Source organism: Colossoma macropomum, unplaced genomic scaffold (genome assembly GCF_904425465.1).
Source record: "Colossoma macropomum unplaced genomic scaffold, Colossoma_macropomum, whole genome shotgun sequence".
Taxonomy (NCBI): domain Eukaryota; kingdom Metazoa; phylum Chordata; class Actinopteri; order Characiformes; family Serrasalmidae; genus Colossoma; species Colossoma macropomum.
Genome location: NW_023494801.1, coordinates 14,567,073 through 14,711,251, shown reverse-complemented (window position 1 = coordinate 14,711,251; position 144,179 = coordinate 14,567,073). Strand labels below are relative to the sequence as shown.

General features: G+C 41.3%; 2 protein-coding genes across 2 annotated transcripts in view; both read right to left on the bottom strand.

Annotated features, from left to right (window-relative positions):
* LOC118821657 (retinoic acid-induced protein 1) overlaps positions 1-49,523 on the bottom strand; it is a 58,584-nt gene extending 9,061 nt beyond the window's left edge. The window contains exons 1-2 of the mRNA XM_036590371.1: positions 49,418-49,523; positions 1-5,023 (exon numbers count right to left, since the gene is read on the bottom strand). The exon at positions 1-5,023 is cut by the window's left edge and continues 809 nt beyond it. Of these exons, the coding sequence (XP_036446264.1) occupies positions 1-5,005 (5,005 nt within the window). The 5' untranslated portion in view covers positions 5,006-5,023; positions 49,418-49,523. The remainder of the gene's footprint in view (positions 5,024-49,417) is intronic.
* A 14,653-nt stretch (positions 49,524-64,176) lies between these two features.
* On the bottom strand, positions 64,177-126,794 carry fam20ca (FAM20C golgi associated secretory pathway kinase a). Its single transcript, XM_036589429.1, has 10 exons — positions 125,458-126,794; positions 122,626-122,807; positions 118,374-118,452; positions 78,025-78,117; positions 73,305-73,420; positions 72,222-72,402; positions 71,088-71,197; positions 68,967-69,048; positions 68,200-68,259; positions 64,177-66,681 (listed from the first exon to the last, which is right to left on the bottom strand). Exons 1-10 carry the CDS (start codon positions 126,036-126,038, stop codon positions 66,414-66,416), a joined length of 1,752 nt encoding a protein of 583 aa, XP_036445322.1. The 5' UTR covers positions 126,039-126,794; the 3' UTR covers positions 64,177-66,413.
* Between the last annotated feature and the right edge of the window lie 17,385 nt (positions 126,795-144,179).

Here is a 144,179-nt window from a genome sequence, read left to right as displayed (position 1 = left end):
TCTTAAGCGAATGTCCCTTTAAAGTGACCCTGATGACATTACTATCCTGTTGGGCCTTTTTTTTAGGACCAGGCTTTTTTTTGACCTTTTGACCTTCTTCTTTTACCGGGCTTTGACCTAAGGCCTCTTCCTGCTGCTTTTTAAGTGATGGCCGTCTGCCCCGTTTGGGTTTGATGATTATAGAGCATATTTCCATAGGTGACTGTTCCTTCTGTGTCTTCTCATCTGTGTCTGGGGAAACAGAGGAGGGTGGTGGTGGTGGTGGTGAAGGTGAAGGTGGTGAGGGTGAAAGTGCTGGGGGAGAGATGGGTACATCAGGCTTGTTCTGCTCCACCTGTTCCATAACTGGCACACTATTTGCTAGCTCAGCGTCTTTCCTCCTCTTCTTGCGTTGCTTCAGATGCATTTCATGGTTATTTTTGATGGCTCTCTGTTTGGCTAACCTTGGTGTGTTGATAATAAGGCTGCCGGTCTCTAGTGCCACATCCGGGGTGTCAGTGCACTCAACAGCGGCCCACTTTCTCCGCTTCTTCTTAGGAGTTGGGATGCATGCTGTGTCTGGGGTCTCCTCAATGCTAACTGTGTTCTCACCCTCCTCTGGTGCCACCTCTGGGGTATTTACTGTCTCTCTCTTTTCTGTTACCTCTGGTGCTGGCTTTGATGCTGATTCTTCCGGCACAACATCTGGTTGGATCGTTAGAGGCTGTTTTTTGGATGCTGGAGATGTGATTTTCTGAACCATAGCTTCATATTTAAGTCCTCTGCCTTTCCTTGGTGGCAGATATTTTGTTTTAGTAGGGCACTGAGGAGGCACGCAAGGTGTGTCACCGATATCTTCAGGGGGAGTGTTATCTTTGATCAGAATGCTGCAGTCAGATTCTAATTTATGTCCTCGCTTTCGCTGTCCCCTGGAACCCTTGGCTCCAACCACGGTGGTTTTTAAAGGTGGTTCCTGTGTTTTTGTTTTTTTACTGGCTTTAACACCTTTCTTCTTCTTTACTGGCTCTGAGGACTGTAAGCTAGATTTTCTTTTGACTGAAACAGACACAACCTCCTCATTAGGTTGAGTAAGTGAATCCATGCAGACTTCCTCCTGGCTTGGAGATTTAAGGTTTGAAGTTTGGCTCACAAATGGCTGAGATGCAGTCACTTCCTGTATTTGTGTCTCAGTGAGTTTTACTGCTGAAGTCTCAGTCAGTGTCTCTTTTTCTTTCTCCTTGTCCTCAGTTAATTTTACCTGTGTTTGCTTCCGAGATCTTAATACCATGGACTTTTGATCTTTTGCTACAGACTTTAAAGAAGTGTTTTCTATAGGAGCTTCCAAAGCAGAGCCCATAGTATTGTCTGCAGAGGAACCTAAAGTAGTACCAACAACAGTGTCCAAAGTGTTGGCTGGGCTTTCTTGCTGCTCACTTTTTTCACTGATGTAACTTGTATCTTTAATATGTTCTGTGATGGCCTGTACATTCTCTTCATGTTTTATTGTTTTGATCTTAGAACTGAGGCCTCTTGGTCGGCCAGGGCCTTTCGGAATTACTCCATCTGTAGGCTTTGAACCAGGCTTTGGACCAGTCTTCAAAGCAGGTATAGCTGGAGGCTTAGGACCAGGCTTTGGACCAGGTTTTACAGTTGGCACAGCCCCAGGTTTTGGGCCTGGTTTTGGTCCAGATTTTGAGCAAGGTTTGGGTCCAGGCTTTAAACCCGGCTTTGGAACAGGTTTTGAACTTTGCTTTGGGCTAGGTTTTGGACCAGATTTTAGACCTGGTTTTAAACCAGCCTTTGGACCAGGTTTTAGAACAGGCTTTGGGACAGGTTTTGGTCCTAGCTTCGGCCCAGGTTTTGGGCCAGGTTTTGAACTATGCTTTGGACCTGGCTTTTTTCTCTCTGGAGAACAAACTTTTGGGGTATTCTGTGTCCCAAAAGAACGTGTACACATCCTGGATGGTAAACCATCTGCCAGAAGTTTTGGTGTTTGGCTACTAATGTCCAGCTGAGCAGCCCCCATCTGATCAGGGAAGAGGGCACTATTACTTGAGGGCATGCTGGGTTTTTGAGGAGATGGCGGGGCTCCATCTCCCTCCACACTTGGCTGTCTCCTGATCCCTGCATTTGAATGGATTAGTCTCCTCCTACCCCGTGCATGCTTCCTGCCCAGCAGTCTTGGATGTGCAGATGGAGCCACCGGCTCTGGTTTTGCTGATGGTGTTACTGCACTAGGACAGCTTATACCTGGTTCTATATCCTCATCTCCTTTCTGTGGGGAGGGTGGGGTATCCGCCCAAGATGGTGCAGAGTGCAGTATTGACTTGCCTGGCAACTGAGGAGAGTCAGGCTCCAGCACCTTTGCATCGCTGCGATCGATGTGATCCCTTGCCTGAGTCTGAGGTGTTGTTTTCTCATTGAGAGCTGAGAAGCCAGTCTTGACAGAGTGAGACTGAGGTGCAATGTCACATGCAGCTGACCTCCTTTCACTGCTTCTGTGGGTTGTGTCTTGGGCAGTGGTCTCTGCAGTTTCAGTGCTGATGAGTGGTCTGCCTGCCGTCTCCTCTGGCTTATTACAGGCCTCTGCAGAGGACTCCTCTGGTTTTGCTTTATTATTAACCACCTCTTCAGTGGGTGTCAGACTCTCCTTCTCCTCTCTCACCTCAGTGGCCAGATGGGATGAGACTGACTGCTGCTCAAAGGAATCATTCTGTCCCTCAGAGACTGACAGCCTCTCTTCTGAAGATTCAGTCTGAGAGGTGAGATGAGGTGTGTCTGAGTTTTCCTCTTTCTCAGGTAAATATTGATCTGACTCAAGGATGTCTCTTGAAATAGCTGGTGATGTTGACACAGAGCCTTCAACATTAGGCTGTGGTTCTGTTTTGAATATTTCAGATTTCATTTCTGAATCTTCAGTTCCCTTGTGGCTGGTGTCTGAATGGTCCTTTTCAGCAAAATCTCCTTCCTCTGCCTCATATTTGTTTTTCAGTTCCTGATAAATAGTGTCATCTGTTTCATACGAGTAGCTTTCATCTGACACTGCTTTATTTATCTTATGAAAAAGAGAGGGGCATTTCTCATCCTCTAACCACTCTTGTTGTTTCTCACTTGCCTCCATGACTTCTCCTTTGCATTTGAGTTCTGTGGACAAATTCTTCTTTCCAAATTCCTTTTCTTCAGCCATCCTCTCAGACCAAGCAGACTCCTCAAAGTTCTCCTTCAGAGTACTCTCAGCTTGCTTTAAGTCTAATGGAGAATTGCTCTCCTGCTTCATAGGGCTTGGGGCTGTTACACTAATGGGGGACCTCTCATCTCTAATGCTTCGGAGTGAACTATTGTGTTCCTCTCCAAATGGTACTCTCTGAACCCTAGGGTCACAGTTCAGATTATCCTCAAAGGTCTGCAGACTTCGGACTGAATCCCCTGATCTGATGGACATATCATCTGTTGAGTTCATTGAGCAAGTAGACACTGTGTCCAGGCTCAGCTGGGAATGTGCTGATGCCTGTGTTGGGCCTTTGTTCTGGCCAAAGTAATAGTAGCTCCTATCCATCTGGTCTTCAGTGCTGCTGGAGTACCCTCCCTCTTGTATCTCACCAGGCATAGATCTTGGGTTGCCAAAAGCATCAGTGTGGGGAGCACCGTGTTGACTTTCAGGACATGAAGAGTCCTCTATAGGCCTTAACTGCCCCCTATAGTCCTCTCCCTTTTTTGGCTGGTTTCGCTTGCCGCCTTTTTTGCTGGCCATAAGAGCTTCTGATAACAATAACTGCTGGACGTTGTTGGAGATATTCTCTACCTGAGATGTTAGAGCATTGAGGCTCCACAAGCTCGGGTTGGACAAAAGCTTCTCTGAGAAACGTTCCTTCATAGAGCCAGAGTAGCTCTGAGACTGGTGATTGACACTGGGGGATGGATGGGTGTGTGGAGGCATTAACATGGCCTGGTCTTGCAAACCTGCAGAGGAGGAGGAAGCTGTAGGATTGATTTGTTGGCCATACTGGAATGTATCAGGATTGGGCATTAAGGGAGAAGGGGTAGAACTGTACGAGGGAGACCTTCCCACAGATCGTGCAGGTGAATGGCTAGAGCTTGGACTGCAGTTCTGGTAATACTGTTCAGGCGACCTCACGGAAATGTCTGTGAGGCAATAGTTCTGTTGCGGCTGATTGTAATGTTGGAATTTCTGAAGATTCTCTGGTGTACCTGACATTCCTTGAAGGGAAGCCTGCTGTTCAAATCCAGCTCTTGAAGGAGGCTGCTGGTAACCATAACTATTTTGTGGTCGATAGCCACTCTGCTTCAGACTGCTATGGTTACCCAGCTGCCTTGAATATTGGGCATTAGGTGGCATTCCATAGCCACTTTTGTAGCTGTGAGGAATCGGATTGCATTTCTCCATGTAAGATGAAGAGGTCGAGGAGGGCGGTTGGGAGTGCTGCGAGAAATGAAGGTGGCTCTGTGGGTACATCAAAGGAGATGGAGTAGGATTGGGAGTGTGGCCCTGTTGATGGGGGCTTGTATAGACAGGGGTAGAGGGTTGGGAAGGGAGATGGCACTGGCTTTGAGAAATGGCTAGAATATTTTGCTCAAGGTACTGGGATGACCCGCTGACCCCAGGCTCAAGACGGCCCACCATGTCCTGCTCATACTGAGACATTTGCGTGGACTCATCCCACTTCTGTAAGTGTCCCTCACTCATGTACTGGGCTGAGTATCCAGAGCTCATGTGACTGCTGTAACCAGATTGCAGGTGCTGGCTCGGTGCTTTACCTCCTCTGTATGGTTTCTTGGTCTGAGCTGAACTGCTGCTATAGCTGGGGTAGGTCTGCTGCCCATAACAGTCTTTAGATGCTGCTCCTGCTGTTGGCATCCCTGCAGCAGCAAGAGTGTTCACCTCGTAGCCCTGTCTGGTCTGGCCGTGATGATGTCTGTAACTCTCAAGGCGTGATAATTCATGGGGTTCCTGCTGGTAGCAGTGCTGGTTGCCATGGAAACCACTCCGCTCTCTGAAGGACTGCATGGCTCCAGCTAGGGGGCTCTTTTGGAAAGACAGAGACAGAGAAAACAGAGCGAGAGGGAGAGAGAGAGAGAGACAGTGTTTAGTGGCTTGCTTTATCTTTTTTTCAGAGATCAGTGTGTTATTCACTGCAATCAATTTGAATTCAATTTCTTTTTTTTATCATAAGACAAATTGAATTGTAACACAAACATAGGCTACTCAGTAATTCAGAAAATCAAAACATTAATCTCCATATAAGTAACACAAAATTTCATTTTCTTGCAGTAGCTGTGCTCAGTTGTTTTGGTATTTCACATCTGGGAATTTCATCACTATATGTTAAAAGCATCAATGCAATCCCCTCTATCATATCAATATTACTTGCAAAATTGTTTTTAAGAGTCATTATTTACCATTAAATGCAAAAAATGTGGAAAAATGCACACAGTAAACTTAAATATGGTCTTCACAGGTCACTTCTAGTAATGATTTTCTCCAGTGACAGTAACAAAACTAGTTGCAGTGGGGAGCTATCTGTGCTGCGTAGTTCTATGAAGGTATTCAATCCATGAAAGGCTATGATAATTAGCCAGTGAATCAGGTGTGTTTGAGCTGGGACCACTAAAGAGTGCAGCCCAGGGCCCCCCTAGGACAAGGATTGAAAAACACTGTCTTATGTGGACCTTGAATTAATTAAACAACCTGCCAAGCATATCCAGCAGTGTACAGCTGTACTGTTATTGTTGTCACCCAAGACATGGTACATGATCTGCATTGTTGCACTGCCTTTGTCTGTTTAATATGCTGAGATGCGGACTCCTCCGCTAATGTCACCCACAAATCCTTTCTGTCCTCAGCAGAGCGGGGCCGAGCTCCAGTTAGTCGGTAACGAGGGTCTGTTTTATGGAGGGGTGGAGGCACTATAAAGGGAATAATGTCACCAAGAGACAGTGCAGCAGAGGCTCTTCCGTCTCTGCACTCCAGTGCTGGGAGCCTGTCGAGGGACAGCCACCTGGTCCCATCAGATGCTTGCATTACTCATCTCACTAGTGCTCTGTCTGAAGTCACCAAGCCCCTGAGCTTGCCGCTCCCCTCCAGCAACGGTACAGTGGCCTCCCAGGAGGCCCCCAGCCATCTATTACTGGTTCAGTGGTGCTGCTGTGCTTGTTTACACAATGACCCAAATAAGATCGCTTGGGATGCGAGCTTCAGGACCTCAAAGATGCATACTGGAAATATACAAGCAGTGCACTTTTAGTGCATTTGATTGTGCTTTTTCTAGTGAAATGGGAGTGCTGAGAAACTTTCTTTTTACTAGCTGTATCATCATTCTGTGTGATGATGCATCTATGAATGCAGGGCATATTTATGTTGTCTTAATGGACCAACGTATGCGCTTACATGTGATGGCACTGGAAAATCAGCGAATTTGTTTGAGACGGTACTACAGCACAGACAACTTTAAGGACAGGTTAATGATATAACCAAGGATTTGCAAAGAATTTGTCGTAGAATTTAAAGGTAAACAGGCTCTTGTTAGTGAATCTTTAAATGGGCATATCTAGTTACAGTGAAGTCTTTTGTGCAATTGGGCTTATTTAACGGACGGGGCGGTTGGTGTTTGGTAAAAGCAGGATGTCAACACAGTGGGCTCCAATGTATCGTAAACAGGCATACCCAGTGAGACCTTTAGCAGCCAATGCAGCGTTATGTTGAAGAATAATGCATTGGCTGCTAGTACATGAACCGGCATAGGCCCTGATTGTCACACTCTATGCTAACTAATCTCACTCACTGAACTTGCAGAGCTCCTTTGATCACATCATCTCTGCTAGAACTTTGGTCTGAATTTCTTTCCCTCTCTCTCACTTTCCTTCTGTGTCTCTGTAATTCTCTGTCTCATGCTTGTGGATGGAGGTTTTAGCACGAAAGCCCCACCCAGTGTGTTTACATCTCAGATCTACCTAAATTAGGCATGCTGAAGGAGCATATGTGGAGGGAATATGGAATGTTCTCTTAGGAGAATCTACACATACAACCACAGACACTTTTGTAAAAAGGACAGATTCCTTCATTCCCTAAATATTCATGACCTTGGCATTTTGATGACATATACTATATTAACCCTGTATTGACGACATTATACTTTGAAAATCTTATGGCAAGAAACTGCAGGTATTTTATTAATAGTTTTATGCTAACATTACAGCATAACCCAGGCATTGCTCCTTCATAAAATCATCAGTGCAGCGCCTGCTAATATAAGAAAAGCAATTACGGGGAGTATTTTCCACTACCCAGGATTTGTAATCTAATAAACCAATAAATCAGGTGTTTGGCATTTGCCAATCCCTCATATGACAGCTGGGGTTAAGGGATTAGTGGGCGTAAGGCAACCTGCGGAAAATGAGCCTGCAACCTAAAATATTTGACTGATGAAAAATACCCATACTCACAAGCAATGCATAGGAAAAGTATATGGCATTTCTTTTATTTTATTATTCTTTGTATTTAAAAAGCAGACAAAAGATCAGTCATGGTCAATGGATTTTTGACAGGGACTAAGGGTCAGGCGAAGGGTCAACTCAATTTAAATGCAGCCACATCAGAAAATGAATTAAATTGTTCACCTGCAGGATCTGAAATGCATGGATGAATTTCACTCTGCAAAAAAAATTACAGTTCATCTCCTAAATTAGCAAAATTTAATTAAGTGACCCCAGCCCAGGAGTAAGGGATGTTCACCTGCCACACATTTGAAGCCTACTGTAAGTTCCTATTGAGCCAAGCCTGTTTGATGTGAAAGACTTAAGACTATAGCTGTGGAATGATGGTTGGGGAGATGCTATTCGGAATGGATGCTTTCGATTGGTCGTTCTGGCTTGGCTGAGTGGAAGGTGCATTTCTCAGTGATGTCACTTTGACAGAGCTTCAGTGAACAAGCTGGCACATAGGCGCACAGCAGTCAAGGAGAAACAAGAGAGCTTTCGGGCAGTGGACACATGGAAGGATCCAGGACATTCTGTTCTGCTTTAGCTTATTTCAAATTCTGTTGGTCACTTCTATGATTTATCTGCAGAATGTGGAAGCCAGTTATTAAAGAGAGCCTATTACTGGACACTAATGCTGCTATTTCTGGTAGTTTAAGTAATACATTAAAATATGTCCTACTTTTTTATATCACAAATTAATCACAATTGTCTGGTAAATTAATTGGGTTGAGTAATTTTAGACTTATTTCTCAGGACTGTCTTAGGATGTATTTTACTCATTATCAGTATGTTGGTAGGCAACTGGTTTTGATACAAAATCTATTACATGTGGTCCTGACGTTTAGTAATGTTGCAATCAAATGCCCGTTAGTTAGACAGACATGCATCCTTGGTTGTTATTGCCTTCTGTTACTAGCAATTCATCAAAATCATTTGTCATATCAAGAGTTGGGTTGTATCAAGAAGGCCTGGGCAATAAAATGACAACTATCAAAATCGTCAAAAATATTTTTAAATAAAATAATTATGCAATATTGTTCCTAAATGTGGTATTAGCATCAAGGCCTACACTTTGAACAATTGCTACATCACTACACTAGGTGCTAATGTGTGCCTTTTACTCATTAGACAGAGAGGGAGAAGAAGTCTAGCCTTTCACTCACAACAGAACAAACCAGCAGGGCAGTTAGGCCAGTTAGCAGAATAAGCTATTTTGCATATACTTATTATTTATTTAATGCATATATATTTTTCATATGTTGCTAGTTCTAAAATATATCTAACAATTACTGATAATTATCTATATCAAATGATATGGAAAAATATAGTGTGATAAAATATCCAGTCCTCAATATCAAATAATCAAGCCTAAGAGTGGAAGTTAAAATGACCAGTCTGGATGGCTCCTGCCATTAGGGGGCTACGGAGAGTGGCCTTTAAATGTCGAGGCTCAGTGCTGTCGGCATGGCGACGCTGTGAGAAAGCAAGCATGCTGCCGTGCCCTCCCTGCTGTGAGGAGCCTGCTGCATGTTTCATCAGCGCCAGCCGTGCCCCGGGCATCACGCCGCAGGGGCTACCACCGCTGCGCCAACCCAGGAAGAGAGGGAGAGGGGACAGGGGCAGGTGTGGTCAGAACCCTCCCTCCACCTATATTTTCTACTCCCCTGCTTTAGTGCCTGGGTTTGCGTTTATGCTAAAAAAGAGAGACAGACAAAAAAAGTGTGTGCGTGTGAGCAAAGTCTCCAGCTGCACTCAGAGTGCCCTAATACCTGAATAAGACAGAAAAGCATGTTCGGAGCAGGGAGAGAGGGCTTAAGCAGCTTTGTGGGACAGCACTGTAGACTAAAGAGAGATAAACGGAGTCTGCTGATGGCATGAAGCATCAAGCCCTAATACCTCCTGTTTCTTCAAGCCTGAGGAAACTGCATACAACCTGGCTACCCTGGCAACAACAGAGACGACTCCACGTATGGTAACTAAGCACTCAGCAACTATCTTGGGAATTTCAAACCTCTGTTTATGAAAGACAGAGAAAGAGAGAGAGGGGGAGAGGGAGAGAGGAGAAACAGAGAGAGCAAGAAGTAGCGATAGAGAGAGAGAGAGAGAGAAAAGGGTCGGCAAATTGGGGCAGGAGGCTGATTGATATTCCAGTGCATGAGGGGAGCAGGGAGCTGTAGAGCAGCTGATGGAGAAAAAGAGAGAGGGGGATGTTAGTACAGGGAAGTCTCTGCAGCAGGTGAGGCTGCTATGCTCTTGTCTCTCAGTCCTGTGCTCTACTGAAGCAGAGGCCTCTTTGATCTCCCTCTATCTCTCTCCCTTTCTCTCTCTCCCTTTCTCTCTCTCACTCCGCAGGGGCGCTCCAGCTGTGCCTGTCCATTCTCGAGCTAAGATCGCACCTCACTTTCTCCCCTGCCGCATTTTCCGTCCCCAAGATCGCTTACATTGATCTCCCGGAACGGAACGAGAAGTCTCGAATGCAGCCCGTGCTGAGGGATTATTTGCTTTGAGACAGACTTCATCAATAATGGTGGTACAAAAGGCGCAATGACATTACTGGCTCGAAATGCTATATGCCTTGCTGCGCTCAATAAGGGCACAGTCATTTATTTCTCCCTGTGAGGCTTGCTGCTTCGCTCCCTTCTCCCTCTCTTCTCTCCCTTCTCCCTCTCTTCTCTCCCCTCCACTTCAGCCCACCTAATTGATGAAGCAGAGCGATCTCCGTATCACTCATGCTTCGCTTTCTTTCTTTCTTTCGCCCCCTCCGTTTCTTTCTTACCCTTCACTCTGTTCCATTCCCTGCCTTGTTTCCTGTCTCCCTCTAACCCCTCTCTTCTTCATGAGCTCTCTTTCTGTCCATTCTATTCCTGCTGCACCCTCCCTGCCCTGCTTTTCTTCTTCCCTTTTGGTCCACTTTAACAACAGATTAACCTTTTACCTCCAAACAGGGGACTTGTCAGATGTGACCTTGGGAAAGGAGCTGAGGTGGGTGTCCAGCTAGCAAGCCTTGAGGGAACATGCTAGACTCTTGCTGCCCTTGTGGTGTTGTCTAGCCTGAAGTAGTAGGTATACTCTGTCTGATTTGATCATAGTTAGCAAGTCTAGCCTAGCAACTAAAACACGTAGCTAGCTACATAAATGTGCCCATTAATATTGCGTTCATGGTTGCAATTTCACTTCCAATCCTGCCAGTCCCGAGGTGTAAGATTTAATACCGACAATCAGTGTATCTGTGTCTGCTTGTCTCTGTCATCATTGTCAGGAGCTCAGAGTCATGGAAGGATGGGGCAGATGCCATCATGGTGCCATGATCCATGCTGAAAATCTGCACTGCTCTGAGCTGATTTGTCAGAGGACTTCACCAGCCATGGCTTGCTTACGTAGTGCTCTGACATTTGGTCCACACAATTCTAGCCTCTGAGAGCACCCTTCCGTCTGTCACCTCTGTGGATGCTTTAGCAGATGCCGATTTTGGCACTTGCCTTTTGAATCTGAAGTTTGGTTGGGGCTAGGGCTGGGTTGGCCAGGATTCAAGCCTGCCACATTGAGAATCGCTGGTTAAAGGGCGTTATAATGCAATTAGCAGGAGGAGGGGTGGTACAGGGCAATCAAATTGTGGTGTAGGGAGACAGGGAGCGTTCACAGGGAGGGTTTTTTGCAGCAGGCTGGGCCGTTTTCAGGGCCGTGACGATGCCCCGGGCCTTTCCCAGAAGGTGCCCTTCATGTCCCGGACTCTTCATGTTCTATTCATGTCAAGTCCTGGCTCTCTGCCTTATCAACTGCATAGCTGTTACCGGAGGACTAGACTGGGGAATATTTGCTCTGAAAACCCAGCCGCACCAAGTCAGGCTAACGCTAAAAGCCACAGATACACTGATAACGTGTATGAAATCAGAGCAGGGCCCGGATACACCACAGGGAATGTGTGAGAGAGTGTGAGGGAGAGAGAGAGAGAGGGATGGAGCGAGGGGTTAGGAGGAGGGATGAGGATTGTTATTGCCAGGCAGTTCTTTCATTGATTTTTTCTTCTCCTTTCTTTCTCCTTCCTTTGCTGCTAAAATAACAGTGGTGCTTGCACGAACCTTCTAACATAATTAGCAAATCCAGATGGGAAGAAACGTGTGGAGGACAGTCTCTCGTTTATGCGACTGTTAGCAATCACATATCGTGTATGACTAGGCAATGATGGCTAGAACAATTAATGAACAAAGCTGGCAATGTAAAATATGAAAAATGTGCATTTTATCATCTTTAACGCTTTGTATGATGTTCAGATGATGTACAAGGTATTTCTGACAGTTTGCAAAAACTACAGGAAGTGGTGGAGGCGATTACTGTTTTCTACCACCATAAAGAAAAAAGTTGCACTACCAGGACTCTGAACAATACAGGTGGCAAAGGTTAGATTTGTTGCTTAACATTAATGCTGACTGTTAGTTGTAGCCGTACTATCATGTGAGCCCACCATTGCTATACTCTCTGCGGTCTGATACTCACAAACAGAGAACAATACATTCTACAAATGTACAAACCAGGCAGGAAAGCATAAGAGCCCCTATATCCGGCAGGAGCGGGGGTGGGTGGTGGGTGGCAGGGGGGAGGACATGCTCTTTGAAAAGCGTCCGCTGATGCGATTGCTCTGTCAGAAACGCTTTCTCTGATGCCGGGAGAGTCAGCGGTTTGGGGGATGAGGCTTAAGACAAAGGGATGCTGAAGCTTTGGCTCATTTATTCCCCTGTCTCTCGCTCTCTCCCTCCCCTCTCTCCCCGCTGTCTGTTGTGCGGACCTGCTAGGGAGAGACAGAGAGAGTGTGTGGACAGGGATGGGTGAGTGTGTGAATGTGTCGGTGGAGCACAGCCAAGCCAGAAGAGGGAGATGGGGGAGTGGGGAGCCTTTGTTCTCGGCTGATGGAAAAAAAAAAGCCGCACCAGATACCGATTTGCGCTGCGGCCGACATCCGAGTGCATCACAAGGCGAGCGGCACGGTGCAGCGTGATTAGATTAAACCTGGGGCCCAAATTACTCTGCTTGCCCTAATTAAACTTTAATCTCCAATACCACACAGATTACCTGCAATGTAATTGAGCGAGGAGCAGTGATTTAAGGAGGACTATGTGTGTGAGTATGTGTATGTGGGAGACAGAGAGAGAGACAGAGAAAGGATGCAGGGTTGGCTGAAGGTCATGTCCCCCCGCAGGCAAAACATCTCTCTTTCTTTTTCACCATTTTTTAGAGCTCCCTCTTCGCAGATAGAGGACGGCGGTAGTGTCTGTGCCAGTCCAAAAGTGGAGCAGTCAGTTCTGACTATGGATGCTGTCCGATTCAATATCCCCTACCACCGAGTGAAGTCCACACAACAGCACTCTAGTCCACTGCCTCCCTACACCCCCCAACGATCATCCCTCCAGCTTCATGACTCGTTTTTCTCTGTTTCATGAAAATGATGACCATATTTCCTGCATGGAATTGTGTGGGAGAGAGTGGGAGTGAGTGTGTGTGTGTGTGCACAGCTGCATTCAGAAATGTGATCGATGGGGCTGATTCAGAGATAGGACAGCAGGTGTGTGCTCCCTCCCCCCATTTCATGCCACCGTCCAGAAGGTGATGGGAGATATGAGAGGTGCCATTTTCTATCTCAGAGCCTGCCGATGTCCTTTATGTCCACCAAAAAAGCCCATCGCCACAGAGATTGGCTATAGTCAGTTGGAGGCAGCGTCAGAAAAAGACAGGGTCGAGCTGTGAGCATGTTTTTCATTCTGTGAAATGCACAGATAATTACTGTTCTTCACCACAGTCCAGAAGTGGGAGCTATTACAACTCAGATTACTTTGTTTGCGTCACTGAAAGCAAAGAAACTGGCCACGCCAGCAGGATCTCACATATCTTTACAAACACAAATGTCAAAAAGGGAAGAAATAAATCAGTCATTTTTAAAAAGCATTCAAGGTGAAGATAGACAGCTAACACAGTAAGCACAGAGGTGGTTGCCTCTAAATCCGAAGACATCTTTGGACTGACTTTCCAGCAGGGAAATGGTAAAATCCTAAAGCATCGCTGGCTTTGCATATGGCACAACAGCCCAACCTAAACAACTTTTGGCCACTTTGTGGAACCCTCTGTTTACAAACATTTGAAGCTGTTCTATAATGCTGGAACTACCTCATGAACTGCAACTACCATAAACACTTGCTTCACAGTGCTTGGCCTGAATTTGTCAGTACTTTGGCTTATTTATAAATACCACTATGTCATACATAAGCAAATATATTTGAAATTACAAAACAAGTCAACATGGACTGAGGCAAGTATATGAAAATTTAGGCATGCATGTGAGTGTTTTCATAATGATTTTAATAATGATAACTGTCAGCATATAGGCTTCCATCACTTGTTAGCTTTCATTTTTCGCCAAACTATTCCTATAAGAATCCGAGTTGTGCATGTGTTGTGCATGACAGGTTGTGTAGATGGCTGCCTGGGGACCAGCATGCCCTTCAGGCTTCTGACTGGGCACCCTCTGGATGGCTAAGCAAGCAGACAAGGCCAGCTGAGCCTCGTCTAAGTCAGTTATGTGTGGCCTCGTCCACTACAGATCATTAGGCTGTTCACGTTCTCCTCAAACCTTTACACCTTCACCGAGCTAAAACAGAAAAGCACTGCAAAACAATCATCTGCTCTGCTAATTTACATGAAGGAGGAGGGAGGAGGAGGCACCCATAAAAGATGTGCTAAAACACTCTTTTAGTGCATGTAGTTCTTTGAATGATCGACTCACAAAGCGCAAGTATTATCTATGAGCAGCATGCATGCAGTCGCTCCAAATCTGGTAAACATGGGCGCCGGCGTCCTCGGAGATTAAACCTTGGAAGCGGCAGCAGCAACCCGTGTGCGCTGGGTCGCTTCGCCACGGAGCGTCAGCGCAAGCACACTACTCACACACCCAGTCTGACAGCTCAGAGCTTTGAGGCGGGAGAGCGTTGTCTCCCCACGCAAGCAAGATGGAGAGAGGAGAGAGAGAGAGAGCGAGCGAGGGAGGCAGTTGGTGGAGGGGGTGCTTTGTGGCTCTGAAGTGTGAAAACAAATGATAATGTTTCCCTATTAATACTGCCTTCATGTGCTATCAAAATTTCCATAAATACGACTTCCTGGAATAAAAGTTGCACATGCGTATCCACTCAAAATGTAATTACAAGCGACTGGTTAATAACCAAGTTTCCAACTTGTTACTGATCTTGCAGGACTATTTTCAGTGATGATTCTTTATTTTTGCCTATTCTAAATTTCTAAACTTACTTTTAGTCATCACCAATTAGGCTGTAGACATAAGATTACATTTCAGCTGCTGGTTGCATTATGTACATTTGTTGAAAGTGGGCAGATACGGTGAGCTAGCAAGACTCGTCTACCAAAACAGATAAGGCTAGTTACCTAGCTAACATTAGTCATGCATTTGCTTTATCTCCACAAAACACAACTACAAAATACAAGCATATTTATTTATTAAATTAGGAGCACCCGATGAGAATGTGACAACAGCATAATGCCAGAAAAATGCTATAAGCTCCACATGCCAAGTATACAAATGTTTCAGTCTATGCTACAACAATTTCACAATTTGTGGCTTTTTAAAATGTCATACAAAAATTCGTAATGCCACATAAACTGTATTTTGATTTGCAGCAAGGACCACTATATCAGACACAACCTACACAGAGGTTGAACAAGTGATTCATACTCTCCATCCTTCCTCTGAGAGGGGCTGCACATTCCACCTATAGTTTTACATATCTGGTTGAGCAGATTTGTACCTTATCATTTCTTTGAGTACTGATGGTTAATAACCCCTCTCCTTAATATCTCTGTACTTTCTTCTAGACAATAATATGATGGAAAGACAACAGAGAGTTTGGCTAAAGTCTCCTCCTACTCAGATGTTTCTCCTGAGCAAAAGGGCCCAGAAAACTCACGTCTTCTCATGAGTTTTCTCATTTCTCCTTTATCTCTCTTGTATCTCATGTCTCCTTTTTGTCTAGTGCTATTTCTCCTAAGGAAGTCTAGGAGAATCACTGTCTCCTGAGCCATCAAGGAGCAAGAATCCAAGGCCACATACAAAGTACGTATAACAAGACTATATGCTTATAGCATGTCGGCCATTTTTATTAGCACACTTGCATGGGGTGTGTTTCTGGCCTAAATCTCCGAGCAGAAGGTGGGAAGTGGCTTGTTGGTGCTCAGGGGGGATGTCCAGGGATGCAGCGCCACTCGTGCCTCCAGTGGGCTGGCTGGTACAGACCGTGATGACTGTCGCCGGCGGCATGTGGAGGCGAGTGGTGCAGCACCTGCTGCAGAGGTGCCTCTGGATCTAGGAGTCAGGTGCACAAGGGCCCACGTCATGAATCACTGATTGGAACCTGCGAGGCGCAGCACACAAGTCCAACCCCTAACCCCCACCCCCCCCACACCACCACCACCCCCAACCCAGGCGGGCCATTTGCATAAGATGCCTCATTTGCATGCATATGAGGTGAAAGAAAGGACTGGCGTGTGCGATAGACGCTGTCCACAATTGAAAGGAGAAGGGGGAGGAGGAGGTAAGAGAGAGCCAGGGTCGTTCGAGCCTTCGTTTCCTTTCTCCCTACCTCTCTCTCTCGCTGCGGTTTGATCTCTTTCGTGACCATAGGCAGCGCAGCACTGAGACCTCCATTAAAATTCTCTCTCCCTCCTCTCTGCATAAGGGAGAGGTGGTGACAGAGAGAAGTGTGTGTGTGCCGTGTGTGAATGTGTGTGCTCCAGCTGGCTGTGCAAGGGCTGTTCGACTGCAATCCCTCAGTTCAAACGCATTGATTCGCTCTGAAGCCTCCATTCCCCCCTGCAGGCTCGGCCACAACACCTCCACGGCTTCGCACACACAAACAAACGCCCGCACATACACACAGGCACATATGAACAAATGCACACAGACACAAACGCGGCCCCGTCCCCTCCTCCCACACACATCCATGAACAACCGCAGACGCTCAGATACCACACAAAGGTGCATTTTAAGACATAACCTCAGATCTAATCCTGAGACCAAAAGCAGGCTGGTTTTGCCCGAGAGGATTTTACAGTGGAGGAGAGCAGGGCACAACCTAACACATTTTGGTTTTTGCTTGAAGAGCCCATACCCTTCATTTTTCTCACATTTTTTGCAGTCAACTTATAACATTTCTGTGGTTTTATGTACCAAAAATGCTAATTTCATATAACAAATTTCCAATCACTCTTTATTCCTTACTTATTAAATGGGCTGCTTATGTTACTGTGACTTTAAGACTGTTATAAGATAAATGAGCTCTTTTCTGATTGGCTATCCTGAACCTCTTTAATTGTTTACTTTGGGAGGCTTAAGGCCTCATTATACTTCTTGCAGAGGCTTGCTTGACTTCTGTGAACAATATGATTTATCATAAAGAAAAAGCCTACCTTACAGAAAAATCACATCTTTCACATATGAATTGTGCAAAAATTACAAGGAATCACACATTTTTTCACATACAAAATACATTTTCACGTGATCATACTTTTTTCACATGTGACAACATTTTTAACATGTGACTTGTGCAAAAACCACATGCGTTTATTATCATGTGAAATTCCTTTGGCTTTTCTGTAAGAGCTGTGAGTGGTCAGTGCTTGTAAGCTCATAAGGTGGTTTTGGCTTCATGTGAACTTTGCGAGCTTTGTTTTCCAATGAAAGTACACCAGGGCCTTTAGTTGTAAATATTATGTTACAACTAACCCCACCATGTGGAGGCTGTACTTTAGCCTGGTGATCTCTCACTGTGGGCTGTTCATATGCTTCAGAATGAGACCGCATTACAGACACTGACGAGGTGAATAAAATAACATAGTGTGAATTCTGTGACTTACACACACAACACAGCATTAGAAAATCGCTCAGGAAATATCTGTCAAAATTCACGGAACACGAGAACATGACTAAAGCATGTTCTACCGGAACCTGTTTAAGCACATTCAATACCCATGTTACATTTTAGCCCGTGTTAGTTTGTGCCCGCTCTCCCTTAGCAAGGTCTCTCCATCTTCTGTTTGTTTGGATACACAAACCCACCCTCTCTCATTGTGTTTCCCTTCTCTTTCTCTTTGTTTGATCTCACTGCCCAGCTGACAGCCCACATCAGCCAGAGAATAATAACCCTACAGTTGGACACACACACACGGACACACAATCACACAAGCACAAAAAACACCCACTCTCACTCTGTCTCTCTCTCTCTCTCTCTCTCTCTCCTCACCCCCCTGCACACACAACCAAACATACGTGCACAAACCTCCCCCTCTGCCTGCGAGCTCTGCAGCCCTGGCTGGAGAGAAAATATTTGTGTATTTGTGCGTGCGCGTGCACGCGAATGAGCGCAGAAGTCCATCAGTCACGCGGGGTCTGTGCTTTGGCGGCGGGAGGCAGTCAGTCTCTCTCTGTCTCTGCCCCCCCCCCTCTCTCCTGCGTTTATTAGCGCCCCGTCGCCGCCAAAATCACTCCTCATCTGCGCTCGCCGCAATTAGGCTCCCGCTGCCGTGGGGCCGGCGCGCGAGAGCGTGTCATACTGATGCCCTTCCCGCTCTGTATCACACTGCGTGGACACACACACACACACACACTGCAGTATCCTCCTCCTCCCCCCTCCACATCTGCTGCCTCGCACACGCCGAGGACACGGCGGCTTCTACCGGACCCTTTATGGGACACCAACATGAGCTCCGTTAGCTCAGAGGCGCGAGCGGGCTTTAACGCGCGGCCGCTAATGAGCTGTGAGAGACTGGAATGTTCCGGAAGAATGAAAGAGAGACAGAGACAGACAGAGAGAGAAAGAGAATAGAGTCTATACACACACACACACACACACACACATATATATATATATATATATATATATATATATATATATATATATATATATATATGTGTGTGTGTGTGAAATAGGGCAGCGGTGAGGAGCTGGAAGTGAAGAGGACAGGACTGAAGCTCCTGAGGGAGAACCTGCCGTACGAGCGGACCTGTTATTTTTAGGGGGTGACTCTCTCTGACTGTAACTTCAGAGAGAGAGAGAGAGAGAGAGAGAGAGAGAGAGAGAGAGAGAGAGAGCGCTGTAACCTCAGAGAGAAGGGGGGGGGGCAAACAGACAGAGAAGAGATAGATGGGGAGACAGAAATTAGGAAAAGAGAGGAAATAAAGAAAGACGAGGAACAGAGAGGGCAGGGAGAGAGGAAAGAGGGAAAAGGAAAAGACAGATGGATTAGAAAAAGGGGGTAGAGAAAGAGAAAGGGGGAAAGAGAGGCACAGAAGAGAATATGAGAGAAAAAGAGAAAAGAGAAAGAAAGACCGACGGAAAAGATAAAGAAGGATGGAGCAAAGAAAGAGAACATGAAAGAGAAGAGAAAGGGAAAGAAACAGAAGGAACAGTAGAAGGAAGGGGAAGAGAAAGGGTAGAGAAAAAAGAGAAGCATGAGAGAGTGAAAAGACAAGAGAGAGAGATGGTGGGGGTGTTGTGTTATATTCCTGTGACTCTGGCGTGAACCCGCTCACATATCAGCAAAAAAGCGCTCTTTTAAAATTATTTTTCTGTTTGTAATTCTGCCTAAACCAGCGTACAGCGTAAACATTCAGGGCTGCATCTCTCTCTCTCTTTCTCTCTGTATCTCTCTCCATCATCCTGTCTGAGCTCTCCATACGCTCTGTGGCAGCATCACGCATGCGCGTCACCGTCTGTCCGTCTCTGCACTACACCTCAGTCTGCCTGCGCGCTCTCTCTCTCTCTCTCTCTCTCTCTCTCTCTCCTTTTTTATACAGAGCGTATTTTTGGTCCATGACGTCAGCGCTCGGCTCCTCCCCCCTCGCTGCTCGTTCTGTCACAATAATCGTCGCGTTTATGCCGTTAGCGAGCGCGTGCGCACGTCGAATTAAGGCCCCGCGCGGCGGCGGGGATCGATTTTCTCTTCCTCTTTCTCTTTTTTTCTTTTGGTTTCTAGCGGTTGGGGGTCGATAACGGCGGTGGCGGCCAAATGCGGGCAGCTCCGCCTCTGCTTTGCGGCGGCTTGAGCGCGCTCCCGCGCCGTCCAGAGATAAACAAGCGTGCTCGCGTCTCCGGGGAGGTAACCATGGCAACCGGCGAGCTCGTTTCGAGGCGCGTGTCCTAGAGGCGGTCGGTGCGGTAACGGGATTCAAGGCCAGCGTCACCCTCTGTTTTCTCTCAGAGAGAGAGAGACGAGGCCAAGAAAACGCAGACCGTTAATGAACACGAGGACTGACAGTGACATCGGATGCATGTAAAAGTAACAGTAAAACTAAAAACAACAACAAAATCACCTAATGATTACACCTAACTAATGGCTACTTTATAAGGTCCACCTCCCTTATAGGTCCCCAATTATAGACCGCACTGCCGTACTGACCGTCAGCCAGTCATTGGTCAGTTTCTGCAGGGCCGTTGTTGAATTTACAGCAGTGACACTGACATGGCAACAGCTTTTACACGTCAGTGTCACTGTAAAGTTAATATCACATAATTAATATTAAAATATCCAGCCAAGAGCAGCTTTGTGGTCAGAAAATGACAACTGATGAAGCCTAGAGAATGGCTACCACAAACTATGTTATGCACAACAACAGATTACCTGCCGCTTAGGGTGGACATACAAGGCAGGTGTTTCTAATAAGGTGGCCGGCTAGTGTATGTCTTGGCAGCAAGGAGGCTGAAAATGAACTGCTCACTCTTTGTATTGTGCCGCATCTTTGCCTTTATATGGTCAGACTCTGTGGCTTAATATGTTCAAAGCAGGTTTTGTGCACTCTCTCTCGCTCTCTCTCTCTCTCACTGTGCAATCAATCTCTGGAGGAAAAACGGAGAAGCTTTTTTGAGAGTCGGCCTGAGAGAGCTGTCAGGGTGATAGTCCGGCCAGCTGCGTAATGGACGGACATGGAGCCATCGGAGAGCGCTCCGTCCTCATCAGGGGGAAAATTGAAAGGCAGGACGTATAGAGAGGCCAAGATGGAGAGATGAGGGGAGGAGAGGGGGTCTGAGATGGGTGGGAAGAGGAGGGTGTGGAGAAATGCAGGAGAGAAAATGAGGTAAATGTACAGAGAGCAGAGCAAGAGAGAGAGGGTGAGAGAGATTGTAAATTCATGGCTGGTGCTGCAGAACCTGCAATCCTTATCAATGCATCTATCCATCCATCCGAGCAGCACAGCCTCATCTCCCCTGTGATCTCTCTCTCTCTCACTATCCCTCCTCCTCTATTCCTCTCTCTCTCTCTGTAACGTCCGGAGCGAGAGAGGGGAGGGAGAGGGTGACAGTGGATCACTAATGCAGCAGGCAGCAGCTCAGAGGGAGGCAATAAAGCTGCACACAGCGTACATACAGGCACACATCTGAACCATGGCCTTGATAGAAGCCTCCTATAACAGAGCTGCTCTCATTAACACACACTGAAGCTAGCGCCACCGTTATTAGCCTGCTTGAGTCACTCGTTCTCCCTTTCCCTACAGCCTCCCACAGTAAAACTCTCAGCTGCTATAAACAACGCTGGCACAAGATGAGCGGAAATGTCCTGTTTAGAGTCCAAGCTAACAATAAGTTCATTACAAATGTGGGTTCACTCAAACTTATTGAGCTATACATGCTTTGCCCACAAATGCTGGGTGGTTGGGCAAGCTTTACAGAATGAAAATTCCATTTAACCTAATAAGCAAAACTCAGCTTTTGTCAAAACACTTAAATTTTGCGCATTATTAAAGTCAAGTGATATTTACTTAGTTCATGGTTATGATATGTACAGCCGAATTTAGCCATTGTGTGCACATGCGAAGTGTGCAAGCATTCATTAAGACTGCAAGTGTGCAGAGGTTCTCACAATGTTAGCACTCTTCACTGATATTTTCAAGAATGTCATCAATCCATTAGTCTCGCAAGGTGGATTCTTCCTATCTTCATAGAGTCTGGTGTGTTTCTTTTCTTATTGTGGCCAAGAACTGCCTACTTTGATAAAAAAAGGTTGTTTGACTAACAAGTAGAATAACCAACTACAGACCGTTGCTTTGTGTAATGTGTAGGGGCAGGCCATTTTCAAAATGAGGCTACAAGGAAGACAAACCCACAAAAAACACAACAGTATGTGTCAGCAAATATGTGAATATCATGCTTAACAAGCAATATTATGCTTCAAAGTGGAACATATTTACAGACTATTTTGCTTGTTTCAAGACACAACACATAACTTTGTTTCAAGAAACAGGCAAAATGATCTGCCAACATAAACTTACTGCAAACAAGTACAAAACATCTAAAATAGATCAGATAATCTTATCATATTCTTAAAATGAGAAATATGAAATATGTTGGCTAGATTTAAGATGATTTCACTTGACTGTCAAGATATAATTTTTTGAAGTGTACGCATTTAGCGTGGTCTTGCACACTGCTTTTGCACCCCTGGGTAATGGGACACACTTGTATACAGGAAAAAAAAAATGAACACACACAAGTACACAAAACTGTAACTTTGGGATGGGGGTATGTCATGTTGTTTTCAACTTGCCTAGTAGCTACAGTATAGACCATTGGTATTGCATTTTAAATGTCATATGGAACTCTAAGATGGTAAGGAATGGAGCTCTAAACCCAATGGAAGTTAGCAACTTGAGGTAAACTCAAGGTGCTTGATGCCTGACACTTGACTAGGGACTGACTCTTAAATGACTCGCAACTCAATTCAGACTTGAGACATACGACTTGTGAAATTTGAGTTTGAGAAAAAACACAAACAAAACATTAAATTAGGGCTGCCAAGATAAATGTACTAAAGGAATAAAACCTTCAGTTTCTGTCCCATCATGTGTGACTTCATCTGTCTGTTTTGAAACTGTTGGCTAGCAAGTAGTGTGGATAGCAAGTATGCTAACTAGCGCATATTTTATTCCATTAAAACCATACGAGTACAGTAAATTGGATTATAAAAATCTAAACATACCCTTAACTTGAGATGAGCTTGAACTTAAACTCATATATGTATTAGTTTACTTGGTAAAACCATCAACATCACCAAAACAACAAAACAAGCTATAGTCTATCATTTGATCAAGTGGCATAGGCAGAAATACATTTTCACAGGCATGTTTGTCCATTGAAGACAATATTATGGAAAACAACACAGCAAATTTAAAAACCTAAACCTAATCATTAAAGCCAAAAACATTGTCACACTGGGCCTTAAAAAAGTTTTCCATTCACATCTTACCTTTGATGCACCAAAGTAACTTTAAATGTTTGCTTTGACATTTTAACAAAGCCCATGTTAACCTTTGTAGTAACAGAGCATTATAAGTACCAAATTCCCAAAATTTTTTCCAGCTTTGGATGAGTAGAAATCGCCCTTGCCTATGGGACGGAATTTCACTTCTAAATGTCCCCAGTAACGTTCCTTAACTGCAACTGGAGCTTCAGATTCAAACACTGGCGTGCTGATAACGAACTGAAGGCTTGAGACAATGGCAGATAGCAGCGGTTGCTGTGCAGTGATTGGAGGGCTGAGAAAATAAGGTGCAGGGTGGAGAGCGTAATTTCTGATTTGCCATAATAAAATAACAGCACTCACAGGAAACAAAATTAATAAATATTCTTTCGCCCTTTTGTTATCGATATTTGGTATTAGTATCGGTTTGGGTATCCAGTTATTAGTCTTACTATTACTTGGTATTGGATCAAAGAGGAAATTAGTGGTATCACCCATCCCTAATCTCTGCTCTAAACAAGCATTATAACGGTCTTGAATTGACATATTTTCACAAAAACTAATTTGTACCAACAAATCTGTATAGCTTGTCGAACTTAACATCACTTGCTACGAAAAACGTGTTTGTGGATCGGGATGATATGGACAGGTCAATTAGCAGCGCCCCAGTCCGACCCTCCTCCCCCCTTTTCTCTCGGCCTCTGGCTTTGACAATCAATCCAGACATTGGAAGAGAGAGGGGGGGTGTTTATCGACGTATTTGCGCCTCTAACATTGATGAGAACTGCCAGGTGTGTGCGTGTATGTCCATGCATGCGTGTGAGGAGCTCAGTCGCAGTGGCGGCGACGGGGATCAGTAATTAACCTTCCCTCGGAGGAGAGAGAACACAAACAAGAAGGCGATAAGCTTCAAACCTCCCCCTCCCCAACACACCCACACTCACACAGTGGCATCACTGCACTGTCGTCTTCCACTGATGAAGCACACCTGCACGGAATACTAAGGAGCTCGGCTTTATGTCTGCAAGATCTGCTGTGAGAGGCTGTTTTCAGTAGACTGGGATCAGACTTCCTGTTTGTTTTGTTATGCGGTGAATCTGACTGGGTGAGCTGGTCCTGGGTCTGTGTGAGAGGAAGACTACCCTGAGCGTCCCCCCACAGCTCAGTTCAGAGAGAAAAAAACAACATCAGAGTCAACATGACGCATGACTCATAAACACAGTGCGTGTGTGAATTGTGTGCGCTCTAGTGGGTGTGTGTGTGACAGAGGCGACAGAAACACTGGGTCTGTCTGGAATGGAAGATCAGGTGTCGTGGAGAAAGAGCTGTGTAAAATTCATTAGCTGAGTGCTGAGGGTGGTCTCGTAGGCCGGCTGGCTAAGAGCAGCACCCCTGCCATGACCGCTACTGCCCGCACTGATGTGATGAGAGTGGGGGAAGATGAAGAGATGGGGGGAGCATACTTATCCTAGCGCAGTGGTCCACATGATCATTTTTTTAAACGGGCACAATCTCAACTTCGTTCTCAAACCGGGCTTTTTAGCATTAACCGATAAACCTTAATAGCCTGTAATCTATTCATTTGATCTAACTTCAGACATTTTATGAGCCTATATTGTTAATGCTATAAACCTAGGCTACATCATTAAAGTATCATGGTCTATAATATGGTAAAAAAAATTTGTTTTGAAATAAAATATTTTGGTGTTTACATGAATTTTAGTATTTCTTAGTATTTGATATGTCCCCATTTTGAGCACTCAAGCTGGTATCGACTCAAAGTTTGTGCAAAAGCCTCTGATCAGAAGATTAAATTCACCTGAGTTGACCTGTCTGAACATGTGTTTCAGTGGTAGGTGCTTCAATTTGAATAGGGACCTAGAAATTGCACATAATTTTGAATATTCTTTCTTCTAATCATCATAACTCATCAGACTTTTGGACTTCACTGTGTACGGAAATCACAAAAACCAGCTGGTCACAACAACCCAGAGCATTTACATATATCCCTCCATTCAGCCAACAGCAGTTTAACCCCGCCTACTCATGCTGAAGTTATGAGGAGTGTTTCCGTCCAGACAGCTTTGTCAATGAGGCACAATACAAGGCAAACTCTCAATGACACAATACATTTGTGTCGGTTATAATAAAAAAAAAAATAATCTTAAGGAAAATTAATAAGTGAATATTGACCAGGTTCTGAGGGCATGACGAGCTTTTATTAGCGGCCTGGGCTAGCGTAATGAGTGAAGTGCTCTCTCTCTCTTTCTCTCTCCCCCCACAATGAGAGTGAGGTCATCTACATCCTCCTGCTGCGGAAGAGAGGAGTGCGTCTCCCAAATGTGAAAGTGTGCACACACACACACACATACACACACACACCCCTCCCTTTCTCTCTCTGGGGGCTTGTTTTTGAGTCGAGGAGGCGGCGCGGTGAACGACCTCGTTACCTCATCTCCATACTCAAGTGCAGCCGGTGTCATTGTGCAGCACCGAGGAAAAAAAAAGAATCAAGAGATTTAATCAATGGAATGGCTTGAGAGAGACACAGAGGGAAAGAGAGAGAAAGAGAAAGAGATTAGACTGAGATATGTACACTGATGCAGATGATGTAATGCACCGTGCATGCATTGATATTTGTGCCGTTTCTCTCTCTGCAGATCACTTTTCAATGAATGGGTCAAGAGAAGAGATAAAGGAAAATAGGGACAAAAGCCCCAAACATCACGTTTTGCACTCGAGAGGCAATCAGGCACCGCAATCCGGGGTGATAACAACATCTCCAGTGGACTGGGAGAGAGGGCAAGAGAGGAAGACAGAATGCAATAAAGAGAGAAAGAAAGAGTAAGGGGCAATAACACACTGGCTACAGCATTTCCAGTCTGGCAGTGGAGCTGAGCAAGGTGTGTTTCCATAATCTAATTGTCCTGTTCTCTGTCATTCTCTCACTGTCTCTCTTTATACATAAATCTATCTACTTTTATTTATCTGCATTTTCAAATGTACATTAATGTACTCAGAATATATGTATATATGTTTTTTATAACGGCCTCAAACACGGCTCTTCCAATCAGATTTCATAGCCACAACTATCAGTATTATTATTCATATTGTGATAGGTTGTGTCCTTGATTTTACAATTAATCGGTTAAAAGAATTTGCCAAACTTTGCATTCCTACTATCTAGTAAGACATTCCACTAACTCTGTAATGTTGTGGGTTCAGCGATCTTTGAGGACTCAGACATATGACAACCAATTCTATCTTTTTTGTTATGTTTTTTTGTGCTAGGTGTATTTTACATTGTGTGAACATTTTTTTTTAATGAATGGACCAAAGAAAATGGTCCAAAATCACTTGAATTAAATTCTACATTTTCTTGTATTTTATTTTTTCTGCCTAAGGCCCATTTGTGATGTTTCTGTGGTTTTATAATTCCTTTCTCACTGACCATTTTTCAGGCTCTTTATCTCTTACAATTGAAAAGGCCGTTTGTTCCTGTGCCTTTGCAGCTGATGTCAATCATCTCTGTTTTAACTGGCTTGCCCGTGTTGTGCCTCATTCAAAAAGCAATCTAGGCTGAAGCACTCCTTATAACCTCAATGTGAATGGGTGGAGCTAAACTGCTGTAAGCTGAATAGGTGGATGTATGTAAATGAGCTGGTTTTCATGATACAGTAAATTCAAAATGGACTTTTTTTGCAGCTTAGTTTCCATATATGGACAGTGGAGTAAATGGTACAATTTTAAACTTTAACAATGTTTACATACCACATCAAACTTTGAATAAAAAATTCATGACATGGGCTTCTTAATGTACATAAGAACGTTTTTATCTTTCTACTATAAAGTTACCATTTTGGAGATATATATAAAACAAGGCTCCATTATTCTATATACAACATAAAGCAAGGGCCACTTCCCAATGGGCCTGTGTGCATATATGTATTTACTTGTGCTATGGGTGGTCGGTCTGTTTTGTATTTTGCTGACAGGAGGAGATATAAGGGATCTCAGACACGTTATTGTCCCAGCTAGAGGCAATACATTCCCAGCAGCACAGCAGACTGGACCAGTAGAAGTGGGAGGGAGGACAGACAGTGTCTGTGTGTGGTGTGGGGGTGTTTAGTCTTGGCTGTGAGAATCAGTGATGGGGAAAATGGGGGGGAGGCTAGGGCACTAATGGCCGAGACGCAGCTGGCTAAAGACACTGAAGGACAGAGTGAAATGACGACGAGAGAGAGGTGAAACGATGTGATCGTCATGTTCTGTGCACTTTCGTGTATATGCCTTCGTTCTCCAATGGCTCCAAAAAGCAGCTCATGCTGGCAGGACCGCGTGCGTCAATGGAAGACCTCTGCAGAGGAGAAAGCCGCCACATTACGCCTCTTAAATGACATAATTAAAGCGAAAGTCAGAGTATAACGAAGCGTGAAATCCTCAAATCCTAATGAGAGCACTGAGATTGAGCTGTCTCGCGCACACACACATACACACAAAACACACAACACACGCACATACATACACCCCAATAATAGCAAGAGATTATCTTCGCTTGTATTCACCAGAAAAACCCAATGAACCCATATATAAGAATGGCAGCCTATTATCCATAGACTTCAGTCACAGACTGGCAAGAGTTTGCAGTCTCTGAACAGCATAAGGCATCCTCAGCTCTAACAGCACTGCCCTCATAAATTCCTAATGGTTTGAAGCCAGTAGTTGACGTCTTTGCATAAGAATAACTACTATTTGCATGATTTGAGCGTAAAAACAACGCTAAGTGATGAACCACAGTCATCTATTGCCCTGCTGCTCAACACGGAGCCAGCCGAGCCCCCTTTTTGCACTCGGCAGCAGAAAAGCAGGCTGATAAATCATTCTGTTTTTCACTGATGTTTCCTAACAGATGCTGCTTCGCTCATAAACAAACCTCAACCTCACAGTTTCAACGAGTGGTGAGTGCACAACCTGCCGGAGAATCCAAACCCTTCCCTTTTGTTTTTTTTTACCGTATTGTGAATTTACAAGAGACATCAAGACCCTCATATTCACGAGAAGAAGAGATTAGACTTGAATTGAATGATGGTATTCTTGTGATAGAGTAATAACCATAAAGGTTCCTAATTGATTTCTTGCTTGGACATAGCATCCTAGGAAAAGCCTTTAATCAGTATAGAACCTTTACATTGTGTGGAGGTTCTTTAAACATTAAAAAGGTTCTTCACACTTGCACATCACATGACTCTTCAGATCATCTCCATTGGAAAGTTCTTTAGGAAACCAAAAGTAGTTCTTCTATGACGTTGCTCCAAAGAACCCTTTTGAACACCTTTATATATAAGAGTGTGGGGCTGAACTGACATTTGATAGGAACAAACTGACCCATCCAGGATATCAGCTAATGCTCACAGACCTCTTGAAGTTCTTTGCCAAATTTTGCTGATGTTCCAAAGACGGTCCTTCCAACTGTGTCTCATGAGGCACACTGTGTTCCTCTGATAAAACAGCGTATGAAGTCTGCTGAAGAAACTAAAGAAACTTCACAACTGAGACTGGGCATCCCAAAGCATCCAGAGCTCCAAAGCAGTTCCATTTCTGGACATTTAAAGTACTTTTTTAGTTTCAAAAACCATTATGCTGACTGAAAAACATTCTAACCGACAGCAGCACACATCAACACGATGTTTCATGTTGGTCATAAAGTCCAACTTTTTTACGCGAAAGTGCCTCACTGTGGTCTTGTTAAATCCATAAAAACGTTACAAAAACAGGATAAACCAACAGCCTGACTGAATGTGAAAACATCTACACACCATTTGTGGAATATTCCTGCTATATGTACTTTGGAAAGAAGACAAGGTAAAAGAAATGTGCTATTCTCAAAAGTAAGAACTCCAGAACGTATTTAAAAATAAACTCATTAATTATAATCCCAGGGAACACAGAGTAAAGTTTTTAAAATGTCTGTATAATACTAAACATTTAGCAAAGCTTGAATGAAAAATATATAAGGTATAAACGTGACGAACCATGGCTTAAAAACCGCTGATCAGACCTATCTGAGAGCTGTGTGGGCGTGGCTAATGAGCAGCCTGATTGACAGATCTGTCCAACATTCCTAGCCTGCTCTGCCACTCATACAGAACTAACATCCAGCCTTTATGCGATGGTTACTTGATTGAAAAAGTCATGGACAAACAGATGTGCAGACGAACAGAAAGACATACGAATGAACAAATGGATGGACTAAGTAATGTGTGAATGGAGGACCAGACAAACACACAAAGTTCATGTATGAACAAATGAACAGGTGAAAATCAGCCACAGACAGGTGGTCTAGCTTGCTAGCTTTTGGTTATGCTGGGTTAGCTTTAGCTCACTAAGTTTCTCTGACTCTGAAACTGTTTTGTACGGGTGGGGCAGGAGACGCCAGCCTTGTGATTGGTAAGGAAAATGCTTACAGAAGCATTACCCAAGATTAGGACCGCCCAGCTTATACTGAGAGGAGAGAAATTTGATGAAACATATCAGTCATTTATTGATCACTAGAACATTATTCAAAGTGTTCGCTTAGTGCATGTTTTCTGTTTGCCTGCAAGAACAAGATTAACCTATTTAGAAAGAAAACACAGGTTTAGGTTCTCTGGATCTTTAAGTTTCATTATTTTTAAAAAAGTATATGGCCCTGCGACAGACTCGCGACCTGTCCAGGGTGTATCCTGCCTTCCACCCAATGACTGCTGGGATATGCTCCAGCTACCCCCTGTGACCCAGAAGGATAAGTGGCTTAGAAAATGTGTGTGTGTGTATGTGTAAAACAGTATATTGTTTTCATGACAAAACATTAACAGTCAAATTTCAGGCAATCGCTCCTACTGACATAAGAAAACATTTATTGTATTGTTTACAAACTTAGGTAAGAAAGTTGATGGTGGACAGATCGGTTTATTGGCATTTCATCCTGAAGCACTATGATAAAGTATTCAGAGGTCTAAATGGATTAGTCATGTTCATCAGGGAAAACAGCTATGTAGCACCACTTGGTGACAAATGGACCAATTGAAATGGTCCAAAATGACCTAGAATATAGTTTTGTTTGATTTACTTACACTAAAATGTATATTTAAAATGTCTTAAATTGATCACTTTGGAGATTTTGATCTAACAGCGACAATGCAGAAGATTACTGATGACATGCTAATGTGTTTTCTGTCAGCAACACAAATACCTATGCTCAGGACTGTAGAAAGTATAGAGAAACTGTGCTTAAAGGGAATTCCATTGATTTATCAAAATGCCTGCATTATTAAATGAGTTCACAGCAGTGTTGAAAGGAACCAGACATCTAAAGAGTTTAACGCCTCTAAAAATGAGCTCACATATATAATATAAAAGTATTTAGTTTTAGCAATAATGAAGCACAAATCTTCCAAATAATACTTGAGTATTGCAATGTCCAATTAAGTATTTCACACTCCTGTCCAGCTGCTGAGGATGCCTTTGACTGACACACGATGATGATGTGGTTTATTTTGGCCTACGCCACGCCAGAGGACCTCTGACCTTAAGGCTGCATAAAGAATTGAGTGGTACTGAGGTAATACAGTTTCAGATCGCTAGCTATCCAAAGTAGAGACTGAAACAGACACAGAGAGATAGATAGATAGATAGAGAGAGAGAGAGAGAGAGAAAGAGAGAGCTGTTTAGGATCAATGTGAGTGTTAAAATTGGAAGGGAGAGAGAAAGGGAATGGAGAAAAATTGTGTGAGGGAGAGAGAGATGAGGTCAAAGTGAGAGTGAATGAGAAATGTGAGCGAGAGAGCTTAAGCAGGTGAGAGACACTGAGAGCGGGAGAGACGGCAGCAAGCGAACAAGATAAATGCTCATGCTTAGCGCTAAAATAGACGAAAAGGGAGAAAAGGACGAAGACACAGACAGAGGAAAAAATATGAAGGCTCAGCGGAGAGAGGGCAAAAAAAGGTGTTTCATGTTTCGTTCAGAGAACGAAAGAGGTGAGAGAGAAAGAGATAAAGAGAATAGAGAGTAAGAGAGAAGAAGGAGAGCACAAGAAAGAACAATAAAGGGACGAAGAGAGAATATACAAAAAAAAGTAAGAGCAGGAGAGAGAAATAAAAAGACAGCAAGTATAGAAAGAGTGAGAGAGAGCGATTAGAGATAAAGCAGGAGACAGAAAGAGTGACAGAGAGATAGAGAGATAAAAGAGGTAAAGAGGGAGTCTGGAGAGCGAGAGAAACAGGATGCGGGAAGAGAAAGAAAGCAAAAGATAGATGAAGAGAGAGAAAGCAAAATGAGATAAAGGAAGACAGTGGAGAGAGAGAAACGGAGATAAAAAGAGGTAAAGAGAGAGAAGGCAAAAGAGAGATAAAGCGAATGAGCAAAGAGAGAGATAGAGATAAAAAGACATAAAGAGAGTTAGCGGAGAGACAGATAAAGAGAGAGAGAGAGATCAGAAAGACAGAGAGAGAGATAAAACGTTATAGAGAGACCAGAGAGATAACAACAAAGAGATAAGAGAGAGACCAGAGAGAGAGAGAGGAGAGAGATGTGAGGAAGCAAAAGAGAGATAAAAGAAGAGACAGAGAAAGAGAAGAGAGAGAGGTTGAACGAGAGCGACAAGCTGTCTGTAGAAGTGCGAGTTGGTGGGGATGGGTGGGGGTGGGGGGTTTCTCTGCAGTACACTGAGTGCACTCTGTCTCTCTAGCTCACTAACACAGTAACTACCTCCCTATTCCATCACTCCCACACACACACACACACACACACACACACAGTGGGCAGGCTGACAGATTCACTTCTCTCTCTCTCTCTCTCTCTCTCTCTCTCTCTCTGAAGGACTAAATTGCTGGGAGGCTGCAGCAGATCCCATTCTGCACCTCTGAGCGGAGAAATGAAATAAACAGCGCACAGCACACAACAGTTTAGTACAAACCCTGATTGGTGTTACACGAACACAGTCTTCATTTTAATGGAATAACAGCTATATAACTGCTAATAACAGTATTTTAGTATAATATGCTTAATCAACATACGTTTTTATGATTATTCTCTCTGTGAATATTACTAATGAGCTGTATTGTATACACATAATAGTACATTGTGACTGTATAGTATGATCCACCATTCAAATAATACCTGCTCTGTGGTGGTCCTGTGGGGGTCCTGACCATTAAAGAACAGGGAAATGTGGCTAACAAAGTGTGTAGAAAAAGAAACAGACTAAAAGATAGCCAACAGCCTATACAATCATCATTTATATCACAGGCTTGAATTAATGTACTTACGGTATGATTAACTGTGAAATGGCCGTAGAAAAGTCTAAAAAAAGTCACTTGAATGAATTACACGCCTCAAATGTCAGTGTTTCAGTCAGAAGTAGCATGAAACCCAGGCTGAATCCCAAACGGCTCCATACTCCGTAAATAGTCAAACAGCCATGAAAGTTTAGAAATTCTAGCCACTACAGCCAGACAGTGCATCATTTATCAATATCGAGTCCCAAACGACTATTAGCTAAATTTTGCACAGTTGGGGTGCCAGATCCAGTATTTAAATTCCTAGCTATGTAGTACACTATGTAGGGAGCAGGGAGCCATTTGAGATTCAGCCCCAGCACGAGAAGAGGGGTGCCCCTGGATTGGTGCTAAATAAGACTTCTGGTGGTAATCTGATGACCAAAAAGTACTTATAAATCTAAAGTTTCTGCATTAAACAGTGCTGTGTTATCATATGTTCATTGTTATCGGACAAAAAGTTACAAAAAATCATGAAATGACCACAGTAAACAGCAATGGGCGACCGAACGTCCATGGTTGCTCAGCAACAATACCACAGTCTAAAGGAACTACATTTTTTGGCAGGAATACTTTTTTATGTCAATAATTATTAATAATATATAACATTATTTTCTGTTTAAAATTGTGTTTTTTCATCATATTTTATGTTGGCCACTGTTTTATAAAAGCTACTTGAAGCTGTCTGACCCCCAATTAGTTTGAGGCTTTGTCAATTCCTTATTATAGCTTAACTCTAGTACAGTCATGTTCAGTATCATGCAAATCTTGTAGAAATATCCCCTTTTAAATGAGCTTGGCCACATAGCATCTAAGGATTGGAAGGATTATGAAGGCTCTCCATTATGTACAACTCTCCTGGCTATATTAAACATCAAGCTTTCTGATTTTCTTTGAGTATACTGTCCGAAATGAGGATCTGATGGTTGTTTTCCTTCATCTGTTGTTTATAAGTTGTTTATAAAGTTTAGTTCTATACCTACAAAACCAATGCATGAATTGAACCTGGATCATCAGGTATTCTGTACGTTTTAATTGTACATTTGCATTAAAGCACTTATGCAGTTAAACATTTATGTGTACTTTGGGTTACAGAGAGTGTAAACAGTGACAAAAATACGACATGCGTGCGTGTGTGTTTGTTATGGTGGGCCTGAGTGTGGAGCTTCAGCATGACTCACTGCAGCCACGGTAATGCAGTCTGCCTCAATCTGCTCCCCTCCATCACCCTCGCTCACTCACTACCTCCCTCTGCCTCTTCAGCCGTCTGCAGCGCTAATGTGTGCAGGCCTCAGGGAGTGTGTGTGTGTGTGTGTGTGTCAGAACGTGTTTAAATGCTGTGTGTGAGACTGCATGTGAGAGTGTGTGCAGATATGTTAGTGTTTATTTAAATCTGAACACACCCGCCGTGTGTTTACATGTAATAATGTGTGTGCGTGTGTGTGTGTGTGTGTGTGTGAGGAGGCTGCTCTTAACACCTCGCAATATGAAAATTGTGAGAGGATGATTCATACCCTCAAACACGCAACACACACACACACTCATCTTTTCCCCTCCCCTCTCCTTTCTGTCTCTTCATCTCTCTCTACATCTCTCTTTCTCTTCCTACTCTCTTTCTTCCTGCCTCTTGTCTTCTCTCTCTTTATCCTTTCTCTACATCTCCTTTCATTCTTCCTTTCTCTTTCTCTTCTCTCTTCCTCTCTCCCCTTCTTTTTGTCTCTTGTCTCTCACTCTCTCACCTTTTTCTGTCCTCTCTCTCCTTTTTATCTTATCTCTTGCTCTCTCCGTTTTTCTTTCTCCTGTCTTTTTCTTTCTCTCTCTCTCTGCTCTCTTTGCTCTTTCTGCACACATAGCAGCAGCAGCATCTCATCATCTCTCCTGCAATTAGAGATCTGTGTGTGTGTGTGTGTGTGTGTGTGTGAGAGATTAATCACACCCTCTCTCTAGTCGTCTCCATGCTTCACTGCAGCTCAGGCATGTCCAGGTCTCTACTGCAAAGAGAGAGAGAGAGAGAGAGAGAGAGAGAGAGAGACAGAGAGAGAGAGAGAGAGAGAGAGAGAGACAGAGAGAGAGAGAGAGAGAGAGAGACTGAATGTACCTGTATTATAGTGAGGGTGATCTGGAGCAGGTGAACTAGAGCATCTCCCACTCTCCACAAGGGCCGCACGATATATTCAACCACTATTATGATACTGGCCTTTGCAATATTACTTTCACAGAATAACTTCAATAAGCCCTTTAACAAATGTATTATGATAAGAGAACCCTGACCACCCTCTCAGATGTTCTAGATAAGTTCCCGGAGGTGTTTCGATGAATTATGGCACTCACATGCTCCAAAAAAGTAAAGCAAAACAGTGCAGGCCAATTACACTAAGTGACATAAAGCATTAAGAATGTTGTTTTTAGTATATTGGAAGGCATACTGCAATTGCCATGTCCATGCTCCGCCCACAAAATGGAATCTTTCACAGAAATGGCTGGACAAGCCTGAACGTTGGCAAAAATCATATTTAAACTAATGAGAAACTGTAGCACATAATTATTTGCCAAATTATACACATCAGACACATCACTATAATGTGTTTAGTGTGGCGCATAAAATTGAGATTCCAGAGCAAAAATCAACATTGTAGCTATTATAGCTACGCTAGTTTTTGCTTCTAATCAAAACCAGGCAGGTTAGCAATGAGAAACGTAGAATTTGTCTTGTGTCTTGCTAATGTTAGCCTGACTACAAACAAGGACACAGTGTCTCTGATGCAAAGCAACAAAAGCTATTTTAGAGCTAATATCACCCCGTGTGGAGAACCTTCAGCCTGCTAAACAAGAGTGAGTGGGTGAGTAACATGCCAGGTTACAAGCAAAAAAAAAAAAACCTGATCTATGCTTAAATAAATAAATAAAATTTAAAATTAAATCATTGCTATGTTTTTAACCAAAAAAAAATAATAATAATAATTGTGTGTTATGTCTCTAAAGGTTGTTCAGCCTCACCACAGCTGCTACGAAAGAATACATCTGTGGGCAGAGCATGAATAGGTCATAGCAAAATAATCACAATATGGTTGTATCATGCAGCACTACTGAGAACTCAGCACTTCTGTTTTCTCTTATACACACCACTCTGCCTTTGGATTAGAATATGCAGCATGACTCCCAGACTCTAGCTGGACTACTGTTTGAGAGAAAGAGCGAGAGAATGAGAGAGAATGAGAGAGAGACTGGGTATTTTTAACAGTAGCTGTTGGCAGTCTTCTCCCAGCTTTATTCTACCAGGGCTTGCTGTGTGCAGCTAGCTTGCTGGAGGGAGACGAGAGAACAGAATGGAGTGAAAGAGTGTGACTCTGTGTGTGAAAGGTCAGACGGGAGAGTTAGAGGGTCAGAGCGCAGGCACAACGCAAAATGTGCCTTGATGCGACCACAACATGTGCCTGAAATTAACATTCGATTTTTTAAAACTGCAGCTTATCACACAAAGCCCTGCTCACTAACCACTCGCTTGTGAGGCGTAGGGTTTAAAAGGGGCAGTGAAATAACGGAGCAGTCAACAAGTTCGAGACAAAACATTCAGTGATGGAGAGCTAGCAATGTTAACAAATGAAGCTCTTTCCCATCCAAACATTCTACAGTGGTGCTGTTTCACTCCAGATAAGAAAAGAGTTTGTGAAACAACATTGTGCACATATTGCGGCCGCATCAGGGCATACTTTGCGCTGCATCCTTATGCAGTATGTATTATAGATGCATTGTGGCTCAACAACACTTCTTTTAAGATGCAATGAAAATGCTAATTTATGGCTGTTTTAAAAGGTGAAGGAAAACTGACACAAGACCAGCCACTTAAGTAAACTGAGTGAAATTGGGTAGGAAAGTGCAGACCTATGCCATCGGCTGGTTGCGTTCAAAACATTTTGAATCACCATAGTGAAATATTTAATAAAGCTGCAACCTTTGTGAAACAGACATTTTACCATCATACAAGGGCATCATACAAGTGATTAATATATAACAGCATAATGTTTTGGTAAGCCATATAACTGTGAAGTATAAAATACATTTGAATGACAAAATATTACCGGTTCTGTAGGACATATGTTAGTGATGTCATCCATCAACAGGCTTTGTAGTCTGTTTTTGGGAAACACTTGTGAAAACTATATTTGAGTCTGTAACTTGTATTTAATCCCAGACCATTGTACTAAATTAGACCATTGATACAGTGTCTAATATGCCTGAATATGAGGTGACACAAGTTATGTTAAAAAAAACATGTAATGTGCATCATCTCCAATTCATTGTGAACCTATGTTTTGAACACAAATAGCAGGGGGCAACCATTGTTCTGTAATCAGCTGCACATGTTATATCTCCACCTACTGTGGTGCAATCCTCCCTCATTTTGCTCTTTCTTAAATTCATAAGTATTTACATGTACACTTATGACATTGGGTAGATGCTGTTTCCCAGTTACATTTTACACCACAATTTGATCATGTTATACATGTTGCCAAATGCAGTGTTAAGAGTCTTGCCCAAGGACTCTTATTGGTGTAGCATGCCCGGTCAGGGAATCGAACCCCTGTCTTCTTTGGGGCTATGTTATGCATGAGGAAGAAAACTGAATTTTGGGTTTTTACCTTAAAAAATAGCCTATAAATGTACACTTAAGCTTGTGTGCCAGTTTTGCACATAACTCAAGGGCAGAATGCAGCTGATTTGTTATTTGATGAGCTTAGTAAATCAGGCCCCCTGTGTTTGTATATGTGTCTGTTGTGTATAAGTTAGCAGGGTTGAGAAGTAACAGAATACATGTAACAGTGTTTCGTAATCAGGATACAAAAATTACAGTATTCCATTATAGTTACAGTGAAAAAGATGGTAAAAAATCCCCTTCACAGCAGCAGCTAACGTTTTTTCATTTAGCCAATTCGTAGAAATTTTAGTAAATATTTTATTTTATTGGCAAAACTGAAACCTGTAGCGTTTTCCTGAAGATATCTAAACTGGGCATTTACTCAGTAAACCTGGCAGTCAGCCCTTTATTCTTGTTTGTTGCTCTGTAAAATTCTACAGTTTGACTGGGTATAAATCAAATTATTGAAAACCTTACCCTGCCAGATTTTAACTTACAGTCTGAAATTTTAAGAGAAAAAGTCTAATGAGCGGCAACGTTAGTTTCCGTTTCACATGTATTTCTTTCCTCAGTAGTTTTCGAATGATGTGTGCAAAATGTTAGTATGTGTAAATTATCAGTATTTGTAACTAAGACGATCAGCTCCCTCTTAGTTTTCATGTGAAATTAATGCGATTGTAAACTTGTAGCACATGTTAATACTGTGGAATGAAACCCCTGAAAGCTGATTAAAGAGGGGCTACAAATTATGATCGTCAAAGTCCGAGCATGACGCAGCAGCATAAAACACTTTTAGCCAGTACAGCCTTTTAACAGAGAGAACACAAATGATGGGCAGTCAGAGTTTTTTTTTTTGATTATGACATGATAAATAACAGATGTTAATAAATAAGGCAAATAACGAAAAATCCCAAGAAAGCAGTAGTTTAAATTAATTTAATACTGGCACCTTGAACGGATAACCGAGTATTCGAATGCCCGTGCACGTGTGCGTTAGTGGCTAGCAGCAGCGAGCGTTTCCAATGCATGTGAGTGATATTAGTAATAGAAATGTAGCCAGCTAACGTCGGACAGTGGTGAGATCCAGCGTTCTGTTGTGACTGTCCAATATGTGTGTGTGTGTAAGTGGCGCTATCTGTCATTTTGTCTTTTTGTGATGTCTGCTTTGATGGACTCTCCCAGGCGACGAGCTAAGGAACTGACAGAGGAACCTCTGGTAAACACAGACACACAAACACACACACACACATCAAAAACACGGGCAGTGGGCCGAGCACCTCTTTGCTCTTTTTTCTTTTCCGCATCATTCAGTGTACAGTGCTGTGACTTTGGCCGTGTGTGTGTGTGTGTGCCAGCAGCGTGCCTGCACCCATTATCAGCGCCGCCGGCATGCCATGCCCATTGTCTCTGCTGCCGGCATGGTGCTCAGACCATTGTTCCCTGCTGGCACTGGGCCTGTAGTCACACATCCACACTGAACGCACAACTCCACTAGCCCTCTGATGGGTTGCCATGGAGGATAATGAACTAGGCAGCTATATTTTATTCTCTCTCAGTCTCTGTTTTCTGACTCCTTGACTTTTGTGGCTGTTTATTTTGCAGGCTTGAATTGTCATGCTTACATAAGGTAGATACGATGCAGCTTAGCTGTGTCTTAGGAATCCGCTGATTGTTGTCTGCCCTTTTTTAACACCCCTTATGGTATACAACAGTCCAAAATTCATCTTTTTTTTCATTATTTTCATGGATTGTTGGGAAGTATGTGCTTGAAAGCAAGATACAGCACAAAAAATGACCTACATGTCATAGAATAAGAGAGCAAATGTTTTTAGAAACTCTGATGTACACTAATACAGCAGGGCTCTATTCTTCTATCGTTGTGCTATTCTTCTATCATTTCCATCTAAAGCTAAGACTTGGTAAAGAACAGAACACATGCAATATCATTAGTCCCCTCAGATCAGCTCCACACTGGTTTGAATGTTGTCAGTAAGATGCATTTTTTATTAGAACACTATACCACTTTCCAAAGATACCAAAGGATACTGATACCATAAAAGTACTGGTGATACCGATCCAAAATTTCTTCTCTAAAAAACTACTAAGCTTTAAAATGAGCTATTTTATCGGAAGCACCTTACATAAGCATCTAACAACACCACATCAAATTGTGAAGGTGTACTAACCTAACCTAAGGCTGTGATGTTTCTGTGGTTGCAGTGGTACATGAGCATTTTGAATTTTAAACAGGGTGCATGCCTATGTCCCATGGAAGCCTATGTGAGGTCATTTTTGGGCCACATCTTACTTTAGAAATGTCAATTTTGCAGAAAAATCACCAAAGACATTTTACAAAACATAAAACTGTAAAACAATAGTTCTCGGAAGAAAAATGTGGACTGTCCTTTAATGGCAATAACCCATTTACCTAATTAAGGCAATTAGCTAATGGTGGGAGAATGAAGGCCATAAGTCAAATCAGGTGTGACAGAGCAGGAAAAACTCAAGGATAAATCCCCTGGATCTAGATGTGGGGGGTGGGAGGTTTGGGGGTTGGCAGAAATAAAGGGATGGAGGGATGAAGGATGAGAGAGTGAGTAGCTGTGTCCTTTCTGAGGCACTAAAGACTCTGAATGCGGCTAGAGGGGTGTTTTCATGGCCCACTTTACTGTGCTCCTGTGGATGCTAGCAGCTACATGCTCTTCCCCGAGAGACCTCCACTGTCCTCCCCCTTACACACCCCAACAACCCCAGCACATACACATACGGAGACAGCAGCTCTCACACACACATCTGCCCTCAGAGAAGCGCATACGGATTTGCACAAACACACCCACAAAACACAAGTATCCTAAAGTGTACAGACATCTCTTCTAATTAGTGAATTCAGCTACTTTATGTTGTCCCCACTACTGACACAGGTATTCACACAGCTTCCATAATTTCCATAGAAAAGCACTGTCAATAGAATGAGAAGTTCTGGAGCAGCAACACAAGAGTGTAAGCTCACCAAGCCCAACGCCAAGCACTGGCTGGAGGGGTATACAGCCCCCAGCACTGGGCTGTGTTCTCTGGACTGACTGAGCTAAATCCAATACCTTTGGGACGAGTTGGAGTGGCGGTTGTGATCAAGAACTAATCAGCCAACATCATTACCTGTGCTCAATAATTCTCTTGTAGCTGACTGCAATCAAATCCTCACAGCAGTGTTTCAACATCTGGATATAAAGCATTCACATAAGTGTAGAGGCTGTTAATGCAGAACGTCAACTTTACAGGAAAAGACAAAAATGTTTTCTACTTTAATGGAAGTGTATGTGAAGAGATTTTATTTCAATTAATTTTGGAGCATTTCTATTGGTCCAATAATGGTTTTGACAGAAACTAGAAACTTGTGATGTCTACAACGCAAATCTAGCCATTTTATTTACAAATTCAAACAAATTGACCAGTGAACCTACACAAAACCATTAGTTTTTATGAAATACTGATAATGGTAAAATAGTGTTAAATCTGAAAACAATACCTTTTGTTTGGATACTATTTACTATTTACAACACCCTGCATGTGCCTCTTCACCACGGACAATATCTCAGCCATCACGCGGTGCATCCACAACAAATTAGGGCTATAACTTTCTGTGGTCTGGCTTTTAGAGGCATTAAACTCTTAAGACGTCTGGTTGCTATCACCAGCACTGCATACAACTCTCAATGAGTTTCTCTAGAATGCTGCATTTCACATCAAACCAAAAAAAGTCTGAATGGCTCTGTTTACATCTTAACGAGTTAAATTTGTATTTTTTTTTTGTAATATTATTTTTTATGTAATATTATTGAAATTCCTCTTTAACTGCAGTACCTATGAACAATGAAGCCTGTACGTAAGGTAAGATGCACTTTACAAAGTCAGGGTCATTTTGTAAGTCCTCATATTACATCGTAATTCTAATGCAATGTAATGCAATGGTAATTTAATGTGAAGTAATTGTAATGTATGGATATTTTTGCTCTCCAAATACAAGAAACAAACACACGTGCAAGCTCACATCTTCCCGCTAGCACACACAAATACACACTACATGGAGACACACACCCAAACACACACCCCGCCCCCACCCGGGGGCTATTTGATGCAGCACAACTCAGAGGGAGTCGACCAATCATGGCTAGACTGCAGAGAGAGAGAGAGAGAGAGCGAGAGAGAGAAAGAGGGGAGAAGCGACATCACTTTCACAGAGACAACATACCAGAGCTGCTCTTATCAAATCTGCTGTCTCTCTCTCACCCCCCCTACCCCTAACCCCCGCCCCCCACACACACAGGGCTTTATGGTGTCAGCTTCCATTAGTCCCTGCATCTCTCTGCTTTTGAGCGGTTTTGAAAGGGTTAATGCCCCCCTTCCCTTGTTTTTTTGTTTTAAAGCGCACACTAAAAGTCTCCGCAGCACCTGTTAAAGAAAAGCCTGTGCCTTGTTACAGGGGACGGGTTTGATGCTATTCGCAGGGCGAGCGCCTGCTCCCTCTCTCTCTCTCCTGCTTTCCTCTCGTCTGTGGCGTAATTCAAACGGGCGTTTGAAGCCGGAAGAAAACTTTTTTCAAACGCTTTGCCGTTCTGCTCTGATCATGGCAGGAGAGAGGGAAAGAGAGAGGGAGAGGGAGAGAGAGAGAGAGAGAGAGAGAGAGAGAGAGAGAGAGAGAGAGAGAGAGAGAGAGTAGCCTCCTTGCCACACACATTTATACTCAAGCTCCCTCCTCATCTGCTGCCTGTCTCTGCCCTAATATAGGCTGCATGTTCCCCTACACTGTAGCAGCCTCATATCTCCTCCCTCAGACAAATGCAGGGTTTTTGACCCCCTTAAGTAGGGGTGTAGAAATGCACCGACGCATCGAGAAGGAGGTTATTGTACTTGATTTTTATTTTGTTAAATTTTACACCTGTACCTCTAACCCTCAAAAAGAGTGGATGTTGGTTGGACGACCTGCCGGCCAGGTGCTAAACGGGTCTTTGCTGCTGCGCTTCCTCTGAGAGGAGGCTCTATGGATCATATAGGACTGAGCTCCTCTGCTAGAAATGGGCCAAAAATAAATCATACACATATATACCGTGCTACGTTCCACTACGTAAGCCTGATTGCAGAAGTACTGTTCCACCCAAAATTCCACAATCCAGTATACTGTTGCCTGAAATCAGTTTAGAGGAGTAGACCAGTGGTTCCCAACAGATCCTGCACATTTTAGTGCTCTGACATCAGTTCAAGGAAAGCTTCTTAAGTAGTAGATGGACTGGATCAGGTGTGTTAGAACAGGGAAAACACCAAACTATAGAGGACAGGGGTACTCCAGGACAAGGATTAGCAATCAAGGCACTCCTTCTGTAACCTGAAAACAAGCCAGCGAGGAATGAGCAGTCATGTGATACAGTGGCTCGGAGTGCTGTATTTAGGATTTTCATTGGATTGCCCATTTAATGTGCACCAAGCAAATGTTCTAGCAACTCCTCCAGAAGCACTGCGCTCTAAGAGTGAGGTTAAGAGCTGAATTATGCTTGTGCGTATCTGGGAACATGTGCAGGCATTGTGCACAGATGCTTACGTAGATGTCTGACCTTGCTGGACATACTGTTTGTGTATACACTAAGGTGCAGTATCGCATTTACCAGACAAGAAAAAAAGATAATCCATTTTCAACCAGGGAAAAGTCTCAAGTTGGTTACCACCAAACGTGAAGCTAATAAATGACACAAAAACGCAAAATGTTCAGACACAATTTTGTTGCACTAAAACTACACTACACTACGTTTTTTGGGATTTTGCCCTGTTACCCATATTGTAAATAAAACCAACAACAACAAACAGGCAGCATGTTTTTGAAAAGACAAGCTCCTCCCAAAACAGGCAAATGCTGACATAGCAGCCTACTTTTCATCATGAATATCATGAGTTATACGTGTCTGAATTCATTAACTGATGTCTAAATAAACTGCATGAATTAACTGCACTCTGTTGAAGGCCTTCCTTCTACACTGTGGTACAGAAAGAATGAATTGAAGCAAAATGTTAGATGTGATAAAGAAGATATTTTTATCATGAAGTACTTTGTTTGTCTCATCCCAAATCCAATGCTACTCCCTTGCTCAACCAATCAGCATCTCCTTGACACATAGCAATGCATATTAACATTCTGTGTAGTCAAGAATTGATATGCCAACTCCTGTGCCTCTACTAGATATAGCTACCCATTAACCCTTCCTCTGCATCTCTGCGCAAATACATTAATGCACATCATTGCAGAAGCCACGCTTATAGCTGGGATACAAATATGATGAGTATGAACGACAGCACTTCATGTGTTTTAAAATGGAGGAAAGAGGTAGGGGGTGTTTTCAGGAGGCTGTGGAGGCATGTTGCAGTGTCTGTGTGTGTGTGGTGTGGTGCGGTGTTGCAGAGGGCAGGAGCGGGCGCTGGCGTTCTGGGCCACTGAGCCGGTAAATACAGCAGGGCTACAGAGAGGAAATGAAGGCTGGATCTATTTGGAGACGCTGCCGATGACCTTCCACAGAGCTGGATGACATCCAAGTGATTTCACTGCGCTGTGCGCTGCCACTGACGGCGCGCACCGGCATGCTAAACGTCCGCGCACACACATATACTCAACCACAAACTCTGTTACACACAGATATGACATGCACATAGAAATGTGGCATCGAAATAGATGCACAGACATATAAATAAGATAACGTAAGAAAAAAACTACATCATTCTAGTCAAACACACAGACAAACAGCATCTATGCTCCGAACGTAACCCCCCCCAACCACCAGATGCAAATTGTTGTTATCATAACAAAAAACTTTGTATCCCCAAAATGCAGAAATGTTTCTTGCTATCAGTCGCTTGGGGCCCCTGAGCCACCAGTATGAAGTCATGGAAATCTCCGTTTGGCAGAACATGAAATTTAACCTTTAGTGTTGATATTAATGGAACCTTTAAATGTTAATTGTTACACAGAGCAGCTGAAATGTTCAAAAACAACCCGTCCAAAATTGTAACTTTGTTACCGTAACAAATACGTTAATGTAACAAGTACTTTAATGTAATGTATGACAATGTAACTAGATTACACACACTGTTCACATAAAAAGAGGTGAAGCTTTCAAATTAAAAAAAGAAATACACAAAAATGAAAACGGCAAATGAATTAATAAATAAGACACTGACTATCGCTACCAGCAAGATGACATATATTTATAAAACAGCATATCTTAGCACAGGGCCATATAGGAAATTAGTGCAATGTTATGAACCCACTGAGCTGCCTTTTCGTATCTTTTCACTATCAGCTCCAATCAGAGAAGTAAGATGCTTTGTTTGCTGTCATTAACTGTAAAATTGATGGTCCAAACCAAAGTCATATGTCACCTTCAAAACCAAAGCATGCCAACAGCCTCCAGACGGAGACTAATCACAGACTTTGAGGGGGTTTTGAGGAGTCTGGCTTTGAAACTGCTGAGCAGAAATCCGCTCATATCGCTCTCCATCATCCGCAGTCTAATGATTTCCAGCTTGTTTTGCCTTTCCTTTGTTGCGAGACTGTCTGTGTTCTCCTCTCAGCTCCATCCACATCCTGCAATCAGATGTTCATACTGGAGTCCGCTGAATTTGTCTGTTTGTGAATTCTGTTCCTGGATCAGGTTATGATTCGCGGCACGTACAGCGTGGGCTGAGTTCACACAGCGGCTAATCTGTTCCCAGATCAGCGCCTGATCTCTCGGTGCTCTTTCCCGAGCTGAAAATAGCCACATATGTTGAGGTTTTTGCACTCCAATTTTTTTGCTATTAGCGGGCAGCTTGGCCTCTGTGCACATTTGAAATCATTAGAGAAACCCTCTGCTACTGACTCCTTCTACCGGTGACATCTAACAAGCAATGAGTAGGCTATGACAATGACCCTCTCCTCTTTTTGTTTGATGCAAAGCACCTCATGGACCTGGCTACAACTAATTAACTCACAAATCACTGAATAAATCACTAATTTACTAACTCACTAACTCACTCATGTTTAGCAGGCTGAATATTCTCCACTAGGAGGTGCTATTAGCACTCAAATAGCTTTTGATGCTTCATAATGGATAGACATACTTGAGGACAAAGGCACCTTTTTCCATAGTTTTCAATGGAAGAGACAAGTTTTTTTCTGTTTCTGCACACTGCAAACCTCTCTCTTTTGAACGGAGCGCTTCAGGTAATTTAAAAAAAAATAACTTGACGCGGCCCAGTGGCCTACGTCACAAGCGTTTTTTCTGTGTGGACAGTTCTAACGGAGGAGAGATTAGTGTTTGTGGCTGCAGAGTACCTAGAACTGTGATTATTTCAAAGCTTTTAATTATCATTATATGAACAAATAGCAGCTTTTTTCTTTTGACTTGCTTTAACTAGTAGTACCACACTATCGAAACAACAGCTAGCTAGAAAACCTTATTGACAGTTACGATCCTATTTTCAACTAGCAACAGGGAGACACTCAGCCAGCAGAAAAAAGTGCAGTCTATCTTTAGAAAAAAATGCAATGTGAATCCCCACAAGTGTGCTGCTTTGCATCACTGATATTGTGTGTCCTTGTATAAGATGAAAGTGCTCCTAGCAGCAACTCCTTGCTTATGACTTATATTTGTAGAGTACCTTAAGGTTTTGTTTTCAGTGCATCAGCCATTTTGACGAGGACGTTTATGTGTAATTTGCTTTCGTTCTTGTGTCAAAATTTCACATACAGTGAAATTTCATTGTTCATTTGTTCATTTTTAAGAGGGTGTACCCAAATTCTAGAAATTTCTAAATGGAGCGTACAGTTGCACTGTTTTGGGCAATTTGATATTATTGTTGCGATGGCAACAGTCTTGACCACCAATATTATATTGCATGAGGTAGTAGACTGACAATGCTGCTACTTAATTACATGCAAATATGATTAATGGTGTGAAAGAAGCAGAAAAGACAAGCTCAGATACAACCAACCATTATCGGAGAGTCTGAAAAAAGCGTCAAGTACAAATGTGAGAGGTTGAGGCAGAAGGAATCAACTCAATTACAAGATTCTTTGGAAAGGAAATGGCTTTCAAATCACAGAGAAATTTTCTTTCAAAGATATGTTCGACATTTGACTGTCTGTGGGCGCTGCAGGACAAGCTTTCATGTGTCCAAATTATAAAATGCCCTTTTGTGAAGACTACCCCTCTGCTCTAGACCCCAAAAATGCTACTGCGGTTGTTTTCTCCCCTCTGTTCCCTCGTCTATGCATCCCGCAGCAGGGTTTCTGAGCCCAGCGGTGCAGGCAGAGCAGCATCTGGACAGAAATCATCCCTCCATCCCTCCTCCCTCTCCACTCTGCCCTGTCCTGACCTCATGGATCTGTTCAGAGCCGCGCGCTAGCAGTTGCACGTTCAGGACGCAGCAGAGAGCAGTCTCTCTCGCTTTCTATCCTGTCATCTTTTATTATCGCTCTCCATCCATTCCTCTCACCTTGCCTTTCTCGCTAATCTCATCTCTCTTTCCTCTCATTCTAGGACGCCCTCCAAACTACCCCCCATCCGCTCTCTCTCTGCCCCATACTGACCCTCAGCTCAGCAGCAGTGGGCCTGGGTTTCAGGCTGTTGCATCAGCCCTCATCCCCACCACCGCTGCGGACATGTGAAATACGGGTTGACAGTAGCTCCGTGTCTAAGTGGTGGATAAGTGCTCTGGGGGTTTGTGAGTGTGGGTGGTCCTCCATAGCACATTTGTAGGCTGGTGCACGAGGGTCGCCTTAACTGATTAAAATGTAGGCTTATTATTCGGTAATTAATCTTAAGGTTTATTATCTAGTAGCTGCTATGAATTATTCAGTGACTACTACTTGGGATGCAACAATATACTGAGCTCACAATCAGATTTTTGATACTTAATTTTTGATTCAGTTCCCAACAGAAATTGATATTCACACAGTATTTTCAGGCAAAATTTGAAAGAAGAAGTGCACAACCTACTAAGGAGATTACATCTGGGACTGGGGCCGTTTACACTGAATGAGCTGGTGTGAATTACGTTGATTGTGGCAAGTGCATTAGATGACATTTAACAGATCCAGCTGATATCGCCATGGTGCACACTGTCATAGTTTTGCATTGTGACTTATTATGCCATAATACATTGATACAGGCCTAGAAACTAGGGACATATGATCATAAACAGCAGATTTTTTTGTTCCAAACATATGATCAAGCACTTTTGTATTTTTATTGTGGCTAACCTGGGTTACAGTTTTGTGATGTAAATAACATGTGCCAGGTAAGTGCACTGCTGCTACACCTATACCAAAGTGTCATTTTGTCAATTATGCATGACTAAATGTGCTATATAGCCAGTTGCCTCTTACTTCTGATGTAGCCCTTCATTTTATGCATGTCATTTAATTAGGCGGGTGATTTTTTTGCTGAAGGTAGACCATTATAGACCAAGTAATGTTACTTGTATTGCAAGTTTAACAGATGGAAAATACCGGAAAGGTGCTACTTTGTGAGCTGTTGGGTAGAAAATGGCTAAAAAAGGCTAATAAAAATCGCTCATTGGCAAATTTTGCTAGAAAAAAATTTAAATCAGCCATAAAAAGCTCATAAACAGTGAGGGCTCCAGAGGGGCACAACTGTCTAAGCACAGTCCCCATCATCTGGAAATTGCGAGTTTGCTCGTTGGTGACATCCGTGGCCAAGACGGCATAATTCACCTTGCTGTCTCCAGGTGGGTAGGATGACCCTTCCTCTTTCCCTATCACCCAGCCTGATGCTAGCCACCATGAGTGTTTGTTAGCTAACGTAACAGAATTGGCAGTTAGTTTTCTCCTCCAAGCGTGTTCAGCTGTTCAATGATGTTGGGTTAGGAGCAGTTCGAAAAGATGCTGTGGCGCTCCACGTGTCTCGGGGGAAGCAGGTGCTAGCCTTCACCCTCCTGCCTAGTGGTTGTTGGCAATTACTAAAATTGGAGAAAAAATTAGGCCAAACTTTTTTTGGATAAATAAAATAAATAAATAAAACAAATGATTGGTCCATCCTTATTAGACACTACTATTTAGGGGCATTTAAGGTGGTTTAAAGGGATAAATGCAGACATTTGTTTTAAGCCTCCCCTTCTTCAGCTTGGTGGCCATTTTTTTATCGTTGACATATTCAGTGTGCTGTTGCTGATGCTGGGGGATCAATCTCTCCACTGGCTCTCTAATTCACTCATGCATTGATTCAGTCTCTCTCTCTCTCTCCCCCCCGACTCCCCTGCCTCCTTCTGCCTCACACCTCTCTGTTCTCCCACCTCTGTATCTCTCTCCCTCTCTCTCTCTGTATCTCTTCACACACACACACACATGCACACACACACACACACGCAAACACACACACACACATTGCCCCCTCCTCTTTATTGCATTCTTGCAGAGCGGGAGCCCGTCCAGAGCATCAATTTCACTCAGCTGTGACACTGCAGTCTCGGTGCAATGTTCAATGGGTTAGGGCTGTCTTGGCTCTGTTTTCCCTCTATCAAGGGCACAATACACACTCTCACACACACACACACACACACACTGACTTCTCATTTATAAGTAACAAAAATATTTAGAATAAAGTCATAAAATATATGAAAAATGACCATAATTTGCAACATCAGCCTTGTTCTGGCTGATACTGCTTTGCTTTATGGTCAGGCAACAGCAGTACGACCACCACTCATATCCCACAGGTTATGCAGCTGTGCATGTAAACAAGAGTCCGCACTGAGCTGAAGATGAAAGCAAAGTTACGTGGTCAACCTCATGCTTGGCTGCTTGGAACAACGTGCTATGCTCCGGAAAAACCCCAAATATAGCCCTGTTCACATTCTGCCCATTTCAGTTAACGTCCAGCGGCCATTCAGGAAGGACACATGGCACCAAAAATAGCTGACCACCACAAGGATTGAGTGCACTGCCTTTTTGCGCTCAACCTGAGTAAACAGCCACTAGCAGGACAGAAGCATCATGGACAACAATTAAGTCTATTACTTACTGACAGGAGATCATGTGTACGTTAAAATAAGGGAAGCTGATCCTGGATGAGCCTTAAAGCAGATCAGGTGCATGGTGTTAAAAGTGTATTAAATATTACAAGAGAAATACATGAATGGAAATGGACAGAAAAAACAGCATAGAAACATCCAGAAAATGAAGTTCCTTTCACTATTGATAGGTGTACGATGTACGTAAATAGACCACGCAATGTGCTAGAGATAGACTCTATGAAGGAGAACCTGATCCTGGATCAGTCCTCAAGCCTGAGCACAGCCAGATGCAAAACGTTAAACCTAGTAAACAGCGCCAACCTGAGTGAAGCATCTTCAGAGACAGAAAATGAAGTCTTGCTATAGGTGATACATTATCAGGTGTATGTTAATAGATCATATCATTTTCTGTAAAGACGTACTCTATAAAGGAGAAGCTGATCCTGGATCAGCTGTCAAGCCTGAGTATCCTCAGCAGCGAGCACATTGCCGTGTTATCCAACACGCCCCCCTGATCGCTGTTTGGACTATAACACGCCTCGGAGAGGTGCACCGCCTGAAGCCCCCTGTTTCCCCTCTGCATTCCCCACATTCATCCCACCATGAAGTCACCTGGCTGCAAGCCCAAAAGGAAAAAGCAAACCTGCCTTACCTGCTTGTAGCGTTCTGCCCAAATCCTGGTCCTGCAGTCTCCCGCAAAGGCGAAAAACGGCAGCAGCTATTCCCTGTCAAACGGCAGCCTCCTCTCTTCGTTTCTCTCTCTCTCTGTCTCTCTCTATCTATCCTGCTTTCCTCCTTGCCGTCGCTGCCATGTTCACTGCGGGGCGGGGGGAGGGGGGTGTGTCGGACGGGGTTGGGGGGGGTACTGTTGTGGGGAGGGGGTGAAAGGAGAGAGAGAGAGAGAGAGAGAGAGAGAGAGAGAGAGAGAGAGAATAAGAAGGGGGGCTCAGGGGGATAAGAAAGCAATTAGAAGGCAGCCCTCTACTTCCAGACAGAATGTATAATGGAATTAGCTCAAGGGGGGCTGCCTCTGCTTGGTGAAGCCTCGCAGGCAGTCCGCAACGCAGCGTCCACGTTTGTGTATGCAAGTGTGTGTATGTGTCGTAGAATGCGCACATGCAGTGATGAAGGAGAGAGAGAGAGAGTGTGTGTGGTTGTGATAGCGAGAGAAGGAGGGGGAGTCAGTCAAGCTGGGGGGGGGGTGGGGGCACTACTGTCAGCCAGCAGAGAGAGAGAGAGAGAGAGGGAGAGAGAGAGAGAGAGAGAGAGAGAGAGAGAGAGAGAGCATGACATAGAAAATATAAGAGAGGGAGGCAGAGAAAATGAGAAAGATAGAAAAGAAGAAAGGGGGAGAGTGTGAGATGGAAAATAAAAGAGAGCAAGAAAGAGATAAAGGAGAGAGATAGAAGTAAAAGGAGAGTGAAGAAGGAGAAAGCAAGAGAGAGAAGGGAAGAAAGAAGGAGAAGACAGGAAGAGAAAAATGGGAGAGAAGGAAAAACAGAGGAAGACAAGGAAAGGGAGAGAGGAAGAGCAAGAGAGAAGGGGAGAGAGTGAGAAAAAAATAAAGGGAGAGAGAGAGGGAAAGGTGGAAAGAGAGACAGAAAGGGAGAAAGAGAGACGGGGTGAGACAGGTGAGAAAGGTGGAAAGAAAATGAGAGAGACAGAACGAGAAAGGGAGAAAGAAAGCCTGCACCAAAAGCTGTCTAGCAGGTTCTCTAATCAGAGAGGATGCTATATGCTTCTATGTGTGGTGGTCCTGGCAGTGCTGCTGAGTGGGGGGCAGAGAGAGAGAGTTCAGTGATTTAAGGACTGAGAAAAAGGATGCAATTGGAGAGACTGCCAGTAAGTCTGGATGCGAGAATGTGAGTGCACTCGCAAGATAGCGTGTGTCCCTGATTGTGTCATGAATGAAAATGAGGAGGCGGAGAGCAGAAACCTTCAATCCTTGGCTATCCTGCACCTTCAAGTCTTCAGGTTCACTACTGCCAGGGAATCTGAGAAATGGTGGATTGCTTCAATCTGTAAAAGACAGAAATGCTTTATGTAATATTATCTGATTGCAGCAGTGGTGGCTATCCATACGAGGGGATGCTAATATTTATATTTCTAGACCTAGACATCGACCCTTTACATACTGTTGGACTCTCTTTATTTGTCACCATCACCGTGGTTGGCAGCATTTTTATTCACATTTGGACGCTTGCTCTGTCACAAAACCTCGCTCTGTGCTCATCGTCTAAGAGGCGGTGAGGAGCAGAGTGACTCATAAGCGGCTGGTTTGAGCTTTCACCATCTCCTCATGTTGACCTTGGCAGTGAACGACTGCTTTGACTGCAGTGTAGGTCCACTGAATGCTGGTGTACATAATATATATATATATATATATATATGTATATATATATATATATATATATATATATATATATATATATATATATATATTATGTACACACACACAAATATTATGTGCACACATACACCGGAATTCAGTAGACCTACACTGCAGTCAAGGCAGCATATATATATATATATATGCTGATTTGTCCTATATGTGTAATGAGCTGATAGAAAATAACTAATTCAGCAAGATATATACAGGCAAATAAAGATCTATAATTTTCACTGACCATGCACAAAGGCCAAGCTACACTTCAGACAAACCTGGGCAACAAGACATCAAACTAGGAATACTGTCCAAAATAAATTTGCGTAGCACTTATTAATGATTAAAGGTATTTATCATGTCAATGTTAATAAACATAGGAGATCAGGGTCAGATGAATTACCATATACATGTTGAAGGGAAAAATGCTATGCATAAAAAGATTCTTAAATATAGAACTTTATAGAATTTAACCTTATTCTATTATTCTATACTAGTTCAGGTTTCTGAAAAAAGTAGTGAATGAAAGCATTCGTGATCAGTATTAGGCTATGATCGGCTAAGTCTATGGTAGCAACAGGTGGAAAATATAGGAAAATCTGATGACGTGGCAGGGGCTGGAACCAGTCTGACTCCTTCCCTGGAACAATGTAAATGCAATGGGTGGATGCTGGCAGCTCTTGCTGAATTAGTTATTTTCTATCAGCTCATTATGCATATAGGACAAATCAGCGTTATGTCACAACAGCAAAGAACTTATTTCAGGGTGGAAAACGCAGGTAGCATTGCATTGATACAAAAAGGCTTTGTACTAATACTGAGACTTATTTAGCCAAGATATTGGAAAAATAGAAAGCTTTTTTAAGCTAATCTTCCCAGGGTAATAACTTAACCTCCTAAATGTCCAGGGCCCACTGGCAGGCTCAAAGTTATATTACACACTTTTATACCTTAAGAACAGCTCAGCCAGTTTGCAATGAAGTCCCTGTTGTTACTGCATTATAAGCCATACTATGTAATAAGCCTGGGATTTGAAGGAAGTCTTTTTGGTCATTTTATGTAACTAAAAAGTGTCTGGTTTGGCTAATTATCTACCTTTCTTGATAGTTGGTTTACCTTAATGGCTAAAATGAAGCAATACACTGCGCTGTTTTAAACACTCACACAAATGTCCACTTTTGCAAAAAATCAAGAGCAGAATCAAACAAAACTTATAAATATTAAATAAATATTAGCAATAACACCTAATAACACCTAATAACCTAATAGTTCTTTTAGCACGTCACCTCATATCAAACTCTCTACAAAGCAATAATTCTAAAACATATAATTATAGTAGTTATAACAGCAAACAGCAAAACATCAACATACTATTCTAGTTTACATTCTAGTAATAAACTAGATTAATACTACCTATTGCAGCTCTATGTGCTTTAGAACAGTGTAAAATGGGAAAAACATAAGTAAAATCCATTACGTACTTGGGTACATTTGACATTACAGCCTCAAATACAACAAGATGTCACCATTATTGCCAATGTTTTATCTGTTATGCTTGATTTTTTTGTAAATTGTGCCAGAAATTGAGCTGCTTTCATGTTGACTGGAAGCAAGCTATCCACCCAGAAATTTAGCCAACCGATATGTTTACAAACATTCTAATTTGATCTATATGTGTATGCTTTAAGAAGACCAATTGCCTGAAAGATTAAGGGGCAGAGGGGTGGGCAGGGAGTATTAATGGATGCGGCTGTGCTGTTTTCTAGTTCATCTTTACTGCAGCTGGCCTAGATGGTCCAACTGACAGGTCAAGCTATCAGCCAGAAAATCTCACAGTACTCACAGATGGGCAGTCCGAGCCTGGAGGGGCTCAATAAAAAAATCTGGGGGGCTGGTTGACATGGGCTCGCCTGTGCTGTGGACTCATAATGGGCATGATGCTGACTTCAGAATGACATCACGGCTTCAGAGGTCTCCGGCTTTATACTGTAATTTGGCCAGAGTAATATGTCTGGGTATTTGGCGTACTGGAGAAATTCATGTTGCTCACACACTGCTTACTACCAGACACGTTATAAAGGAGGACATGGTCACTGGTTGAAGTATTGTAGCACCCCCGCTACTTGCCGGTGCTGGCTCCGAGAGAGACACCATGGTGCAGCCATGCGAGCGGCCACGCACTGAGGCTCAGGGTCGATGCACCCTCCTAAAATGGGACTTATTGTTCTTGTTGATGTCCATGTTTACACGTGTTAACTGTTGTTTATGTTATTTTAGTTGGGGTGTGGGTTTAATTAGCGTGTTTTGTGTTGGGGGTTGGCCTACCATTGGTGTAAAGCCTGTGGCTGGTGGTGACCTCCTCCACGAGTTCAGCACTTTATACAAGCCTTTTTGATTTGGTGTTTAAGAAAAAAACACTTCTCTTGGTGGAATCATGGCCTCCCTTGTGTCCTACTCTACACAGCTACAATATGAATATGAAAGCAGAGCCGGTTTATGAGGAGCCTGGCCACTTCCTATTCCCCCTGTTACATCAAAAACAGGACTGCTGAACAGCAGAGGGCACCCGCGAGTGAGTCCTCAACGAATGGGAGTAAATGGAGCTCAACGGCTAAAAATGAAAAGTTAAAATAGTTTCTAATCACTTGCCCAGAACGTTTCTTTAACTTTAGAAAGTAGAAGGATGTATTTCACTAAGAAAACAAAGAAATCTTACCTATATATTTCCTTTTTTCTACAGCAAACAGGTTTTGAGCAGCAGAAGGCGGGCTTTACTGCTACAGCGTGATGATTGATTGGCAAGGAGCAGCTCATTGGCTGTTCGCGCTCACAGACATCATGAACGTACATGAGGTGCTGTTTTAAACTCCAATAGCTTGAGTTTAAAAGCTCTTAAAAATATAAGAGCAGTGTTAAAATGATTTATGATATTCATTGTTCATGAAATGATTGCATTCTTTTACATTAAAAATGTTTAAGCATTTATAAACTATGATTTTGCTCAAATGCTCCATATCAACCCATTCATTTGGACTCACTCGGGAGCGCCCTCTAGCGTTTGAGAAAACCGGAAGACATTGCAAAGTGGTAATTCTCATCTCTACAAGTTCTCTGACGGAAGCTCATAAAGCTCAATATGGCGTCTGTTTATGGTGAAAGTCCCGCCCTTCGAGAAAAATAGCCAATCATCTTGCTGATTACGCCATGAGCGGGGGAAAGGCCCCTTCTCCTTGTCTAGACCCGCGCAAGCGCAGTAGCCAGAACAACCCGAAAAAACACCGTTGTGCGTTACTGAGCCAAACGCCACGATCTATTTGTGAGGCTTTTGTCAGATTTTATTAGTGATTTCAATTATGTTTTTGAAACGGGAATTTGCCAAATATCTCCCCTCATTCAAAGATTAGCAGTCTGGTCTTACATGGCTGGAAATAACTGCCCAGCGACGTTGCAAAAATGGCCGCCGAGTGAACAGACTTTCCTAAACGTAGTATTATTACTACTTTGGGAACAATTACCATTTGAGAAGTGTGCTGTAATGTAAACATAGCCGTTGACATTAATGGGTTAATCTTGGAAGCCGTTATGCTGTTTCCGTTTTTACAGTAGCTAAGAAAACACCAGGCGAAGACTGCTAGTGTATTAAACAGTGAATTTAACTGAATGTCCACCGCGGTCGACAGTATCACTGCAATGATGTAGCCTCGATAGTCCTTTGCAAGTTTTTCTTTTACATTTCCTGTGTATGTTTTTGCTTGAGAAGCAGTGAACCGAGTGCGCAGCAATTAAAACGTATAAACAATGCTTTTTTTCACACTGCGCGAGCGCTTCAGCTCTAGCTGCCCGGATAAAGGGAGATGGGTAATGAGCAGCGCGACCTTGCGGGGGGTTTTACGGAAGAGAAGGGGTGAGCTGGGGTCACTCGTTCCGACTAGCGTAGCCGATCAATGAAGAGGAAAGGTGCGTGTGTTTATAAAAGCGTGTGTGTGAATGTGTCTGTGTATATCTAATGGGGGGGTTAATGCTCACTGTTGCCATGGAGACGAGCGAGGACAGTGGTCACCGGCCACCGAGCGCTGTTAGCAGACGAGATGAAATGCTCATAAAGAACTGGAAAAGGTTACAGACGTAGGCATGCATGAAAATTAAACTGTAGGAAGAGGACGAAGGCGGCGTTGTCCCACTTTCCGAGCTCCGCAGAACAGTTTGTATCATTCCCCGCTAAAGTCGACCTTAAAGCCCCGTTACAGAGGCAAACACTGGACACGAGGCCTTGGGGAAGGATAATATTATATCAGACGATTATATTAGATTTATTATGCTTTCTGTTTCTAATATGTACATTAATGGTAGAGCCGTGTATCATTCCGAGACGGGAAAACTGCGTTTTATGTGGGCAGGTTTTTACTGTAACTAATAGTACCTGCGCCATCTAGTGGTAATCAAGCGGAACTGACAGTGAGTGCGTCCGGTGGGATTCTCGAGCAAATTCTTTGAATCTTTTGCTGATACCAAATCAGAGGTAGAATTTGAAATCTTAGCAGACAGAAAGAGAGAGTAAAACAGCCATACATGAACATATATCGTCTTGTGGTTTATTCCCTAGTGTTCACGCACATAGGTTCTGCACCTAGATGCGTATAATGAGCGTATAGCGCCATCTCGTGAGCTGTCTAGAAATGCACATTCATTTCCTCTTCACATGCTTACACGCATTTAAGTATTCTACTGAACGAAAATATCTATATTAATATTACAAGACTTGCTACAGGATTCCTATAAGAGTATTATAGCACATTCTGACACTATAGTACAAAATTGCTGTATATTATATTACTATAATATACTAGAGAGTACTGCACAAGTATATATTACTACAAGACAGTGCTACAGGAATAACACATAAGGCAAAATTATAATCTAGATTATTATAGCACTATAGAACTCATAGTGATCATTTTTTTTGGTAAATGTTCTTTTTCAAGATAATGCTGGTACTTTATACATTGCTATTTAATATTTTCCCCCAGCTGACTCAGTATTAGGGATGGGCTGACTGGTCTGGTGGTGCCAGTGCCCAGGAGCCTCTAACTAATAGGGGCCTCAGGTGGCACAGACTACAAGGCCCAAGGAGGCTAAAATATTTGGGATGATCTAATGCAGATATAAAAATTAGACAAACAAATGGGCATGGAATATGTACAAATGACTAAATGAATGAAATAAATTAAGAAATAGTGTCAGTTCTCAGTCCTCTCAAGTATATTATTATTGTCTCATGAGATTTTGTTGTCGCCATTGAAATGGGATGTTTTAGTCAGTGTCTGATAGTGGTGTTATTGTAGGACTACTATTTTTTTTCCTTACGACTCAGTTTGACTTAAAAAGGCAAAAAATAAATTTAGTCTCTAGACTAATAAATCACAGTAAATGCACATTAGTAAGGATGATTTTGTTTATTATCAAAAAACAAAAGAAACAAATTTGCATTGCTCAAAGTGCACATAAACACTAACATGATCCACTGTTTAATCTCACCTTTAGGAGGCTTCCAAAGATGCTTGTGCTTAGAGGCCTCACAAGACCATGATCTGTCTTTGCACAGTACTCAAAATAATTTCTGCAGATTATGCTTCTTTGTTTCTAATAATTTCACTTGTTTTGGGATAGTTTTACTGTACTCAGAGTGTAGGTAAGGAGAAAATTCATACCGCCACCAAAAGTGATCACAGTACAGTCTATAATAGGAAATGTGTACACCAGACTGTACACAAAATCCTATGGTTTATTACCCAGACTTGGAAATGTCAGCATCGTGACTGATCATCGCTCAACAATATGTCAGTCGTGACTTAAAGTGTTTTCCCTCATAGATCTAATGCATCTTTGTCTGATGACAAGGTCACCATGCATAGAGTATGCAGATTTTTAAATGCTGATATTAATTCCGACAAATTTTCACATGACTTACTGCCTTAACGTGCACTTTCCATTATCCTACACCATCTCTAGGTGTCAATATTCACTAGCTCGCAGCCTCTTGGCTGTTAACATGTAAATATGCCTCATAAATAATATTAATCAAAAACTACAGAATCACGCCACCTGTTTCCCTCATGAATATGCATGGCCTGTTTTACACTGTTTATGCTTTCATTTATCATTGTCACAGCATGCACTCCTCAAATCCGATAACCAAACAACACTGTAAAATTAAACAGCCAATTTGGATTTCTAACATATGTGTTGTTAATGTTTTGCATCGCTACCCACTCGGCTGCAGATCCGACTCTGAATTCCTGAGTGACTTCATATGCAACGGGAGGAAATGAAACACATTTGAAAGCAATCCCAGTGTCGCGTTGAGGTTGCCAGGAGAAGCAGGCCTGAGATTTGTAGCAAACTTTTTATGAAAAGCAGATAGTTTATACTGAGGTTAAATGGGTTTTGATGGAGCGGAAATACTTAACATAAAACAGAGTGCTTTGTCTTTGGATTACTGGATCATCGCTTGGTAGTAGACAGTGCTTGTGGTCAATAATGTGTGACCGAAATGTGTTCCTAGGTTGTTGTTTAGTACATTAAGCCACAAATAGTCTGATGCTCAAGAGTTTTCTTCTGGATCTACGAGTAATGGAATAGTCACATTTACCACAGACTACATTGAGTTGTTAAATAATCTCAAATAGACTTGGACAACTGGACAAAAGTACAGAGGAAATTCAAGCATTATGATGACTTCCTACTGTTACAAAAACAGCAGTAATAATTAGGGATGAACACTAGTACTCAATTACTCGATTACTCGAACAGCTTGAAGTGCCAGTATTTGAACACTGAAATCACTATGCAGGTATTCGTTACATTTCATTGTGCAAGAAAATATATTGGCTAAAAATTCAGTAAAACACAAAGGTTTTACTGGTAATTGAAAGTAAATATGTTAAGTTACACAAGTCCCCTGAACATGAGTGCGTTAAGGATGTGCCTGAGAAGGCAAAGAACGTGGCTGTATCACTAACTAGGCTACTCTAGCTGATGTTAACTAGGTTCAGACTACATATATATATATATATATATATATATATATATATATATATCTCTGATAAATAGCATTTTGGCACATTGAACATTAAAGAAGAAATACCTTTTGTATAAGACCAAAGTCCTTATAGGAAAGTTTGTTCACTCTGCGACCATCTTGGCAACGTCGCTGGGCAGTTATTTCCAGCCATACAAGACCAGACTTTTATCTCTCTCGAGACTTTTCCCGGAAACAGACGCCATGTTGATCGTTACAAGCTGTCCCACTCATATTTCAAGCAGTGACTGACTGTCTCCTCCTTTGTAACGGCTTTGACAAGACAGCGAGTCCTCATCAACATTCAACATGACACTTGTTAACCTAGCTCTGTTATCTCATTAGCTTATCTGAAGAGGCAGCCTCCGTCACTCATTCAGCATAGAAATTCTACTTATGTCTCTTTTTAAATAATAAAACATGTTCCTTTGCATGCTGCTATTTTTGTGCAACGCCGGTGCTGTCACCTAAAAAGGTAAGTCCACAGCATGTTATGTTCACCCAAAGTCTGTTTTTTTTGGTGATGTTGATCCTTCACTGTGGTTAACTGGATGTTAATGAGCTCTACAGATAGTCAAATATCATAATTAGTCGGAATGCGCATCACTAGTGTTTACTCTCAGAGACATCATCTTATATTAAGAAAGTAAAGATGATGTTTGTCTTGAGTATTTGATTATATTTTTCTTTGCTAAATATATTTATAAACAGACATTTAGCAACTCCAACCCTAAAATGCACTGATTTTTTAGAATTAAGTCATACATTTCACTTATGTAAAGAGCTAAAATGCAAAAAAAAAATGTTAAAGATACAAAGAAATATTTCCTGATACTTTCACTATATAATTCCCATTTTTTCTTTTTGCCTTTTTATATATAATACGTTAATACATAAAAAATATTACTGAATATTAATACCTGCATTTGAACATATTCTTATTGTCACCCAAAACCTGTATTGAACCCCAGTATTAACACAATAATAAACTGTAAGATTTCTATAGTGCTGTATAATACATTAATAACAACCTATATTTTTTTGCTCTGTGTAATATTCCTATAGCAGTGTTATAGTAATCTGTAATGCTTATGTAGCATTTAATTGTCTGATTTGACTAATTTACTAATTTATTCCTGTAGGAATCCTATAGAAATTTCTGTAGGATTGCTGTAGTGCTTTCATAAGGTCTTTATTTATGCCATGTACTTTAAATAGACCTATCCACACTCAGGTTCATTTTCAAGGATGTCATACAGTGTCAGAAACCACATAAGCAAGTCTATTTGAGACTACTTAACAACTTTGCATGGTTTGAGGCAAGTGTTAGTTTGCATGATTCTAATTAGCGACTAGAAGTGTCTTGTTACTTGTTCGCCATATTAGCCCCGTAGCTCCAGTGCAAAATTAGAGAACCAAACTTCAGTCACCAAACATGTCTTTGTGCAAAGTTGTTTTTTGCCTGAATTATTGCCTTGGGTATGTTTCATGTTAAGCCTTTAGAATGTCCCTTTGAATTCAGAGCTGAACTGACCAAAACTCTTAGGATGTCCATCCTGACTGTTTCCCTCATCAGCTGTTGCAGTCGGAGCTGAAGGCACCCTATAACGACCTGTACCAGAGCCTGCAGTGTGTGAGAAGCCAAAGGGCTCCCACATCTCCGCTTTGTTTACAGTGCGGCTCTTGCTTCAACCCGAACAGGTGCGCTGTTGCCTGGAGACAGAGGATGAAGGATCAGGTCTAATCATTCTGGTGAGGAGTTGGATAAGGCAGATCTTTGCTGACACAGGAAACTTTCAGTCACAGGAGAAGTTCTCTTCACCATCAGGCCTTTTGTTGGGTTGCATTGTATTTTGTTTTTCTTGTATTCACTCATGTGTGGTGTGAAGCTTTGGAGGGACGAAGGCACCCAAAGCACATAATTAGTGGCTTCACATTCTTGTGCAAACATACTTTAGGAAATGAGTCATGAGACATTAATCCAGCGCTAAGTTATTACTCTTCCCAGACATGGCCGGATCTACCACTGGGGTGACCTTGGTGGCTGCCCAGGGACACCAAAAGTTGCTCCAAAAAGTGCATGGTTTTAAATGATTTTAATCTTATTAGAATGGCACAGTCAGTTTACTTTAAATCTTTTCACACACCACAACTGTCAGCCTGATAATCTAAAGATGCCACTCATCTATGTTGGTAAAGCATAGGATCATTTTGGCATTTGATTTTGGCAATTTTATAGTGATACCTGACCTTAACAAGGTTAGAACTGGGGAGTTAACTCTGTCCAGGTTCGATTTTTTTTTTAGGAAGAATCCATAGAATGAGCTTTCAGTAAAACCAAGACCTTTTTAGCAAGCAGTCTTAGGTTATTATGAGTGTGTTTGTGGGGATACAGCACTATATCTCTAATGCCCAGGGGCACCACAGCATCTTAATATGGCCCTGTTCCCAGATATTGGTCACACTTTATCTTGAGAGTCCTTAGGGTCTGCTGTGCTTTGTAGATGCTCAGCTTGTCTGGACTAACATTCAACTCAATATCTGTTACAATAGAACAGCAACTGTTAAATTCAACTAAACTTTAAGTATGAACAACATAATAGATCAGGAATACCCACTGTGTGGCCTGAAGGCTAAAGTTTGCCCCTGAGGATTTATTCGGTCTGCCGTAAATGTGCCCTGACCCCACCCCCTCACCAATGAAAAAACATAAAATATATTTTTATACTATGTATAACATTCTTAGTTTTTATCATAAACTTGTATTCTGCATTATTTTAATAACAAGATATAGTGTAATGTAAAAATGTAACCTTAAACCTACCCACCTTCTTTAATTGTCTTTTTGGCCTTCGTCCCACCACAATCATTGCAGTTTGGGCACCCCTGTAATAGATTCTACTAAATGTAATCCTTAACCCAAGAGTGCTCAGTCCTGATCCTGGAGAGTTCGCCTCCAACACGCCTGTCTCTAATATTCAGATGCCCCTAAAAGCCTTCATTAACTGGATCAGGCGTGTTTGATCAGCGGTGGAGCTAAACTCTGCAGGGTGGTAGATCTTCAGGACCAGGATTGGTCATCCCTGCCTTAACCTTAACCTAAACTTAACTTCAATTTAAAACCAAAACCTAAACCTAAACCTACCTGTGACTCTGTTGATAATCAGAATCAGAGTTTCACCAGGAAGATTGTTTACAATTTGAGTATCTGTAGATAATCTACAGGGGCCTCTCAAAATAAACTGTGACCCAGATATTTATTTTGCATTACATCATGTGAAAAGGAAGAGTATTCAGCCACCTTGTGGCCAATACCATGTATTGCAAGCCCTAGGACAGGAACTAACAAATGCACAGCAAAGCCAAGCTGTGTCAGAATGGATTTTGCAAGAGCATCAGAGTAAAGTTTAGGTCAGACTACCAAGAGAACAGCGCACACTCTTAAGAATAAATGTGATGAAAAGGGTTCTTTGTGGTGACCAAGAACCACTTAAGACCCTAAAGAACCTTCCAGAGGATTTTTAAGGATCAGTGCATGGCTCTGAATATATAGCACATGCTTTTATTTAGCCTTGGTAGACCTCATGAGATGCATTTACTTTAAAGTTTAAAGAACCTCCAAATAATGTAAAGGTTCTATACATGAGACACAAGACATTTCAGCCACCGGACATTTTCAGCCAAAAATGGTCAGATGTAGTGTGGTTTCTGGCCAAAAGAGCTGAAAAAAGTAAAAGATGTAATAGGTCTACAATGAAGGGTCAAATCTCACTAATCTGAATGATGATATAGTGAGAAATACTGATTAAAAAGGCTGTTTGTGTCCTTCGCTCGACTGTGCCCGGTCACCGCAGAAGTGTTCAAACAGTTTGAGCAGCAGCTCAACAGTGAGGCACTCAAACACAATTCGCTCCAGCTGCGTTCTGTACTTTCTTTAATATACATGCTTTTTAGCATTACCAGTCAATTAAATTGTTGAATGTAAATTAGATAAATTATACTTAGTAATATATTTTGGTAGTACATTTTTTTTTTTTACTGCAAACACGTGCCTTCATCACATCTTACTGAGATTCTCCTCTTAATGACGAACACTAAAGTGAGCCCTGCATTTCAGCTTTAAAAGCCTTTGGGAAACCATGGAGTATTATACTTTTCATAATTTTACAACCTTTAACATTTAATATTATTTAGCAAACTGTTTAAAATTAAACTAGACATCTGGTTCTCAGTTCTTTTTCCCAACAAAGCAATTATCACCACTGAATCACCAGCAGTATAATTAGATTAATTTAAAAGACTAAGACAAATGTCAGTTTTCTGTTTTGGTTTTAAGCCGAATATTTCCTGAATTTCAGTTTCAGTGCATCACTGCTCTACACTTATTAAAATTTTTCGTAGAACCGTATGTCCAAGCTAAGAACCACTTAGAAACCTTTATTTTAAAGAATGTAATCTGGCTATGATGCAGTTTATGAATACTTACGTTTTTCCCTTTAAGGTTATGGTGACATTGCTGTCTCTCCTGGTAGTCAGCTGAAAGACAAACTCCATTCTGAGCAGAGGATAAAGCAGCAGAGATATGTGTGTGTGTGTGTGTGTGTGTGTGTGTGTGTGTGTGTGTGTGTGTGTGTGTGTGTGAGTGATGGAGGGGTTTAGGGATTAGCGCATTAGGGAATGATGTTTTATCAGACTCCTCATGGCCCTGAATATATAGTATATGCTTCTGTTTAGCTTTGCTGAACCTCATGGTCAGAGGTTCTGATGGTCATGGTCACTCTTACTGGGCAGCAGGGGTGAGGAGTTAAAGCACATCAGAAATTTCCAAGGACAGTCAAACTGCTCACTTTCTGCTGCACTAAAAGGAATATTTTGGTGAAAAAAGACATTTTACCCAATTTTCCTCTTACCCTAAATGTAGTCAATCAATGTTAGGTATCCAAAGTTTGCTGCTGTAGTTTTGCACTGGAGCTACAAGGCTAATGTAGCTAATAAGTAATGGAAGCATTTCACTAGAAATTAGCATCGTGCACACTGTGTGCCTAAATAACTGCACACCTCAAACCATGTGAAGTTGTTAAGTAACCTCAAGTACACTTGCTTATCTTTGGTTTCTGACACTATGACATTTATTATTAAGTGCCATCAAGTTGATTCTGACGTCTGGTGACCAGATGGATTCTCCAGAATATTCTCTGTTCTGTTTGAGTCTTTAGGCTTCTTGATGACTTCATGTTCATGATTTCTCCAATTGTCTCCATCCATCTTGTTGCAGGCCGTCCTCTTTGTTTTACCTTCAACTGTTCCAAGCTGTTCCTCCTCATAATGTGTCCAAAATAAGCTTCAGCTTGGTTAACATCAACATGCATGGCATACTGTGATATTACAAAATGGACAAAAGTACATCTCAATTGCAATTGGCCAATTTATTGTTTTTTTGTCTTGGCAGATCTATGTTGCAAGTTTATGACAAGTAACATGAGGCAGGTAAGTGCACTCACACTGTATTTGAATGCTTCTATTACACGTGCACCAAAATGCTGTAGCATAATTACGCATGACTCATTTTGCTAAAAAGCCCAGTTGCCTCTTCCTTTGATGTAGCACTTTTGATGTTGTATTTAATTCACGTTATTTAAATAGGCAACTGATTTAAGTTGAAAAATTGAAAAAGCCAGTCCATTAAAGAGCAAATAATGTTGTACTGAAATCTGGCTAATAAAAATGACCAGAAATGTGCTTGTGTGTTTCATCTATTCATTTATCCCAAGCAGTCTGGGCTTCAGAATAAAAAAAAGGCTAATAAAAATTGGCCAAAAAAAGAGCCATCAGTTGATTTATCTGTAAAGAAATCAGAATCGGCCATAAAAGATCTTTGTCAGAGCATCCCGAATGGTAAGAAATAGCAGGGTTTGTTCTGGTCTCTGCTGCTGTACTGCACACAAAAACATTCAACAGCTTCGCTTCTTTTATTGCACACTTTTATCATTTTGCAAACAAGTTGTCACAGTAACAATGCATAAGAGAGAGAGAGAGAAAACAGAAGCAACTGGCTGTTAACAACAGCCTATTGTGTTCTACGTACAGTATTTATAGATATGTACACACACAATGAAAGAGCAGGGAGATATTCCAGCCGGACTGGCCTCCAAAAGCCCACCATGATCGTGCCTTCTCCCTGCTGAGAAACCCCACAAAACCCCACTCCCTGGCTTCTGAGTCCGAGTCCAGAACGTGGGGCTTCAAAGGTCCATTTGTGACGAATCCCAAAACATTCAAGTATTTCTAGCATTGCACAGGCACTGAGTTTACACAGAAAAACACACATACACACGCCCCAACTCTTCGTTCCCTACTGTCCTCGATCCATGTCCGAATGTTAATCAGAAACGGCGACTTTTCAAAAACAACATAAAACAAAAAGCAACAAAGAGTGAACGTTTTTGCACAAATGTACCATCCTTAGACATTAATAAATAATAAAGTGAAGCTTTCAAATACAACACACAAGTGCACTGAGTGTCTTGCAATAGCTTGATTTGGAACTTCAAGGAAAATAATCCTCTTGTTCTTAAAAAAAAAAGTTGGCATGTGTCAGTAAGAGTCTCTTTTTAAGCTGAATGGACAGCTGCTCCTGTGGAAATGCTAAAGGCACTCTTTTGCCTTTTTGGCCATAGTTTAGGAGATGGTTCATTCTGAGAACTAGCAAACAAAAAAATCGTAAAATCTGCAGAGAAGAATGCTTGTAAAATGAGCTTTTGAGTGAAATTACTGCAATGGCAGTGACAGCGTGAAGTCTGAAGTATTTAAAAAAATCAGTAACAACTGCAGCGAACAGGCCTTTTGTTTTATCGTACAAAAAACACAAAGGCTTTATATACATTGGGGTAGAATTGTATCTTTCTGTTTCATAATTTCTAAATGGCAGAATGAACCAAACATAGACACTGAAGCATAGACGTGACAATGAAATGGCCTGCAGTGAAATAATAGGGGTCAGCTGTCATTTCCGTCAGTCAAACCATATCGTCCTTGATTTGTTCTCTGCGGTTGCACTGTAGGCTGCAAGAGTGCAGCCGCTAATATGTTATCAGATAGCCCGTGTGCAGCAAAAAAAAAGGACACAGGATTACCAAGTGTCGGCAGCGCTGCGTCTGAGGAAGCGGTGAAGCTGCCCTTGCTGGGAGAACAGGTGCGTTCAGCATGGGGTCGGAGATGGCGGACAGCGCCTGGGCTGCCTGAACAAAAACACCAATCAGTGTCATTCTGCACTCCTCCTGCAAGCTCCTACCAAGTGTACCCCTCTGAATAACCCCAAATGATGCTCGCACTCCACTGCTGAATAAACCAAAATGAAAGATGAAAACACGAAGAAAAAACCCTCTCGACGTCGGATTGCACAATATCCAATTTACTGAAGCCTCCGTGAAAGGTGCCGAAAGCAACCGGAGGCCAGGAAAACCAAATCAGGTCAGACTCAAAGAGGAGAGGAGTTGAGTTAGAGTCTTCACAGGAGAAGCACCGCACTGCAGTACTCCTCTTAAAGCTTCAATATGCCCTTATGCAAACGATCTCACACAGAGCACTGCAACAGTTGGCTACATACAAAACAAACAGCAGCCACAGATATATGTAGAAGTCTTATGTTAACTGGACTACATAAACTGTATTCACGTTTTTTTCACCACAATCCCCCCCTATTTAAAGCCACTCTGTCTGCAATTTTTGTAAAAATCTACTGTAGACCATACTGAAATCACTTTTAAAGATAAATATGCACAAATTAAATAAATAATTTCTGCATGGAATAAAAAGCAGGATGAAACACAACGGTAAGTACTGCGGATTCCATCACAGATAAAAATGCAAGCCTTGCCTTAAAAAAATAAAAATAACCGCAGTCCCAGGTACTTAAGGGTGCCATCAAAAGGAAAGAAAATGGACCTCTTTTCCGTAATGCTGCTGGTTTAAAGCCTCTGAAAAAAGCACTCTCATGTCTGGTATTTGCTGACATACAACACACGGACACGTATGCAGGGTGGTTTGGTTCAGAGGCGTTTGCAGCGAGTCTCAGAATTCACTGAATTCAAAGCTGTGGCTCGGGCGCGAGCCTGACGCTCACTGGCGGGCGTGTCCGGGCGAGGCCGAGGCTGTGGGGCTCTGTGGCTCCGGATCTCGGGGACCCTACTACCTGGCTCTGGGGGCCTGATGGAGGGGGGCGGCGGCCGGCTGGGGCTCGAGGTCATCCTCCACTACGGCGGTGTAGCCCTCCTTTTCAATGCACTCAGCCAGCACGTTAAGGGCCAGGCGCAGGCGGCGGTCCAGAGCCTGCAGGTGCGGCTTGATGAGGACGGGGACGAGGCGGTCCCGCAGGAGAGACTCCTCCATCAGAGAGCTCAGCTTGTACTCCTCCTTAGCCAGCAGCTGCAGTCGCAGGTAGGTAGACCTCCTGACCCTGATGGAGTGAAGAGGGATAGGACGAGTGAGAAAAGAGGAGAGATAGAGTGAAGAATGAGGCAAGAAAAGAAAACAGTGTGAAAAAAGAGACACAGTAAGACAGAGTTAGACTAGTAATAGCTAACAAGTACGGGAGGGCGGGGCAAAATCTACCATGGGGTAAACTGTAACAGGGATAGTTTATGTAGTTAAACAGATCATCTTCTCCTATTCCCAAAGCAACTTCATTTGTGAATTTGGACCGCAATGTGACAGATACTTCACTTTTTATTACTAAGCTCTGAGAGCAAGTCACAAAATTCACACCCTTTTGACAGCTGTGATAATGCACCATTTTAAAGCACATAAGCAGCTCACAGCGAGAGCAAGTAACGCAGCCTCCACATGGCGGGGTTAGCGGTAATGCAGTGTTACAACTAAGCTTTCTAAAGTAAACAACAAGAGTCCATATAAGTCCATATAAATTCAAAACAGCCATTTTTTGCACAGGTTCATCAAAACCACACTACAGATGCCATGTAAACAAAATCTATTACATTTTTGTCATGCTGATGTTTGCTGCTCTACTTTGTGGGCCAAAATAAAATAGCACATTTGACACAGCCTAGCTTCAGTAATCATAGTTATTTTAATGAATATATTTGTTCAGTATTTAAGGCTGGAAAGTTTTCTGGTTCAAAAGGCATAAAATTATGTTTTGCATCAATTTACCAGACGTTCTAGTGATTGTTACAGCGTACAACAACTCCGCCTGTGGGGCTAGTTGTAACATTTGCACTCCTGCCATTTTCAGCAGAATACTTTGTTAACAGTAAGTGTTCTAAATGAAGTTTACATTTTCACACTAATCTTTATTAAATATTAGGCAAAAACTAAAATGTGTTAGGTTGTGTTCTACTCTCCCCTAATAGAAGCAAATAGAACCCAACAATGAGCATTGTGCAAAACGCATGCATAAATTACACAACTGTCTTAAACTGAGTTCTAGGGACAAAATCCAGGCTTCAAGATTGTTGCTACTACTGTTTTTATCTATGCCATGTTCTTTTGTCTACTCTCCCCTAATAGATGACACAGTGTCAGAAAACACATAAGCAAGGATGGCTTAACAGCTTAATGCTATTTGAGGCAAGGAGTTTGATGATTTTGGCATGCAGTTTGCAGATGCTAATCACTCTTCCAGGGTTCTTTAGTGTAGACAATGGAACACTTTCATGATTTCATTTAATCATGCAAAAGGATCTTTCAGTGTTCCTGGTTCTACATAGAACCATTTTCTTTATTGACGAGCCCTTGTGTTATCTTCCATTCCTTGTTGGCAACAGTAGACTCATAGCTCCACTGCGTAACTGAAGAAGCAAGCCTGGACATCAAACATGTCTTGGCTGATCTGCTGCTATTTGGGGTAAGCAGGAACTTGTATATGTTTGATTTTGCCAAACTGTTCCTCCAAAGTAGATTAACAAAAATGCTATGCACATGCACACAGGACCAGAAACGAGACTAGCAGTCTTACCTGCAGCACTGGCTCAAAGGCACCAAGATGGACATTTCGTCATGTGAGTGTTTTCCAAACCTGTGGATTGTAAAATGAATTAAAAGAGCTCTGATTCTGCTGAAAGGACACGGCTTGGGTGAGCACTACATCCCAGGAATCAGAGGGTTGCTAGTTTAAATCTGATGCCAGGCACTATGGGATGTGGATCCAGTGCCCTTGAGCATTGCCTTTGTGCACTGGAGCAAAGCCCTGAGTTGCTGTGGGAGCACTGCAGTGTGGCCTACTTTCCACCAGGCCCAATAGCTGTGAAAAGCAGCAGCAACCACTCAGTGGACAAATGAATCAAATTCTGCCCTAGAGAACTGCTTGAATAGAAATTCTTCACTGAAACTCTTTTCAGCACACAATTTGGCTTATTTTAGTACTGTGGAAATTGCTCTCCGTTGATACATAGTAATTCACGCAAAAGCTTTCAAACTCACTCTGTGGAGCACAACAGTGTTTTCATCAACATTCTGGATCTCCACATGTTGACTTTCACACACGGCCTTCAGCAGCACATACATTATCAGCTGAGATATGACTGAGATATGACTGGCATTTGAGTCTGACCTTCCCCTGACAACATACATATTCACTTCTCTTAAAGCAACCTCCAGTTTCCATGGTTTCACATGACTTTGCTGATGGAGGAATGTGGAGTGGAGGAATACGTGACACCTGCCTGCTTTGACAGGGCTTACTGCATTTCATGGCTAGTTGAGAGGATGCTGAAGACGGCTCACCCTCTGCCGTTGTCCAAATGGATGATGAACGTCTCGTTCCCAAACTTCTCAAAGGTCTCGTAATGGTGACGGTCCATATTGCCTGTCCAAATAAAAGGAAGAGAAAGAATGAGAGAATGAAAAATGCAGGTACTTAAACAGTTACAGTCTTTTCATCTTTGAGTTTGCACATGGTCCTTCTATTGTTCAGTTAAATTACAAGAGATATCGCACTATGATTTGAATTTGATCAAACTGTACTCTCCACGACCCAGTAGGATGAGCAACATAGACAATGTGTGTGTGTGTGTGTGTGTGTGTAAAAGCCATAAATAAGAAAAGCCATCTTTTACATTTTTGGCATCGTCTGACATTGAGACAAACAGAAGAATTCAGAGCTGCCAGGTGCATTGATACAACATGTATATCAAAAATAAATGTAACTCATTAGGTAACTGCATACATAACTATGTCATTATGCAACTACACTTAAATAGTATAGTATATTAACAGTAATAACTATTAGGGTTCTAAGAATTAATGGCAAAACTGAGGCAGGTTGTGATGAAACTGCAAAAGCTTCTTCTAATAATCTTATTTGCAGGTTTTAATGATAAAATATGATGGAATACATATATTTACACTAAATTAAATTGTTAGAATTTCTAGTAATTCCAATAAACAATTTCACCAAGAAATGTAGCTTGTTTAGAATAGGCTATTGCTGCCAAGCAACTATGGACTGCTGAATGAGGACAAGACCTTTCAGTTGCGCGTGACTGTATACTGTAATCAATCCATTGACTTTTTAAGTGTTTTGTCATATAACAATGAAAATATCATAATATAGCACTATTTAATGCACAACCCTTTAAGTCTGTAAGTCATTTTTGTTCACAAAATTAACGTCGCAACAATAATGCCAATTATTGCTGGTGCCGCTGTGCAATTTCGTGTATTTTATTAGCATCAAGCTAATGGTGCCACACATTTGTTTTCTCATCCTGGGTTAAATACTAAGGCAGATCTAACCACACAAATATAGACATTTCAGGCATGTAAGACATTCAAGTAACATAGTCTTCACATATTAATTTCTTATCATATTCTTTTTAACAGTTTTATAGTGCCTAACACTCAATAGGAGGAGTGGTTTAACTAAGAAAATAATATGTCAGCCCCTCAATTTAAACAAATCTCGGTTCTTACTTCATCTATCAGTACACTTGGTGGTCCAGCGGAGCAGCATTTCAGACCATTCACAGCACACTATTTGTCATGCATTTGCCAGTATCATGGGATGATAGGGACTTCATTACCCAGAACTCTCAGGAGGATCACATGACTGGGCTACTTCCCTCTGACTCTGAGAATGCGACGGACTCCAATACCCACAATCCTCAGGGAGATCACATGACTTCAGACAATATCTCGCGCTCCTATCAGCGCTCTCGTTCTCCTGAGTATTAACTATTTGCACATGTGTTTTAGATCATATGATTAGGATAGGATAGTTTTTAAGTCCGGGCTTTAGTGAAGTTCAGTGCGAGGTACTGCTTCATCACGGACTAACTAACTGAGTTATTTTCTGATCACTTGTCTGCTGTGTATTTGACCTTTTGTTTCGCCTTCTCGACTCTGCCTTTTTGCCTTACCCCTTTTTCGGATAATGTTGCCTGTGATTTTGGTGTTCTGTATTTTTGACCTGCTGGACTGTTTTTCGACTTGCCTTTTTGTCTTGCCCCTTGGTTTCGTTCACACGGTGATATCATCATCGTTGTGTTTTGTATTTGCTGTTTGGCTTTGACCCCCGCTTGTTTTTGACTACGCCTTTGCCTAACTCCATTAAAACCCCTTTTGCCCTTTTACATTGCAAGCATCTGGGTTCTGTTGCTTTGTCACACTATTCTTAGTGACTTATAGGTGTGCATATATTTTTTAAAGAGTATTTTTTAAAGCTTTAGGTTCAATCAGATTTTAGAACTGCAACTGCAAAAATGCATATGTTCCGGTCATGTAATTAAAATAACGCAGATCAAGCAACCATGTTTGCTTAAGTAGCCATGCTGAATAATCAGCATTATTATTTAGTGATATTTTGCATAATATTTTGCATTCTTTTTGAACAGCAGTAAAACTCACCCATAAGAAAGTCAAAGATTGTCATATCCATGATGTCCAGCAAGCGTGTGCCATGGTCATAGGGTGGAGTCTGCTTGACTTCATCACAGTAATCTGGATCCACTTCCCACCTGAGCAAAAACAAGTAGAGTGTACTTAAACCTCTTTACTCTAAACACTATGATTGTAAGCCATTCCTAACAGACTAAGTGCTCTTTGTAGCCACTGTTGGTCCTAACGTCACTCTACCACAAATGTAAATAATGACCATCTATGAAACAAACCTATGAAATACCAGTAGAATTAAGGCCACTATTCCTCAGTAATATCATACTTATATAATGATAGCCCGTGAGGCACTCATAATACGTGGTGCTGTACCCAGGCCTTCTGGTCTGGATGCAGGATGAAGAGAGAGTGAACAGAGCCTTCTCATGAATTCAGAGTAGAATTCATTTTGTATCAACAGGAAGAATGATGTGTTCCATCTCTCCACTTTCACAGGCGAATCGGCGAAAGCAGCAAAAACTGTGAAATATGTTCTCTTTTCAACTTCAGTTTCACTCAGTCAGCGGTTTTGCATGGTGTTTGATGTGATCGGCCTCGGACCGTCCGCCTAAAACTGGCATCATGGGGAGGACGGACCATTGTCTCTGCCCAGAAAGCAGCCATCCTCGAGCTGCGCTAGGCTCCGTTTTTGCTGATAAAGGCAGTCTGTGAGTTTAATGAAGATGTGAGGTGGTGTGTGGTGACCTGAGATAGTGTGAAAAAGAAAAAAAATGATAACAGGAGAGATAGTAAAAAAAAAAAAAACGAAAACAGAAGATTAAAAAAAGAAAAATATCAAAATAAAGTAAAAGCAGGAGAAAAAGATGAAAGATATATGAATAAAACAAGAATAGCCAAAAAAAACCCCATTAAAATAAAACAGAAAGAAGGTAAACGTGGAGAAGGAGAAACAAAGAAAGAAAGAAAGAAAGAAAGAAAGAAAGAAAGAAAAAGAAAAGAAAAACACCAATGAAAAACCGAAAAGAAAAAATGAATAGAAAAAAGAACAACAAAACTAAAACAAAAAAGGAAAAAAAGTAGAAGAAGAAGAGAAAGAAAAAGGAGAGGAAGACAGAAAAGAAGACAAAGATGAAGAAGAGGTCTTACTCAGCTTTCTTGCGCTTGTGGTAGGAACGCCTCCAAGGGTTCCTCCAGGTTTTGCGCTTGGCCAGGGCGAGGTCAGGCAGAAAAGCAGCCAGTGAGCCCTCGATCTGGTCAGGCTTTCCACACAGAGCGTGCTCAGTGGAGCAGTAGTATGAACACTCTCCGTAGAAGCAGATGTTGTTGGCTGTGGAGCGAGAAAGAGAGCAAGTTTCAGCTTGGCAATAACAGCTGTGTGAGAGGAGGACAGAAAACCTGACTGGCGGACAAATGAACAGGGGGAGAGAGCGAGAGACACAGTGTGAGAGAGAGACAGAGAGAGAGAGAAAGAGAGTCACTGTAATCTGATGGTAGTGAGAATGTTTTTACAGGTGGTTTGGGGTCATTGGGGCTAGTCATCGAACACTGTTGAATGGACAAAGACTGCTGGAGGTTAGGACAGAGTTAAACTCTTGACTGCTATATGAGTCTCAGTGACTGCCACAGTCTCTCTAATGGCAGACAAATCTGATATCAGTGTCACACTGTCCAGCATGAAGGCTTTTCTCAGGAAACGTTCCAGTGCTGATAGCCTTTTTGTGGAAAAAGCTGTACTGAGATTTTTGACCTTTAGCAGACGGGCCCGTCTGTGATGGGCCAATGTCAGTGAACTGAGTTCTTCTGCTTCGTGTGGGTTTCGCTGAAGAGGCTTAGTTTATGATTAATTACTGTGGCAATCGACTCCCTGGGGGCAAAGGAAGCCTATTCGCTTCTTCCCAGAAAAGTTCCTCATAAAAAGTTGACGCAGTATGCTAATGATTATTCATGATAATTAGCACAGTTAATGAGAGAAAATATGCCTTGGCATGCCTCTGCTTAAAAACTGATGCCCGCTAGATGGCTGAAATTCAATTTTAAAGCTACACAGAAGCTTGACAAGTACAGCATGCCTGTGACTCTTCATTTACAAGTGATGAAAAGCCAAGGCCACAGCAGAGCTCTGGTACACTGGCCCCTGCTCTGGGCAGGACTCGTGAGAATGGGCTAGCTGGGGGAGGGGATAAAGGCATCTCGGCCTGATGGGCCGGAAGAATAGGGGCGAGCTGATACCTGGAGAGATAAAGAATGTCCGCCAGAGTTTTTTGTCGCGGGTCACGTCCCGGATTTCCCGCGTCATGTTCACCAGCCTGCCAGCAACTGGCGGGACACGCCGGAAGTCCAGAATTCTACACAGGCAGACAGACAGACAGACAGACACTTTATTAAGCAGTAGCAATAAAGAAAGACAGTAGCAGCAAAATAACTGTTCACACGCAGATAAGAAGAATTTACAATATGCTGAACCCTTTAATGTCACAGTTATCACCCGCAATAACAAAAGCATGGTGTAATTCAATAGTAACTAGATAGCAACTATTTCTAACTATTTCCTGTAGCTCACTGAAACAAGCTGAGACATTCTATTAGAAGTAAGGGTTCTAAACTTTAAATCTACACCATCTTTGTGTTTGTTTGCTATGCGTTTTCCATTGGTATACATCTGCACAAATGGAAGAAGTCAGATGTGCAGACGTAAAACTGCCAATACAGAATGTCAATATCTAAATGTAATTCATGGCATTACTTGCTATGTAATTATATATATATGACCATGTAATAACATTGAAAAAGATAGCAAAACAAAAGTCTCACCTCAATTTTTAGGAGTTAAACTACTATGGGTTTACTAGTGCATGCTTTGAATGCAACATTTGTATTGTCTGAGATGAGATATGAGATAATTCTGAAAGTGAAAAAAACTCCTGTTTCCCACAATGCTCCGTCTAACACGTCAAACCCTCATTTACTCCCAAATAAAGTCTTATAATAGTTTGCCTATGAAAGCTAGTGCATACTGCAGTTGTGCTACTGTATATTTGTCTCACTGTTAGTTAAACAACACAATCAACATGCTAATTACATAGCAATTGGATGTCTAATCTCTGTATAAGCTCCATCAAGTAATAACCAAGCAAATCTACAGAGCACAGAAGATCTATGGAAACAAGGAGCGATTTCTCAAAGTGACTGCATAATGATTTAATGATTCTTCCAGTCGCTGACAGCAGCTGTCTCAGCCTCGTCTCGGCACGTGAGCCTGTTCATAACTTATCCGCTTTATGACACCTCCCTGATTGCTACTTAATGGCCTTTTAAAGACCTGCTTATTGGCCTTCAGCATCAGGCCCCACACAGCCCCAGAGGACGACTCCTATCCTTCCGCATCTCTAATACACACAAATGTGCATTCTTCCTTTACTCCAAATGCAGTCGATCAGCCAAGACAGGTTTAGTGTCCAAAGTCTGCTTCTCTAGTTTTGCGCTGAAGGCATTCTGCAAACTGAATGCCTAAATTATTGTGCACTAGCCTCAAAACACAAGTTATTTATTTATTTCAAATAGACATGCTTGTGGGGTTTCTGACACTGTATGGTGTATTGTTACTTATTAAACTGGACAAAAGTCTGTAACAGAGCTTAAGACAGTGGTAACATCCATCCTGAAGTTAGAATTTTTCTAATGCCAGTACTTTTGTCCAACTTTATAAACTATGCAATAGTATCACAAGGTCTTTCTCCCGCTGGGGGACTCTTTGAACCTGAACATTCTGGAATGGCTCATTCCAACACCTGCTCCTTTCTGGCTCCACCTCTCCATCTTCATGCACACCTGCAGCTCATTCTATGGATTCGTTTATACACATATATATATTCCTTTGTTTGGCTTTCTGGTTTGTTATGTCTCTGTTTCACTAACTGAGTGCTAAGCCGGGGTTCCTTTGTGTTGATAGTTTCCATGATATACCCTTGCTTTGTTTTCTGGTTTTAGCCTATGGATTTGCCTCGCCTGTTCTTTGACTGCCCTTAATAAAGCTACTCAGCAAATGCAGCCTGCTTATGAACTCTGTATGTTACACATAACGTGCCCGTATCCACATAAGCAAGTCTATTCGAGATTATTTACCATCACAGCCTGCTTTGAGGCATGTGTAGTACTATACCAGCTAATAAGGACATTATAAGCTTTTATTACTTAGCTACAATAGGCCTGTTTAACAGATAATACCTGAGTGTGACACAGGGACTGCTACAGCTTGCCTGCGTTTGCCATTGATACATAAAACGTTTGTGCTGCAGAAAGGTTCAGCAAATGGACAGTCAAATCAGTTAGAACATGATACATTTGTTTACCCTCAGCAGTTTTCTGACTTGTGATTAGGCAATTGGGTTCATGGCTGGCGTAACTACTGGGAAATGTGTGTGTAGCACAAAATGTTAAGCTACTATTTTGTTTGATAAATAATCAATGAATTGCAGAATTAACATTTTTAATGCTTAAAAAATATATTTTTCTGTTTTGTTTTCATAGTACTTTGCTGCATGTTGGAAAAAAGTGGAAAAAAAGGCTCAACGCCTATTCTCTAAATGTCTGGGACTTTGTGCAGGCAAAAAGCAAGATGTTCCGTGTCTCCCACAGAGAGGAAGGTGTGTATGAAACAGGACTTGTAGTTCCAGAGTAAAACTAAAGAAGCCAACTTCAGACTCCAAACATGGCTGACCGACTACACTGAAGGTAAGGGCAAAATGATGTGAATTTGATTTTCGCCTAAGTAGTGCATTCTTGCCTTCTGGAAGTGCCTGGGTCCTTGGCCCCTGAGGGACAGAAACCCGAGCCTGCAAGATGAAGCCACTCAGTGGCCACAATCCACCAAGTCATGCTGGAGGCTCATGACAAAGAGCCCAGTGTGGAGGCTTGGCTGGGTGCAAACAGTCTGTCAGCCATACGGGGGTACTGGTGCAGGACTAGAACATACAGAATAAGGATGGAGGGATGGCAGAGAGAGAAGAAAGTGGGACACTGTTTGGGATGCTGTTGGAATTCCATTCTCATGGGCAGGAATACTCTTATCTACTGTTATCTGTTTACTTTTGTAGAAGAGTAGTTCTCCATAGATTTAGTGTTCACTCCTATTGTACTCTATGGCTGTGACAGTCCCTTGTGATGTCGTGATACTAGTTATGCAATTTTGAATAATATTATATAAAACTATAGATAATTTAGCACCTGCATTACGCTACCCTGAACCGAATAGTTATCAGAAGGACTTAAGTCATAAAAGGTAATATTATGTTTTTAATATTATGTTTCAATGTAAAATTTTGTTTTAAGAATGAGATGTATGTAGTAACCTGGCTATTTAATCAATCATAGCTTTAACTTTAAACTTTTATAGGCAAGAACAGCCTTAGTATGTCAACTGCAGTCAACTGCAATTTAAGTAAAGCATACATTGGTCTACAGGTGCAAAGTCTACAGGTGTCAGGTTCAGGAAAGAAAAAACAATGAAAAAAACTTGTGGACAAAATAAAGTGGGTCTCAACAAGCTCAATCAACACCCGCCCTGCACAAAGGCCCTCTCTGTGAGCTTCCTCGTTAAAGTCAGCAGGGAGCTTCTCCCAACTTTTGATTGCTCTCATATGCACCTTGTTATCCTCAGAGCCCACGTCACCGCGAGGTGGATCGAATCAATCTCGCTAAGTGCTTTTCAGGCTGCCGGCCAGGGGGCTGGAGTGATGGGGCCCGAGCAACGTGTGGAGAATCGGAGCCGGTGGGGCTGGGTTGTGTAACGGAGGTCCGAGCTGCTCTTAAGGGCCAGCTGAAGCCTCCTGCCTAAAATCGATACTTGTGTGGGCACAGACATGGCTACTTTTGCCAAACCCACGCACATGCCTGAGGACCAACTGGGCAAAACACTGGTGTTATGGAGGCTGGGCCGAATCCCAACAGTCTGTGTTTTACTATTTCATCTGAGACATCTAGAATATTCTTCAAGGAGTAGTTTGGTAAAAATCAATTGTACGTAATTTTCTAATGTAGCCAATCAGACAAGACATGTTTGGTGTCTGACGTTAGCTTCTTAACCACTGCGCTGTAGCAATGAGGCTGTTATCTATAAAATCAACAAAATATGGACAAAATTCAGGCTTCAAGATGACTCCTACTGCTGTTTTTCCCTATGCCAAGTGCTTTTGTCTATTTTTCTACAAAACAGGATGTCCTAAAGTCTACTTGACATTCCTTAACAACTGGTTTGTGGTCAGTGTCTGAAGATTTATGCATGCAGTTTGAAGAATGCCAATTATTGGAATATAAGCTTTGAGTTAGCTGTTGGTTACACTGGCACCAGTCTTGTATCTCTGGTGCAAAACTAAAGAAGTGAAGGGAAAATTGCAAAACTTTCACAATAACATAGCTGTAACCAGGATGAGCGCAACTCAAGCTTCTGGTGATTGTGTTATAGAATAATAGATCTTTAAAGGATTGGGTCTGACATTCACAGAAGAACTTTTAGAGATGAGATGCTTAACAAGCATTTTAGTCTAAATGGAGAATAATATCCTTGCCAGAAGCGAGGACAAATTAACATTCAGTCTCCTAGATCCTTGGCATGGATAGGAAGATAACAGTGTCAGTGATTCAAACTTTGTTGAGCAATGTGCTCCTTTCAGCCTTCAGCTCGAAGCCCAGCTTTTATGTGGGTGAAGCAGTAATACGGGCAAGATTCTTGAAACAATGCAGAAAGATTGTAAACATTGTAAACTGGTGTTCCAGCCACTCTCCAGCTGCTGGCCATGTGTGTGGGTGTTAGTCAGGTATGAACTGAGTGCGAAGACAAGCAGACTGGACTATGTCTGAGTGAAAATGCGAACACACGTGCATGCGTCTCCAGCACGAATTGAGTGGGCCTCTACTTTTTACTCAGCAGGTGCTACCGAGTGGGCCGACCTACCTGTCGAGATGAAATGCTGCAATCTCCGCGTTGTGTCTCTCAAAGTCGGAGAAGTAGAAGAAGTCCGGGGGCGTCTCCTGCTCCCTGGTTTGCCTGAGAACAGAGGACAAAGAGAGAGAGAGCGAGAGACAGAGATGGGAGTTAAGATTAGCATGCTAGGCAAAGTGCTGCCAGCGGTATCAAAGGCATTGCTGGCACACGCACACTTTTGACTGAAATCACAACATTCCATCTCTCACTGCAGGAGGTCTGAGAGACATGGGCCACTGCTGAGAGAGCAGGAGAGAGAGAAAGACAGACAGTTGTTCCATGGTTTTAGGACACTATGAAATTACAGTTAGCATAGATTTGATCTGGTGGTGTCAGGCAGCTGGATTGAATGCAAATTTGGCAGCAAACTGTAGCGTCTGACTCTCCTGGAGTCTGAAGCAGACAGACAGCCAGGCGGACAGGCAGGCAGTGTGGAACTCTGCCTAGCGAGCCACATGTCTGATTCAATGGAGGCCTGGAATTTTGGCAAAAAAAAACTCCAGGTGGACACTGATTTTATATCACCATTCAGACAGATTACCAGGAAGCACTGCAGTGAGACAAAGACAGAGAGACACAAAGGGGAATGCGAGACATAGAAGGTAGCAGAAATATACTGCTGTAATATATACTGCTGTAATATCAAAACCTCCATTCCTTTTTTTGCCTTTTGAAAATCAGTTTATATTTTAATAATTTTCCATTTTTTGGAAACAAAGTTTTGTTACGACTGTTACAATAATGCCAATGTATCTTGTCTAGGTCGAATTTCATTATTTACATGTAACGTATCTCTTGGACTTGGCTTTTAAGTAAATCCCTCACTCACTCATGCTTAGCACGTTGAATATTCTCTACAAGTGGGAGCTAATGGCACTCACGTAACTTTTATGAGCATCACTGAAAGAGAGGAAACTCGCATGAACCCACACCAGTAGGATTTCACAAAAGCAAGTTTGCAGTCCCAAACACGACATATTTGAAGGTCCAAAATGATATGAAACAGATCCTAAGTAAGTGTATCAACACAGGGTACAATCAATTCTGCTACTATTGCAGTCTGTTTACTGTTTACTGCAGGGGTACTCGGTTCTTGTCTTGGGGGTTTGGAGTACAGCTCAGGTTGGTGATTTCCAAGCTCAAATACATCGACTACATCTTGTAATTAACTCAATTTTAGTCAGGGATGTTTGAAAGAAAGCATAAAACTGTTTTGGACTCTGGGTCTCTAGGGCCAAAAACCCAATGCCCCGGTTTACTGGTAACAGAAAAATGAATTAAATCAGAGTAATAATACTTCAGCTAGGTTGTGGAGATGAACACAGGCAAAAAAGAAGCAGGGGTGTTATGTAAGAGTGGTGCTTCACATCAATCACACTACGTGTCCCTTTTCGTCTTGTTATTCTTTGCAACACGTGCCTTAACCAGTGTTTCTCTGAACCAGATCTAAACTTGGGCTTGTTTCCAGGAACCGCCATTGTGTGACAGGTCTTTAATGACCAATCACAGTGAGCTTACCCAGAGCTACTTCAACTGGCCTCGCAGTGGAGGCAGATTGGTAGATTTGTGTGACCCAGGTGTGCACTGCAGCCTCACAGCAGCGTGCCACAAACATCATTACTGCCTGTGCTTTCTGCTCACAAAGCTGCTCTACCTGCATCTAAAACCTGTCACGGCGTTCCATTTAACCGAGTGGCTTTCCTTTATCTGAATATCCCCTCTTTTCCACCTGCTATTAAACCTAAGTGCATCACATACCGCCCTCCTCATCCGCCTCCTGCGACCTCACTGCTGCCAAAACTCGAATAGGAAAAAGTTTTTTGCCTTTTTTTGTTACCTCTCATCTTTTCATTCTGATGGAAAAAACGCTTGGCTTTTCACTGCAAATCCCCATTATGATCCATTCAATTTCCTGGATCAAAAGGGAACTAATGGCTTTTTATTTGCGCAGCGAGGGCTGAGATGTGGCGCTGATTCACTGAGGAATAAAAGGACCGGACGCCTCCCCAGGGGAGGAGAGCCTGTCAGGCTTTTGACCCAGAATTCAATGCAGCGCTGGGGAGGTGGAGCGGGTAGCGCCTGCTTCCACACCTGCGCTACACAGTGTGGTATGATTCAACTTGTGAAACTGAGACCACCGGGGAAGTGTGTTCTGCATGGGCCTGCCAATAAACTCAGTTCTCTTATTCTGAAGGCAAAGACACTAATCTCACAATGCTATTGTCACTAAGTCACTTTACATTTTCATTTCACAACTACACACAACAACAGACTTAATATAAACGTGCTATAGAGGTGCTTAAAAGTTTTTTTTTTGGATCAATGTCATTGAAGAACCTTTCAAATTAAGTGGTTTAAATTGAGTTTTTTTGAAGCACCATCAAAATGAAAAGTTCAGAAGTGGTTCTTCTATGACATTAATTCTTGGTCCATGACTGCAGTAACCTATTCAATGTTACTGCTATATGATGAAGAGCAGGCAGCAAATGTATCAGAGTCTTTGTTTTTAACTGTGCTGTTGTGACGGTAGAGTCTGATATGTTTCGTTTTCAATGGATCAGCAGCCGCTGTTAATGTCTGCTAACGTTTGTCTGTCCATAATTATACAGTCATATGCAAAAGTTTGGGATGCCCCTGGTCATATTACATGTTTTGTTGATATTCTAAGTGAAAATAAGTTAACGAACACCAACACCAACACACTTCTGCACATTTTAATGCACAACTACTGTTTAGTTACTGAATTTAACATACTGGAAAAAAACATAAAATGTGGCTTGTGCAGAAGCTATGGCACATTTCATAGTTTTTGTGTTATTTTTGCCAATATTTTGTAAGTTTAGTGGACTAAAATTTGTTTGTTCTCTGTAGAGGATGTGTTAACTAATTTTACCTCATAAACTCAATAAAACATGTAATTTGACTGGGGTTTGACTGCATATGACCGTGTAATAAACATGATACAATCGAGATTAAAATACAGGGTGATTCAAAAAGACTCATCCGATTTCAAAGCGCCATATTTTTACAACCGTGAGGCACCCAGGAACCAATCACATTCCAATTGAAAGAGGGGGTCACAGAGTTTCTGACTGTCACTGGAAGATGGCTCCCTTCACTCTGCAAGAAGATGGTGACCCCTGAGCAGAAAGCATTTTGTGCCCTCCAATTCAATACGAGTGAATCCGTCATAACTGTGCGACGTGATTTTCGTCGGCAGTGAACCTCCAACAGCTCAGAGTATTTGTTGTTGGTTCCACAACACTGGATGATCTCCAAAATTGCACTGAAAGAGCTGTGAGTACAGTGACACCTGAAATGCTCAATCGCATATGGGATGAATTTGACTATCGAGTTGATGTTGTTCGTACAGCTGGAAGACGTTCATATTGCACACTTGTAAAATTACATAATAAACTTTATGCTCACTTAAACCATTTACAATTTACTGCATTGTTCTGTAATGATTTACAAGTGAAATTAATCACTTTGAAATCGGATGAATCTTTTTGAATCACCCTGTAGTATAAACTAGATACAAACAAGTTTTTTTTTTTACACTCTATTTTAATATTTGGGAGCAGCAAAAAGTTATTATATTATTTACAATCATTTTTGTCATTACGAAATTTGAATATTAACTTTAGTCAACAACTTTACTGTTGATGCTATGCAGATTTCTTAGTTATTTTAGAATCATCTATACCTCCATTCATCTTCCTGCACATAATGAACATCTTTTTTTTCCAGCTTTCTAGCTTCTTTTTAATACTTTGAGCCTGACAATTTTCACAGGATTAGGATATTAGATACATTCTTTTATTCAAACCTGTGAAGTGTGATTCGAGTGTATATCACATCAGATGTGTCAGGAACGAGTGAAAAACATCAATAAAGCAGAAAAGGTGCTGATTCTATAGAGATGTTTGTGTACTACAGTGCCCTTGTGCTCTTTATGACAGAAAGGGAAAAGAACTGGAGCAAGCGATGTTGACAGATCGTTTCTCTCTCACCTTGGGCCAAACAGCACTTCCCTCTCTTTTGCTTTCTCTCTCGCCAGTGTGTTTCATATCTTGCTGGCTCTCACTGCCATCTCCTGCTGGGCAGTGACAGGCAGGCCAGTCGCCACCGTTACCGTGACCCTGTCTGCAATTTCCTGTCTGGGAGGAAGCCCTGGCCAGCCACGGTGTTTCTGACAGCTTGTGATTTGACAGTCCACTGCACGTCCGAAAAAATAAAAGAGTGGGGGAGGGGTCATCCCGTACGAATGCTGCTCGGTCACGGAAAGAAGAGCAGGGTAATTACCTTGATATAAATCGGAATCAAGCGGCAACAGAAACGCGAGGCAGGCTGTTTATTTGCTGTCTGCGGAAGTGAGTGAGGCATCAGGGACGAGTGTCACTCAAGATGAATGCCGAAGACCAGTACAGCTCACCGCATAAAGAAGGGGTCAGCTCCTGGTTAAATGCTTTACTCCTGAAAATGTTTTAAGGATAGTCTCTGATGTTGACTTAAAAGACATTGCAACATGCATTAGGCTTTGAAACGCACAAGGACCTTCTCAAGATGATCAAAAAGATAAAAAATGCTTTAAATAGACGCTTTGCTGTGTAAATGTGTCACCACTGACCTAAATTCTTAAGGGATCAATGCTAAAGATGCAATTCACGAGGTGTCATACGCTAATTGACAGGAAGATGCCACAGATTCTTCACTGGCACCTAAACCTGTCAGGTTTTTCTGTAGCAATGCAGCATCTAAAATGTAATCACATCAAGAGTTTACAGAACGCACTCCTTCAAACACAAGCACTTGTAAAGTGCCGCCACACTGGCGCAGAAATGATTGGCACAGTCTTTTACGATGCCTCTCTAATGGGGTTACTATAAGATTAGCCTGGTTTGCTAAGCTTTTCAGAAGCCTGCCAATGAGATTCAGCTAGAGAGTAACACAAGCAGATCATCAGGACTCTTTAGATTTCCTTTAAGAGCACATCAAACAGAAAGAGAGACAGACAGAGACAGTGGGAGAGAGAGAGTTATAAAACTGTGAAGCAAACTCAAACCCACTATCAAGTCAACAATATCGCTCACGACCAGCTTTTCACAACATAAAAACATAAACAGAGTAGACCGAGTGAAGTCATGAAGCTCCGTTTAGTCATAATGAAGTTGCTGTTAGTCATAACCTCACAACTGAGTCACCTGTGTCTACAGTTTCATAAACAACATTTGGCGTAATGCTCCGATAGGCAAATATTTTCTTTCAATTACACTGCTGCTTTCATAACTGATCATTAACCAAGTTTATTATCTAGTAAACTGCATGGAATGGAACCAAAATATATAGCGAAATCATGATGTTTGCTCAGAGTGGCATCTGTGGTCAGAAAAAGTGTCCTGTTATTTAAAAGTCTAGTTACCTAGGATGACAACTGTGTGACTAGTGCTAAATAATGGAGAGGAAAGCAATCAGACATGTCTTTTGGGCCAGAATGACAGCGCTGCAGCATGGTGAACTGGGATGGAGATGAATTCCCAACACGTCTAAACCAACTTACGTTAAGCCAGCTTGTGAAGACGGATTTCTAATATGTCTTAAATTTTGTGAAAAAACAACCCTAACTTCTCAATATTTGTTACAGTATTTTGCTTCAACATAGGACTTGCTGACAGGAGTTTGTGGACCAATATGTTATTTTTATAATTCTGCTACAAATGTATAATGCTGTGCCCATTTAAAAAAAGTTATCCATCAATTTCCATCATTTTACATTTCATCACAATTGCCGAAGGACAACAAGCCCGTGTATCACTGCATACAAGCATAGATTTGCTTTAACATGTCAAGATGTTTAACAAATACAGAAAATGTGTTGAAAGTACAGGCTAACATTACAAAACCATTATTGTCATTGTTTTGCTGGATTTGTTAACTCTGCTGTATATGTTTTGGTCCTTTTTCTTAATCCACAATGGTTCTGAAACATGCAGTTCAAAGGTTGTGCTTTTCCCTGGAAGTTTCTTCATTATTTGGATAATAACTTTAGTATGGAAAGTGTATTGAATGGGAGAATACTATGTGACAGACAGATATTAGCATTAAATTAGAAAAGAACAGCTATAGCCTTCCGACCCCCGAAATTCATAGACATGTGTAATTTGTTTTGTCTGTGCAAAGACTTTAAAATGTATAGACCTATATTTCTATGGCTTGATAAAAGAAGATCTAAGTAACTTGAGTAATGCCCTTTCACCGAAGTGAAAAGGGCACTGCAGAATGGCTGTAGTTGGATTATTAATGAGTATTAATGGCTGCTTGCATGTTGATGTCCTCTCGTGGGGAGAGGTCAAGTTTGATACATTTAACTTTTCCTGCCACGTCCTTTGCAGAAGTGACAAATACCCTTTTCACGTTATATAATGCCTGCCAACAGGGTGACTCGAAACTGGTCCCTGTGTGTTGGATTAGCGGGTGTTCTGTGCTTAGGGAGGAAATCACTGACCGAAGCTGTCGCTTTGATTACTTTAGTATCGCCACAGTTAAAAGTACAGTTTTTATTTACAAGCAGGTTCCAGACGGGTGCACTGTATTATGGCTGAAATGAACTCAGCTAGACTTGATAAAATTCAACAAGCAAATCTCATGTGAGAAGTAAATCCTCAAATAATTACAGTGTGCCAACAAGGTCAGACAAACAGGTTTCACGGCGGACTTTCGGCACTAGAGATGGGTGACACTGGTGTCAGGAAGGAGCGAGATAAGGGGGAAGTTGATTGGTGGTCAGTGAGGCGGCTACAAGGATACAAGCCCACACTTGCAAAATCTCTCCACTAGACCAGAGCTGTGGTCCACATAGTGTTTTATATCGGTCTTGGGCTCATTTGGCAGACAAAGGACTTTTTGTCAATAATTTGTAGTGTTTTATAGCCCATAGCTTGTAATCTGTTTTATGTAACTTCATATTTTGAATGTTTGTTGTGGCCCGCCATGAGTTTTGCCAGGCATAGACAATTGTTGAACACTTGTGTTATAAGCATACATTGCCAATGTTTACAAATCAGTATTGTTAATTGCTAATGTCTCTAAACTTATACTTCTTTATTATTTTAGGTACAAAATAAAGCTTCTCCATTGTGGCTTGCCTACTACCATGTTGCTTTTACTGAGCACTACCAACTGTCAACTGACTGGCTATCTGCACTGCCATGTGTACACATTTCTGTGCACAGATTATTATCATTTGATAAACTTTTGTTTTGGTCTGTTTTTGATCTAGCGCATTTTGAAAATCACGTCTCCTACATGCCATGCAAAAACAACAGTACGTGGTAAGGCTGCACGATAAGCACATAAATGCGCTGTATGATAAAGCTGTTGGACATCCAGTGACGATATGAGTAGCAGAAAATTATTATTAAAATACTGTGCCTATGATTTGATGTATAGGCTTTTTTCATTTAGGCAAACAGCAAAAAACTCACAAAATTACAAAAGCATCATTCTCTAATAACTAATAAAAATAATGAAAATACCAATAGCTACTTGCATCAGAAATGCAATCAGATTTTTGTGCCCTGTAACGCTGTACAAGGACACATACTGTCACTAAGGCAAAGCACTGCTCTTACAAAGCATCAAAAGCTATTTGACTGCTAATGTTGCCCCCTTGTGAAGAATTTGTAGCCTGCAAAAAGTGAGTTCCAAGTGGTGCTTCATCGTAAAAACAGTCAGGCTTCAAACACAAATAAATATGTTTTATTTTCTAAATAGGGTGTGGCCGGCAGGAAGGCGGGGCCTGAACTCAGAGCCCAGAAGAAACCTGGCAAAGACAGCGGGGAGATGGGGTGGGGGACGGCGTGCGAGGCAGCCCCCAGGAGGTGGGGCTCAGGTCTCGTGTTTTGTAACTTGCCTTTTAGCCAAATGGTTAAGGGAGGCACTTGTTGGGTTTGTAGCGCTATGTTTCAATCAATCTATTTATGTCAATTTAGTGCTGCATGTGAGAGGTAATGTGTTCTTTGCAGGCCTTAATGATAAAAATGTAACAATAAAAACACAATTTATTGTGTAGTTCTAGTATGTGGCTGTTTAGATACAGAAACAAACAACCCCTTTCTGTCAAAGTTTGTCCCATTTCAGTGACGACTGTCAGACGACTTGGCCACAGCTGTCTCCAACTTAGGCCGCGAAAGTTCTTGGACCCCGGGGGGGGTCCAAGAACCAATCTCTTGCTCTCTTTTCCTCCCTTGTTCTCTTTCTCTCTCCACCCCTTTCTAAAAATCTCACTAACCCTTGACTGTCTGACCCACAGCTGTTCCCACAGGTATTAAAAAGGCCTTTTTGTCGGCTGAACCCAGTGACCCACACAGCGATGGGTCTGGCAGGCCAGACTGTGGACCCAGACTCACCCCTGTTACCAACACCTGAAACCTCTAAGCAGATCACAACTGCTCTTGGAATGCTGAAACACACAGTGCAGCACTAAAAGGGTAAGAATGAGATCTATCATCTATACATAATCTGTCAGCCCAGCTGGGTTTATGGTCCTATCGACAGGGTCGTTTTATCTGGGCACACGTGCAGCTCTTGCGAAGGGTACAGCTATATGAGGGGGTGAAAAAACCTAGGTAAAGTTTTGTAGTAGAGTGAAAGGGAAAAATGGGAAATGGAGTCTGGGGAGGATAAAGGAACCAAAGGGGGAGAGAACAGAGAAAGAAAGGGAAAGAGGGAGAAAAAGACACAGAGCAAGAGGGGGTCTTCAAGAGAGACACAAAAAGAGAAGCAAGAGGGAAAAGGATAAGAGAGAGAGAGCAAGAGAGATAGAACGGATGTTCCATTCTTTATTCTCTGCCAGAGATGGGTCTCCATCTGTGAGCCTAGCTTTATTGCTGAGAGAGACCAGCCACACAGCAACCAGGCCACAAAGCACAGCCCTTCATCTAGCCAGAGAAGAGGCGAAAAATAGCTGCAAACAAACAAGAGAGAGAAATTGTTGTTAAAAAAAAAAAAACAGCTCCCTTTGAGCAAACGGCATGAGAAATTTGAGGAGAAACCGTGCAGAGCCATGTGGGGGCTTAGACCGAGCTTACATAAGCCTGTGGTAAGAATATTATACACTTTTATCTGCTTATAAGATTCCCAAAACTGATTTACTTTACCAAATCTTTCTCAAATGGCATTGCTGTGCTTAATTTGTTTTCCCTGTCCTCATTTTAGTTGCAGCGAAGCTTTTTAATAGCATCTCAGCACACTTATAACATCTCTTCTAGGCATGCATAATTGTTACAACCAGGGCTCAATCTGAGCAGGAATGTAAGGGGGTGCCATCTCCCTTGTAAAACTACCTCCCCTCCTTTATGCCTCTTTTACATGAATGTTGTTTCATGATATTATTTAAGAAGGCTGTTGTTGATATTTTAATTTCATGCATAGTTTAGATTTATACACTAAGTTGCTTCGGATGTATCAGGCGTTCCTCATGTTAACCCCTTAAGATAACACAAAAAAGTACATTTCTGCTGTTTAATCTACTGTTCTTCATTAATAACATGATTTGTTGATGCTGTTTTTGCATTTATTTAGCATGCAAACAACATAAAATTCTGAAAAACTGCAATTCTGATCAAGAAAAGACATGAATAGGTATATATATGACTGTTAACATGCCTTTTATTATTACTCTGATAAAGCAAATCAGTCTGAATTCTGTTCTGAATGTGTTAGTGCACATGTTGGAAAATATCAGTGTGTCCAACAATAAAATGTAGCACCGTGCTTCTTTAACAGTGCTTCTTTCTGATCCATTTTATCATGCCCTATGTGGGCATAAATGCGTCATAACTACCCTGGCAGCAGATTGAAACGAGTTAAAGAGGACAAAGATAAAGGTTCTGAATGTATCGCTGGTGAGACGTTAGGTTTGATAGGACTAAACAATCAAGTCACGATCAGGGCAAAGCATGTGTGGGCAATGTCTTGCCCCAGTCATGGTTATGTACAAAGCAATTCCACCTAAGAGGTGGTTATCACTAGCAGTCTGGCACAGTTCACAAGCTCTGTGTTATCAGGTTAAATTGCCTCACTTAAAACTCTGAATAATGTAGGATATTATCAAAATTCTTGCTCCTGTGATTTGAAAATCGCACTCTATCAAACTGCAATTCAGTATAAAAATAATAAATCGTTCAGCCTATTGACCACATCACCCATTTGTTTTTTACAGTTTGATGAACTAAGCAAATTAATGGACTGTTATGGCCAAAACCACCAAATCTTTCAGCTGTCAAGTAGATACAGATACAAAAATAAGATCCTCAGAAGTCGAGTCTTGCTGAAGACATCAGGTAAACATGGTTTTGAGCCATACCCAGCTCCAGTTCTTCTTAAATAGCTCTTTCCACTTTCCTCCTTGCAAAAGAGGAATAGAATCACAGCTAGACATCATAATCATCATTAAAGCACACATGGAGAAGGAAGCTGCCAAGAAATTGTCCTTCATATAAAGAATATGGCTTTGAATGGCACCCAACAGAACGTTCAATAGGATTCATATTTCACAATAATGAATTGAACAGTGAGGGGTCGGGGGGCACTGGGCTCTAACATGACTTTTACACAGTAACTATCATTTGGTCAGTTTTGGATCTGAAATAAGCAAAATGGGTACATAACCAACTAAAATAAGGATTTTAATCATGGTGATCTGACTGTCACTAAATGAGAACGACATTGAACACTGCATTCTAAAAAGGGATGCAGGATGTTTTCTTTACCATATTTGTCGCCATCACTTTCCGTTGCGACTCTCGCATATATTAAGACATGTCAGATAATTGGAAACGGTGCAAATTACTGCAGTAATTATATTTCAGGGTTAAGAGAATTAAGGGTCATTGTGATTTTTAATTAGAATTGCCCCAGGGTGCCAGGGGGTGGGGGGGGGGTGGAGGGAGATTATAGTGCATCGATTCAATTTCTCTCTCTCTCTCTCTCTCACCGTTGCTGCACCGTTCTCTCTTCTACTATAATTGACATTGTCCCCAGGCTGTGACTCCCTGCCTGCTGTGGAGATGCAAGCTTCTGTCTGGGTTTGCCGCACATGGCCGGTGTTACCCAGCAGGTCCACTGACATGGTTCCCTGTCATCACTCTTCTTGAGACTAGTCTGAGCGTGAAGCATGCTGCCTGGGAGCTGCCCTTCAAGATGCAATTGGAAGCCAACCTACCTAACTTCTACATCTATTTGATGAAGAGGAACTGTCCAGAAGCCCCTTCTAATTAGAGGACTTTCAACCTTCAACCCTTAGTAGGGATGTAGTGATGCATCCTCAGTGCAAGACTGTGACAATGTGCATCATGGAGAATGGTTTCTAATAATTATGCCATCTAAACCAACTGCGTTATGTGAGCACCAAAGCACTCCAGCTCTCCTCCTGCCTCCCATCTCTAGCATTGTTAGTAAGCTGTGCAACAGCACGATTATATTGAACACAGCGCTGTACAATCCAACAATAATGTGGCTCTTGCTATGAGAAATGAATCCTGTGGGAAAACAAAAAAGATCCCATACGCACTCACACTATAGACCATCGTATGAGCACATTTGTACATTTTTTTTCAAACATTTTGTTGAGTCCAAGTGCTCATGGATGTTGTAGTTAATTTTTCACAGTCAATTATTCTTGAGCTGTTCTATCTATGTGATGCATGCGATAACATTTCTTTACTATCCAAGGCATCTGCTCAGCATTGTTGTGCAAGCTGCGACACGGGCTGAGTTCTTGTGTTTACAGTAGTTGTAGTCCATCAGGTAACACGAACAATAAAAAATCGACAACGAACAAAATGCGACGAACAAAATGCCCAACAGTTGTTTTGTCGTTCATATTAAAGGCCAGCAATGAATTAAGATTTTGCTGGAGACACCCCACTATCTTTCTTCTGTTTTTACAATAAGCATATTAAAAAGCATATTAGAAGCAACATAAAACATGATAAAAACTGCATACTGAATAACACTAAAGGCTTAACTTTCTATAATAAATTATTTCAGTTTTACTGCTGTTGACATGCTCAAAGATCCAGTAAAATGCTATTTTACCCATTTACCTTTGGTGGGTAATTTGAATTATTCAGGAAAAATTTAATCATCTGTACATTTTACAAAATGAACAATGAAATACAAACCTTTGGTTTTCACATGTAAAATGACAATTTGTACCACATATTTGTTCAACTTATTCAATTGTGCTACTTGCAGCCTTTATGGTACCAGTACTACATACTCAGAAATTTTGTGTATAGCTCTGTTATAGTCATCATTTTTCTTTTTCTGAATTTTGTTCAAAATATCATGAAAATACCGAATCGTGGACCAAGTATTGTTAATCAGTTCAAATTGTGGCCTGAGTGTATTGTTACACCCTTAACCCTTAGAACTCGAGAGTTAATACTTTTGTCCTCCCGTGGTATTCAAATGTAATTACATAATTACATATTAAAGTTTAAAGTGAGTTACACATTGCATTACAATTTCAGCTTACATTCAAGTTCAAGGTTGTACATCTGACTTGTTTAGTTTGCTTCAATGTCAAGAAGTGACAATGTGACAAAAAAGACTGCATGCACAACAATTTCTTCTTTAAAAAATCAAATAATAAAATAACAACAACAACAACAATAATAATAATACTGCTAAAACAGTAGTAAAAAGGCACACACAACCATGTATTCTTCATAGAAAAGCATTAGCAGTAGAATGGGGTGTTGAGATCACCATGTGTAATGCCAAGTGTCAGTGCTGTAAAGCTGCCCAGCAATGGAATGTGGAGCCGCAGAAACACAGGCTTTGGAGTGATTAGGCACCATCTAAACACCTCTAGGATGAGTTGGAGTGGCATCTGTGATATAGTACTGATAATCTAGCATCAGTATCTGACCTCACTAACGCTTGTGTCTGAATGCGATTAAATGCAATGTTCCAACCTCTACTGTAAAGCTATTCCAGAAGAGTAAAGGCTGTTATTGTAGCAAAGGGAAGACAACACCCTAATAAAATCATTGATTTTGAAAAGAGTGTCTGGATACGTCTGGACACTATTGTCATATTTCTGAAACTGTAGCTGAAAATGGTCTTAACTTTTTTGGAAAATAATGACAAGCTTTTGAAGGAATAAAAAACTGAAAAAACAGAGTTATGAAGTTGTGATATGATAGGATATGTGATGATATAGTTAAGCTTCAGCCTGATGTACAAAGGAAAAGACCCAGCACCAAAGCCCATTAGTGGACCCCACTGTTAAATGCCACCTTCCCTCCACTGTGGGATTGCGGGGTGGCTGGCCACGCACCTCCGAGCCTCCTCTGCAGCCTCCTGCTGCTGGTTCTGACAGGAGGATAAGGCTGGGGAGGATGCCAACAGAGCCTTCCCGCTAGCAAACCCGCTGCGAAAGCACATATGGGAGACGTGCCTCTCAGGGCCGCTTTAATTAACAAGGGTGCGATATAGACTAAGCTGCGAATCAGCGGGAAAATCCCCAAACCGTGCAGACAGCGCCAGGCTTGCGTTCAGCCGTCGAGATCCCTGAGGCCCGAAACACTAATGAGTTGGAACTTATGGATGAAACTGGAAATACCTCAAAGGACACACTAACTTCAACATTACACACTCAGTCTGCTTTGCTTGCTTGGTCTGTTCCATTTACATTTCTTTTGCTATGTACCCGGCTCAGTCCGAAAATAGAATGAGAATTCGAGTCACACTTGCAAGGAATTTTTGAAGATCTTTTTTGGGGGAAAAATCCTTAGGTTTTATTCTTTGATACTTATACTAAAAAACTTGCCCTCAAATAAACTTTTATTTAATATATAATAAATATATAAATGTATTTATGGTATTGTTTTGCACCATCTCTCATTCATAGTTTGTTAAGCTCTTGGGCAATAAACCTCTTAAATCTACAGCCCTGTGCTTAATTCCCCCAACGAGTATTGCTTAGGAGCATCTCATGATGTAAAGCTTCCTCTGTGCAAGACTGAGGTGCTCTTCGCATTTACCATCTCTAAGGAGATGCTGCACGGTACATCTTCACCACACGTCTTTACATAATTCATAATCCCCGTCTTTAAATGGATTTCTTGGAAGGCAACAGAGGGAGATTCTGCTTTTTCTTCCACAAACTGGCAACGTGTGTGTGGCAACAGGAAGGTAGTGAATGTAGTTCTCAGTGATGCTCACAATGATCCATAACAAATGAATTTGAGCAGAATACACTGGAATGTTGTTCAACTACACCAGGCGGAGTGGTCAAATTCAGGTCAGCTGAAGTATTTTGTTGCGGTTAGCGTTACTCGCATGTTTTGTGGGGGTAACCTTAGCAGCTTCTCTCTCAGAACTTGGTTTTTGGAATGGGCATTATCTCTCTGAACAGCTGAATACTCAGAATAGCCCGACGTTTGGCTTTTTTTCTGTACGGCCGCTCTGCACTGTCAGCTCCATTGAAAAGAAAAAATGAGCAAAGTGCCGTGAAGCAGTGATCAAAGTGCGCTTTTCAAACATAGGGTTATGCCTCCCTCTGTTTACGAACAAGCAGATTAGCCATCAACCATAGAGTAAAGAGAAAAAAAAAGTGCAAACTGTTTCTGTGCCTCAGGAACTGCACTTGAAATAGATATGAAGTGCCTAAACAAACATCCTTTGGGTCATACTCTAGTCAAAACGTCTGGAGTACAGACAATCCATTCTGACTCAGGTGCTTACATTCCACTGGCAGTGTTATCATTAGATAGCATTCTCTTTTGAAGGAAAGGCGCTGTTCATCTGCTATCGCACTATAGCGCTGCAGAAAAATAACAAGCCGTATGAGAAAGTTAATAGATGAGCTTTGTCGGCCCGGCTGAGAAAGGCTCTCCATTCAGGAGACACACGACCAGACCATTACAGAGGCCCAGATAATGAAGCTGCAGTCAGGGTTTCAGAATGCCTTTGGCTGGTCATTCTTCCTCTTCCCAAAGCCTCCTCCCCTCGCTCACAGCCCAGATTTACTAGAATAATGGGCAGCACAGATCCAAAGGAATTCATCTCCACCACCCATCCCAACCAACCCCCCCTTGAATACAGCAGTCAGATGCTTCTATCCTTCACAGCATTAGAGCAGAGACCGGATAGAACAGCGGACGGATGCATGGACGGATGGAGCAGCGGGTGGAGGAGATGTGAGTCCTTTAGTGTCAGTCCTGCGGCTAAGAGCCAGATTTGGTATTAAAAAGAAGAGCAAATTTGAAGTTGTCTACTTCCGTGACATGGAGGGTTTAGTGGCAACAAAGGCTGAAGGGAGCAGAGAGCAGTGATCAGGAGCAGTAATGAAGACAAGCCTGGGCACTTTCAGCTGCTTAACTCCGATAGGGATCTTAAGCACTTTTTCCTGTGTCTTCCCCAGCACACAAAATCAATTGGTATTTATCAAGCTCTCGTCCTGCCGTGGTCTTGCGTATTGAGCTGTGGCCTTTTAGCATGCGCTGCGAGTCAAACCGGCCATCGATGGGAAAGCGAGCTGCTGCCTCCCTGTAAAAGTGCAGGACTTGCAAAAGGGCCCTGACAGCAAGGAGAAAGGGTACAAAAACACGTCAGTGCTGTCCTTAGATTCAAACCAGACAGGCATCCTCTTCAAAAAATCATTAAACATGAAAAAAAATGCACTTCCAGTTTTAGTGTTGCACGAATAAGTTAACTGCCTAGATCATTAGTCGACTGAACAGTCCCAAAGGGACAACTGCCATTCGAGACAGCTCTCCACATGCCATTCCATGCCGTTCTTTAGCGTTACATGTTTAAGAGATGTAATCTCCTCAATAAATAGTCATAGTGTCATGGAACAGTGATCATAGACAAATCCTGGACTTTTTTCCCAAAACACTGATGTGGAAAGCGGCAGATATAGAAGGGGATTTGAGGAACTGCTTACAAGAGGAAAGGAAACCATTCCTAAGAATAATGAATATGAGGTGACTTTCTAAATAGTGTAGCAAATGCTATCTTTAACTAATACAATTAAATCCACTGCTTTTCCTTTCCATGGCACAGTTTCCACTGTAGATAGCAATTTATACAGCATCTAATGGGTTAATATGAACTACTGAAGAGTTTAATAAAATTACCAGATTGGCCGTTTAATTGGGGAGCCAAGGACTCAGTAGGGAAAAACAGTGAGCTTAACGGTTTAATCTGAGTAATTAATTTTGGGAGCAGATTCATTCTTAGCTGTGATGACGGGCACACCAATTACAAATGAACTGGTTCTTGTCCGGGCATTTGAGTCACCAGTTGTGCCCTTTACATCTTTCTCAACACTGAATAATATCTGTAGCCGCCCGTTAAAACCAACACCTATTAACATCGTTTCAGTCAATTCCACACTACTTGATTTCCACAAGGATGCATTACTTGCGTAGTATGAGTCTGATTTAGGCCTATTTGAAGGTTCTTGTGATTTGAAGGCAACTTAATTCACCAGAAGGAAGTGATTTTAATTTAAAAGATAATTTTTTCAACTCTAAAGGACAGTGTGAAATTGAGGCTAACCCTGAAGCAATGGATATCAGCACCACTGTCCTTTCCATGCACTTTCCATGATGTAAAAACCGTCGTGTTCCCTGTTAAGAATGAACTCGGAGTCATGGCAGACTGGCAACTGCTGACGTCAGAGAGAGCGTGAGAGACAGAGAAAGAACATTCCCTTCATGCACCATCTGTATCTACTTATACTAAACTACTTGAGCCACAGAAACGGCCACAACAAAAGTGAAAGCTGTTGCAGTTTTCAACTTTGGGCTCTCTCCACAGAGTCCGGCAACAACCTAAGAATATCCTGCTGTTTTCTCCAGCGGCTGCCTTGTTCCTAATTAATGCAACGTGAGGCTCATTAAAATGCCATTTACTGGTGGCGCATGAGTGATAATAGAATTGCAGTTGATTTAGGAGTGCTGTCTTTTATTTAGGTGCCTAATGAATGTGTTTATTAATTACTTCAGAAATACACACTTTTGTTGTTGCACAAACCCCGATGTGTCCTGGACCACGGGAGCTATATGCTCAATTTCAGCTCCTACTGCATGACCATTAATTATATCCTTTACAACTTGTCGAGGAAGGGACTGCTTTAAAAACAACACCCAGGTACCAGCAGCACTCCCTCTGCGGCCTCTCAGTTAAAGGAATAGTTCTGCGAAAAATGTAATTAACTTTGTTTTCCCCTTACCCCAAATGTAGTCAATCAGCCGTCAATCAGTTGTATTTGCCACTACAGCTACAAGGCTAATGTAGCTAACGAGAAATGTTAGCCCAAACTGCATGTCTAAATCATCATATACTTGCCTCAAATAGAGGCAAGTACGTAAAATCTCAAATTTTGCTTCTGACAATGTATGACATACCTTCATCTATACAAACAGACAAAAGTAATGGACTAAAAACAGTAGTAGCAGAAATCTTTAAGTCGTAATTTTGATCAGACTTTTGTCAATTTTTATTGGAAGCAGTGTGTCATAGAGTCTTGGAAGTCTTGTCCAGAATTCGAATACTGATATCACTTTTCGGACTTTTTGCATATCAGAGAAAATATGAGTATCAACAATTTAGTGAAACACAGGTTTTATGTTTTAAGAGGCCTGCAAAATGTGTAGGCTTTGCTTGTATTTGTGAGTAAGTATGCTATGTTATACATTGCTACTCAAAACATGACTGCCGTAACATGGGTGTGTTCCCAAGGACGTGTTGTTAAGGACGTGAATAAGAAGGCAGAAGTAGGCTAAATAGGCTAGGCCAGGGGTCAGCATCATGAGGCTTATTAGATTCGTAGGTAAAAATAAAATAATCCTCCGTTGCACTAAAATAAAGCTCTGCTGATTGTTCTAACACAGTTTTAGCAATGAATGGTCCTAAACGCTGCTCATTCACCACCCTATACTGCTGGTTACCACAGCAACGCAGAAAACAGTCTCGCTTAGCTAGAAGCTAACGAAAAGGAAACGAACATCGATAATTTAGAGATGAATGGACTTATTTGCATTTATAAGCACTTTAGCTAGTTTCCTGATATGTTTAATCTGTAGCAAGAAACTCTCAAACACTAAAAAGTCACGAAGTTGAAGTCAGCCTATCGTTTAAATTCTCCTGTTCCACCTTAAATGGTGCAGCAGTTACATTCTGGCACCTCAGGCTGAAGCTGACTGACTAACGTTGAGAGACATTTTACAAGAATCTATTTTACTTTTGAGGAAATGTTTCCTGCCAGAGATGCGAGAAAAGCAGCTATAACTGAGCTAAAGCTTAAAGCAGAGCAAAGATAGTCTGTTTTCATTTATATTAGCTACATTTTTTAGCCGACACTAGGACATTAGCACATCCTGAGACATATTTACAGCCAAGATAGTAAAACGTTACTTAAATAAATGGACATAAAATGTTGTAGCTCCCTAGGCAGATTGATTTTTATTGAAAGGACAAAATGGCTCTTCTTAACATTTGGGTTGCCAACCCCTGAGCTGGGCTGATGTTGGATCCATAAACAATTATGTATAGTTCTCTAGTAAACTAACATGTTAGCACATCATCCAATGAAGAGTAAAAACACCTGTAGAAGACAAAGAGTCTCCATCAGCGTCCAGTGCTGTACCGAATATTGTGGCCCATTATGTTACTTACCAGACACAAAAACCTACCATTCTCCCTTGACTTTTTTTGAATACTAAAACATGTTTTGAAATGTTCTCCTCTGTGTTATGCTAAGTTTTTGTGCAATATCAGTGCTGTATTCTAAAAAGTAAGCCACAGCTCTACATTCATTTCAGCTAAAATTCATTTTTCCCTTTTTTTAGGTGTTACCTTTCCTTCTCCACAGTTAATCAGTTATTTGTTCATAAAGTTTTAAGAATACTCAAATATCAAAATTAGTCAGAATGCACGTTCCTAATTTAAGTTTCCATTACTTGTTAGTTACATTAGCCTCAAAGCGATGTAAAACTACAACAAGCAAACTTCAGACACTAAACACGTCTTAGATAATCAACTACATTTGGTCTAATGGTAAAATTGGGTAAACTTGATTTTTCATCAAGCTCTGAGAAAGCTACCAGACAAATGCAAACTGGACTACACTGGCCTTGAGTCAGTCCCTGAGGTTTAGACCCTCAGAACAAGAGTCCTTTAAGTTTAGAGGGTTTGTGCACTCCTCTGCTGTGTTTTCCCTTTTTCAAACCTGTCATCTTTTCCCGAAACCAGCGGTGGTTTCTGCGCATCCACTGCTTAAATAGAACAAATGCATAAACAGCACTTAGTGGATTGCGGCTTCCAGATTGTTTGCTGGAATGCGGGCGGATGTTGGTGGTAGCCCAGACTAAAAGGATTTAAAAACAGCCTCCTACATTTGGGGTTTGTTTCTCTTGTATAATTGGGAACCGTGGTCTGCTGGAACAGGCACAAAAGTTCACGGTCCTTCTTCGGCCGTCCAGGTCCTCTGCTCCGGACTTAAGGGCTATTTGCCGGGGAAGTGCTGGAAGGTCTGACATGAGGTCTCAGCGGGTCTAGCCTCCAAGCAGCAGTGACTCACTGAGGCCTCTCTTGAGTGCTTGAAGGCAGCACAATGTGCTGCAGTTACGGGGGAGAATGCGGCAAGCCTGAGGAACCCGCTGGCAATCGTGTCTGAGCAGAAAAATGGTTCCCAAATAAAGGCATTTTGGCATGATTGCAGAAGGCAGGTAGTGCCATTATAGCACATTGCTGTATACCACTTTAGAGCTTCAAACTGAGAGGCAGGTGAATTGTATTGTTATGGGGGATTAGAGAAAGAGAGAGAGAAGAAGAAGGAGAGAGCGAGAAAGCGACAGAGAGCGAGAGTCACCGTCCCTCTCCCATGGCAATTCAGCTGTGCCTTGGAGCGTAACTGGTCACAGCACGGACAATGGCTAAATGTTGAGAAGAATTGCAGCACAGAGACTCTTCTGTTTGAACTCCTGCTGGAGCCAAGGTAAGCAGGGTGGAGGGAAAAAAGAAAGAAAAAAGCAGTTTGTGGGATCAGATTGCCGTAGCCGCAACCCACTGATACATGACCTGATAATCAAAATCCCACCTACATCCTGCCTCTACGGAGCCACGAGCCAAAAAGAAGGAGGGTGCGAGAGAAGAGATAATGATTGCTTTTATACTTTTTCCTCGAGAGGGACGTGGAGTTAATGAACGGGTTCAGCTGCCGTCCTCCACGTGGATGACTTTGAGAAGTCTTGCCCTCCTTTAAAGGAGGTGTTTACTTTTCTTTATCTTTTATCGGGACAAAGCACGCAGGCTTATCTGTATGAACACGCTGTTTGTTTCATTAAAGGCATTCTTTGCTGAGCCAATTCGCCCGAAACCAGTAAAACAAAGTTATTTTGTGGATATTCGAGGCGTTTTTTTTTCTCTCCCATTTCAGGTGATTAAATAAAAACCTTCCTCCGTGGTGTTAATTTAACAATCACACAAAGTGCAGGAGTGATTCCATTCTTTCGTTTTCATATTCGAGCTCCTAATTTGAATTTATTCATCCATAACAATCAGACTGATTAGAGAGCCTGTGTTTAAATGGCATGTCTGAAAGGCTAAACCATTAGGACGATCAGACTTGCATGCGTTGTGTTGTTTTGCACCTATGCATGATTAATTGCAAAAACAGGGTGTCATAATCATAGACATTAAATCCCCTAGCTCAATTAGGTGGTAATTAAGGTCTGCAATTTTCTCTGTTAAATACAATGCAGCAAAGGGTGAAGTGTTGCCTCTCAACCTAAATGACTCTCAGCGCGATTACTGAGTCAGTCTTGCACGAGTTTTACACGCAGAAAGAGAAGTTGCGCTGGAGTCACACTTCTGTTCCTGATTGTGTGCTTGAGACCAACTCTGCTTGCACAGACGCCACAATTTGTCACTGCAATTTGTCCTGTCTGCCTTTGGCATTAAAATCATTGAATTAATGAGCCTGTCAGATGGTGGTCTTTACTCTCACTCAGTTTCCAGAAGCTCAGCAAACTATAAAATACTTCAGAATCTCCTACCATCTGATTTCCCTCTGAGATCTAGCCACTAGTTTAAATTTCAGAGACAGTAAATAAGGAGAATTGGAAACAAGGACACTTGCAGATTGATTACGGTGCTTCTTACTAGCGTCCAAATGACATGAACATTTTGTGACTGATTTTAAGAAGCTATGATGTCTGATAACCAATAGTATGGCCAGAAATCAAGAAGATCCCAATTTTTTTGTATATTCGCCATTACCTTAAAGTTTTATATCTTTAGCCAGCATTTGCCATATGGATATATTTTGAATGTAGAGCTCCAAATGTAATCAGATGTGCCTGATGGACACCCGATGGCCTTACAGACTGGATGTTGTCTTCTACCCATTTCAAATGCCAAAAACAACTCTAAGAAGTCCCAAGGCAAAGATCATAAAGACCCATAGAGTCAATGAACATGTGGAGGGACAGAATTCGAGGGCCAAACAGGTGCACAGCTTGACTCATAAACAGTACAGCAAATACACAACTCCAGAGGAAGCATTCAGGAAGACCAGAGACAAATATGGCCATGATGAAAGATTTATAAGAGAGGTTTTAAACTCTGACCAGAAAAGAAAAGGAAAGTGTGCAGGGATGTCTTGGAGGCTTGGGGGAAAAAAGGCTGACATTCAGAAAATAGTTTGAAGTGATGGAAGGTGACACGTGGGGCCTATGTTCCAGTGGAGATGAGGTCTGTCCCCCCACCTCCTGAATTCAGAATGGAAATGGAGGGAAATAAAAGCCTCAGCCAACAGCTCCTGATCTTTACGCAATGCAGAGAAACACACAGAAGGGAGCGACTGTCCATCAAAAGTTCATCCTGACAACTTACATTAAAGATGAGTGAAGCTGCAGGCTTGAGTGACGTCAACAGTAGCAGGTGAAAATGAACAGATCAATCTTCATATTCTTTTTTAGTCCCTGTTTTTTCCTGTAAGCAACTGAGTACAGATGAATGGGTATAATACACTGTTAAAAATGACAGTGCAGCACAACCGTTTCCCTGAAGAATCCATTCCCTGAATGGTCCTTTAAAAAGCTTAATTGAAAGCACCCAAATGACCATTAACAAAATAATGACAACTGTCTCGCCAATCACACCCACCTGTAAGCACTACATCTTTTGTAAATGGAAGGAAAAACTCCAATAAAACTCTTCAGAACAAACCTGTGGTGAAAATTCAGATACAAGCTATCCTGATCATTTAGAGGGTTGTGGCTTTTATTTCACCCCTGAAATTTGCTTAAAGGCCTTGTTTGCTAAAAAGGACAGCAAGGCCTAAGCTTTATGATTACAGGCAAAGCAACAGTAATTAAAAAGAGGGGAGACTTGTCAGACTTTTACAAAAAGGTCAACTGAAGGGACACCAAATTGATTCTTCTATGGCATTGCTCCAAAGAACACTTTGTGGTACATATTGTATCCCTTCAACTAAAAATGTAATATTTCTTATGGAGTCCCACAAGGTTCAGTTTTAGGCCCTTTGCTTTTCTCTTTGTATATGTTACCCCTAGGTGATGTCATTAGGAAACATGACATTAAATTTATGCTGATGACACAAAATTACTTCCATTGCTTCTGAAAATCAAGACACTGTTGTCATGCTTATCAGCTGTGTGTCTGATATTTCCCTGTAGATGTCACAATCTTCTTTAAATGAATCAAGAAAAAACTGAAATACTGTTCTTTGGTACTAAAATTTAGGAACAAAAGCTGTACGAGTACTAATGTCCATTAGCTTAGTATACTAAACTTGAAGTACAAAACCTGAGTGTGTTCCTTAGACACTGAGCTCAGTTTTATCCTGCACATAAACACAGTCACTTAAGTAGCTTTTTGTCATTTGAGAAATATTGCTAAAGTTCAGCCTTTTCTACCTCAGAGCGACTTAGAGAAACGTTGGTTACAAGCAATCAAGAGTTGACTGCTGTAACGCTCTTCTTACTGGGTTTCCTAAGAAAACAATACAGCCTCTACAACTCACGTGAAATGCAGCAGCACAGATCGAAAACAAAAATAGAGAGCTCATATCACTCCCGTTTTGAAAGAACTACACTGGCTACTTGCATCTTTTAGGACCTTAAAGCACCCGCTTACATCACAGAATGTCTGTCTGTTTATGTTCCACCATGTGATCTTAGATCTGCAGACACTGGCCTTCAGCAAATACCTTTTGTAAAATACAGAAAACATGGAGAGGCCTCTTTCATCTATTATGCTTCTAAACAGTGAAACTCAATTCCACCTTTTATGAGACAGTGAAGCTCAGTGCACACTTTTAAGAAACATTTGAAAACATATCTCTTTAACTTTCTACATCTCTTTTGTATTTATATTTTAATTTGATCTGTGTCATTGTCTTATATGATTTTATATGGATACTTATAGTTTCTTCCATTACTGTTAAGCTTCTGTCTGTAAAGCACTTTGAGCTGCCGCTGGTATAAAACATGCTCTATAAACAAAGATATTATTATTATTATTATTATTATATTATTATATTATTATTATTATAGTATTATTATTATTAGACTGTGGTCAGTCTTTTGCTGTAGTCAGCAGTCAAAATAGGGGAAAATAGGGGCCCATAAAGGCACCTATATTTTCAAGAGTGAGCAAGAACAAAACAAATATTATTAAAAATACTCAAACTTTTTTGAGATGTTCTGAAAAAATCCTGCAAATGGCCTAAAAATGTCCCACAGCTCTTGGTCATACATGCTCCACTAATCCATTTCTGGATTATCCACCTGATTGTCCTCCACACTGAGATTGCTGAGTTTCTTATTATAAGACTCCACTGATTGGTTTTGACACACACTTCCCTTTGTCACATACAATTGGACAGTTTTGGAGTGAAGAAAGCAGACAACCGAGAGGAGCAGGAAAAGGAGGGAGAGAAAGTAGGCATGCTGAGAAAGAAACAGTGTGCCAAAGAGAGGGAGGGAGGAGTAAGAAAAAGACAGCGAAACATCTTCTACAGTGAACACACTTAGTGTTTATTAGCTAAATTTAACATATTGGGAGTATGCATAAAACATAAAATGTGGCCTACAATTTATGTTCTATTTTTTTCCAATATGTTAAACAAACAAATAAATGTGCAGAAAATGTCATATTTAACTTGGTTAATTCAGAGGGCTGCGATGCGATTATAAAACGATTATCGATGCATCTTGATGCATCTTTTTTTCTATACAGGATTTCTATTTTCTCACTGTGTGAGGACTTGGTACTTTTAAAGCAAAGTATTTGTAATGATCTATAATGAATTTACTTCCAATATCTTTTATTAATAAATCAAATGAAAGTCATATGGCAAGTGAACTGTAAGGCTCTCATTCACTGCTCTTGTTTGGAGCACAGATGCTGCTGCCACTCATCTGCGATAAAATGCGCTGTTAGGGTGACATAAGATCCAGAGGCAATAGATGTCCACGCAGCACGTTACAGCCGTCCTACCCATTTAATTCAGTGATTTTATAACTTCGGTTTTGATCTTGTTCGTTGTAGAGACGAGAGGGGGATCCACTGTGTCGGTAAAATATCTTCAAAACGGGACGTGTGCAGCATAGCACGAAAGCCCTGTTTCGCATTGACTGAGAACTGGCAGACTGCAGGTCACCTAGCAACGATGCGTTATTCGCATTTATAAGCAGCACAGTTGATTCCTGGTAAGTTAAATCTGCAACAAGAGACTGTCAAACACAAAAGTTGTGAAGATGAAGTCAGCTTCTCTTTCGAATTTTCCCGTTCCACCTTAAATGGTGCCACATTTACTTTCAGCGCCTCAGTCAGAATTTAAGGTGGAACGGGAAAATTCGAACAAGAAGCTGGAGAATAAGAGCGACTTCAGCCTCGGAAAACAGTTGAATGTTGAAAGACATTTTACGAGAAACTGATCTACTTCTGAAGAAAAGTTTTTTGGCGGAGATAGGAGGAAAGCGGCTATAGCTTAAAACAGAACAGAGTAAGTCTGCATTTTCGTTTAGATTTTTTAACCTAACTTATACTAGGACATAATCACACACTGAGACATACTGGACATAAATGTTGTGGCTACAGACTGTCCGGGCGCTGCACTTCCGCACTTCCAAGTTCCGCCTTTTGCGTTCCGTCAACATTACGTTATAAATTAAATATTTAGAAAATCGATTTCCCGCACCCCTAATATATATATATATATATATATATATATATATATCACTGTTGTCAGAAGAAAACCTTGTATCTCCAAAACGGTAACTTTACTGGAGAAGGAAAAAACCTACTTTAGTTTTAATGTAAGTCAATGGAACCAGACTTTTTTACAAGTCATTTTGGGTCGTTTCTTTTGGTCCATTCATCATGAAATTTACAGACAATGTAAAGGACAACATGTACTTTCAAATTCTGTCAAAAACCAAAAAATGACAAAAATGGAGATACAAGGTTTTCTTCTGACCACAGCGATATATATATATATATATATATATATATATATATATATATATATATATATATATATATATATATATACATATAGAAAGAGACAGAGAGTGACAGAAGAGCCTGTTATCAAAATGTGTTTTGACTGTTTGCCATCTTACAGACAGGATTGCAGGCCAAGAAATAAAGGGGGAGGGAGGAAGAGGAGAACAGGAGGTCATTTCAGATGAGCAATCCACTTCAGATCAGCTTAAGCGAAAGGGGGATAGAAAAAAAAAAGCAGGGCCGTGGAGATCCAGGAAGCGGAGCTGTGTTCGTTTCGGCCTGAGCTGCGGAACAGATGTCTTCAAAGCATTACACACACAGCCTGTGCCACTGGGCTTCAGGAGGGCGGGGGGGTACTCTCTGAAATGAAACACATCATCTGGCCTTTTGGCACGCCTGATTCGTCAGATTTGCCGCAAAAGAGGGGTGCAGACTGGCGAAACAAAAAGCATAAGGTACACTCATTATTTTCCATGTTATCTTTCGCACATTATAAGTGGGCTTAAGCTGACAGACACAATTTCCCACCTTCCGTAGTGCCTAATATTTTAGCAGAAAGTGAATTATGTATTCATAACAGCTAAGAGTAGGATTATATTAACAAAAACAACACACATTTCTTCCACACATGCTCCAACCAAGCTGGTGAAACTTCATTAAACCTTGTTGCTTCTTCTGGCAAGGAGCATTGAAGAGCCTTCACATGCTGCAGAGAGCTGTCAGTACGGCCTGATCTGACAAACTGATGCCTGATGCACTCAGACATTCTCTTGCAAGCGCCCTACTTTCCTGCCAGTGAGGGAGGCTGTGTGTGTCTCGCGCTGGAGGAGTGAGAAATCTGACCCTACACACTCTGACAGAGGAGCTCACTTTGGCCCGCCGCCGTGCCATTGGCCGCCACTGCGATGGCTATCAGAGGGAGGGATTATGGCATTGGAGACGGAAACGTAGGCCTAGGGCTGGCAGATATTACCAAAAATCTTCCTAGTAAAACTTCCAAATCAATCTGTCTTGAAAATTATCTATAATATGGCCTGATATGGATGACAGCTCTCAGCATAGAGAATAAAACCATAAAACCATTACAATTTAAAAAAATGGTGTTTTTCCTTTTAGTACAGCTGCTGTAATAGTAATACTTTTAAAACAAGCCATTTATTCATGTCAGCCTTTTAGCAGAGGTGTCTTTACCAATAGCAGTAAAAGAATACAGCCTTCATTTTGGCTGTATTTGGCCAACCACCCAATCTGTACGTTGGGCCCTGATTGAACCAAAGAAGCACAGGATGCGAGTCCCCATTTGTGCCACAGTCACCTCTTGTTAAGTTTTTTTAATTCACAGCCTTTTTTACTCTACATAATTTCAACATCAAGAACAGCTAACTAGCTAATTCTTCTAACTGCTGTTGTGAGTGAATGGCTAGACTTCTTCTTCCTCCTCTATTGTAGTTTGCCACCAAGTGTACTAAAGTACTAACTGCTGCTAATATCAGACTAAGAAACAGAGTGGCATCATCATATTATTAGAAATATTGATATTAAAAGTTTGATTTTGATAATTAACCTTATCGGGTCATGGCAAGGCCTACATGAGATGCCGTGGGAGGACTGCCTGGGAGAAGTTATCTAGTACCAGATTCCTACTGGTCCAGAACTGACACAGAGACAGCTCCCCTGCTCTCAGGGGCTTTATGGGAACAGCGCCATGGCTTTGTCGACCTGAAGTGTCTCAAATGAAGTTTTGGCCTATCTCACAGACATTCTTTCATTACCCACCCCCTTCCCAGGGCCTCCAGACAGATGAGGATGGGAGGAGAGCCACGACACAACAGAAGCATGTAGACATATGACAAGGCCGACCCCGAAGTTCAACTTCAGGACAAGTGAAATCTGACACTACACAATATTTGTTACTGTGCGACAGATCACAGGTAGATACTGTACTGTGTCGTGATTTCAAAGACCTAGATAAGAACAGAGGGATGTTTCACAAAGCAGGATTTCTGAGTAAACTGGATAGCTTAAGCCAAAAATTGAAGACAAAACTGAAGGTAAAATTGAAGAAAAAATTCAATTTCACAATATTTTCCAAATATATCGTGGTGTCACAAGATTTAAGTTTGTATTAATAAAGTTAATGAACCTACGTTTCCTGAGTACCACCAAAGGGTTACCATTTTGCTTATTTACAACCTTGCACAGTATTGTAAATGTTAGCCAGACAAAAAACAGATTTCCAGAAAGGTAAATTATTATTTATTTTCTTATTATTATTTTGAACTGTTCTTTGAAGTTACAATGACAAAAACTGTATTTTTGTTACCTGTAACTACCGCTAAAGCTGAAAATAAGTATTAGTGAGTGACAGCAATACTGGGATGCCAATACAGACAATATATTGTCCACCACTACCTTAACTCTTCTCCTTTTAAAAGCCTTTACTTTGAGCTTAAGTTACCTGGCTAAGTGAGAAATCCTGCTTTGTGAAACGCCCCCTCGATTCCCACCATTCGCAGAGGAAGCATACAAGACCCAGTGCCAGCCAGGCATGGCATAGGTAAGTGGCTACGTGGAACACACTGTGCACTTTTCCCTCCATGCTTTGCCAGTGCTCGTGAGCAGGGTGGATTTGGCTGGATCAATCCTCCAAACTCTGCAGCTGGATTTGATAGCACGCTTGCCTGGGGCCGTAATCCCCGCACAGCACAGCTTTCAATCAGAAGCCCGTTTAACTGTCGGCACCTGCTGTTCTAAGGAGACGCCCGAAGAGCTCGCCCCATGCAACACACACATCGGCCAGTGGTTCATTCTGCTAAGCTTAGCCCCTCTCCCCAGGCCAGGCCATCTTCATAAAATGGATTTACATCAGTGTTTACCAGCCCTCCTTTTGTAGATATACCTTCTTGCAGCTTTCACCTCCAACCCAAACCCAACACACCTCATCCAGCTAATCAAGGACTTCTGGAGGCAGTACACAGATGGTTCAGGTGTGAGGGATTAGGGTTTGAGTTAAATTCTGCAGGGTAGTAGATCTCCAGGAGCAAAGCTAGTGACCACCTAATCCACCGCACATGGATGTTCAACCCAGAAATTGCATGAATCCTTTGATGTCATGATACCCAAAGGGCCTGTATGTGGGCTCACATTTCAGTTCCTCAGTGTTGTAAATTATAGTTCTATAGCAGCTACTGAATAATTAATAAAAAATATATTAAACAATAAGTCTTAAGATTTATAACTAATAAAAAACAAAGGTGGGCTCTCCCGCTTATGTGACAATAAAATTCCACCAGAATGGTATACAATACTTCTTGCTCATAGCTGAACAGAGAAATTCTGTTCAAGGCACACAACCTACATTTTAAACAGATAAAACATTTGTGTTTGTAAATAGACAATGAGATATTTTATCATGATTTGAATTTGATGAAAAGTTATTGTGAGTACCATCCGGTTTTGTGGAAAGATACACCATCATTTACAACCTTTAAACATTTAGTTATTTCATGTTTTTTTGTCATTTTTTGAGGCGCAAACTTTGAGATTCATAGGTGCAAACTCGAGCCTGTTTATATAGAATGTAAATCGAATGTAGACATAAGGTATTGCGTTATTATGTAATTAATTACATTAATATGGTATAGCAAAGTAGCAATAACAACTCTCCAAATTCTAAGGGTCAAACACATCACAGCTAAACATAAGAAAACAGAGAAAGTGGCCAAATCGCACGCTGTGAGTTATGAAGCCTCTACTAGCAGTCGCATTCCAAACCGACATCAATAAACCAGCCTGCTCGCCTTGAATCCTGGAAACACATGCAAGTTTTGACATCCACTATGCATTAAGAAATGGAGGCCTGTGTTTCATAACCACTCCACACACGTTAGCATCATGAAGATGAATTCTGTACACAGTGTCCTTCGATCCTTTTGCTCCCACTAACATGTAAATTCTTGAGCGTGGCATGGAGGCGGCCTGTAGGAGAGAGCATGAGGCTTGGTATAAAAACGGCGAGGAGGCCACAGTCTAGCTTCTTGCAAGCTGCAAGCACTGACACACTGTCAGCTACAGTAGAGCTCACGGAGGCATTTCTATCTTCAGTCCCTCCAGCAGAATCTACAGTGCAGACCTGGGTGACGGCAGCACGACTTACTGTCTTTTTTTTTAATAAATCTGTCCAGTAGAGCTGGACACAAAAGTGATCTACATTCTTAGCAAATTCTGTTTAGTACTGAAAAAGAGTTCTTTCACTTGTAATAGTATTAGAACCATTTTGGTGCTATATAGATTCATTTTGAAAGGTTCTTTAAAGAATGACATACAAGAGCCTCTCCATCATACTGATGAAGCATTTAACCAGGCAAAGAATCATTTAAGCATTCTTGAATTATTAGTTGTCATGACTGACTTTACTAAACAACCATTTTGTTTAAGTGTGTAGTCAGATATTGTGATGACTCATAAGTAGTCCAATGTCAGTGTTGGGCTAAACCACCCAAATTAAGTATGCATTGTTGCCGATATTCAATACTTTTCATGGACACATCTGCCAGTGCTGATGCTGATACAGAAACCTCTATAAAATTTACAAAAATTACAATTAATATATTATCAAACATGGGCTTGAAATATCAGTCAAATCTAAACATGTTTTTTTTAAATTATTATTTTTTTGTTTAAGCAAAGATATCAATATAAAAAGAGACATTTTTGGAGAAAGTTAGAATCGAAAGTTGATCACCAAATTAGTGACTAAAATACGGGATTAAGCGAAAGTCTCAAACAGCGTCACTGATAGGGAAGAAAACTGATTAACTGACAAATAAACAATTGTTTGACTAATGCTATCAGTTTTAAATGTTAATTTAATTGTATATAATATCCAAAAAGACAACAGTTCCTATCTGAACAGGTGGGCTTATCATTGAAGTTCAGAAACGGTTTTCAATTGTGCACATGAGGACAATAGGCAGTTGGACTGGCATACTGAAAAAAGTAGCATGCAGCTAAAAATAACAGTGTTTGGGTCCACTTTTCAAAAGGACGATACCACAACTACAACAATATACCATATCAAAAGTTACCATCCATAATTGATAAGACAGACAGCTATTTCGCCCATGTCCTCTGAGATAAAATTGTGATGCGCACCAGTGTGACGAAATCACATATGGGTGTTTAAAATAATATGGGATCTGGTGTTCGGCAACAGCTTTCGAGTGTTACTGAGGTACACAGAGTCGAAGCTAGCCATTGCATCTATGTTTGATTTTAGTTGGGAAAGTAATGATTGGTACTTCCGAATAAAGGACTTTCAGAAGTCCATTACTGTACAACCTTTTAGTTTTTAGTCATATAATCATGAACATATTAAAGTTTGAATAAAACCAGATTCTAAGGTAGGGGATGTTAATATGGTTCCAGGTCATTTACTTCATTAACACACTTATGCTTAGTCCTATCCTGACCTATCAGTACTGTGCTCATTTGGACCATACAAGGAACACTTTTTGATATCTCAGTGCTTTTACACAAAATTCAGTGGATGTGTGTGCATATAAATGTGTATAGATTAAGTAGTTGACATTGGCTTTAAACATGGCTTTTAGATCCAGACGTTACTGTATTACAATTGATATTTTGATAGGTTGTGTCCTTGATTTTAGACTTATCAGTTGACGATAATTGCCAAATAACTGCAGTTGGTTTACTTTACATAAGAAAACGTTAATCAGGGCTGTCCCAAATACCACTTTTTGGGCTTCTGAGCTTTGGCAGTAATCAACAGCGACTATTCAAAGCTTCGCCCTGCATAGGAGGGGGGTGTCCACATCTGACGCCTGTGTTGAGGTTGAAAGCACATCAGTGGCTTCATCTGCTGTAAAATTCGAACCTCCAGGCTAGCTGCCTTCCTCGCAGACCGCTGTAGCACTCAAAACGCAGCTTCACTCCATCCACTAGGCCCACTAGCCTCTCTTAGCACCACTCCACTCTTTTCAGCAAATTAAACATAAAGCTGCATTACGGACCGTAATGTTACAGTATTTTGCAGTTTGCATTTATCTATAGCCTACATTTAGCCCCCCAAAAAAAGAAAAAACCAAAACCCAAAGCTAAAAACTGAACGACTACCCAACAACCAAATATCAGAGTAGTCAAATATTCAGGGTCAGCCCTAAGGTTAATACAGTATTTATTCATCTGGAACTGTCATCCGCAAGAATTAACAATACAACCCCTAAAACCCTTCAAACACTGAATGATTTAACATTCAAAGTGAAGTCCCTTTTGCTTGCTTAAGTGTATGATGTGTTTATGTTGTGAATTGTGCGAGCTATTTTCAAGCGCCCTACGATACATGAATGATCAGCTTCTGTTGGTATGTCCCATGTGGGTGTGGGCTGGGGATGGAATAGGAGGGTTGTTCTTTAAATGGCTTTTCTTCAAATGGAAGATAACACAAAATGTACCACAAAAACTACAGTGAATATTACCTATCTAGCTGCTGAATACTTTGCATATAGTCCTCATTTATGTACGTTTGTCTTTGTGAAAGAACACAGGAATGGATGACTGTATGATTGCACAAAGTGAGCTGTAAGCTACTGTGCAATCGAAGACAAATTCCTTGTATGTGCAAAAAATACTTTGCCTATAAAGCCTGACGCTGATTCTGAATGTGCAGCTGCGGGGAAGAACATTCACTCCAGCTATTGTGATGGATCAAATCAAAGGCCTAATTTTTTGTAGCAGGGCAGTCATTCAAGCTGAGAGAGTAAAAAACTCACAGAGATCAAAGGAGGGAAGAGCTCAAACTTGGCTATGTGTGCTTAAGGACAAGTGAGCGTTTCTGCTGCATGTGAACGGAGGGGGATTTTTTTTGGGGCTCTGTAGAGACACATCCAATCAGCTTGGCTGTTAAGTGGAAGCACTGAGCATCATCCAAGCTCTTCAGCTCAAGAGTAAAGGAACACTGCCAAAGCTAGGTCCACACAGCGTCATAAACATGCAGATGCTCACATACATGCCACACATTCACAGAGGTTTGTTTTTGTACCTTACTAGGACATTGGGTTATACATATGTCCCATATGAGCTTTTCTTTACGCTATAATACATATCGTATTGTATCGAATTATGTTGCAGTGTGTTCGCTTGTAGCCAAAGCATTAGATTGCGACAATACAAAGCTAAACTTCTTGATACTGAACTTTTAGAACATTAAACTGAAAATGGAAACAATAGCATATTAATGTAAGGCACATTTTTTATTGAGAAGAGTACAGAATAGGGACACCACTGTATCGTATGGAATTAAACAATTAGGCTATAAGTGGGCTGGGAGAAAGGAAAGGCTTAAATGAATGGTATCTTTTGTAAATTCCAGAAGTTGTGATTTTGGGGGCTTATTTTGTGGCTTCTTTTCTGAAGTCACTTAAAAATTCCATTGTTATAAATAAATTATTTATGAGAATATATAAATTCCAAGCTCTCTTATTAATTAGAAACATAAAATATTTAAAATGGAATTGAATCATGACCACAGCATCAAAAATGATTTCAAAACCAGAAATATGTGTATTATTTCACCCCTCCATACATATGCACAAGAAAACTTCACAAAAAAACACCACAGAATCTGATCTGGCCAAACTTGTAACATATAGTGCCTCCTATTCACTCTGTACTCGTGAACTCAGCAGTGTTGAGTGTGTGGAATAATTAAACCCTTCAGTGAGCAGCCTTCTGCTCCGGCTAGCACTCTCTCTCTCACGGCATGGTGTGTCCCACCAACAGACCTTTAAATGGAGAGGGAGAGAGAATAAAACACTTTTATGCCCACTGAGACAGAGCCGGAGAAAGTATGAGAGAGAGAGAGGGAGGGAGAGGGAGAGAGAGAGAGAGAGAGAGAGGGAGAGAGAGGAATAGAAAGACATAGAAAGCAAAAAGACAGCGAAAGATAAAAAGAAAGAGTAAAAGTGAGAACAGGAAAAAAAAGGAGAGCAAAAGAAACAGATAGAGGAAATAGACAGGAAAGCAAGAACAAGAAAGAGAGCAAAAGAGAGAGAGCAAAAGAGAGAGAGAGGGAGGAGAGAACAAAGCTGTCTGAACATGAGTCTGGAATCTAGGTGTAGATGCAGCACTGAACCATTGAGCGGTGCTCTCTCTCACTCTCTCTCTCTCTCTCTCTCTCTCTCCCCTCACAGTGAGTGGCCCTCTGCAGCAGGCGTTAGAGTTGTTTCCCCTCTACATGCCTGCAGACAGATTTGCATCTAGCTCAAAGCAGCAGCAGCACATCAAAAGAGGCTTTGATGCACTGTGTGGCTGCACAGGAGCAGAGAGAGAGAGAGAGAGAGAGAGAGAGAAAGAGAGAGAGAGGCCTCTGCAATATCAGCCTGGATTCCAGGAATTACTCGGCCTTTTTAGCAGCTAAAGAAAACCACAGCCTGAGCGGGAGAGAGAGAGAGAGAGAGAGAAAGAGAGAGAGAGGGAGGGGGAAAGGCTTGGGAAAGTCAAGTACCTGTGGACTTATTAATTCATTCATCATAATACAGCAATGCAGGGCTCCCTGTAGTGTGGAGAGCTTCATATCGTGAACATAGCACAAGACTGGAACCACAATGCTGCTTGTGACATACAGTACTAGTCAAATGCTGGACACACCTGACTGAACATACCGGCACTGTCATATGAAGGTGCTAGAATTTCAAGAAACAAAATGTTGCTTGTTTTTTTCGCTCTCTAGTGCCGGTCAGCACAGATGTGTTCAAACAATTTGAGTGGCAGCAGATTAACAGTGGAAAAATGTCAGCCGTTTGGAACCATTTCCTGGTTTTTACAAAGAGATTTGATATCACTGTTCATTCCAAGTGTCAACTAAAAATTAATGCCATTCATTTTCTTGAATGACCAACATTTTCTGTTGTCAAGAGCGTTGGATTTCAGAAGCACATACTGTATTTACTGGAATAATTAAGTAAATTAATTTTATATTAACTGTTTCTATTTAATGAAAGCAGATTTATCCATAATAAGTATACTTTCTTCATTACCTGTTATGTTTAGTATGTTAATACAAAAGCATAAATAAAATAGCAAATTTAAGGTTTGTTTCAGTTTTCTTTTTCCGAGTGTGTCCTGTAGTTCAGTTTCGGCCAAGAATTTTCATTTTGGTGCAACACTAATCAATATATCATATCTCCATTTTTAATTTTTTTTTCCTTAACTCTTTTACCGCATTTAAAAGTGCCAGCTGCCCTTTACACTGTATGAATATATCATGATAAATGGACCAACAGAAATCATCCAAAACCATTTCTGTAATAAACTTGTAAAATCTCATACATATTAAAGTTGAGAACTTTTATTTCTCCTATAAATGTATTATTTAAAGGAAACAAGATTTTGCTGTCATATTGTTAACCCATGTCTGATAATGTATTTATTGTGCTTTGGAAGAGCAGAATGTTTACTCTGGGTTATCATGCTAAAATGTCTGCATTTATAACTCTACAGAAATAAATCTTACATTTCTCTATAATGCTAATCCAGGTAGATGTAGTTTCAATTTCTACATTTTATTGTGTGTGTATTTTAGAGAACAATCACATAATGCAGAGGTGCACAACTCCAGTCCCGGAGGGTCAGTGTCCAGCACAGTTTGATAATTCTCCTGCTCAAACACACCTGCTTCAGATCCGTCAGTGCAAGAAAATGCTAAAAATAAGGAAAGCCCTTTCTGAGTGTGTTCAGTCTTGGTACTGCATGGACCATGAGACATATTTTCAATGGGTGTGGCCAAACATGATCATTTGTTTGCTTCATAACAGTCGCTTAGTGCAGCCTATATTGCTAACAAGACAATGTAGTAAGTGTAATCTGCTCCCTATGATGAGTTAACGCCTTTTCACATTGTCCACCTGTTTTGGAGGAGGTCTCTCACTTGAACTATGCATGTTTGTCTTTAATATTGTTGATGGAATATATTTTTTGGTGGAAACGCGCATCATTTACAAAACTGGAAGCGAACTGGGTTATTTCTTTGTAGGTAAGCAAGCAAGTCTACATTTATTTAAAAAAATGTACACAATATCTCAAGATCCTGATATCTGCAAAAGCTGCTTGTTTGATCTCGACTCGACTTCTTTCTGATCGGAGGCTACACCAATCAAAAAGAAGAATAGGGCAAGTACATTTTAGTTGTGTGCTGATTGTGATGCAGGTAGATGCAGTAGGGCTGTAAATAATGTAAATGTTAATGCAACAGAATGGACACGGTAATAAATTCAGTTCATACATTGATTGCCTATGCATAGTTCTTTGTCTCATGTTAAACATATAGGTCAGGCCATGGTGACCCTGTCAGATGAGCTAAATCAGTTTGTAGAATATTTGCAAATCTGTTCAAATGTTCTTTTTTCATTAAATTCTACCATACTTCTGTTTAGAAGATCCAAAGCCAGGACGTTGCCAGATTCAGCTGGCAGACTTCATAAATGCTATTTACTTCACACCTAGAAGGTGTAATAATTCAGCGTTGCAAAATATGACTCAACACAGAAACACTGTATTTGTGTTTGGTCAGAAAGCATATTTAATTACTGTTTTCATTCATTACTGACAGACAAATCTCTCTCCTACATCTGATCCTGCAGGTGAGCGCACGCCTGACACACTGAGCAGACCTTTTCATTAAAACGTGACAAAATATCAGAATAAACAAATATTATTTAGCCATGTGAGCAGCACTGCCCCAGCGACGTTCAGCTTACGCCTGAAAAGCAAAAGTGCCACTTTTTAAATAACTTTAATGCCCCTGTCGTGCCGCGTCCGTTCTGCTTTTTAACAAGTCCTTGTGTGTATCTGCAACATGTAACCCGAGACCACAGTACTTTTTTCCCCTGGACTGTGCATGATTGCATTCTCAGACTCGATTATAAGCTCAACTCTGGAAAAGAGTCAGCTTAAATCTCAGACGTGTAATTTAGTATCACACATTTGATTAAAGTGCTGCAGCGCGCTGCTACCGCACCTCCACTCACACTCCCTCGACAAGCGGCAGCCATTCAGCACTTCATTGGCTCTAGAAAACAGTATCTTTTATCCCCTCAGGCTCCCTATGGGTCTGGTTTAGGCCTGTGCATTATGAACAAAATTCCATATTGTGATTATAGTGCTAGATACTGTGATTGTCATATATCTCACATTCTATTAAAACACATTGTGGAACCTTTAATGTAACAGTGAAAGGGGAATTTCCCTTTTTTCAAAATGTTCATGATTACATGGTTAAAATGTAAACCAAGTCATTCAGAGTGGTTTAATGCGAAACACTCCATTCTAAAGAAACCTGCCGAGTAAGAACTGTTCACAGTGGTGATGATAAGAACCAGACGCGTAAAGAGTTTAATGTCTCTGAAAGCTACATCACTGAATGGTATTACATTAAATGGTTATGAACACACTGCCTGATGAGACATTGTTTTATCATTTTGGTTTTGAAATACGATTTTGGCCAAAAACATCTATTTATGGTGGATGGGGTACATGCAGGGTGCTGTAATGCAAAATGAGGTGACAGAAACCAGATGTTTGGCCAAAATGTATTTTAATCACATTCATGGCAGAAACAGTTCACAAAGAAATTGTATTTTACCATTATCAATATTATATGTAAAAAGTCTCACATTTATCACTGGTCATTGTAGACAGTAAATAAAATGGCTGATAATCTTTATGGGTAGTAAATAAACTGGCTGATCTGAGTCAATAAGTTTCACATCCAAACACTCTTAATGACAAGATTTAAGACAAATGTGTGATAATTTAAGCATGAGGTTAGCACAATGCTTATCTGTGGGAGATCAGCTTCCATTATTTGTTAGCTACATTAGCTTTGTACCTCCAGAGAAAAACGAAAAAGAAGCAAACTTCGGACACCAAACCTGTCTTAGCTGATGAGGTAAGATGAAAACTGTCTAAATCTGTTTCCAAACTATTGCTGCCTGGCAGTGGTGAGGCCACTCTGAGGTAAAATCTGATAAGAATCTGCCATACACACACTCTTTAACCATGTGCTGTGACGGCGTTAGCTTTAGCACTCCAGGCTAAGTGTAAGAAATGGGTTTAGCCAGGCACAAATAGCACAGAGATATGAGTTACTGAACGTGTTCTGAATTTGCAGTCGCAGTGTAGTGTTGCTTGAGTTCTTATAGGTGAGGAGATCAGAATGCAGTGCCTGGAGGCATGTGCTACAGATACAAGCGCACATATTTCCCTACTGGAATGAACATGACTTACTGGAAATGAATTCCAAGAGACTGTGATGTGAATTTCCAGTGATGGTTTACTTTACAATATTGAACTTTTATATAATGGTGTTACTAGTGTGCATAGACTGCACTGACACAAAGCAGAACAGCAGACAAAACGGACATGGATCTGTAGTTATAAGGTGAGTCCATCGAACGAAATTCAAAAGAGTTTTTTGACCATGAACAATATAGGTATTTTCGTCAGAGACCACTTTTTCATTAAGTTTTTAATTTTTCATCATCTGAAAAAGCAGTAAACACAGAGTATTACACAGACGCCTCAATAACTCAATGTTACATCATTTTTTATAGTATATAGTGTGTCCACTCTGTGCCTTTATTACAGCTTCCTTTTTTCAGGAGACTTGCTTTTAGTTTTTCAAAGAAATCTACAGGGATATTTTTCCAGACCTCCAAAGTTCAGTCTTAGAAATTGGTTGCATTTTCTCTTTCTCACAATCCAAGTAATCCCAAACACAGTATATGATGTTGAAGTCTGGGCTCTGGCTCGGCCAACCCATTGTTCTGAGAACACCAGCAGCTTCTTTGTTTGATTTGTAATTTCTTTTGGTCTATTTCCTTTTCTTGACAGCTACACACCCTTTCAGACTCATGGCATTAAGATGCCCTCGCACAGTGAAAGGATGGACAGAAACACCTGTGGAATTTTTCAAATCTGAAGCCTTCACTTCACTCGTACCTGATGAGTGGATCTTGATTTTCTTCTGCCTCAGTTGATTTCCCCCTACCTTATGCAAGTGGATTACGTTGCATCTAATCTTCTCAGAAATATCTGCTGAAAAAAGAATAACTTGTACTTAATGACCGTTTTAACAAATAATTAAATAAATGAAGGGAGGCCTCTGACTTTTGCGCAGTATTGTAGTTACACAATTGTGTACTTATACATTATTACCTAGTTTTTCTACATAAGGAATTAAGTTTACATTTGATTTACACTCCACATCAACATGTCTGAGTAGATACTGCAAAACAAGACTGTATACACAACAATAACTTTTCATTAGATCATAATATGATATTTTCTCTTCTACTTATGAACACAAACATGTTTTCTGCCCTTTTGACAGAATTTGTAGAGCCACAAGTGAGAAATAATGAATACACTGTAAATTCACCATCCTTTTTATCGCTGGTGACTTATGAGGGTTAAATCTCTCAGATCTCAAAGGTCAAGAAAAAGGTGAATTGTGATGGTACTAATGGCGTCTACACAGACATCTGTGCACAAAGGCATGGTGCAGTTATCTTTGCTGAGGTCTGGGAACATTTGGGACACTTTCAATGAAGCATGGTCTATGAACAGATACTCATACAGCAATACAGGTAAGTTTGTTTACACCAGCAAGCATTTGCACTTGATGGAAGTGACAAGTAGGTTCTGCCCTATGATAAAAGTGACTTTCAATCAGCATCTCAACTTGTGAGATTTCCTTCAGATTCTTTATTAGGAGATTAGGTTTAGTTTACCTGAATTGTAAAACCGACATTTCACACAGAAAGAATCAGGCCTCAATTCTGAGACTTCTGCATACAAGAGCAAAATTGCTGCTTTCATATATCTGCTTCTTTTGAGATTTGCTAGATAATGGCCACTAGTTTTCTGGAATATGTGTTTGAGCTTTGAAAGCTGGAATCTAATTGAACTGAACTTGTTAAGCAACTGGAGAAAAACAGCAACTCCATCCCCCAGTGTCAGAAAAATGCAGCTTTGATGGTCCAGTGGATGTGATGAGATGCAATCAAATAAAGAAAAAGGTGCTTGACAGACCCTGGGCATAGGAAATCAAGCATCTCCGAGCAATTATTTGATCACGAGCGAGCAAGGTGGCAGCTTGGTCTCAGCTGTGGGAGTGGTGAGGACTGACTCATACAGCAAGGTTTTTATGTGCTGCTACTGCTTCCGCTGGCATCATCCCCAAGAGCTCCTGGCGGTTCCTCTCTCGTTTTAATTAACATGTAGGCCCGGCGATGTTAATTAAAAACAGACTGATCATTACCCACCAGGAAAGATCATACGGACGCTCCGGCACATCTAAACACCGTGAGCTGGGCTCGAACACAGAGACTGCTGCTTATGCCAGAAGTGAGGAGATATTTTTTTCAGTGCCTTGAGCAGAAAAAAGATCTGAGACTGAACTATTCTTTGGTAGGGCTTAAACATAATGCATTTGTCAATGAAGGCTTTGGTGTCTTGCGAAAGGAAAAGAAGTGCATATTCGCATTAGGTGCATATTTCTCTCAGAATTGAGCTTAGAGTTTTGGATATGCTCAGGATGAGGCTTAGAGTTTTGGGTTCTATGCTCTGGTGTGCATATAAAGCAGGATTATGGAGTGTTTTGTGCTTCCTGTCTGGTGGGGAAACCTGAGATTCCCTTAATCGGAGTGTGTTATGGACGATAAATCTGGGATTCCACTTACTTCATCGGCTTGAAGAGCGCTTGTCCGTAGTTCTGGAATGTCATGATGAGTTTTAGCTGGGTTCCACCGGACTTCATAGCTGTGCAAAGAGAGAACCACTTTTAATGTTACATCTATTGTGACAAAATGTTGAACTTTCTTATCAGATTATACTGTTGCACATGTGCGTGCACAAACATAAACATTCTGTCATCAGTAATGCCACATGCTTTCCTCACTGACTCATTTGTGTATACACAAATGTACTAAATCTGCGCTATTATGAAGCCGGCTAGACAAACAACAACTTTTTTCACTGGGTATTTTCCAAACACTTCACAATCTCCAACAATGGGATGTTATGCCTTGGCCCATAAATAGACAATCTAATTCCACGCATAGATAAGCAACCATCTGCCATTTATGACTGTCAGCGTGTCTAGGGTAGAGCGCTGGTAATAAAGCCCATGTTTCTCATCAGTAGAGATTACCGTGCTATGAAGCAACAGTGCCACAGGCAGCTGATAAGCGCAATCAGCTCAGTTCCTGTCCTGTGATTGTCCTCTTTAGAGAGCAATACTCAGCCAGAGATTTGGTGATCGTAGTTTATTATTTACAACCAAAACATTACACCACACAGGTTAAATGGCACGTCACACAAGAAGGCACTTTCTCATGTGCTAAGAAATGCTGTTTAAGGGTTATCACTTTCGTTTTGCTATTCAAGTATAATAATTTTGTGAGTTACACAATGAAATAATTTGATTCATCTACCTGATGATTTTGCATCCAGTTACTTTAATATTCTGTAAGGAAATGACTTCATTCTTGTATGTGCATTCTAGTACACACTTGATAGTTTCTTTCTCAACCGGTCGCGAGTGAAAAATGTGACAGGAGTGTATTTTGCACATGCGTCTGATGGTCTTGCCATTTGCAGTAAAGTGGGAGAAAGTAGACTCGAAGTGTAATAGCCACACACTCACAGTTTTACAGTTTGCCAACATTCAGACAAAATTTGTCTAGTGCAGACAATAGTGCTGCAGATATTCCACTGTAAAACAGTTCCACACTGCAGACATTTATATCCCTTTGTTCTAAAAACGCTCCTCATGCTCCTACGTCACCTCTACAACAGACTGGAACCAGATCAGGCTTAATACAACCGATAACTGATCTGTAAAAATATACCTGGATTGACTCCAATCCCAATCCTTTGGGTCAGATCCAGACATACCTACTCCAAGGCCACCTCTTACATTTGTTAAATATTCCTAGGACATAAGTCATCCAAATGTAGAAATTCTAAACTTTCAATCAATCCCACATTTGTGTTCATAATTAGAAAATGAGATATTTGATTGTGGCATCAATTCCATGAAAAGTTACTGTGCTACATACAGTTTTTTTTTTTTGTGGAAAGAAAAACTATCCTTTACATTTATTATTATTATTACCATTGAAACAAAAGGTGTAGACTTAAACTTATTAGTACAGAAAGTGTACCAAAGTAAGTGTGATTCTTTGTGTAATTAACTATAGTGTAAATACTTTTATATATAATTATGTAAAAAAATCGAATGCAAAATCACAGTAATAGCTCATAAGGGACTTAAGCACATAAGTGATTAACACAAAGTATTGTGGAGCAGGGCGGAGCAGCTGGGAGCATGAACATGGCAACCATAACTGCAGTACACAAGCACACAGTTTTGGTGATTATCTTACCAAAGGAGCGGCCATGGAACACAGACAAAATGCATTTTACATCAGATTTAATGGCCTGGCTTTCATCCGCTTTGCTTACTCTTTACTTGTTCTCCACACAAAGCATAGTCAATTCTCTCTTTCATACACTGCTGTAAGTGACTGTATCCTTCAGCAGTAGGCCCTCATTCACACAGCATGAGGTGCATTCAGGATCCAGATAGCCCAGTGCCACCGCTTATATATCTCTCTATGTGCAGGCCTGTCAAGAGTAGAAGCTGCCTTTATAAGCTGGTCTGGCATATGCTCAATTTGTGGAAGGCTAAACCATAACAAAGCAAACTGCCATACTGATCTGAGAACAGTCAGTATAAGAGGGCAACTTTTGCCAGTATTTACACACTAAACAAGCCATGCTCACTGAAAAGTAGACTGTTTACTTTAAACAAAATGTAATTATGATAGTGGTATTAACCTTGAAACCTTAAAATATTATGTGGGCCATATTCATGACAAACTTAAATATTTGTTTGCTGGTAGTTATCAGGTACTTTTTAATGACTAATAAATTTAAAGGTTAATAACTGATTAATAAGCTTGTTTTAAAGGGTATGAATAACTCATTTAGCCTTTCTGCAAGAAAAGAGGTAACAGAATGTACTGAATGTCACTGAATGTACATGACAGCTGATCAGAAATGTGACCCATTATTAAAGCCATTATTCCAGTGATACATAAATAGAATCAAAGGGATCACAGACATAACACATTGGGCCTCGACTGCTAAAAACCCCTATCATGCTGCTTGTAACAAGAGGCTGCACCAGTGACACAGCCAGAATTTAATTTCAACAGAACCTGGTTATGGGTTGTGAGGGCCAGCTAGCAAGCATTATGTCCCAAAGACATCGCTATGGCAAGGATAACAAACACCAACTAGCCTACTTCACTGTAGCTAAGTCAACAGAAACTTACCCGCTTTAAACCCCCTATAACCTAGGCTGCATACCACAACAGGTTTTGAGTAATTTAGCACAGGCCTATCATACCACAGCACAAATCATAGCTGCCTAGGGCGAATAGTTGAAGATTTTCTGATTGTTTTTTTTCTTTAAAGCTGCACTGCTTAAGTTTTGAGGATTGCGTAATTGCATGTAATGTGTGGAAGAAAACATTTTAAAGAACAGATTTGTGCTTTAAGTGGATAAATCTGATGACTGCACATGCTAAAAGAGCATTCAAAGAAAACTCAGTCAAAACTTGGGGAAAGGACGTATTTCTGAGAATGTAAGTAAATTATCTTCTATTGTCATTATATCTTTATTTGTATATGGTTGACTTTGCATTTAAGACCTAAACATTGAGCTAGACCATCTTTTTGAGCCTGCGTGTGTAACATGGAGATGCATGACTTAGCCTGAAAAACTCCAGACAACTCTAAATTTAAATTATTATTTTAGGTGTTATGAGGTGACTCGCAGCACCATATTTAAGTGTGTCTTTTCTCTCCTGATTCAGTAATGCTACTTCCTTTAATTTTAAAAAATATTCTACCTTAGTGCAGAATTATGTAAACAGTGACAGTATGTCACTGATGGCAGCATGCAGCCACAAAAACATTGCCATGGTGGATGATTACCAAAGGAGAGCTTTGACAGCCTCTGTTATGTTTAAGATCACTTAAATCATGGCCTTAGATCTTGCATCAAGCACCCCCCCTAACTGCATAGTTACCACTTCTGGATTTAAATGTGCTTTAGTAGCCAATCAACATAAACAACACTGGAACAACAACCAACAAACACCACGGAAATAAGCAGTGTCCTGCTGTTGCGGTTGCACTGTGCCCTTCTCTTTGCTGAGGAAACAAAGAAACAAGATTAATGGAAAACATCAGACAAGATTTATTGTATTTTACCTACAAAACATTTTCCAAACTGACTCCTCTCCTAACGAATTGCTAGCTCCATTTTAGGCAATTGCAACACTTTGCTGCTGCTTTTTCAGACCCTTCGCCTGGACCCCCCGAGCAAGGGTCAATGTTCTAGCGCTGATGGCCTTGACTGATGTGCGCTGCACCAAAAACAATGTCACATCATCGTCCACTCTGCAGCAAGGCTATGAGAAAGCGCTGATAAACAGAGAGAGATTGGGCTGACTGTCAATCAAAACAGTGACCATGCATGTACTCAACCATCTTTTGCAGAAATTTTCCTTGCTTGCCAATGCAAACACAGACAAGCTTCTGTTAATTCAGAAAAGACTTCAAACAGTCGTTCTGTCTAATAATTCTACAAATCCATCTCCCCCTAATACAAATACACACACAAGCTACAATCATAAGCCCTCCAGCATTGAGCATTCGTGCTATTCACCCACCACTCCACTCTGAGCACAAGTGACCTAGTTGGCTTGTGCTATGCCCATAATGGCACTAAACCACTTGGCAATAATTGCTTTTGGAAGGGGGATTACTCTCCTGAGCCAGCAATACTACAATATTAAAAAACACAGGAATGGGCCCTGCATATCCATTCAACAGCGACAAGACTTGACCCAGGCTCACCTACGCTGGTGATCCTCTGCGACTGCAGGTCCTTCAGCAGGGCCTCCACCACTGGGTTGTGTCTGGAGTAGAGCTCATAACGGTTAATCCCAATGTGGAAGCGAAGCCAGTTGGGGTATGACTCAGCAGTGGCCTCCCCCGTCGGGCTGTACTCTTCCTCTTCCTCATTCCCCTCGTTGTGCCTAGAAACGACAGGGCATTAGTTTTGAACGCTAATGTAATGTCTGCGGGAGAAGACACTGCAGGAGTGATAATGGCATCAACAAAAGTTGGCATGAATATTTTTTGACTATGAATCATAGAAGGCTGAACAATGAAGTGAGTGGAGTACCTGCACTTCGCTTTTATTATGCGCCTTGGTTCCTCTACTATCTATTTGAATGAAACTTTTAATGTAAAGAAATGAGCACGAATTTAATGAGATTGCGTTTTTCATGTAAATTTTATCAACATCCCCTGAAACAACACTGTCACTTGAGTGCATCAAACATGCCTCACTATTTGCCTTTTTGCTGCAAGGCTTAATTCAGAGCAAGGAGCTGGGCATCTGTAATGACACAAAGGAGAAGAATAGATTTGTGATTTGTGAAGACATACAGCGCATAGTGGAGCAGAAATACAGACAAAAATGCAAAGATAGGATACATTTTTAGGGATGCACCCATATGGGACTTGCATGCTGCTGCCAACACCTGATATTTTTCATGTACATCTCTAACCATACATTTATGAAATGTGAACTACATCTACCTAATATTATACTGACAGTGTTTTTAAGCAATTACCTGCCAATATGGATATAATTCTGATATCCTTGTGCATCCCTAATATATTTAGCGTATGCATTATTTTTCTTGGCAAACAAAGTAAAGATTTGTTAGCTATAGTACTGGCTATTTACATATTAAATGAGTTAGCCAGCTAGATACGCTAGGTAGTCAGTTAACAAACTGTTGTTTTAGCCATTGTTAGTTGGCCATCTAGTGTAGCTGTTGCTAAATTTTTTAAGCATTCTACCTCAACTTCAACTTTGCCCCCAGCCCTTCACACTTCCACACAAAACAAGATGCCCATGCTATAAATGCTCAGTATGGAGACAGCTACTTCATCAAAATACAGGTAATGAGGAAACAGTAGGAGAGCTGCAGCTTATCAGTGCATGAGCTCCAAAACTTCAATTCAACCTTTTTGCAGTGCAGAACAAGACTTAATTCTAATGCCAAACACTGTTTTCCAGCAATCTATATTGGCCCATTTGTAAAGTGTCAACACCCCATAGTAATTGGTCAATTAATTTATATTCCAGCCTTGCTGCAGTGTACTGCCACTCTGACATTTCACTTTGATTTCATCCACCCTTAGATTAATGAAGATGATAAAAAATAAAGGAGCAGCTAATAGCACTCTAACCCTCTAACCGTATGATGGCTGAGAATCTCTGAGGAAATGCCAAATTTATTTCCTTTTTTTGTTGTTTAATATTTTCCCCATCAGCTTCTGTAGAATCAGAACTTCAAATGTAATTTTGATAACACACAGGCTCTCCTTGGGAACCTTCAACCATCATGTAAAGACTCGCCAAGAAATGTTTCTAGGAGAAGATGAGGAGTTCCCTAAACCCTAATTCAAAAGAGGGAACTTTTATGTTAATACCTTTTCATTACGCCTGGAGGGAACATCTTATTCCAGGGTGCACTGACGGAGCACGGCAGATACTGCAGTTCACAGGGAAAGGTACCGAGAAGGGCTCTGGACCTGGAACCTTTCCAATTTTGTGAGACATGAGGTCTTACACAGCCCCTGGCCACATGTCATGGCTTTAGAACTCTTTGTTATCGTGTTGATACACTTTCTCAGATGGCAAGAAATCTAAGGGACCCCTCAGGAAAGAGAAAGTAAGGGTAAAGGCATATATTTAAAGGTACATTGGGTCAAAATTATTGGCAGAATTACTGATCTGTGCCTCATGACACCTGAGGATCTACATTTTGTCACTCACTGATTCACAAAGTGCTTAAAGCATTTACAAAACCATATATTTTCTGGACACTCTACTATTTATATGCTGTAAGGAGCCAAAGACGTGGGTAATTTGATAGGAACAGCAGTGACTCGGTTGACTGCATTGCTCTCCATTCAACATTTAGTCCTTGCAATAATAAGCAACTGCCCTGACTATTAGACACAGCCAATTGCAGAATATTGAATTAAAGCTGACAGGTGGGATTTGGTTTTGTCAGTTCTGGTACATAAATCTCCAAACTAGATTTGTAACGAATTATGTCAAAAAATCCAAACTTCTACTAAGTGTAAAATAATAATAACAAAAAAAAAATCCTCAACATTTGATTCATTACAGAATCTCAGTACTTGTATCACTGTCCAGTTATTTCACTTGGACATCCTACAGTTTCTTATTCAGAAACGTTTCAGTATTTAGTGACTGAAATAAGCCAGGCTCTTTGGAAGACTCTCAAGACGAAAATGTAATGACCAAGCTAACAAAAAAGAGATGACAAACACAGCTCGACATCACTGACAGAAAGAAAAATGGAGGAAACTGAGTGCAAAAGAAGCCCAAATGGTTTTCTTTTAAACTCTTCACAGGCTCCCTGTTACTGAGCAGACACTTGACTTTAAACAGAGGCAGAAAAGTGCAGGCTAAGCGTGTTTATTTGAGAGTTAGCCAGGCTAAGCCACGGTTAGTATTTTTGAAAACTTCAAGTCCACTACACCTGCTACCTCCGCAGAGAGTTTTGGGAAGAAACAGAGCTGGTGGTTCGGTTCAGTGTGAAGTGTTAGCCGTTTATCAGCTCAGATGGGGCTGCTTACCATTCTTGATTTCCCGTGGCTTTCGGGTAAAACCGTATGTCAGTGTTGACGTTGAAGAGCGTGTCGTCGTCCGTTAGCGGCGGCAGCTCGCTCTTGTAGAGCGTGTGCTCGTAGAGAGCCGCGAGCTTGGAGGCACGCTGCTCGGGCTTTTCTTTGCCACGGCTCCCCCTCTCCCTTATCAGACTCCTTTGCTTCTCCTCTAACGCCTCGTCCGCTCTTTTAACCGGCTCTGCTCTGTCCCCAGCGCCGGCCAGCTTCTCCAGCGACTGTGAGGTGAGGTTGGAGCTGGGCTCGTTGCTGAAGTCCTGCAGTATCCTCAGCGTGTGCTTGCCTGGCCAACCTGCCTGAGCTCCAGCGGCAGAGGCAGCGGCTCTGGAGCGCTGCTTTGGACGCCCGCGAGGCTCCTCGCTCGGGCTGTGGGCGCACGAGCAGCCCGCGTCTCCGCCGCCTCCTACTCCGCCGGAGCCTGGGCCGGCCGCTCTCCTCTCCAGCCGGGGCAGCAGGTCGATCATGATGTGCATGGTGCACGCCACGAGAAACACCATGAGGATGAGCAGTCGGAACTTACGGAACAGGATCATCTTTTTTTTCTTATTATAGTCCACCACCTATTTTTTGTGTTTTTTGTTTTTTTAGCCGTGCGAATGCCACATTAGCAGCGTCTCGGGGATGAAGCCCAAAAACAGCACGTGGGAAAGATAAAATGTGCTAAAAACGTAAACCAGGGCTTTGATAATAAGTACCTGGAGTCTTGCTTTTTCTCGGCCAGCCAGGTTATTGACTCGTCGTCACGGACGGACAGTTGACTTTTTAAGGAATATTTCCCTACGGGCACCGCTGCCACACATCTACTGCCCGGTTTCCGCCGAACCTAAACGCGGCGGCCAGCTGCATGTCGGCTCCGGCACGAAGCCGCATCAGCGCAGTCCGTGTCCCCGCTCAGGGAGCTCCACCTCCGGCTAAACGATCGCGAATCAAGTGCGATGCAAAAAATGCCACAAGTCGGGTCATACGCTACGAAGCGTAGTGAAAGAGCGACGTAAAAACGACACGGGACGAAGAAAAACACCGCTCGAAAAACCCGTCGTGCCTCTCCGTGACAGGTGTCGATCTGTCCGCCAAACTCCTGTCGCCCAGGTCACTGCCCATTCAGCCAGGCCAGGACTAGTGCGCTCTCAGGGTTAGGGGTAAAGGAAGGAGGGGGGAGTGGGTGTTAAATATTATGATGGAGCCCGTGCTGAAGCCTGCCTCACCCGCGTCACCGGGACCAGATTGGATTGGCTGGGTTTCACGGTGCGACCAGCGAGCGAGTCTCGAGCTAAAGCCGAACGCATCTTCCTCGCTCTGCAACGGCAACCGCCTGCAACGCTTCTCTGTGCGGCTAGAGGGCGCTGCGGGACAGAAACGGCTTTATCCCACCCACCCTGTGTTCCACACTGCATTCATACTTCTCTTCCTCAAACCGGTGGCCCACACTTCTTCTGAGAAGCCGTATTCTAATGGGCTCGTTTTGCTCCATATTTCATGTCAAAGGAGCACGAAAAGGTGGGGAGAAAAAAGAAAAAGGCTTAATTGTGCCAGATGGATGAGATGTAGGACTCTCCCACCTGAATAGCTCCAAACTGAACGTTTATGTATCTTGCTTCAGGCGCTTCACATCCTTGGCGTATTACAAATTAAAGGTGAAATCATTACACACCCAGTTTTATGGTTTTGAATAGATTTTTTAATGCCTCTTTTAAAATGACAATACCAGGTGAGACTTAATGTGGCCAGATGAAACCTAATGTCCTCTGCCATCAGGAGGCTTCATTTAGACTGAAACTATAGGCCCTCAATTTGAAGAGTCAAGTGGACATCAATATTAACTGGCACAATTACATGTAGATAAAACAGCAGCTGACCTGTTTCCGATGCTGCGTCCAAACCAGGTGTTTCACGTTTTCAGACTGTGCTCACATACAGAAATGCTGTAATGAGTCACTGAGTAGTTTCGTAAGCCCTCCTTAACTTGAGCCAATTTTCTTTTCCCATTCAAGGTGTAACAAAGGATGTGGTACAGCAAAGATATTCTCTCTTTTTTCCTTTTGCCGCCCGCTCTGCGCCTTGCCTGACATGATTCACGGGAAGTTGTGAGCTCATAAGAACACACTATTGTGTCACATGAACTGGAAAAGAAAGCTATACAAAGGAAATGGAACAATATGTTGAATATATATTCAGCTTTCATTTGACTTACTTATTCTACCTTAACCATCACCATAACCAAGAAAATGAATATATCGCATTGTGTTCAGAAGGTTTGCAAAATGCATTAAAGCTTTGCAAATTTAAAGGGGAACTCAACCAATTTTTCAAAATATCTGCAGAATTCAATTGTTAACATGTCAGCAAAATCATTCAGAATGGTTTGGCTTAAAGTGCTTCATTCCAGAGAAACTTGCAGAGTCATAATTGTTCATAGTGGTGGTAGTAGGAACCAGACGTCTGAAAAGTTTAACACCTCTGAAAGCTACCTCACACAAAGTTATTACATGGATTTGTTATGAATACATTGCCTGATGCCTGAGACATTGTTCAACAGTAATTTTTTGATAACATTTTTTGGTATAATAAGTCAATTTATTTTGATCAATTTATAGTGGAATGATACTAGAAGGGTGTTGTAAATAAAAATAAATAAAACTTATTAAACTTTTTTTTCCAGATTGACCGCTATTTTACCATCAACAGTACATAAATATGAAAATATAAAACTCAAAAAACGTGTAGGTTCATTGGTGATTTTGGATAGCAAATATTTTTGCATTGTAGACATCAGGACGTCTGGTTCCTATCACCACCACTGTAAAGAAATATAAGTAAGTTTGAACCACTAATAATAAATAACAAATGAACCACTTTACATCAAACTATGACTGTTTATATCTCAACCAAAAATTTAGAAAGATCAGTGGAATTCCCCTTAACAGCATTCTACCTGAATTTTGTGGGGCAGCTAAAGGAAGCTTGAGTTATAGGAGTTACAAAAATATTTAATGAACTCCACTGAGAGGTCTCCCAGTGGTGTGAAAGAAAACAACAAATCAACATTTCAGCGCCATGCTTTAAATTGATTAGCTTCCTTTCTTTAGGGATTATCCATGGCTGGACTGCTGTTAGGGATTTTTCATCACAGGCCTGAATAGTGTGTGAAGGTAGTGTTGATTTGAACCAAGCGTATTCGAACCAATTGCTCTAGTGTCAGGGACAGGATTGCATTATCTCAGAAAAACCTCTATGAAGAATACATGGCTAAGCTTTCCTCAAAAAATTTGTGAAGAAAGCTGAAAACCCATGTAGGGGGCCAAGGACGTTTTGATCATAGTTGTCCTATTAATCTGATAGAATATCAGTTGACTTTGTCCACAAATGCATTATTTTGTAGAAACTGTTTAAAACTGTTTCAAAAGTCCGATTCAACCAATTAAACAAGCATTAATGGTGTTTCTTTTGAAGGTTACATTTTTTTTTTTATTTAGTGAGTAAAATATTCTAAAAGTAAAAAAAAAAAAAAGTAACTGTCTTCAGAATACTGCTTTTACAAAATGTAACTTGGACTGAATACAGATACTTATTTCTGTATTCTAAATATATATTTCCAATACTTGTATTCTATCACATTGCAAACTTGCCAATTTCAAATGCTGCCAATCTGGACTATATCATTAAAGCTAATCGAAATTAGGCAGATTGAAAATGACAATGAAAAATGTGCTACCAAGTTAATGTTAACTTGATTACATGACAAAAAACACCCAAACACCTACAAATAAACATTTGAAATTAATAATGCATTCTAAATTTCCAAAATATTTCACTTGAGTTTCAGAAATTTAATTTTTATGAACATAAAAGTTGGCTTAGCTTATCAGGTAACTCAGATCCAGTAAGTGGTGGGAGCAACTCATTTTAAGTAATGATAACAAACAGACTGAACCCAAACATTGGCTGTTATTTTAAAACCTTGTTATGTTTGAGGCTGTAATGTCAAGCATAAGTTAGTGATAGATTAGGTTTTGCCTGTTCTTTATGCTCGGTGCAGTCTGCACGCTGTCATTTAAAAAAAAAAAAATGTAACTGAGAGCATGCAAGCTAGCAATCCAGAGCAACAGAAAATTTTTTTGGATGTTAAGAATGGAGTATCAACAGCCTTACCTATCTACAAGAGTCTGGTGTGCAGAACTGCGTCAGTTGTGTGAATGACTTAACATTCTAATGATCAAATTTATCAAAAAATGATCAAATATGCGTTGCAGCCCTGCTCTAATACAAGCCAATGCAGCCCTATCTGTGATATCCAACAGGAAGTAAGGTCTCTGATGTAGTGATGTAACGTTGATTCGTCCTATAGGATCCTTCACAACATTCTGCAAAGCTTGTCCAACTTCACAACAGTGCTATAAAGGTACCTCTTTGTGGATGGAGCATGGATAGACCAGTTGTGGAGCTAGTTTCAGAACAGTTAAGGTTAGTGTAGAGCCTACATTCTAAAATATTCTATAAGTTTAGACATTCTTTTCTGTAGTTTCTATTAAGTGCACTGCAATTTGCTGTCAGTTTAATCTATGTTCATGTCCACAGACTTCTCACTATGAGTCATCTCTGACAGCTTGTACTGAGTTACAGAGAAATGTGATACATAATGTCCTTATAAGGAAAAACAGCCAGGTGTTGGTATGAATGGTGCTTATGCCGTGACGAGGAAGCCAGCTTTTCAATCAAGGCAAACAACACAAATGTAGAAGCCATATTATCCCTTGTTGTGAATTTATGGAGAAAAAAAGAATCTCTTTTATGCATGCCAGCAGGCTTTTTATATGAGGCTGAGATAAACAACATTCCAACAGAGAGTTCAGCGAGGTTAGATTTAGCATTTTTGTCCTCTACCCAGCCCTTGTAATTCCCTGGGTAATATCTCGGCATCGTATTTAGCGGCTGTTGTCGTTCAAGGTTTATGACCTTTGGCCCATAAATGGGACTGAAAGAGCTCAGACGTGGTGCGTTTTGGCCCAGAAGAGAGGCGCATTACTCCTGGCATTGATCCACGCTGCCGGACCCACAGGCCGCACCAAGCCAAGAAGGTATTTCAGGCATGGATCTTTGGAGAAAATGTAAGTCTGAGGAGGTTTCGGCCTTGTCAGAAAAATCGATGCATATTCCAGATTCCAGACCATGTCTGCCTGAATGTGAACTCCTTGGGGCAGCAGGCTGACTGTGGGGTGTGGACTGGAAGTTGGTGACCCCCCTCACTTACAACGACTGGCTGCACAGTGCTATAAAAGTTGAAATGAGAAGAAAACTCCTGATAAATAAGCAGGGCTCTACAGTATTTATTGTAACTGCTATCAAAATATTGGCAAAATGATAAAGCAAAAGGCTCCAGTATAATACATTTGGCACATTGGGAATTCTCTGTTATAACAGCTTTACTCTGTAAATGAAAGCTCTAGCAAATCATCAGAAATTTCTCTTGTGTGTGTAAGCACGCTGACCAATCCCTGATGTTCTTGGCGAGCGTTCTGATAAATCACAGGCCTTCATGCAGCCTGACAAATGTGCACACTGTTTTTTTTTCCCTCAGAATCATGCAGGCCTGCCTTTAACCATGTCGCATCAAGTGGTCACGGATGTGTTTTGTCAGCTTGCAATACGTATCACCATGCAATTACAATATGTAGCAGCATAAGCAACAATATATTTTGTCCATTTCGTGCAAGCCTGAAAACAAGGTTTATTTATGCAGCAGTGCTGTGCAGCATAATTGAATTTCTCCCTGTTTTGTTGTCTTTGCTTCCACTTACACAAAACAGAAGGTTCTTCCCTCTCCACATTTTGTGGTGAAGGGCCTGAGCGTTCCAGAGCAAACTCGGAAGTAGTTAAAGGCGGTAATGTGACCAGTCTGCCAACTTGATTGAGTCAGCGGTGCAAATTGTGTCTAATTTTCTGAAATTAAGAAAGGGACTGGACGGTGAAGAAGGAAAGTCACTATTACATTTATTAGAGACAATTAATGAGGGCCTAATGTGGAGAGCCAGCTGGGAGGAAGGAAAAAAGAAAACAGTTTTTGACAATAAAATCGGTTCACTTGGCTTCTCTGTGGGCAGCCGGTATGTGGCAGTGACCGCTCGGCCCAATCTGAGACAGAAATAGAGAGGGAGGAGTAAGTGGCATGGCAGTGAGTAATGCGGCGCAGACAGAACAAAGACACAAATCTGAATATAGCATCTCTGGCCTAAAAAACAATTCACCGTTGTCATGCAAAAAAAAAAGCAAACAAAACACTCTCGATGCTTATGCTGAGATCAAAGCCGGAATCTGCCGATGCTGTTTCCATTTACTCGGCGGAAAATAGGAGACAGAAAAAAAACACCCTCATAATCTCAAGGGCCGCTTCTTCATTTTGAACTAACAAATAGTCATCGCACTTGGCATTTATTTGTCTCTGTGTAAACGACAGTCTGCACTTGCATTTCTGCCCAAGGCAGATGAGTTCCTTCCATTATTGATGGCAGAGCCGTGTCTGACCTTTTACATGCTTACAGACACCATCCGCCGAGCTTTAATTATTAATATCAGCCCAAACGCAGTCTGTGCAGGAAAATACTGCTTTCGGTGTTAGTGCATTTCAGAATGTTTTTCAGAAGAAAATGTTTGTGGGGTTTGCTCTTCAGTTTTGCAGCCTGAAATGTCTTAGTGGTAGAGGTCATATTGGAGAGTGTTTTCTACTGTGTGTTCACACGTTGATGCAGGTGGATTACCAGTAGGGCTGCACAATATATCGTTCCTCATGACCGCAGTATCTGCTTTTGCAGTATTTATAATTGGAAATATGCTGTATACAAAGCAATCACTTGATGATGTGCTGTGATTATGCTGACCGATCACAGATGTTCTTTCAGTGTTTGGATGAATCAAGGCTTTCATATGATTCAACAAACATAAGTAATTTGGGTCAAAATTGCAGGGCCATTCATTAACCCCTGACCATTCCTTATTACATACTATGGCTTATAATTCTTTAACTACAGGGACTTCAATACAAACTAATGGAGTTTTTCTTAGGTTATAGAAGTGTGTAATAAAACTTTGGGCCCACTGCAGGCCCATGGCTTGGTAAGGCATTTTAACCAGGTCACATCAGGGGTTCAATAATGTGTTTCCAATATATAAGTGGAGGTCTGCTGAAACCTTTCAGATGTGGCTGACATCTTTTTTTTTGCAGAAAAGCCAAAAAATCAGATTTTGTCAAACATTTGGTTTTACAATATTTTGGTTGTGTATTTTCTGTAACTTCTGAAGCATGACAAAGATTGAAAGGCTAAATTTAATATGTATGTTTTTTACTTTTTAATGTGTAGATGAGGTGAGGCACCAGTTATCAGGCAAGCTAGGTATCACTTGTATTTTAACCAAAAAATAAAAAGAAAGAAGGAAAAAAGTAGCTGTGTGTTTGTGTGTGTGTGCCACCTCTTTATGAGCTAACATTTGGCCATTCCACCAGATATTTATAGTTCATATATTCAAATAAAATGCTTTTCCCAGCAAATCTGTCATCAGATTAACTTGCTTGGTTTCTGGTTGAGATATCTTAACAATTCAAAAGCGAAATTTCACCATGTGAAGAGTTCCTGTAGGCCTCCACACTTATTGGAAGGTATATCATAATCATACTTGGTAGCAGTACATTTACAATATTCGCCCATATTCATTCAGACACAATCAGAATCTTGAAAAAAACTGCCGTAACCTCCCCAAGCCCAACACACAATTTTTATCGCTAAAGTGATAATTAGCTTTATTTGGGAACAGTTGGGAACATGTCGGGAACTGTTTATCTTAAATATCTCAATGTTTATCACAATGTGACTTTTACCTCAATATTGTTCAGCCCCACTGGACTGGAGAAAAGGGGAACCGGTATGAGTAGCATGAGGGAATTTTCCAATGACCTTGGTGCAAATATGTATGTGGTGAACTTGCATCCATAATGTATCTGTTCTCGCCTCGCATTGGTGGCCGCAAGATATAATTTCTTGCCTATAGAGGACGCGTGAATCACAGCTTGTCAGCGTAAAATCACTTCACCTGCTCATCCATCAGGTGAGATGTTGCTCCGTCTCGAGCCACAATCCGTCTCCCCTCCACTCATCACTGTAATGGGGCTGGGTTGTCATACAACACTGAAGCACCATCGATGTGACGTGATACCAGATGTACGGTCACCTCCAGTCCCTGGGTGTTCCGATCATGTGCCCATTACTTACACTTTGTCTGCTGCCACTAGCTTCTCCAGACAATATTCAGCACATTTCATCATTTCAGCTGATGGTAATTCTCTCTGCTTTTTGACCAGAGGCCAGGCTGATTCTTGTTATATGCAGGTTAAGCAGTCGATCAACCACACCGATTCTTAACAAGTGGATAAATTAAACACAAAGCCATGCAGACACGATAGATAAACACTACTAGAAGAATGGGCCGTACAGAAGAGCTCAGTGTCTTCTAACATGGCACTGTCATACGATGCTGCCTCTGCTAGTTTGTGAAATGTCTGTGCTGCTAGATCTACCCCTGTCAACTGTGCTATTATTGTGAAACTGTAGCACCTAGTAGCAACAACAGCTTAGCCATGAAGCAGTAGACCACGCAAACTCACAGAGTGGGGCTGCCAAGTGCTGAAGCACACAGTACCTATCCTCTATTGAATAACTCACTAAGGAGTTCCAAATTGCCTCTGGAAGCAACATCTGCAAAAGAACTGCACATTAGGAGCTTCACGAAATGGGTTTCCATTGTGGAAGCTGTTATAGCTGCAAAGGGGGGACCGACTTCATATTAATGCCAAAAAAAAGGCTCCTGTAAGTGTAATATGTAGGTGTCCGAATACTTTTGTCCATATAGTGTAGCTTTGCTTCCAAAAAAATCAAGTAGGCCATAATATAGCATGAGCCACGAAACACTGTAACTTATTTTATTTTCATTTATTTGATATTATATATATTAACTTATTTTTACTTAGAAAATCAACAAAACATATAATCGAATCAAGGGTGTCCAAACTTTATAACTGTAAAGGGATACATATGACCATAAATGGAAACTTCACTGCAAGAACAACCTATTTTGAATGTATTGTTTTTTTGTGATGTCATGAAAACATACATCCACTAATTCAGCCAACATCACTTTAGCTACACCCATTCACACTGAGGTTATAAGGAGCGTTTCAGCTCTGAGTGCTGTTCAGATGATGCACAATATAAGGCAGCCAATCAGAATCAGAGTCCTTTATATAGACCCATCTTAAAGGCCCAGTCAAAAAACAATGTGAATGAAGAGACAAAATGATCATGGGAAAATAACTTATGCCAATTGCAATAATTTTTTGCCAGTGCCAATACTGATGTTGATACATACACAGTACATATATTTAGAAATGCAGCATTTATGTCTTTAGAGTTACAAATGCAATGAAGTTAATAAAATATGGACATTTTAGCACAGTAGCCTAACATGCTGAAAAATTCTAAAATAAAATAAATTTGAAACAAAAGCAAAATCTAAACATCTGTCCAATGCAGAAACTTTTTTAAGCAAATATCAGTGTATACTCATATGATTCTGATATCATTGCACATCCTTAACATAAACCCGCAAAACTGTAATAAGAGGACCTCAGAGGAAAACAAAATGCAAGATAGGATAAAAATAAAATAATTCATGATTAAAATGAATATGATTAATGAACAGGAAATAACATGACAGGGGTAGGTAGAAGTAAAATGTTGCTTAGGGACTCTCGATGGCCCTGACCAGAAGGATCTTTCAAATGGCTAACCTAGCATGACACAGACTAATCAAAGGCACCTTGCGCCGGCTGCCACCTCTCAATGCCGCCGCTTCTGAAGTGTCATCGTGTGTTATTACAGAGCAAACACATTTGTCCTGTGGGCTCTCCTGTTGTATTACCCCCCGGCCCCCCAAACAATTAACCCACTGCAGTGCTGTGGCCAGTTGACGTCAGACAGAGACCCAGGCACAGCGAGTGTCAGGAGCAGATTTTTTGTCAGGAGGTCTTAACAGGGACTTTCTGACAGGAGAAGATTTGTTCTCTGTGAATATCAGGCGATGGGCAGACAGCATGCAGGAGACAAGTGCGTGTAGATCAGAGGGTGCAGAGATGGGGTGGATGTAGCTGGGATTAGAAGGGGAGGAGTCGGGGCAGATGCTATCAGAACTGGTCTCTTAGACTGACGTGTCAGTGGAATAACATATGTTTGAGATGGCAGCTGAAGGAATAGTGAGATACAAACAAATTGATGGGTTACTGAGGCTGTACTGCTATAGCTGTATTGCTATGAAATGTGTAAAGTGTTTTTTGCCTTTCTTGTGAAAGAGCATGAAGTCCAATAAAAAGTATATGGTTGCAAATTGCAATAAATGTGTATGATTAGCATCTTTTCAAAAAGTCACAGTTGAAGTGAGTACCATACTGCCAGAGGACACATCGATACCAGTTTTTTCAGAGTACGAGTACATATTTTTAGCACTCACTGATACCGAGTCCAATACCATAATGCATTACCTACTTTGAATTATACTTGTTCATGTAAAGGATTGTGATGTACTTTACCAGATAACTCACTGAAATCTAGCTGATTATTAATGATTGCATTAACTACGTGTGCTACATTAGTTACCTTGAATTGAGCAGTGCTGCAGCAGAGAACAGCAGGTTTTGCTCCATATTCAAAAAGCCCTTCTGTATATTTCATAGTTTTGATCCTCGCTCCTCACCTGTCTCTTTCAACAACAGTGTCTCTAACACAGGAATCGCATCTGAGGCTAATGCATCCGAGGAGTTCACTTGTAGAGTTTTACGTCTTGTTTTTTTCTTTTTTTTATTTTTTGGTTAGCTGGTTGAGTTGTATCTGAAGGTAAAACCCAAATCCAGCCATACACTGTGTAATTTTAATAATATTGTGACTCACACTGTATGTTTGAATAGTCTATCATGTGTGATCTACGAGTCTATATACTATATATTTATATACTCTCATTGTACAAAAATGCTCGGTCTGATTGACATGCTATGTGACACAGACACTGTCTACACACAACCAATAAAGCTGTGTCATTCAAAGTAACATGCTGTGCACAGAGCACTGAGCAAACAGCATGATTGTATGCAGCTCATTTTCTTATGATATTTTGTGTAAAAAAACACAATTTGTGAATGAATGTTAAGTTGACTGGACAAAGCCATTGTTATGGTATCCCATTTGGTGGCTACTGTGTTGGTGTGTTAGCTCAGGTCAGGGGTGTCCAATCTTATCTGCAAAGGGCCGGTGTGGCTGCAGGTTTTCATTCCAACAAAGCAGGAAATCACCTGATCAAATGCTCGACGCCTCAGAGGAACTGATTAAATTAGTAGAATCAGGCGTAACTGTGGTATCCTAGGTGGTTGCTAAGATGTTGCTAAGCCATTGCTATGGCATCCCAGGTGGGTGCTACAGTGTTGCTATGTTGGCCCAGGTGGTTGTTAAGATGTTGCTAGGCCATTGCTATGCAATTCAACGTGGTTGCTAAGATGTTGCTAGGCTGTTGCTCTGGCACCTCCAGTGGTTTCTAAGGTGTTGCTAAGCTGTAACTGTGGTATCCCAGGTGGTTGCTAAGATGATGCTAGGCTATTGCATTGGTATCCTAGGTAGTTGCTACTGTGTTGCTATGTTAGCTCAGATGGTTACTAGGATGTTCCTAGGCCATTGCTATGCAATCCAATATGGCTAATAAGGTGTTGCTAGGCTTTTGCTCTGGAATCCCTGATGGTTGCTAAGGTGTTGCTAGACCGTAACTATGGTATCCCAGGCGGTTGCTAAGATGTTGCTAGGCCATTGCTATGGTATCCCAGGTGGTTGCTACTGCATTGCTATGCTAGCCCAGGGGTTGCTAACATGTAGCTAGGCCATTGCCATGGTATCCCAGGTGGCTGCTACTCTGTTGCTACCCAGGTGGTTACTGAGATGTTCCTAGGCAATTGCTATGCAATCCAATGTGGTTGCTAAGGTGTTGCTAAGCTGTAACTATGGTATCCCAGGTGGTTGCTAAGGTGTTGCGAGGCTGTGACATAATTTTTGGCAATTAGATTTGAATTATCTCAACATACCACCACTCATTTGCTCTGAAAAAAAAGCATTGAATGAATTCTTTACAAAAATCACACACGTGCATTATTCTCAAATAGGCTCTGCAGTCCTGCAGAGTTTTGTGGTTCTGGCTTGATAATTCATACCCATGAAAACAACACTTTGTAATTTCTAATTTGTCATGCCAACTTTATTACAATACCTCCCCAAGTACAGTACTAAAAGTAATCTAGCTCAAACAGGGGCTTGGAATACAAGTGACTTAAGTAATTTATTCACTTTAATAGGCTTATACTAAAATGTCTTATCCATTGCTATATAAAAACAAGTGCAAATACAAAGTGCATGTGAAATTCAACTTTGTTTAAACAGAGGCCTGGCCTGCAGTGGGTTAAACAGCAGCTGGTTGTGGAATGAGGATGCTGATTCAGTAAGAAGCTGTACAGTAGGGATATCTCCGCACACTGTGGTCTATGCTGAAGCCTCGGATAAAGAAAAGCATAGAAATCCCCTTGGTCCGGGCCAAATCCTGTCACTTTAACCTTTCTCAGATTTCCCCCAGGACATCTGCTGGGTAAGAGTGCACCAAAGACTGTGCTCTCAGCAGAGCCCACACAAGTGCATTTCAGCAGACAGGTCGCTGACATTAGTCAGAACACATGGGAGCTTTATTGCTTCTCATTTGAAAATCTCTTTGACTGTAATCTAATGGAGAGCATTCTATTCAGTAAGCATGCATATTCAGCGTGCAGTGGCGGGTTAAAAATCGAAAACTGCTTTTCAGTTTACTAGCTGAGAAGAGCAGACGCAGGTCATAGAGGACTGTTAAAAAAAATAAAAATATGAGACACAGGAAGTTTAAAAACAGAAGCCCTGCGATTATTGCCTCCAGTCACATCATTCTGGGGACGAGCAAGGCCACCGCTGGGTTGCATTTCCTCTTCTCCACTGGGGACAGACTGCAAAGCGCAGCCTGTAATCTCCTGCTTGCATGCTTTTTTACTGAACTGGACACAGTGACATTCAAGGGTCATGGGCAGCAGAATTTCAGGCTGCAACGATTTTAATTTTAGGCCAGATTAACCAAGGCCAGAGCACTTTAACTTTGACCTCAGTTTACGTAATCTCAACCCATCCATGCTCATTTTCTGCTATAGCCTCATCAAAAAAATCAGTCGAAAAAGGCCAGTTGCAATTAAGGCAGGTTGAATAATGATTTCATGATTGACTAAGATTCTGTCAGGCGACTAATTGCATATTTACTACTTATTTAGGTATTTCCTATTTGGTCATTTTTTCAAGTGAGCTGTCGATGTTTCTGCACAAAGAAGTGTGGCTAATGTGTTGATATATCTCCATATTCACTGAACTGTGTTCAAAGCTTGGAATCAATGATTTCTACACTATAAAACCCATTTGGATTCAGACTGTGTAGACATGCAAAAGTCCCAGTCAAATGACAAATTTTTGTTGATTTCCTACATAAAAATTAGTTAACACATCCTCTAAAAGGAACAAGTTTAAATATGCCATTTTTCTGCAAACATTAGTGCGCAATTTTTTGTTTACTTGTTGAGTTTAACTTATTGGGGAAAAAAAACACAAAATGTACAGTGGGGTCCAAAAGTCTGAGACCGCATTTAAAAATCTGGGATTTTTTTGATTTAGACTTGGAAACAAACAACAGAACCATTTGAATTCTGAAAATTTTAAAGCCCCCCTAAAACGGGCCTAGCGACCCATAACTCTTTGATTTGATTCGCTCAAACTTGCTTGAGAGCACACTTTCATTAAAGCTAAAGAAGAACATATTAAAAACTAAATCTGAAATTCATGTTAAAATTGAAACAATTCTACTTTTTATTCAAATTGTTATGCTGAGAATTTAATTTGCGATGAAAATCTTTTTACTAAATTAGAAAGGAATACAAAATAGAAGCATTTTCAATAGTCATCTGTGACTTTTGGACCCTACTGTAAAATGTGCCATAACTTTTGCACAGGTCACATTCGATGTTCTCTTTTTTCTGTGGCGCTTAGAATTTTGCATACAAGTGTAGAACACTTGTCAACTGATTGTATTGTGTGTTTAGTATAATATTTATTTATTCACATTTATAGCTGAGGGAGTTGACTGGCCTTTGGTTCGACTAATACAGATCTTAATCAGGAACAGCTGCTAGACTGATAAAGGTAATAGGAAGAAAAGGCAGAGCTGAGAGGAGTAGAAGGATGAAGTGTTCAGTCATTTGGCAGTTTGGGTCTGGTTTGGGCCTGGATTGGTGTTGTAACCATTGGCTCAAGCCTCCTTTTAGTCACGTAACATTTGCTGTTGTGAAAGAGCCTGGCTTGGTCCCCTCGTGGGCCGCTTCCTGTCTCCCTCCTCCTGTGTTTATATATGGGTTAGAGTGGGGCGGCTGCACCTCCAGGCCCGCGCTTTACATCACTGCCCTGACGAAGGGATGACAGGGCAGAGGAGGGCAGAGCGATGGCCTGCGGAAATCCAGCGGCTCATTCGCTGCTATTGTTTTTGGCTGTAGTCCCTTCACCCGCCCCACAAGCTCCATAATTAGGCAGGAGTGGACGAGGCAGCATAGGAAGAGGTCACGCTGCTGATCAGACTGTTTGCTTCACGGTCTGGGCCGAGCCGGACAGAGCATCCAATCATTAAAAAGCTGCTCACAGGAAATTAACCATATTTGCTCAAATGCAAAGGGAAACTTGAATGTGGCTGCAGCTGAAACTGTGAGGAGTTGACCACATCATGATTCAGAGGTGGGGTGCTCTTCCAAAGAATGATGATCGATGAAGTTAAGCGGTTACTGGTAGCCTTGCTATTTTTTGACTTGTTTATTGTTGGAAGGCAGTGAGCTAAGTAATAAATTCAGGCTGACTGTAAACTGTGGGCTATAGTTACAGTCCTAGTGGTTTGTTAGGGAGGAGAGATTCTTGCAGTTTCTTGATTAGAAGTCCCACAATGTTTATAAACCTGCATCTCTTAAGTAAATAAATATACTTCTTGGACCTACATGTACACAAACACACACAACCAAGGATTTATCAATAATCTGATGCAGTTCAAAACACATTTCAGATTTTTAACTGGTTTGGACATTAGGCTAAAATCACTTTTCTTTGAATGACTCTATACCTTAATTATGTTTATCTTATAAAAAATAAATGATTGAACCTCCTATTTTAGCAAAAAACAACATTAACACTATTGAAACTTTACCAAATGTTATTTCAGTGTGACAGTTACTAATTTTGGGCATAACTCAAAAACACAAGCCAGTACATGACTAGCAAACACAGCTTTGAACAGCTAAACACATAAAGTCAATGCTTTTCATTAAAATGCAAAAAAGAAGCTTATGATAGTGACAGTTCTTTATTTTACACACTTATTTCAGATATTTAGACACATTTACTTTAAAACAATGGGATCTAACTGCTCACCATGTAGCCATGAGGGACAGGGATGCAGTCTCACTTCCTGCTCTAAAATGCAGGGGTGTGGCTAAAATAAGGCCCCACCTACAGACTAAAACTCTGTGTTTTGGGAGTGACATGAAAACATTTTTTTTTTAAATAAAGTTGTTTTTTTTAGCGTAAATCTAAATATTTCAATTTCACTGTAAAATGCATTTAAAAAATAAAAAAAATTGAAGAACTATTTTCACAAGTTAAAAGTTTGGGACAGCTGCCTCCAAATAAAAATACCCTATAAAAACTTTGATATTTGGCTTATCAATATCTCAATTATTAGGTTTAAATAGATCATAACATAATCACTGTGAATATCATAAATCTTTTTTTTTACTGTTTGACTGCAGTTTGAACTAATTCAGCTGAATGGTCCATTTATCCATATATAAACAATAAATACAGTATAGTGTAATATATGATAAACATACTAGTATATGGGTAACATAACAGTAGATATAATTAATATAGTAATATAGGCCTATAGATAATATTCAGGTAGCATAGCTATAGACACAATGCACATACCTCAGACTCACTCTATTTTATATTCGCTCATGTTGTGTTAGGAGAATGCATAGTAGGCCTTCATATGACCCTATTTCATAAAGCTGTGTACTAGATCCATAGCAATCTACAATCACTACCCCTTAGGCTTCAGTTAGATGCACAAATAGCTCAAGCAGCTCATGTGGAAAACATCTCATGAATAAAGAGTGCGGTGGGGACTTCTGACACCAGCAAAGGTGCTCTGGTAAGTCAGATCACTAAAACATTGAACACTGCTTTGAAGATGATGAAAAAGAGAAAACTATTTTTGACTTCAATAGCTCTATAACCAGAAGAGATAAAGATACAGTATCTGTGAGGAATTGAGGCACCGTGTGTGTTGTGTTCAGCTGGCTTGCTGGAGACAAGGTGTAATCAAATGTGTGATGTTGTAGGCCACAGAAACTCATTTGTGACCTGCCTTTGTGCTTTTGTTGAATCATGGGCTTTTTCCAGTGCCAAACATATTCTGGAACAATGAGAAACGTTTATTACTGAGCCCTGAGGTACACCTGAATCATTCATTCATTGCTGCCATGATGTCAAGGAAAAAAATATTGTTTGCTTGCTCGTGTAGTGCTACAATATCAAGCTGCTATAATATTCTGGGTTGTCATGCTATGCCTATAAACAGGAAGTGGCTGGTAAGATATAGCCATGTCTTTTACTACAAAATACATCCTGCTGTGGTTATAGCACTGAAGAACAGGACTTCCTCTTGATATAGCATGAATTAGCACATGATTTGTAACAATTAGAGGTCCCAAAAAAGCATGTTGTTAATTGTTTTTGATTCTCACTCAATATTTGTAAATAAAAAATATATTTTCTTGGGATTCAAATATTAATTTTAATTAACTACAATACATACAATCTTGTTTTGTTGAGAGAAAAAATATAAATTTGCCATGTTTCTGCCATTGCCTGAGGTCAAAACAAACAGAAAAGAGTCATCAGTGTAGACCTAAACCCATCGATACAGAATGTAAACTGAACTGAGTGTAAGTGCAATTCATTGTGTAAGGATTAATCTTGTAGCTTTTAAAGTGCATGGGTATCAATGCCTGTTGCTGTGCCTAGTTATATCATCACTGTCCAATGCTATTAGCAGAAAACTCTGCAGATATTTATGTGCAAGTAATATTTCCTTTTTTTGCATATTGAAATCAGGCCTTTTAAAACACAGGCCTGTTTTAAGGCCTGTTGACCACTGCCACAATACAATGTCACCACACTCTCTGACAGATGGTCAAGATTAGCCCCACCTGTTTCAGGTGTTGTTAACTTGAAAAGATACTAGTTATATCCACATGCTGGAGCCCAGGATGTGATTATTTGGACATTGAGGCCCTGCTCTCTTCAAATCTTGCAACAGTAACAATATGTGAACAACAGTTTTTGCTAATTATATTTATATTGTCCATAAAAAGTACATTAGAAAGGTTTTTCTATAATAATACACAGTTACATATTTAAAGCTGCACTATGTAACATTTGTTAAAATTGAAAGAAGTAGTATGACTGAGTCAGGAGGAAAAAGAAACATAGCATGGTGTCTGTGTGGCATTAACATCACAAGAGAATCAAAAAGAAGGTCTGGCTCGATGTTTAGCTCTCAAATGCAAAATCAATGTTATACTGATGGAAATATGATGACAATGGTAGATAATTCACTTACGTCCTCAGAAGACACGTACTTCACCAAGTTTTGACTGAGTTCTCTTTGAATACTATTTCAGCACACTCGTAATCATCAGATTCATCCACCCGGGGAAGGAGTCTCGTTTTCCACCAGAGAGGTTTCTAAATTCCTAAAACTTACATAAAGAGTTACACAATTAATTACATTTGATTTCTATCCTATATTGGCAGCTTTTAATAATTGCACTTCCAACATTCCTCTCTTTATTTTAATGTGAAGAAATAGCAAAAATGTGGGGAAAATGTAAAGAATGTTTTTTCTTTGCTTTACATGCAAATAATAATAAATCTTCTCTTTTGCTAACAAATACAATGTGATGTTGATTGAAAGTTTATAAAGTTTTCCGTGAAATTTCTCAACTTCTTTAATATTACATAGCGATATGAAAAGCATGATTATCGCTATGCTCAATGGCAAGTGTTGGTTGGAGTTTGAGTGCTGTTAATACTACCGTACACAGACATTTTATGCTTTATATGAGTATGGTGCGTCCAGCGACCTCAAGTGTTATTGTCAGGTGTCTACATACTTTTGGCCATATAATATATTTTTGCCTGGAATGAGTCATTATTATTTGTGGTTCAGATCAAAACCTGTACACTTTGAGGTCACAAATCTATTTTTAGCACTCCTCAAAAGAGGAATGATATCCAGTCTCTGTTTGGATGTTTGCACTTCCCTCATTCCTCAAGACCCAGACCAATTTTAGCTATTTCAGACTCGTGCAGACAATAGCCTACGCTCATTCTAGCCTTGTCCAGACAACAGCGGGCTGCAGAAACTGTCATCATGCAGTC

Coding starts and splice junctions, on each gene's coding strand:
- fam20ca (XM_036589429.1), bottom strand. CDS start 126,038: ATGATCCTGTTCCGTAAGTTCCGACTGCTCATCCTCATGGTGTTTCTC. Junction 72,403..73,304: donor GACATTCTTTATCTCTCCAG/GTATCAGCTCGC, acceptor CTCGCTCCACAG/CCAACAACATCTGCTTCTAC. Junction 69,049..71,087: donor AATCTTTGACTTTCTTATGG/GTGAGTTTTACT, acceptor TTATTTGGACAG/GCAATATGGACCGTCACCAT.